Genomic DNA, 143326 nt, shown 5'->3' with positions numbered 1-143326 from the left:
AGTCAAACAGCTTTTTTCCCTTCATGTCCAATATTTTTACAATTCGTGATCGCAAGTATTAAAATAATTTCTTTAAAAGATGGCTTTTTTTTAATCCCCATATGATTTTTCTCCAGGGTTTCTCGCAAAGGGTGGGACTTAAATTCCTGGAGACTTCAGAGCAACCCTGGATTGCCGAGAAATTACAACACTCCAGTTCTTTAACTTTTTAAGATCAGGTTCACCAATCAAGTCCAGGGATGATGAACTTCCATGTCAACTAGGCTTGGCCTGACCTGACTGAGGGTGCTGTGGCTGGACAGCTTTATTCAAATAGGGATAACATGATAAAGACAAAGATTCTGAAGGCAGGTCACTAGGCACAGGGAGCTGAGGAGCTTGATAATTAAGGAGAGGCAGATGGGCATGAGAAGAGACTGTGGAGTTCAGGCTTTGGAAGGGTTTGTGAAGCATGAAGAGAGGCACCGAGATAGGAATCCTCAAGGTGATGCAAATAAGGATAAGGGTTTCATCAGCAATAAAGATACATGCATGGACAAAAGCAAACAGCGATTCCGGTGGGAAAGAATGTGATCTTGATGACGAACCAGGTTGAAAGTTCAGCTTAGTTTGTGCACCACCTGTTGAGGGAGATGGGGATGGAGGTTTGTAGATGCTGGTGGAATCCAAGTGTCTTAGCTTTGACCTTGCAGACATTGAGCTGAATGAAGTTACAATTCACCCAGGATTTAATGATTGTCAGGCAGAAAGTATAGAAACAGTCATGAAATATCTGCTGGTCGTAGGGAGGTGGAGACAGCTTAAAGACTCACGATATTTATTTTTAACGTGGAAAAACTTGCATTTATAAAGTGCCTTTCATGATCATCAGACGTCTCAAAGCGCTTTACGGCAAATGAAGTACTTTTGAAGTGTGGTCACTATTTGTAATATACAAAATGTGGCAGTCAATTTGCGCAGAGGAAGCTCCCACAAACAGCAATGTTATGATGAGCAGATAATCTGCTTTTTGTGACGTGGATTGGGGGTAAATATTGGCCAGGACACTAGGTAGAACTCCAATGCTCTCCTTGGAAATAGTATCATGGAATCTGTTACACCCACCTGAGCAGGCAAATGGGTCCTCAGGTTACCTTCTCGTCTGTAAGACAGCACCTCTGTCAGTGCAGCACTCCCTCAATGCTGCGCTGGAATATCATCCTTGATTTTTCTGCTCAAGCCTCAGAGACAAAATATTTCCCCAATCTGCTGTTTTGAAGAATGGGGGTGGTCATGGGTAGTGAAGGTTAGTCGGGGGGGTGCGGGGGTAGTTGAATGAAGACTCTATGTATTGAAATAAGGAATCCTTTGACAAGCAGAAGATTCACATTTCTCCAAAATAACAGGCTGTAACTGTCAAGCTCCAGTACTGTGTATCTGGGGGTTACCCCAATGATGCCCTGAGGAACCCAACCCCTGGAGGTTCCCGGGTAAGGGTTGGGGGAGGTATTGAGTTGGGCAAGGGGCTAGTGGGGGCTGGAGGAGACCCATGGATGGTTGGGGGAGGTCTGTACAATAGTTACCCAGAAGCTAGAAGTGGTTTTAATTCTTCTAACTTTTTCTGGGTAACTATTGCTGTTTGACAGTCAGAGCCATCTGAAGTTTGCAATTTAAATCGCATTTTTGAATGGTTCCCAGTGCAGGGCAATTGCCCAAAGGAAATTTGAAACTCCCGAGCAATTGTCATGCAACCCTTACCCGGGAACCTCCAGGGGTTGGGTTCCTCAGGGCATCATTGGGGTAACCCCCAGAAACACAGTTCTGGAGCTTGAAAGTTACAGCCTGTTATTTTGGAGAAACGTGAATCTTCTGCTTGTCAAAGGATTCCTTATTTCAATGCATAGAGTCTTCATTAACCAGCAACCTTGCCAACAGTTGACTTTTTCATCTGCCTGGTTTCTTTTAAAATGTAGATGTGATTTATTTTCAAAGGGAACATGTTAATAATTCTAAATCCTTCCATCGGGTTAGTACCCATCCAGTATCATTAGAGCAGGTTAAGAGTTTGGTTGAGTTCTGCTGAAAGGTCATGAGGACTCGAAACATCAACTCTTTTCTTCTCCGCCGATGCTGCCAGACCTGCTGAGTTTTTCCAGGTAATTCTGTTTTTGTTTTGGATATCCAGCATCCACAGTTTTTTGTTTTTACATATAAGAGTTTGGTTATCTTTTCAATTTAAGAACAAGTTCCATTTCTATGAATTGGAACAGTAAGATGCTCTGGTTTTCTTTCAAGGTTGCTGTTGCTCAGAGTGAGGTAGATTTGATGTAAGTCTGTTGCCCGTTTTCTCAGGTTTCACTTTTCAGTGACATATTTGGAGGAAATCCCCAGAGTTTTTCATATCTTGTTGCTTACTTCATGTCTCTCCTTTTTATCCTTTTCTTTTTTTCACAGTTTCTATTTCAGACCTTTTATCTCAAGATTGGTTAATTCAGTTCCAGAAACTGCAACTCTGGAAGAATACACAGTCCTTGGCTGGGGCGGGGGTGCAGTGCAAATTAATCAATGATATGAGGGCTAAAAAGATTAAATTATGAGGACAGGTTGCATCGACTTGCCTCATATTCCCTTGTAGAAGATTAAAGGGTGATCTGGTTGAGGTGTTTAAGATGTTTAAAGGAACTGAAAGGTTAGATGGGGGGAGTAGTTAGCTAGACAGCTAGTAGGCAGCTCAGAATAACACCAGCAGCACAGAGTTCAATCCGTGCTCCAGCTGAGATACTCTTAGGGCAGGGTGAGGAGGCAGACCCTGTAGTAAAATAACAGTATAAGCATAGTTTAGCAACTTTCAGATAATTGAGGATGTTGTTATATGCCTTTAAGGGAGAGCAGCATGACATCACTAGAAGGGCGATGTGTCATGCAACCCAGTCTTAGTTTCACTTTTGCCTTTGAGCAGAGCACACACACAGCTCTGCTGCTGATGTCTTCAAACATTCTACCTCTCATGTGCCTATTCTAAATAAATGAACCCACAACATGTTTGCACAGTCCGTTATGAGCAATTGGTGTTTATATCAGTATAACGACAAGACAGAGGATGCTACCTTGAGAAAAAGACCTTAGATAGACATATAATTATTGCCTCTGGTGGGAGAGTCCAGAACAAGGGTTAGAGTTAGGCTGTTCAGAGGTGATGTCAGGACACACTTCTTCAACATATTGGAAATCTAGAACTCTTCCCAACCCACCACTCTCCAAAAGAGTAGAAGCTGGGAGTCAATTGAAAATATCAAAACTGAGATTGATAATTTTTTGTTAGACAAGGGTTTTAAGGCTTACAGAAACAAGGTGGGTGAATGTAGTTAAGCTACATATTAGCCACAATATAGTTAAATGACAGACTCAAAGGGCTGAATGGCCTCCTCCTGTTCCCATGGATTTATTTTTTGGCTTTTTATTTGCTTATGTTTTCATTTTATTGAGTCTTTCTTGAATCTTTCATTTTTATACTTTGGTTTTGTTATCAGTTGTTTCTGTTTTCTCCCCTGTCCAGTTAGTTTTATAATTATTTCATTTTGAATGGGATGGCTATTGCAACAGTGCCTATACTTCAAATGTACTTCATTGGCTGTTAAGTACTTTGGGATGTTCTGAAATTGTGAAAGACACTATTCACACACAGGTCTTTCTTTTCTCTCATATTCAGTACCTATGGATCCTTGAGGTATACCTTTCAGAAATAGTGAAGTGCTTTAACACTAACTTGGGAGGGGGTGGGGGGGGTGGTGCTTATCTTTCACTTTGAAGCTTTATCTGCAGAGTCCTGAAACCACTCTCCCCTGATGCCCAATAATCTGACAGTTCTAATCTAGATTTATCCCTCACTGAGGCCAGACCCTTTAACATAAACTTTCTGAAACCATGAAACCCACACAGTCGAAGGAGAATGAACCAAGACATCAGAAATATCTGCAGAACTGGGATGAGGGTGGGAATTCCAGGGTGTGGGAGCTGCAAGTGGCCCACAAGTTGCAGCTTCTGTGGGTAAACCAGCTGTATATAGCTTGCTGAGTTATAGAGACCAGGTAGGCTAAGGCTTGATTCCTGACTTGGGGCAGGGCAGGGGGAGCACTGATGGGTACATGTGTGGATCTCAGGGAAGATGGTCTCTTTGTTATTTCCACAGTCAGAAGCGTATAAAAACATGTTTCAGCAGCAAACCTTCCTGCTAGGTGGAATAAGCTGTGAAGCCCTCCATGGTTGAAAAGCCTGCCTGCACTCACCATCTAGGCTCATGCCTGAAGAATGGCTCTTCTTCCTGTCTACTAATACTTCACAGAGTAATTCATCATGCAACAAAAGTTGCAAGTTGTTGAGACATTATCACAGTGATATGGCATTATATAAAAATAGATACATTCATATTTATTCACTTTGGTGAATTTGGAAATAACTGGGAGTCCCCATGAAACCATATCCCACTGTAAGCAGTGAGGGAACTGCTGGCAAGTACCAGGTTGCAAAGATGCCCAGTGTGGGAGTTTAACAAAAAAGACTGCACACTCATGAAAAGTTATTCTGAACCAATGGAAGCCCCAAAGGTTGTAGGTTCAAACATTGTGCTGAAACCTAAGAACAGAGATGATTCTGAGATTCATTATAATATCCTAACAATTTTCTGGCCGTTTTGTTGAAGCTACACTTGTGATGCGGAAACTGTGAACTTTTCACTTATCAAGGGTACATACTACCAGTACATAAGCATGATTAAAGCATTGCATATAAGATAGAACTAAGTGGTTTTAAGGCTGTAATCTAATCTGATGGCTCAGCTGCTGGGTCTTCATATCTGTGATTGATGACAATCTCCGAACGCCATTAAATTACTGGATTGGAATCACTCCAAGGTATGCATTATGCTGTAATAATAAATATTGTTTTGCTTTAATTTATTATATAAGATGGCTTGAATTACTTGGGAGATTCTGTTGTGATGTGGCTTGATGCTTTTATCTTGTATACTTGAGAAGAAAAGGGTTCAGCCTACAGCAGCATAGCCAAAGACAGATATCCCTCAACTGGTGGTTGCTGCGAATGTTGTGCCTTGGCATTTTCATTTGGCTAATGCACACTCCCAGGTCTATGGCTCAGCAAATGATGTTTAACTCTGTATTTGAACTTTTGGTCATCATTTCTGAGCAATGTGAGGAAGAAAGACCACATGTGCTCCACAAGGGGAAGTGATGTGTGGGGCTTGATTCCATGAAGACCATTTGAATTTGAAACTGCAGGTACAAAATGGAAAATTATCTTGAGTGCTGGCAGCTTCTATAAGACTGTTATCATCAATACTCGGACTAATGTGAACTGTGAGGAGGATAGTGATAGACTTCAAGAGGACATAGTCAGGCCTGAGGAATGGGTGAACAGGTGGCAGATGAAATTTAATGCAGTGAAATGTAAAGTGATTCACTTTGGTAAGAAGAACGAGGAGAGGCCATACAAAATAAAAGGATACAATTCGAAAGATGATGCATGACCAAATGAGTATATGTGCACAAATTGTTGAAGGTGACAGAACAGGTTTAGAAAGTACTTAATAAGGCATACAGGATCCTGGGCTTCATAATTAGAGGCATACGGTACAAAGCAAGGAAGTTATGGTGAGCCTTCATAAAATACTGGTTTGGCCTCAGCTGGAGTATTGTGCCCGATTCTGAACACTACACTTTGGGAAGGATGTGAAGGCTTTGGAGAGGAGGCAGAAAAGATTTATGAGAATGGTTCTCGGGGTGAGAGACTTCATTTGAGGATAGATTGGAAAAGCTGGGGTAGCTCTTTCTTTAGAAAAGAGAAGCTTGTGAGGAGATTTGATACAAGTGTTCAAAATCATAAGGGGTTGGACAGAGTAGATAGGGAGAAACTGTTCCCAATGACAGAAGGGCTGAGAACCAGAGGGCACCGATTTAGGGTAATTGGCAAAACAAGTAGTGACAAGGGGGAAAATGTTTTTACGCAGCAAGTGGTTAGTAACTGGAATACAATGCCTGAGACTGTGGTGGAGGCAGATTCAATCATGGCTTTCAAAGAGGAATTGGATAATTGTTGGAAGAAAAAAAATATACAAGGCTACAGAGAAAAATCAGGAGTGGGAATAGTTTAGTTGTTCTTCCAGAGAGTTGGCACAGACACAGCAGTCTCCTTCTGTGCTGTAACCATTCTACAATTATATAGCTGAGAGTTTGTCAAACTTCCTCACTGTTGTGGAAGATGGAAATAGTCACCCCTATCCAGTCTACTTGTCATTAATGACTTTAGACTATTGGGGTCCAGGAAGAAGAGTTAGTTCTTTTCTCCAGACCTTAAAAAAGGGCCGCTATACTCCATCACCAGGCAGATAAAGGCTTTATAAAGTACTAGTACTGATGGTGAAAAGTGATGTTGGGCCCCCTTGCGGATTCCTATTCCTCTTCCAATTTTAATTCAATGACGTTTACCATTTCTTTGCCCCAGCATAACCCATATGTGCTTATTGTAGTTAATCATTAGGGAAGGAAGTTGTGCATTGGTCAGATTCCAGCTGAAGTACTGTACCTAAGGAAGATTATATTGAGCTTGGAGGGGATATAGCGCAGATTCTCCAGATAATACAGGGGCCACAATATAGTTAAATGACAGACTCAAAGGGCTGAATGGCCTCCTCCTGTTCCCATGGATTTATTTTTTGGCAGTTAGGTGTTAAAGTTGGTGATATTATCTAAACGAATGTGCTAATTAAGAATGGATGGTAGGGCACTCAAGGTATAGCTCTAGTGGGGGTGGGGGGAGCATAAAAGATTTAAAATATTTAAAAATAATGGAAATAGGTAGGAAAAGAAAAATCTATATAAATTATTGGAAAAATAAAACAAAAGGAAGGGGGAAGAAACAGAAAGGGGGTGGGGATGGAGGAGGGAGCTCAAGACCTAAAGTTGTTGAATTCAATATTCAGTCCGGAAGGCTGTAAAGTGCCTAGTCGGAAGATGAGGTGTTGTTCCTCCAGTTTGCGTTGGGCTTCACTGGAACAATGCAGCAAGCCAAGGACAGACTTGTGGGCAAGAGAGCAGGGTGGAGTGTTAAAATGGCAAGCGACAGGGAGGTTTGAGTCATTCTTGCGGACAGACCGCAGGTGTTCTGCAAAGCGGTCGCCCAGTTTACATTTGGTCTCTCCAATGTAGAGGAGACCACATTGGGAGCAACGAATGCAGTAGACTAAGTTGGGGGAGATGCAAGTGAAACGCTGCTTCACTTGAAAAGAGTGTTTGGGCCCTTGGACAGTGAGGAGAGAGGAAGTGAAGGGGCAGGTGTTGCATCTTTTGCGTGGGAATGGGGTGGTGCCATAGGAGGGGGTTGAGGAGTAGGGGGTGATGGAGGAGTGGACCAGGGTGTCCCGGAGGGAGCGATCCCTACGAAATGCCGATAGGGGGGGTGAAGGGAAGATGTGTTTGGTGGTGGCATCATGCTGGAGTTGGCGGAAATGGCGGAGGATGATCCTTTGAATGCGGAGGCTGGTGGGGTGATAAGTGAGGACAAGGGGGACCCAATCATGTTTCTGGGAGGGAGGAGAAGGCGTGAGGGCGGATGCGCGGGAGATGGGCCGGACACGGTTGAGGGCCCTGTCAACGACCGTGGGTGGAAAACCTCGGTTAAGGAAAAAGGAGGACATGTCAGAGGAACTGTTTTTGAAGGTAGCATCATCGGAACAGATGCGACGGAGGCGAAGGAACTGAGAGAATGGGATGGAGTCCTTACAGGAGGTGGGGTGTGAGGAGCTGTAGTCGAGGTAGCTGTGGGAGTCGGTGGGTTTGTAATGGATATTGGTGGACAGTCTATCACCAGAGATTGAGACAGAGAAGTCAAGGAAGGGAAGGGAAGTGTCAGAGATGGACCACGTGAAAATGATGGAGGGGTGGAGATTGGAAGCAAAATTAATAAATTTTTCCAAGTCCCGCCGAGAGCATGAAGCAGCACCGAAGTAATCATCGATGTACCGGAGAAAGAGTTGTGGAAGGAGGCCGGAGTAGGACTGGAACAAGGAATGTTCCACATACCCCATAAAGAGACAGGCATAGCTGGGGCCCATGCGGGTACCCATAGCTACACCTTTTATTTGGAGGAAGTGAGAGGAGTTGAAGGAGAAATTGTTCAGTGTGAGAACAAGTTCAGCCAGACGGAGGAGAGTAGTGGTGGATGGGGATTGTTCGGGCCTCTGTTCGAGGAAGAAGCTAAGGGCCCTCAGACCATCCTGGTGGGGGATGGAGGTGTAGAGGAATTGGACGTCCATGTTAAAGAGGAAGCGGTTGGGGCCAGGGAAGTGGAAATTGTTGATGTGACGTAAGGTGTCAGAGGAATCACGGATGTAGGTGGGAAGGGACTGGACAAGGGGAGAGAGAAGGGAGTCAAGATAACGAGAAATGAGTTCTGTGGGGCAGGAGCAAGCTGAGACGATCGGTCTACCGGGGCAGTTCTGTTTGTGGATTTTGGGTAGGAGATAGAAGCGGGCCGTCCGAGGTTGGGCGACTATCAGGTTGGAAGCTGTGGGAGGAAGATCCCCAGAGGAGATGAGGTCAGTGACAGTCCTGGAAACAACGGCTTGATGTTCAGTGGTGGAGTCATGGTCCAGGGAGAGGTAGGAGGAAGTGTCTGCGAGTTGACGTTCAGCCTCCGTGAGGTAGAGGTCAGTGCGCCAGACGACAACGGCACCACCCTTGTCAGCAGGTTTGATGACAATATCAGGGTTGGACATGGGAACATAATCTCAAAATTAGAGCTACACCATTCAAAGGGGGGAGGCGATGGTGTAGTGGTATTGTCACTGGAATAGTAATCCAGAGACCCAGGGTAATGCTCTGGGGACCTGCGTTTGAATCCCACTACAGCAGATGGTGGAATTTGAATTCAATAAAAAAACTGGAATTAAAAGTCTAATGATGGCCATAAAACCACATCTGGTTCACTAATGCCCTTTAGGGAAGGAAATCTGCTGTCCTGCAGACCTTGTCTGGTCTGGCTTAGCCTACATGTGACTCCAGACCCACAGCAATGTGGTTGACTCTTAACTGCCCTCGCAATAAATGCTGACCTAGCCAGTGACACCCACATGCAATGAACAAATATAAAAAAAATTGAAGGATCAAAGTATGGCAAAGCAGGTCAGAGGGGCTCAATGACTTACTCCTGTTGCTATGACAGCTTATCTTTCATGTTAGAAAGATTGCTGGGTGACTTTCCTCTGTTCTGTACCCACGAACAGTTGCCTTTGTACTATTGAGATTTCCCCCGGGGTCGACAATCTGCCCCCGTTTTTAGCTGCAAATATCTGAACCTTGTGTAAGCCAGGTTAATAATCTGACCCTACAAACATGGCATTCTCTACCTGGCTTGCACTTAAGTGGTGTCGTGAATTTCCTGTTAACCACCTGTCCACTGCCCTGTTGTCCCTGTCAACTGTGATTCTGCCTGAGCTGGAGAGTTACATAGCTAACCAGTGCTGAAATCAGTAGAGCAAAATCCCTTGTGAAGATCAGTGATACCATGGTCCTTCTACCAGAGAACCCCATTTAAATAAGCCTATTTGTGACATCCCACTGTTTTTTCTGCTTTGACAATGCTACACATTTCCTTTCAGTAGTTCACTATGGAAGCCATCAGGACAGCTTTGACAATAAGACTGGAGACTTCTCTAATGTTTTGGAACTGTTGATGCAAAGAGAAAAGAAAGGGATAAAGAACCTTGATTGTTAGCAAGCTGTGAAGGGAGAATACAGGAGACCCAGCAGTGAAGTTGGAGGGTGAAAAATGCAGGAGGGGAATGATAATGTGTGATGGAGGGAGGAAAAACAGTGAGATGTGAAGGAAGTGAGAGAGTGAGAGTGAAAGGAAACTGGACTGTGAATGAAAGCTAAAGTTAAAGGTGGTTAAAGAGTTGCGGAGAGTGATAAGAGGTCATGTTGGACTCAAAATGTTAAACAAAAACAGAATTACCTGGAAAAACTCAGCAGGTCTGGCAGCATCGGCGGAGAAGAAAAGAGTTGACGTTTCGAGTCCTCATGACCCTTCGACAGAACTGTTCTGTCGAAGGGTCATGAGGACTCGAAACGTCAACTCTTTTCTTCTCCGCCGATGCTGCCAGACCTGCGGAGTTTTTCCAGGTAATTCTGTTTTTGTTTTGGATTTCCAGCATCCGCAGTTTTTTTGTTTTTATCAAAATGTTAAGTCTGTTTCTCTCTTTTCAGATGTTACCAGACCTGCTGAGTTTTTCCAGCACTTTCTGTTTTTATACCAGACTGAGAAACCTGTGTCGCAGACACAGAAAGAGAGAGAAAAGGTGAAACACAAAAGACAGAGAGATGACTCAAAAAGAATTTGATTAGAATAATAGATTGGTGAGGTGATTTAGTGTGACCTGCGAGCAATGCCAAGATCCATATTATATAGTATTATAATCCATTGTGTGTTGCACCCGCTATTATAACATCCCTGTCGTGATAAAGTGCAGTAACTTCACCACAAAAACAACCCCATTAGCAATATGCATTCAAATAATCAAATTTCTTACAACTACATGCATGTCATGCCTCCTTGTTTCTGGTGTCACTAGTTTTGTCACATATTGTGACACTCTGAGCATTAGTTAGAGCCTGGAGTTACAGGTGCCACATTGTCACCTGTTAATATTCCCAATGTACTAACCTGTCACTGCCTTTCAGTGCTCCTACCACTGGCTGTCCTGTGACAACTCTATAATTCAGCCTCCCAGTTCCATCGCTATGTGTGAAGGGATGGGCAGCTTCCGTGTCCAACTTTATTTAATAAATGCATTGTTTGCTGGTTTTTATTTGATACATTTTCCTGGTCCTGTGTACCATTGCCAACTTTAGTTATCTTCTTTCAATTCATCAAGTCCACACATTTTACTTACTTTCTTCCAATTCTGTGTAAGCATTTTCTGGGAGCATTACCAAGTTTATTTTAATTTTCCAAGGATACTTTCCATTCTTGAATTCTAAATATTTATTTCAATATTTCCCCAACTTGCTGCCAAACCGATGACTTGATTCAATTAATTAATTTCCTGTCCATCTTTATTTAATTCATATTTCCAATTGCCAACTTTAATTCCTTTCCCAATGTTTCTTTGCACTGTCCCTAGGGCTGTTTTTCATTTGTGAAGCACAAGCAGTTATTGACTTAATTTCCTCAACTTTATTGCAAATGGATAACTTCATTCAATAAATGTATTTTCTGTTGTTTTTCACCCAAACTGTTTTCACTTCTACACATTTATCTTCCATGTGAGCAGAAAGTTCTTGGTTTAAAATAACACCCTGCTACATCATTCCTAATTTTCCTGTAGTATTGTTACCCTCCCCTGCCCATACCTGCACTTGGAAACTTCTGCTGTCCATTTTCCATCTTTCTACTGCCCTCTGCTCCTTCACTCAATGTGAGACTAGCTAGCAGATGCAAACATTATTATATTCCTTATATTTAATGATTACTCCCTGATAACATCTGAGTTCTTTTACCACATATTTAGCCATTCAAATATCACAATTTCTTCCTCCAAAATGTTTTCTTTACACTTTTGAAAACACTATTAACATAAAACAGATACCCCATCAGCTACACTTGGAAGAACAGCGACTTTGCAAGGAACACCACGCAATGAAGACATTCTCTTCATTTCCCTACTGGATTTATTAGTGACTATCTTGTATTTTTGGTCCCTAGTTTTGGATTCTCCTACAAATGGAAACATTCTCTCCACATCTGCCCTCTCCAACCCATTCATATTGTTTAAAAACCTCTCCCAAGTCACTGCTAAAACTTCTCTTTCCTAAAGAAAAAAAGCCCCAATCTTTCCCGATAGCTGTAAGCTCTTAGTTCTGGCATCATCTTTGCAAACCTTTTCTGCAGTGCTTCTATGTCCTTTTTCATACTATGCAGTCCAGAACGTTGCACAGTGCTCTAAATGCGGTCTGACTAGGGTCCAATATGAGTTATAGTTTTTAAACAAGTACAGAGGAGCATAAGTGGGGGGGGGGGGGGGTCTGTGATTAGGTGAAAGACAGGAAATATTGAATGTCAAAAGAGATGATGGTACAAGGTGAAGAGAGGTGATGACGAGACACATAAAGAAACAAATGATGGATTCAGGGGAGCTGTAAATTTTTACAGAATGTTCGAGGGGAAATGGAGGTGATGGTTAAGACCCAAAGTTGTTAAACTCAGTGTTGGGTCTGGAAGGATGTAAAGTGCCTAGCAGAAAGATTGTACCTCAAGCTTCCATTGAGCTTCACTGGATATTGTAGGAGGCTGAGGGCAGAAAGCACAGAGTGGGAGTGGGGAGGAAAATTAAAACGACTGGCGATCAGGAGCTCAGGGTTGTGCCTGCAGACTGGACAGAGGTGTTCTGCAAAGTGATTACCCAATCGCATTGGGTCTCCCCAGTGTAAAGGAGACCAAATTCAGAGCAACGTATACAATATACTGAACAAAATGACCCTGTTTTACCCTGAAGCAGAGTTTGGGACCCTGAGCAATTGGGGGGGAAAAGAAGTGAAAGTTCCTAGTACCTTTTGATTGGCAATTTTCTGACCATTTTCCTTGTCTTTGCTTCCCTCTTTTGTTCTGTTTTGCTTCAGTTTTACTTTAAACTAATCAAATGATTGACAACCAACCTTTTACTGGCCAAAGGGTGAGTCTGACAAAAGAACAATCACAGGAAGCAAAGCAGCAGGAATATAAGAATTGTAATTCTCTAATGTTACACATACTTCCTGTAACCCTTTCCTGTCATACCTTTTGCATCATACTATCTATCATACCAGTTTGTCACACTGTTGCATACATAATTAAATGTACCTAGTCAGTTTACTTTGCCTCTGAGTCCTCTAAATTGGTTGCTAGGATAGTTGTTGCTCACTTAGCTTTGGGAGCTCCCAACTCTATCTCCAAGATGGATACCCTTGGATGCACCACTCACCTTGGGAATATTAAAGTCGAGCTAGTGACCCAATGCTCCCTGCACCCACAGTTCTGTAAAATCGATGCTGCCAAGGTTCTTCCCACTGGCCATGAAATCTCAATCCAGTATTTGAACCATGAACTGATCAGCACCCCCGCCCCTTCCCATTCCACCTCATCCAACACCATGACCAAACTCCAATCTGATACTGTCATCCATTCCCCTCTTGAGCCAGAGCCTTTCTGGCAGAGTCAGACCTGAGCCTAACCTTGGCTCTGGGGCCCAATCGCAGTTGTAAGTGCTGCTCCATTCCTGGCCATTCCTAGGAACTCCCTTTGTAATTGCTTAAGCGCACTTCTGGCGTTAATAAGCAAAGACCTCCCAAACTATTTTATTATTACAGAATATTGTAGCAGCGATTAGTATTATTTTGGGGCTCAAATTCCATGATTATGCGCATATTTTCAAGGTAACTGAAACAGTGGTCTTGGTTCCTAGTAAATATTTGCTTCACTTTGCAATTCATGTTATTTACTTGCTTAAGAGAGAGATGTTAAGGCAGACTTCACAAAAGCAGAAAAAATCTTGCATTTAATATAGCACCTTCCATCGTTCATGTCTGGACGATCCCACATCAAAAAGAGCATCCTAGTGTCTTGGATGATGTTTGTTCCTCAACCAACATCACTAAAACAGATTATCTGGTTATTATCACATTACAGTTGTGGGAGCTTGCTGTGCACAAATTAGCTGTCTTGTTCCTTACATTGTAACAGTGACTACACTTCAAAAGTACTTCACTGACTGTAAAGTGCTTTAGGACATCCTATGGTTGTAAAAGTTGCTATATAAATGCAAATCCTTCTTTTATTTATTTGGCATACCCCAAAGCACTTTGACTCACCCTTAGCAATGCCACAGGAGATCAGCTAAATCGTTTAGGACATGTCTGTTGCACTCCAGACAGTACACTGCAAAGTGTCACATTTCACTTCAAGATGAAAAGCAATCTTGAAAATGGGACAGTAATTCTGAACTGTTTCTGACCTGGAACAGTTATAACTAAACAGGTAAGGACTCGAAACGTTAACTGTATTCCTCTCCACAGATGCTGTCAGACCTGCTGAGTTTTTCCAGTTATTTTTGTTTTTGTTTCAGATTTCCAGCATCCACAATATTTTGCTTTTATACAATTAAACAGTTGCTTGGTAGTACAGAACTTAAATATTGTTGGAAAGAGATGTGTTGCTGAAGCTTTTTATCTTGCACTAATCAGGACAAATGCAAGAATGCCAAATTTCAAATGCTCACACCAATTTATACTACCAGAGAAAAGGGTGCTGATTCTCTGAAATTTGGCATTCTTCCATTTGTCCTGATGACTGCAACATGGCTCTTCAACAATATTTAAGTTACAATTAACACATGATTGACGCCAGGAAATTAATAGCTGCTTGTGTGGTAGCCTTAGAGAGATAAGCCAAGGTAGTAACTAAACATTAGAACTGCACCCTAGGCCTCACACCACTGATAGTGCTGAAGTAGCTCCTCTATGATGCCCAAGCTCACTGTCTTAAAGCAGGTTGTTCAAAGTATTCTGCAGTACATGAATGCGTGGGCCCCCTAAATACATGAACCCTATGAATTCCAAACATTTCTTCATGGGGGACCCCTGCGAATATCGAAGTAATTCTAGACACACTCTTCCTAATTTACAAAAGGTAGTTACCAGCCTGAACTGTTGACTCTGTTCCTGCGCCACAGGTTGTGCCTGACTTGCTGAGTGTTTCCAGCATTTTCTCCTTTTATTACAAAGGGCAGCACTTGCTCCCCTCAGCAAATTAGCACTGTCATAACACGAATAAAAACAGAAAGTGCTGGAAAAACTCAGCAGATCTGGCAGCATCTGTGGAGAGAGAAATAGAGTTAACGTTTCAACTCCAGTATGGCTCTTCTTTATAACTGTTGTGAAGAGTCACATTGAACTCAAAACGTTAACTGAGTTTTTTAGCACTTTGTGTTTCTATTTCAGATCTCCAGCATCCACAGTATTCTGCTTTTATTTTACTGTCATAACATTGTGTTTTTGATTACTATTAGTTAAATACCATATGCCAGTGAGTCAAATACAGAAAGACTAGACTAAAAATGCAGAATATAAAACCCTTGAGACGTTTCAGTGCACTTTGTCACTTTAGAGTGTCATTGTAAAGCTGCAATTACTTATACAAGGAATCTTCCCACATGGTAAGTCCTGATTAGCCAGCACAGAGCTCTGCTCAATGTTCAGACAGTGCATTTTGACTTTGTACACACCAAAGCAGGAAATGGGTATGTGGTAGAGGCTGAGATATCTTAGGTATCACTCACCATCACTGAGTCGAGATTGAAAATCTTGACTCTCCCATCTCTGTAACCTCCTACAACCCTCCCAGGTCTTTACGTTGTTCCAATTCTGGCCTCATGCATCTCCAGCTTTCTTCGCTCCATCAATGACGACTACGTTTTCAGTAGGCTGCAATTCCCTACCTAAACTTCTCCTTTATTCTTTCTTGCTTTAAGAGGCTCATTAAAACTCACCTCTCTGACCACACTTTTGGTCACATTCCTAATGTCTCCTCCTTTGTCTCAGCATCAATGTTTACCTGATAACCCTCTTGCGAAATACCTCTGGATGTTGCACTACATCAAAGACACTGAATAAATGCATGTTGTTGTAGATATTGTCCTAACCATTCTGGTTAAGAAATGCTTGCTATCATTCTCACTCTCACTTATCTGAGACTGAGAAATGGTTACTAATAATTCTCACCATCATTAAGCTGAGACTATATAAACAAATATAGGAAAACACAGCAGAAAAAATTGGAGAGAGGACAGTACGGGGCTGTTGAAGCTATCAGAGGGAGAGTCGGAATATTCTGCTGAAGTAGGATGGTGAGCTCTCAATTTGCTTTAGCTCCTTCCTGTAATAATAGACACATTTTTGATTGAGACAAAGACCAGGGAGCAGAGAAGGTGTGTATCATGTGACGGGAGGTGTAAAATGAAACTAATATGTGAGTCAGATGCTCAGTTCAATCAGTACGGTAGGCAATTTATATCTTTTTGTTATTTTTCTGACATTCTTACCTGGTCTGGCCTACATATGACTCTAAATCCACAGCAATGTGGTTGCCTCTTAATTGCCCTCAGTTCAGGGACAATTAGGGACGGGCAACAAGTCCTGGCCTTGCTAGCAACACGCACATTCCGTGAAAGAATAAATAAAAAACTGTTTGGAAGAGGAGCAGGGGAGTTCTTCCCAGTGTCTTGGCCAATATTTATCCCTCAATTTTTTTTCTATATTTCTTAGTTCTGATGTAGGGTCATACGGACTCGAAACATCAACTGTATTCCTCTCCGCAGATGCTATCAAACCTGCTGAATTTTTCCAGGTATTTTAGTTTTTGTTCTAGATTTCCAGCATCCGCAGTACTTTGCTTTTATCATTAATAGATTACCTGGTGATTTTCACATTGCTGTTTGCTGTGCACAAATTGGCTGCTGCATTTCGTACATTACAACAGTGACTACACTTCAAAAAGTACTTGATTGGCTACAAAGCGCTTTGATTGTGAAAGGTGCTACATAAATGCAAGTCGTTCTGTCTTTTAGTTTGTGAGGCTTTCTTTATTCCCAACACTCAGTAGTGGCCAAAGCGCTTGGAGAGATGTATGCATTTATACAGAGCATTACTGGAGAGTTGAAATGTGTCAAAGTGGAATGACTGTTGTTATGCAGGTGGAAACCTCAAGAGCTCAGCAAATGTACCTATTGAACTGATAGAATTATAGCAAAGGAGGATGCCATTTGGCCCAGCAACCAGCATGTCTGTGCCTGCTGCCTGTAATGACAATTTAGCTAGTCCCACTCCCACACCCTTTCCCTGTATCCTGCAATTGTTTTCTCACCTGGTGCTTAGCAAATTCCCTTTTGAAAGCCACAATTAAATCTGCCTCCATGCAGTAATCTGATGTGCAATATACCTTTAAGAAGAATGTTATAATGGAAGATCACATGATCTTAGTATCCAATAGCACAGTAGCGTGGGCTACCTCTGTAGTTAGTAGCAGTAGTAGTGGAGGTAGAGTTTGAAGTGTTAGTACATGTTTAGTTGCTGCTGAGTACCTTTGTAAAGAAACACAGTTTCTACTTGTGAGGTGTCTGCTATTGAACACTAGCATTAGTACCAAATCGGCCACCCCTTACAACGAGCGTGCTAACAAGATCTAATGAACTGGTGACTAGGATCCAACAAACTGGCGACGAGGATTAAAAAAGTTAAACAGAAGCAAGCAAGAGAAATGAAATTGGCACTTTACCTCGCACAGCAATTGTAATTAGAGGTTCTGTTCAAATCGAAGTAACTCCTTCACAGCATGCCGCAATTCGGAAGAATTGATCCTTTCGATCCAGGAACAGACAATTGGTTCCACTATGTTGAGCATCTCTCATTCTTTTTCCAAGCAAGTGAGATTTTGGGGGAAGAGAAAAGGCAGCCGATGCTCTTAAGTACATGTGGGAATAAGACCAATGGCTTGATTCGAAATTTGACTGCACCCAGTGCCCCAGACTCGAGGAATTTTTATGAATTAGTGGACCTGGTGAAGGGCCATTACCAACCCAAGCTCTCAGTAACGATGCAAAGGTTTAAGTTTAACTCGTGAATTAGAGCCAAGGGGGAGACAGTTGCAAGCTATGCGGCAAGCTTGAAGCAATTAACAGAGCATTGTGAGTTTGGTACATCTTTAAACGATATGCTTAGAGATCGGGGTCATACAGACTTGAAAAGTTAACTCTGTTTTTCTCTCCACAGATGCTGTTAGACCTGCTGAGTTTTTCTAGCATTTTTTGTTTGTGTTTCAGATTTCCAGCATCTGCAGTATTTTGTTTTTATTTTTGCTTAGAGATCGTTTGGTGTGTGGTGTGAATGAGGACGCAAATCAGAAGTGATTGTTATCCAAAATAAGTTTGGGTTTTAAGAAGGCGCTAGAGATTGCACTGGCGATGGAAAGAGCAGTTATAAATTAGAAAGCCATACAGGGAAACCCCAGCCAAAAAGGGTGCAAAAATGCTATACCCTACTGAGAGGTGGGAAACAACCCCGCTAGCAGGAAACTGAGAAAGAAAGACTCAGCAGCAAAAACAAGGAGTAATATCAATGGCGATGGAAATCAACAATCTCTTAATGATTGGCCCTTTAAAAAGAATGTTTTTATTATCATAAAAATGGTCACATAATGAGAGTGTAAGGAAAAAGTCAAACAGACTTTTAAAAAAAATTTTAAAAAGTGAGATCTACAATGTAGAAGAGCCTGAAGCATCAGATTCAGATATTTATTCACTGTATAACTTGGAAGTCAGAAGAACAGAACCAATCTATGTAACAGTGAAAGCAAATGGTAGCCACGAGTAGGACTGGAACAAGGAATGTTCCACATACCCCATAAAGAGACAGGCATAGCTGGGGCCCATGCGGGTACCCATAGCCACACCTTTTATTTGGAGGAAGTGAGAGGAGTTAAAGGAGTAATTGTTCAGTGTGAGAACAAGTTCAGCCAGACGGAGAGTAGTGGTGGATGGGGATTGTTCGGGCCTCTGTTTGAGGAAGAAGCTAAGGGCCCTCAGACCATCCTAGTGGGGGATAGAGGTATAGAGGGATTGGACGTCCATGGTGAAGAGGAGGCGGTTGGGGCCAGGGAAGTGGAAATTGTTGATGTGACGTAAGGTGTCAGAGGAATCACGGATGTAGGTGGGAAGGGACTGGACAAGGGGAGAGAGAAGGGAGTCAAGATAATGAGAAATGAGTTCCGTGGGGCAGGAACAGGCTGACACGATCAGTTTGCCGGGACAGTCCCGTTTGTGGATTTTGGGTAGGAGGTAGAAGCGGGCCATCCGAGGTTGAAGCTGTGGGAGGAAGATCTCCAGAGGAGATGAGGTCAATGACAGTCCTGGAAACAATGGCTTGATGTTCAGTGGAGGGGTCATGGTCCAGGGATAGGCAGGAGGGAGTGTCTGCGCGTTGACGCTCAGCCTCCGCGAGGTAGAGGTCAGTGCGCCAGACAACAACAGCACCACCCGTGTCAGCGGGTTTGATGACAATGTTAGGATTGGACCTGAGAGAACAGAGTGCAGTAAGTTCAGAGAGAGACAGGATAGAATGGGTGAGAGGAGCAGAGAAATTGAGACGACTAATGTCACGCCGACAATTCTCAATGAAAAGAGCAAGAGAAGGGAGGGATCCAGGTCGAGGGAGAATATTGGAGGTGGGTAAAAGGATCCGTTGAATGAGAATGCCCAAAGAAGTGAGCACAGAGATGAAGGCGGCGGAAGAAGAGTTCAGCATCGTGCCGAGCCCGAAATTCATTGAGATGAGGGCATAAGGGTATGAAACTAAGTCCTTTGCTGAGCACTGAACGTTCAGTTCAGTGAATACACGGCCGGGGCTGGCATTGGAAGATGGGGTGGGGACGGAGGGACAGGCAGGGGTGGAGGGTCCTAGATGGGTGTTGGTGTCGATGAGTTGTTGGAGCTTGTGTTCCTTAGCACTTGAGAGAAAGAGAAAAAGCTTCTTGTTGAGGTGTCAGATGAGACGAAGAATAAAATGAAACTGAGGGCACGCGCAGCTTTGAAAAAGGGTGCGGCGGTGCTGCTGGAGGGAGAGGTCAAGTGTGTTCATATGGCGGCGCATGGTACTGAGTGTGGATCTCAGAATGCGATGGGAACAGCAGTCCGAGAAACGTTTTATGTCCTGGAGATACCTGTAATCGTGGGTGGGTTCGAAACATGAGGGATGGAAGTTCAGTTGAAATCCACGTGGAGTAAGTCGGAGATGGAGACAGTCACTGAGAAAGGAGATAGGCTGTGAAAGCGGGTTTTAGTAAACACCTTGTCAAACACCAGGAGAGAAATGGAAAGCAATGACGGTGAACAAGGCAAAAGAGAGATATGGAAATCCTGTCGGAGAGAAAAGCAATACTTCTTCAAGATAGGCATTTCTTGAAGAGAAGTGGCAGTCAATTCATCTTAAACAAAAACAGAATTACCTGGAAAAACTCAGCAGGTCTGGCAGCATCGGCGGAGAAGAAAAGAGTTGACGTTTCGAGTCCTCATGACCCTTCGACAGAACTTGAGTTCGAGTCCAGGAAAGAGCTGAAATATAAGCTGGTTTAAGGTGTGTGTGTGGGGGGCGGAGAGATAGAGAGACAGAGAGGTGGAGGGGGTTGGTGTGGTTGTAGCGACAAACAAGCAGTGATAGAAGCAGATCATCAAAAGATGTCAACAACAATAGTACAATAGAACACATAGGTGTTAAAGTTAAAGTTGGTGATATTATCTAAACGAATGTGCTAATTAAGAATGGATGGTAGGGCACTCAAGGTATAGCTCTAGTGGGTTTTTTTTTATTTTATATAATGGAAATAGGTGGGAAAAGGAAAATCTTTATAATTTATTGGGAAAAAAAAGAAGGGGGAAACAGAAAGGGGGTGGGGATGGGGGAGGGGACTCACGACCTAAAGTTGTTGAATTCAATATTCAGTCCGGAAGGCTGTAAAGTCCCTAGTCGGAAGATGAGGTGTTGTTCCTCCAGTTTGCGTTGGGCTTCACTGGAACAATGCAGCAAGCCAAGGACAGACATGTGGGCAAGAGAGCAGGGTGGAGTGTTAAAATGGCAAGCGACAGGGAGGTTTGGGTCATTCTTGCGGACAGACCGCAGGTGTTCTGCAAAGCGGTCGCCCAGTTTACGTTTGGTCTCTCCAATGTAGAGGAGACCACATTGGGAGCAACGAATGCAGTAGACTAAGTTGGGGGAAATGCAAGTGAAATGCTGCTTCACTTGAAAGGAGTGTTTGGGTCCTTGGACGGTGAGGAGAGAGGAAGTGAAGGGGCAGGTGTTGCATCTTTTGCGTGGGCAAGGGGTTGTGCCATAGGAGGGGGTTGAGGAGTAGGGGGTGATGGAGGAGTGGACCAGGGTGTCCCGGAGGGAGCGATCCCTACGGAATGCCGATAAGGGGGGTGAAGGGAAGATGTGTTTGGTAGTGGCATCATGCTGGAGTTGGCGGAAATGGCGGAGGATGATCCTTTGAATGCGGAGGCTGGTGGGGTGATAAGTGAGGACAAGGGGGACCCTATCATGTTTCTGGGAGGGAGGAGAAGGAGTGAGGGCGGATGCGCGGGAGATGGGCCGGACACGGTTGAGGGCCCTGTCAACGACCGTGGGTGGAAAACCTCGGTTAAGGAAGAAGGAGGACATGTCAGAGGAACTGTTTTTGAATGTAGCATCATCGGAACAGATGCGACGGAGGCGAAGGAACTGAGAGAATGGGATGGAGTCCTTACAGGAAGTGGGGTGTGAGGAGCTGTAGTCGAGATAGCTGTGGGTGTCGGTGGGTTTGTAATGGATATTGGTGGACAGTCTATCACCAGAGATTGAGACAGAGAGGTCAAGGAAGGGAAGGGAAGTGTCAGAGATGGACCATGTGAAAATGATGGAGGGGTGGAGATTGGAAGCAAAATTAATAAATTTTTCCAAGTCCTGACGAGAGCATGAAGCAGCACCAAAGTAATCATCGATGTACCGGAGAGAGAGTTGTGGAAGGGGGCCGGAGTAGGACTGCAACAAGGAATGTTCCACATACCCCATAAAGAGACAGGCATAGCTGGGGCCCATGCGGGTACCCATAGCCACACCTTTTATTTGGAGGAAGTGAGAGGAGTTGAAGGAGAAATTGTTCAGCGTGAGAACAAGTTCAGCCAGACGGAGGAGAGTAGTGGTGGATGGGGATTGTTCGGGCCTCTGTTCGAGGAAGAAGCTAAGGGCCCTCAGACCATCCTGGTGGGGGATGGAGGTGTAGAGGGATTGGACGTCCATGGTGAAGAGGAAGCGGTAGGGGCCAGGGAACTGGAAATTGTTGATGTGACGTAAGGTGTCAGAGGGATGATTACTTTGGTGCTGCTTCATGCTCTCGTCAGGACTTGGAAAAATTTATTAATTTTTGTTGTTTTTAGTCAATTCATCTTGCTCGTCCTACTTTCTACTCTTAATTAACACATTCCTTTAGATAATATCACCACCTTCAACACCTGTTTGTCCTTTTGTCTGTGACATCTTTTAGTTTTCTCCACTTATCACTGGCCCTCTATTCAACTTTCCTCCCCCTCTCCTCCCCCTCCCCTTCCTCCCTCCCCTTCCCCCTCCCCCCTCCCCTCCCTCCCCCCTTCCCCCCCTCCCCTCCCTTCCCCCCCCTCCCCTCCCTCCCTTCCCCCCCTTCCCCCTCCCCTTCCCCCCCTCCCCTCCCCCCCCTCCCCTTCCCCCCCTCCCTCCTCCCCTCCCTCCCCTTCCCCCCCTCCCTCCCTCCTCCTCCCCTTCCCCCCCTCCCCCCTCTCCCCTTCCCCTCCCTCCCCTTCCCCTCCCCTCCCTCCCCTCCCCCCCCTTCCCCCCCTCCCCTCCCCCCCTCCCTTCCCCCCCTCCCTTCCCCCCCTCCTTTCCCCCCCTCCCTTCCCCCCCCTCCCCTTCCCTCCTCCCCTCCCCTCCCTTCCCCCCCCTCCCTTCCCCCCCCTCCCCTTCCCTCCCCTTCCCTCCCTTCCCCTTCCCTCCCCTCCCCTTCCCTCCCTTCCCCCCCCTCCCCTTCCCCCCCCTCCCCTTCCCTCCCTTCCCCCCCTCCCCTTCCCTCCCTTCCCCCCCTCCCCTTCCCTCCCTTCCCCCCCCTCCCCTTCCCTCCCTTCCCCCCCCTCCCCTTCCCTCCCCCCCCCTCCCCTTCCCTCCCTTCCCCCCCCTCCCCTTCCCTCCCCCCCCTCCCCTTCCCTCCCTTCCCCCTCCCCTTCCCCCTTCCCCCTTCCCCCTCCCCCTCCCCCTTCCCCCTCCCCTTCCCCTTTCCCCCTCCCCTTCCCCCTCCCCCTCCCCTTTCCCCCTCCCCTTCCCTCTCCCCTCCCCTTCCCATGCCCTCTCCCCTTCCCCCTTCCCCCTCCCCTTCCCCCTTCCCCCTCCCCTTCCCCCTTCCCCCTCCCCTTCCCAGCTGAGTTTTTCCAGGTATTTTTATCTCTGTAGTTAGTAGTCTGTAGCCAGTAGCAGCTGTGGTGTAGAGATAGTTTGAAGTGTTAGCACATGTTTAGTTGCTACTGAGTACCTTTGTAAATAAACACAAGAGTTTCTACCTATGGAGTGTCTGCCACTCAACTCTATCATTAGTGCCAAATTGGCCAACCCTTATAAGCGTATGAACAGGAACCAACAAACTGAACTAGGATCCACTACACTCTCAGGCAGTGTATTTCAGATCCTAACCAATCACTGCAAATGTTTTTTTTCCCTCATATCAGCATTATTTCTTTTGCCAATCACATCCCTCCACCAAAGGGAACATTTTCTCCCTATCTACTCTGTGCAGAGCCCTCTATCAAATTTAAATTACATAAAAGCCGTTCCTGAACCTGGGACAATTGGAAGGCAGCCATGTGGTCAGACTTTGAAGGCTCTCCACTCAGCCTGTGCTGTCATTGAGCGCGTTACCAGGGTGCCAACCTTCAGAGCACATTTGTCAACCTCTCTCAGAATCCTGGGATACTGGAGTGTCTCCCTGAGTCCCCCGAGCTCTGGTTTCAGCTCAGCGTGGCCTGATGGCCGCCGGGATACCGGAGTGCCTCCCTGAGTCCTCCGAGCTCTGATTTGACGCCAACGTGTCTCGGTGCGGTGTGCGCAGACACCTTACGTTCACCGTGTCCCGGTGGTCGCTGGGATATTGGAGGTTCTCTTGGTCATCCGGCTCTTCAGTCTTTCCGCTGGCTAACTGGCAGCGCTGTCGTTCTCATCTGTCTCGCTTTCTCTCTTATATCCCCGCCTCCCCGCTCCTCTTCTTTCTCCCCCCACAACCCCCCCCCGCCCCCAACCCCTCTCCACCTCGGTGCTCCCGGTTACTGCGGCCTGTGTGTTTGGCGGGTTTCTGGTGAAATCTCTGCTGTGACATGGCTCCATGATCGAGGGAATGTGTGCCAGGAAAGAGGCCGGCCTCCTCCTCCTGCCCTTGTTTGAGACTGAGGGACCGTCCCAAGCACCCGCCAGTGTAAAAGGTTTGACATTCACTATTTGCTCGGTTTGTGCTGTGTGCTTCGGCCTATCCCCTCCCCCCTTCATCAGCTGCTTAATTCACCACCTCCCCTCCTCCTCCTCCTCCTCCCTGGTCCCAGGCCCTATATGATTCTGTTGGAAATCCCCCACCCCCCCCCGTTGGGATACTCAGTGACAGGCAGTATTCCCGGATATTTTACCTGCATCACCCTGGCAACAATCCCGGGGCCCTAGCCCACTGACCCCCATCCCTGTTGCAACAAAAGAGTCTCGTCCTGGGCGAACTCCCATTCTGAAATCACGGAAAACGAGTGACTCCCGGTACCAATACCCGTCTCTCCCCCCCCGACCCCCGGCACCAATAACCACCCCCCTCCCACCCCCCCCCGGCACCAATAACCACCCCCCCCCCCCCCCCGGCACCAATAACCACCCCCAACCCACGACGACCCAGTAACCCTCCTCTTCCTCCCTCCCCTCCCCTCCTCCCAGGGACCAGTAACCCCAGACCCCCTCCCAGGATCAACTCCTCTTCTCCCCCACCCTTTTCCCAGGACCACTAACCAACCCCTCCCCTTACCCGTGACCAACATCCACCCCCACCCTCACCCTCAAGTGCCCCTCTCAGCACCAACGTCATCATAATGCAACCCACACCTCTCTCAACATCTAACTTCCTCCCCTTGAAGACCACTGCATTGAACACATTGTCCATCACCCAAGTCTCTGACTTTATCTTGAGTGTTAGTTCTTTTTTGTGACTGTTTCCTGGTGCAGCCTGTTTATTCTTTGCTGGGGTGGGTAGATTTTCCAATCAAATGCCACTGACTGGATGTTGGGAAAGTCTGTGCAATTAAACCATTTCATGTTGAAGTTTTTATTTTTGCTTTTAGGGGTTCTTGTTTGAAATTGTTCCTTCCTCTACCCCACTTCTTGATGTCACCCTGATCTTGGCAGTAGGCTGTTGTGTTGGGGAGGAGGAGGCAATGAATTGTGGTGAGATGGCTGCTGGTGTAGGGCTCAAAATGTTTACCTTGCTGTTTTTTACCCCCAAATTTGCAAAAGGGCTGGGATTTAAAGTAGAGAAGCAGAGACTTTCCTTTACTGCCACCTGCAGCCCTCGTGGATATGGGAGGCGCTCTGCTTCTCCAGTTCAGGCAGCAGCACTGGGAGATCCAGCCATGTATGCTGCCTCAGGGGTTTATTAAGGGTGACGTTACATTCCTTGTTTCACTCATTACAGTATTGTTAAACATTGCCAATTATTGTGGGAAAGATCAACTGGTATGAAGAGAATGGTGAGGGAGGCAACATATCAGTATATAGGTGAAAGGAGAGACAGAAAATATTTACGCCAATTATGGGAGAGAGGAGAATGAGAACATGGATTGAGAATATAAAGAAAGAGGCAGACATGCAAGAGGTGCAGATGAGAAGTAACAATAGATAAGACCAACAGAATCCAGGTTTGGAGGGGGTGCGGGGGGATGGACTACACGAGAATGCATGCTGAATATATAGATGAGATAGAAAACTATTATGTAGGCACTTATCGATAAACAGCATTACATACATGGGTGTCAGACAGACAAAAGTGAAGAAGCACATAACATGCTTACAAGTGAAGTGGAAATATTTGGTTTAAAATTCCCATTCATGTACCAGCTGCATGCAGGAGGGTGAATTTGGCAGCCATCGATGCTGTTTTGTGCTGGAGGTGACTCCCACCCTGTGACCTCTCTCCCTCCCATGTGCAAATGTTAGGTGCTTCTTGCCAGTGAGATTCGGGCACTGACATCCCTGTATGTAAGTTCTTCCTCTTGCATAGTTACATAGTATTTATAGCACACAAAGAGGCCATTTGGCCCAGCAGGTTTATGCCAGTGTTTATGCTCCACAAGAATCACCACCTGCACCCTTCTTCATGTAACCCCATCACCATACCCTTCAGTTCCCTTCTCCATCCTCTTATCCCTTAAATGTTATTTGCCTTAGCTATTCCTTGTGGTATTGCGTTCCACAGTCTCGCCACTCAGAGTAAAAAAGTTTCTCGTAAATTTCCTATTGGATGTATTGATGATTATCTCATTTATGGCCCCGAGTTCTGATTTTCCCTGAAAGTAGGAACATTTTCTCTGTCTACCCTATCAAACCCTTTTGTAAGTCACCCCTTGGTTTTCTTGGGAGAAAGGAACCCCAGCCTGCTCAATCTGTCCTGATATTTATAACCCCATGTTTTGATATCAGCCTAGCAAACCTTTTTGCACCTTCTCCAGTGCCTCTATATCCTTTTCTTATGTATAATATGGAGACCAGAGCTGTTCACATTGCAGATAGGTTCATCATTTTAATGGGAGCTCCTACACAAAATAATCTCAAAAAGTGAATCCTGTGCACTATATAGAAAGAACTCAAGTCTGGGTCAATACTGTTCAATACATCCTCAGTATGCATGTTTATATACTGATCTTCATATAACCACAAAACTTAAAACCCTGAAACTTAATAAATATTAAAAATTGTGTTCAAAGTTTAATCTTCAGTTTCATTCCTGCTGTAGTATTGTTGTTTGCCTTTGTGCTTGTGCATGCGTCCTTAAATGTCTAGACATTGGACTTGTCTAGTTTCCTGATGAGTGATGTTGCAGGTTGACATTAGAGTACATTTGTATGTCTCTGAGAGAATGCATACAGATTGGCTAGTCAGGCTAAATAGATTGTCAGCTTTCGGGCACTTCACAAATGGACCAAGTGGAGCAGCAGACAAGACGAACAGCTGAGCAGATGTATGGTTTAACTCATGGACTTCCTGTGGTTTACTGGGCAGTGACTGGGCCCACAGGTGCCAAATACTATGGAGAAAATCAGAGAAACCCCTGCCTCAGAGAAACTGAACCAGGAAAAAACAAAATTGAAGGTTTGTAGTAGATCTGATACAGATGGTTGGGAACTGACAGAAGACAGAATTTAATCAGGAGTGGAGGTCAGGTAATGTCCTTATTCATGAGTAATCCCCTGGTCCCTATTAATGAAACAAAAAAATCTGGAAAGAGATTATTACTTCAATGGTAAAACAATAATGTGCATGGAAAATGAGAGAGATCCAGGGGTTCTGATTGACAAATTGAGGCTATTGCAGTAATGCTCAGTGGCAATGAATAAAATGAATCAGATAGTGGGATATATTAAAAGGTCAATACTGAGTTGAAATAGTGAGGTAATCCTGCACTTTAATAAATCATTAGTATGACTGCATTTAGAATACTGTGCACAGTCTTGGTCACCACCGTATAGAAAGGAAATCGCAGTTAATGAAAGGATACAGAAGAAAGCAACCAGAATGATCGAGGGATTAGATTGAGGAGTGATGATGTAAGTTGGTCATGTTCTCACTGGAAAGGAGAAGGTTTTGAGGTGATATGATTGCTGTTTTCTGGATTCTAAAGGGTAGGGATAATGTAGACCATGGCGAGCCTCTTCACTTTGTCTAGAACAGTAGAACTAGAAGACAGTCTGTTCTGATGAAAGATCACAGATCTAAAATGTTAACATTCTTTCTCTCTCCACAGATGCTGCCTGACCTGCTGAGTATTTCCAGCATTTTCTGTTTTGATTTCCAATTTCCAGCATCTGCAGTATTCTGCTTTCGACACAGCCTAAGCTTGAAAGGATGTAAATTCAAAACTAATCTGGGGAAATGTTATTTTGTTTAGTGAGTTGTCAATACATGCACGGACTCCCGAGCAAGACAGTGGAAGCAGACAGCATTGATTCATTCAAATACAAATTAGATTTCTTTCAAGGAATAACATGTTGGGATCCAGGATGTGAGTAAATTGAGATATGATGTGATAAGTACAGTGTGGGAGAAATGGGTGACTGGATCATGGTTCCCAAAGCTCTCCACCAATTTGCGTTTTCCTTGTGTCTTGTCTGAGTCTGTTCTGGATCAACGGCTAGAGGTTGAATGCAGTGATTTATCAACAACTCCATTATCATTTTGTCACATGACTCCCAAAATGGTAGATGAACTAGATGGATTCTGGTCTTTTATCCTGCAGCAATTCCTATCTGTCGATATGCAATTTGTTGTTTTGATCCTTGGTGCTATTTCTGCTGTTGCAGACGTGTAGTAGTGCAGGAACTCTCAGAATCCTGTGTCCTTTGATTTGGTGAATTATAAAGGAATTGCTTTTTTCCATTTAAAATGGATGTTATTGCAAATGGTGGGTAGAAGAGTCTCACAATATTTACATAGCAGCTAATGTTGTGTGTCTAGGATGAGTAAAGACCATCAGGCCCATGTGAGCTCACTTCATATTTTGTTCAGTCTCAGATCAACGTACTTGCCCTTCCTCCGACCTCTCAAAGCAATGGAATCTGTTGGAACTGCAGTGACTGCTATGTAGGCTAACATGACATACAGTAAGTTCCAAATTCAGACCTTTATAGTGCCTTCCACTAGCCCTATAAAAACCCTGTCTTTGCGTGGCGTTGTCAAAGATTGGAAGGTGATTTGGTTGAAGTTTAAATGGTAAGAAGATTTGTTAGGGTAACTATTTTCTCTGGTGTGGGAGGTCAGAACAATGGAATATAATACAATTAGAGCAAGGCTGTTTGGGAGGGAAATTGGGAAGTCCCACCCCCCAACACACTGGGTAGTGGAATTCCTCCCCACCCCACCCCACAAGACAAAAAGGTAGGTCAATGGATCTGAGGTGCAGATCAGCTATCATCTAATTGAATGATGGAGCAGGCTCAAAGGGTTGAATGGCCTCCTCCTAATGATAATTGTGATGCCCCTGTGGCAACCTCAGCTGACATTTTGTAACTCACTGCCCAGATTGGTGATCAAACCTGGGATTCTGTTGTCTTGTATGGGTTAGTTTAATTTTGAGTTGTGCTTTTGTTATGCTCTATTAGAGATCCTTGCCACCTTCGTGTTCTCTGCCACTTGCACAGTGTTGCCACCTCTGCACATTGTTGGCCTCTACACTATTTTGTTTGCTCTAGATCTTCCTTTTGATTCCTGCCATCTGCAAGCGTCATCACAATCTATGTCTCTGAGTTCCCATTAGTTCATGCATGGTCCTATCATTATTCTCTGTCTCTAGCTATCTAGAGATTGCATAGTATTATGTAGCAATCTAGTTGGAGGTAGCAGACACAGAGAACTTGCTTGGGAATCTATACATATGATATCCATGGTTACTGCAGCAGTGATGGTAAATGCTTAGTGTGTGCTTCATGGGGCGAATTGAAATTTGGATCTGGAGATAATGTAAATATGTTTTGAAATTAATTCTGAGAGCATCTTGAGGAAGGAACGGGACTGTACATTTTGTACTTCTGTGATAATTGATGATCTGTACAGGAGATCAAGATCTTTTTGGCAGGATATTGCAACCTATCCCAGTCTATCAGTGTCACTGGGCTTATGTGGAGCATTCTCTGAAGCCAATTTGCTTTCATGTGATACACCCAACAATCCCAATTGCGTTTGCAGCTGCTATCACCAGTGACAGACTTGTTACCCACCAGTACTTTACCCCGGTGTTATACAGCTTACTATGTCCTCTTGGAAGAGCAGAGGTTTGAAAATAACTACTGCTCAATGTATTTCACTGTTGAGTGGACATGGCACAAAACTTTCACATGCCCACCATTGCTCTTCACAAAAATCCTTGTGCCAGCACTTGATCTTTAGGATTGTTAGCAGTTCAGAGCAGATCTGGTGGATGATAAACTTGGGTTTAACACTGGAAATGTTTCTGAAGCAGTGTTGCTCTTTTGTTTTATTACAGGTTCTGTTTCTATCCCTGTCTTTCAGGCTTCACAAGTTGGGAGAGGTTGATCCCAGCCAGGAATGGAAGTAGAGCTGACTGAATTTTCCCTGGAATTTCAATAACCCAATCAACTGTGTGTAAATTATTTGGTTCCCAACTTCCAGAGCAGGTACACATCAGTATTACAGAGGTGGCTGCATGTGTATCACGTGCTGTGATAACTTTTTGGTATATTTTTCTGCTTTATCTCCTCCTCTCTCTGGTACCTTACCCAACTGACCATTGTTCATTTGAAGCCAGACCTTAAGTGGTGGCAGGTAATTTGACCATTGAGATCAGCTGAGTCTAGTTGCTCTCGACTGACCTCACTGCATATATGAGTTGCTGGCTTGTGATCAATTGGACTTCTGCCTGTTTTCCCCTCCTCTCCGAGTTCTGGGACGATGTGGCCAATTGTAGCATTCCAGTTGTTGTTTACTCAGCACAGAATATGTCCTTCTGTGCTATATTGTTTAGTGGCACACAGGTTAGTGAAGAACAGTAAGTTTTCACAAGAGTCTTAGACAGCATTCCTCCCTCAACCAACATGAAGGACAGATTAAATGGTATCTCATCTCATTTCCTGTTTCTTGGATCTTTCTGTGCTTAAATTGGATGCTTTTGTTCCTGCAAAATAGCAATGACTACATGTGAAAAGTAAGTCAGTAGCTCTTAAATGCTTGTTAAATGCAAATCACATCACAGTAGAGGGATTTCAGAACTGGATTAGACATTGCTTTGCAATGGCATGGTGAATCAAGACATTCCTGGCAGATCCTAATTTCATATTCAATGCTGAGTTAGCTCAACTCAGCCAGGACAGTGATAGGGGACTACAAAGGAAATCACAAAAATCACAGTGGATTCCATCTTCCTAGCCAGTCACCCTTTCTTGAAAATGCAAGTTTGGATGTTGGTTGAGAGGTAGTTTGGGCTCTGCTGCAATGCCCTCCTTGGTTGAATAGCCACCTGACACCCCCAATCTAGGTGCACGACTGCAGAGTGGCCTCTTTCATGATGTGTTGGAGGGCTGCCTATACACTCAGTGTTACCAACCTGGAACAGGAGATTGATCTCCCTGAGAACTGGGACAAGCATTGAGCACTTTGCCCCTCTTGCATGTCTCGCACGAGAACCTTTGGTGCCAAAGCTGAAACCTTTACTGGTTCCCGCCCCCAGCTATCCCAATGTCTATCCTAGGCCCACCACCGTTCCAAAATACAGCCCTGATTTTCTTGCCAGCTGCTTCTGCTGTCGTAACTTGACTGGAAGTGCAGTCTGAGCATGATGCTGTGGCAGTTGGAGCACACCAGCTAGGCATGAGTAAATTCCTGTTCAACACTGTTCAAAAGTACAGACTGTTCTCCAATTGTTTAACACAGTGCCTGCTTAGGAAAAAAACCTGTCCTCTACATTAAGCAGGGTCTGCTTATGTATTGCTCATTGTTTTGAAATGAGCAGTCTGGGGTACCAAGCTGATTTCTTTGTTACAATGTTACTGTCTTGTCTTAATTTGAAAAATGATCAATTTTGATTTGCACAAAATATTTTCGTTCATCAGCATTCAAAAAGTTGAGTGTTTAAAGTCAGACTACTTGAGTTACATATTTCTGGATGTAGACTTTCCAAGCCTTCTGAATTATCTGGGGGTGTCCCACATTGGTACAAGGGTGATATCACTTGTGAGTCACCATGCACCACCATGACAATCAGTGGTTACAGTGGCTTAGCAACAAGCATCACCACTGAAACGCACAATGGAAACCTGATAACCATTTCATGTGCAGCACTTGTGGCCGAACCTTCCTACACGCCAGAAGTCTCACCCCCTCGGCACGTTGGCCTCGAGGTGGCTGTGGTGGGGAAGAGACCGTTGTTCACCTCCTTGTAGATTGTGCCTTTGCAAAAAAGGTCTGGAGAGAGATGCAGTGGTTTCTGTCAAGGTTCATCCCAAGCAGTTCTGTGACACAGGACTCTGTGCTCTACGGGCTGTTCCCAGGGGGACACACCGAGACAAACATCGACTGCAGCTGGAGGATCATCAACTCGGTGAAAGGCGCTCTTTGGTCTGCCCGAAACTTGTTGATCTTCCAGCGTAAAGAGTTGTCCCCGACTGAGTGTTGCAGACTGGCACAATCCAAAGTCCAGGACTACGTGCAGAGGGACGCACTAAAGCTTGGGGCAGCCGCCGCAAAGGTGCAATGGGGAAAGGTCGCTGTCTAAGACCTTTCTGCCACAGTGCACCGAGGGACTGGGAACTGTTTAGAGCCCCCTCGGGCTGTACAGCTCAAAATGTCTGCAAATGATTGTAATATTCATTGATTGTATTGATGCATTTCGTGATACATGTTGTAAAAGTTGAACCTGATTGTACTTTTGTGATGGTGATTTTGAAATGGTTTGGAATGTTGTTGAAGATATTTTATGAATAAAGTATATTTTTGCAAAAAAAAAAGCACTTGTGGCCGAACCTGCCTACCTATCATGGATTGGTCTCTTCAGCCATCAGAAAAAGTGCAGCATAGTGAAGCTACCCCCATCCCCAGTGGATTTAATTTGCTGCATGTCCAGCATTTCACCTAGATTGAAGGATACCGAGTGTCCCGGGTTGGAAGATAAGTCTCTTGGGCACTGATGCTAGCGACCCAGAGCTGACACCAGTCACTTCCCCTTGTATTCTGACCCATGCCTGACTTCAAACTGGGGGAGATGGGAGCCAACACCTAGACTGACCCACTGTGAATTGGGGAGAGATGGGAACCCACACCCAGACTGACCCACTGTGAATCGGAGAGAGATGGGAACCCACACGCGTACTGACCCACTGCGAATCGGGGAGAGATGGGAACCTACACCTAGACTGACCCACTGTGAATCGGGGAGAGATGGGAACCTACACCTAGACTGACCCACTGTGAATTGGGGAGAGATGGGAACCCACACCCAGACTGACCCACTGTGAATCGGAGAGAGATGGGAACCCACACGCGTACTGACCCACTGCGAATCGGGGAGAGATGGGAACCTACACCTAGACTGACCCACTGTGAATCGGGGAGAGATGGGAACCTACACCTAGACTGACCCAATGTGAATCGGGGAGAGATGGGAGCCCACACCCGGACTGACCCACTGTGAATCGGGGAGAGATGGGAGCCCACACCCGTACTGACCCACTGTGAATTGGGAAAGATACAAGCTCAGATCTGGATTAGGGTGTTGAAGAGAGACAAACCCAAACTCAGGAGAAACCATGTGACTGAATATTAAACATGGGCCTCTTGGTGCTTTCTATTTAAATGTCAACTGAAGTTTTATAGCAGTCACTCCCTGATAACTGTATGCAGGTCCCTGATTAGAGCCCTGACAAACAAACTATAAATGTCTCTTCTGTATCTGCTTTTAGGACCCTTGTGCTTGTCTTTATCTTTCTGATAATGTAGGGAAATGTCACCACCCTCAAAGGTTAGCTGCATTGAGTTGCATCAAATCTACAGCACGGAAACGGGTTATTTGACTCAGCTGGCCAATGCCAACATTTGGTCTAACCCTATCAGCATAACCTCTTATTCCTTTCTGCCTTATTTTCTAGCTACTCTTTGTTATTTATCTCAATTAGTTGTTGTCGTCATGTGTTCCACATTCTTACTACTACTTGGGTAAAGAGGTTTCTCCTGAATTCTCTATTGGATTTATATGGCTTCTAGTTTTGGAAACATGCACAGGTGGGAACATTTTCGCTACGTCTACCCTGTCAAAATCTTTCATAGTTTAAAGACCTTTACCCCTCTGCCTTCTCTTTTTTAGAGAAAAGAGCACTAGCCTGTTTGATCTTTCCAGATACTTTTAACCTGCTACCGTCCTTGTAAATCTTTTTTGCATCTTCTTTTAATGCCTCTATATCTTTTTTATAATATGGGGACCAGAACTGTGCACTGTACTCCCAAGTGTGCTCTAAGCAAGGTTCTGCACAAGATTTGAAGTGGCTTCCCTGCTTTTCAATTCTATCCCTCTAGAAATGAAACCCAATGTTTGATTTGCCTTTTTATGGTCTTATTAGCCTGCAATGCTACTTTTAAGTGTTTTCTGTATCCGTACCGTGAGATCCCTCTGCTCCTTGACCCCGTTTAGACTCTGACCTCTTTTATTATATAATAATAAATAAATAGTTTTATTTAAGTGAAACCACTTATTAGCAAGAGCTTGGCAGTTTTTATAGAAAAATTGTCTAAATTTAATTCGGGACCGTTGGAGACTCTTGACCTAGCTTGAAATGCAGCTGGCAGGGGTGAAAGTGTGGTTCTGACCCACTGTGCCATCCTGTCACAGCAGTGTCTTGTCTGTTTAAAAAAAAATTGTGTTGCTAACTGGCTTTGGGAAGTAGGGGAGGTGGAAAAGATGCACAGTGATTTTTAGATATAGAGAGAGAGAATGATGAGGAGGCTTAATCTTGGTGGAAAGTGTGCTGCAGTTTGAAGTGTGTAACTAAAAGCTTTGCCAGGATTTGTAAGGAAGAAGGCAGAGTAATATAACTAATATTGTGCTGCCAAAGCTTTGCGATTGATCTATGAGTTCTAATTTAATTTAAAACTGCATAAAATTCACCTAGTATTCCTGCTGCAGTAGATAGAACATTTGAAGCAAGAGCAAACATTGGCCGATGCAATCATCAGCAAGCAGCATATGGAAAGCAGGCTGTGTCTAACTCAGAGGCCTGGAGGGAGTGGTGTTGAAATTTGCAGATGATTGATTCCTTGGAAGACCAAAGGGATGTGCTGTGATGGGGTAATAGGCTATAAAGTCACAGATGGAATTCAGCGTCATTAAGTGTGAGGTGATGCATTTTGATTTTAAAAACGTGGAGCAATAAATGTAATAAATGGATGTAGGCTCAGTGCTGTAGAGGAGCCAAGGGATTTGGGGTTATAGGTTCATAGGACATTAAAGGAAATGCATCAGCATAAGGCTGGTTTTTTTTTTAAAGAGCTAATAGAATTGAAGGTTTTATCTTAAACTATAAAATATAAAGCCAAGAGGTAACGATAAACTTTATAAACCTTAAGACCTCTGTTGGAGCAGTGTGTGTGGCATTGTGTTCCACAACAGAGGAAGGATATTAAGGCTTTAGAGAAGGTACAACTAGGGTTGCCAGCTCCTCCATCCCCACTGGATTGTCTTGTGTGTCTCCAGGAATGGAAGATTAATCTTTCTGCCCCTGCTGCCAGGAACATGGGCGAAACATTGAATTTGTAGCTTGAACCTGTGGTTTGCACCTGGGCTTTCTTGATGTGCCTCCTTCTTCTTGGAAATTCTTGCACAAAATGCTGAGCAAACGTACTCAATGACGGGCGACCCAACCTTGAAAAGTAAATGCAGCAGCATTCACAAATTGTGGGCAAGTGTCATGTGATTGGACACCATGCTTTCAAGCCTCCAGGGATACCTCCAACCACAGCTGTTAACCTTATGTGCTCCTGTACTGCTGTCAGGAAAGGAGGGAAGAACGTTATGCGATTGGAGACGTGCATTATTGGTATTGTAGCTTTTCTGAACATTGGATGCAGTTAAAATGATCATTAAAGAGGCCTGTACACATCCCACCATGGCAGTTTAAGAATTTTAATTTGATTTTACAAATCGGGAAATAAAAAGCTGGTATCTGTTGTAAATGCCTGCTGGTTCACTTAAATCATTTTGGAAATGAAACCTCATTGTATTGGCCTATGTGCGACTCCAGCCTCCCACCAATGTGATTGACTCTTAACTGCCCTCTGTTACGACCTTGCAAACCATTTGGTTGTATCAAACTAACACACACACACTGCAGCGGTTGAGAAGGGAGCACACCATTATCTCTCTGGACAGTTAGAGATAGGCAATAAATGTCAGTGACGCCCACATCCTGTGAAGGAATTAATAAAAATCCCACTCACCGTGCTGTGTATCGCGCCTGTGCTCCCACTTTGTTAGCACTGAAGATGGCTATGTGGTGCTCTCTGGTAAACCCCTGCATTTTGATAAACTTCCTCATTGAGTTACTTGGCATTGCATTCTATGTTAGGCTACAAATTGACAAATGCAAACACTGAGAGACTTCACATGAAGGAACTCTAAACTCACTATTCATGCTGATTAAATTGCAAACTAGGAAGTTTCAAACCTCAAGAGCCTGTGCTGAAAGAACTTTCATCAATTATTTGTTGTAATAACAGACTGTACTCCCAATTTAAGACAATTTACTGAACACTACAGTTTAAACTAACAGGTTGTTCTTTGAAAAATATCAAGGAGCACGGGTGAAAAATAACTTCCAATTCTAGTCATCACAGTGTGTGTTCTTTAACCTCACGCTGGAAGCCCTAGGTATCAGCATGTATCGACAGTCCCCTTATTTGTAAACCATTGAGAAAAAACTTGCGTCTGCAAAACATCTCTTCCAAATATTTCAAAGTGCTTCACTTGCAATGAACCACTTTGCATTGAAGTAACTGTAACTTGGGCAAATGTTGCAGCCACTGCAACCATAGCAAGATGGTGTTGTATGGTTTTGGTGATGTTGGTTGAGAGAGGAATGAGGTATCTTAAACTGGACTAAGCTGTTAACTGGCAAACCTATAGAAAAACAAAGGTATTCAAAAAATGTATTTAGTACAATACAGTACCAATATATTTATAGATTTTGGTTGTGTAAGAGTATCAAGGGATATGGAGATGAGTTCTTGGGTCATCTCTGACTTAGAAATCAGTGTGCTACAAAGTTGACATTCAAAAGATACTCCTATCATCAAATCTATATAGAAAGTAGACTGCATGACTTCTCACTAGGAAATAAGTGTTTCCAGTGTGGGAAATCTTAGGGATCACATTGTGTTTTATTGAGACTTTAATGAAAATCCCAAAACCACTACAGAATTTGGCAGGCCTCTCATTGGGAAACCTGCAATAATAGGGGTGGACATAAAACTCAGGTGAACCCAGCTACATTGTAACCTTTCCAATCCAGAATGCTTGGGACCAAGACATTTCTGGATTTCGGAATTCTTTGGATTATAAAATGACATTAGAATTTTCATACTGTACGTGATACCTGCTCTGCTTGTAGCAAAACTGTATTTCCAGAAATACTGCACCCTGTGGTAAGGAGGAGTTAAATGTTCATTATCTTTTTTGAGCCCGCAGTGCCTGAGCAGTTGAGTGGTGAGTCTGCGGGTTGCTTGAGTCTGCTGAAAAAATTTCCGGACAACTGGTGTTTCTGAACAATAGATTTTCAGATCTGAGAGGCTAGGTGTGTTGCAGTTTGTGCTGTTGGAAATGCTATCCTGACAGACCTGCCTGGGAAGTTATTGACGTTGCAATGTATGATGTTGGATCCCACAAAAGGAAGTTCTAGGTGCTGACAACCAGCTGGGAGGCTGTAGGTATTAGTGTGTGGAGTGGATCCTTCCTGGAAGCTCCCAAGACATCACAAGGTCTTGCTATGGGAAATTCTAAATTTGAGAACATGTGGTGGGAACTCACTTGGATCCTTTACTGCAATACTGTTTGTAGACGGCAACTTGTATTTACTTAGTGCCTTTTAATGTAGTGAACTATCCCAGGGCGCTCATAGTGTCATCTGACAAAATTTGACACAGAGCCACAGCAGGGCTTTGTAGTAAACTGTAGGGTGTTTCCACAAAAATCTCATTGATTAAACCCCTCCCATAACCATTGATGGACCTGCTTGTTGGGAGCCTCTAGATACCACACTCTGCTGTTATATAGCTGACTCAAGATGTTTGAATGTACTGGCAGATTCCCATCTACCTCATTATGAAGTTCTAGATATTGGAATGTGGTATTCAACATCTCACAGTCCCTACAGGTTAGACTGTTGTACAATCTCATTTTGAACTCTAGATGTCTCAGTGCACTGACTGAGACTGATGAATCCAGCATATGAAAATTTAGTTTCAATGTGAAGATATTTCATGTTTAATAAAAGCGTGTGGCTTAATTCTGTTTTGAAGTTGCCAGAATTTGATACCATTTTGAGGAGAGAGCCCTTTTTGCCTGATTACGCTTCCATGGAGTGCTTTGGGCCATCTCTCCAAGTTAGAGGTGCTACATAAATGCAGGTTGAAGTTGTAATTTCACACTGCTTCAGCTTCAGACTTGCTGCAATATAACCATAACAACTGTTTAATAAGTTCTGAGCTGGACAAACTGGAACCGTGCCCAAACTTACTTATTACTGCCGGAGAGGTTTAGCATAGATTGAGACATGTCGTTCTTAGGTTGCACTTTCAAATTGATGCCTGCGATATGACTGCAGCCTAGGCTTCATAATGTGCTTTGAAACTCTTCACTGTCAAAGGGAATCATTTGAAATCTGATGTGGAGTGTGGTATGTCACTGTAGGTCCTGAAAGAACTCTGGTTAAGAAATTCTAGGTGGCATCTTAATAGGTGTTCTGGTGCTGCATTTGTGAAAGCATAATAGAAAAATGCTGGGGTTCTGTGCGACTGTTCTGGTTAGCATTTGGACCATCTAGAAAAATTTCCTTCTCACAAAACATTTTTTTCTTAGGTTGGATATCTAGTATTTAGACTGGAACTTTGTTATTTCTACTTAAAAGAATCAGTTCAGACTGGTTCTGACTTTAAAACCATTGGGCTTGATTTATGTACATCATTTTTGTGGACGAGCATTCTGACACTGAACAGGTTTTTCTTACTCAGCTATGCCGGATGTCTTGTTTATGCTGTTTCCCTGGTAGTATTTAAAAGGAATCATCTCTATGAATGGGAATATCACAAAATACCTTCAATTGGCAAAGCATTGAGGTTTAAATTTAACCTACCACTGAGTACAGATTGAGACATTTGACGAAATAATCTACAATCTGACTGTGGAGTTTTGAAGTGGCCACAAAAATGCCTGAAACTCTGATCAGCCCCATTGTGTAATCACAGGGTTTGTTCTGGATTCCAATCAGAATCCAATATAAACCCTGGGGATTATCCCCATCAGATCTCAGTACAAAACCTGGGATTATCGTCATATCCCAGTACAAACCTTGGGATTATCCCATCGGATCCCAGCACAATGTCTGGGATTGTTCCCATCAGAACCCAGTACACACGCTGGGATTATCTGCATCAGAACCCAGTATGAACCCTGGGATTATCCCCAGTAAAATCCAATACACAACAGAATCCTAGAATGGTTACAGCACAGAAGGCCATTCCACCTGCCTTGACTGTGTCAGTTCTATGCAAGAGCAATTTAGCTAGTCTCGCTCCCCTTCCCTTTCCCTGTAGCCCTGCATATCGTTTCTCTTATGATGCTTATCCAATCCCCCTTTGAAAGCCATGATTGAATCTGCCTGCAGCGCTTTCTCAGTGCATTCCAGATCCTAAGCAATCGCCATTACCAGTGTCATCTCGTTCTTGACCCTTCCACCTATGGGGACAGTTTCTCTCTGTCTACTCTGTCTAGACCCCTCACAATTTTTAACAATCTCTATCAAATCTCATCTCAACCTTCTCTAAGGCGAACAACCCCAATATCTACAGTTCACCCAAGTAACTGAAGTAACTCATCCCTGGGACCATTCACTTGAATCTTTTTGTCACCCTCTCCAAATCCTTCACATCCTCTTTAAAGTGTGGTGCAGGGAATTGGACACAATACTCCTCAAGGCTGAAGCCAGGCTTTATAAAATTTCTTCATAATTTCCTTGCTTTTGTACTTTGCGGCTCCATTTATAAAGTCCAGGATTCTGCATGCCACTTTCTCAACCTGCCCTGCCACCTTCAACAATTTGTGCGCACTTACCCTCAGGTGCCTTTCTTTCTGCATTCCCTTTAGAATTGTACTGTTTAGTTTATATTGCCTACCTTTATTCTTACTGTCAAAATGTAGCCTCTGCATTAATTGCATCTGACATATTCCTACCTATTCCACAAACCTGTCTGTGCCTTCTTGAAGTGCCTTACTATCCTCTTCACAGTTCACAATACTTACAAGTTTGTCAGTAAATTTTGAAATTGTCCTCTACTGCCAGGTCTAAGTCATTAATATATATCAAATAAACTAGTACAAACCTGTGGGGTGAAATGTGCTAATTTCTTAGCTAATATCACCACTGTCAACACCCTTCTGTCTATGACATCTTTGGCAATTTCTTCCTTGCCTCCACCTATCACTGGCCCTCTATGCAGCTTTACCTGTCCCACCCCCCTCAACCAGCTTATATTTCACCTCATTTCTATTTTTCCTCAGTTCTGATGAAGAGTCATACGGACTCGAAACATTAACTATGTTCCTCCCCGCGGATGCTGTTAGACTTGCTGAGTTTTTCCAGCTATTTTTATTTTTGTTTCAGATTTCCAGCATCCGCAGTATGTTGCTTTTATCCTAACTTTTATGTTCAATTCCTCATAATAAAGGATATCATTCCATTAGCTGCCTTGATTATATGCTGTACCTGCATCTAACCTTTTGTGACTCATGCTCTAGAACAGCTAGATCCCTCTGCACCTCTAAATTCTGCAGTCGTTCTCCATTTAAGTAATACTCTGCTTTTTAAAAAATTTTTTCTGCTAAAGTGAACAACTTCATATTTTCCCACATTATACTCCATCTGCCAGATTTTTGCCCACTCACTCAACTTATCTATATCTGTCTGGAAATTCCTTGGGTCTTCACAACATAGTTTCCTACCTATGACTTTGGCAGCATCTTCTTCCTTGGTAATGACAGATGCAAAGTACTTATTTTGTACCTCAGCCACGCCCTCTGCTTCCATGTGTAAATCTCCTTTTGGTCCCTACTCAGCTCCATCCCTCCTCTTACTACCATTTTACTATTAATCTGCCAATAGAAAACTTTTGGATTCAATTTTTATGTTAGCTGCCAATCTCTTCTCATGCTCTTTCTTGATCTCACTTATGTCCTTTTTCACTTTCTCTCTGACTTTTCTATATTCAGCCTACAGTAAAATCCCGATGATTCCCTGGGGATCTGCCCACAAATTTGTTAAGCGGAGCTTCATGATAGTCGAGGAGGCCCCATTCCCACGTGAATGTGTCTCTGTAGCACCCAATATGCCTACAAATAAGGCCTATGTCAAAAGCAACATTTTTGAATGCCAAACGAAAACATAGTAAAGTATTGAATCTGTGAAAAATTCTTTATTCAATTTGTTCACACTTTACAATGACCTGACTTTGTAAAAGCCAGAGCTTTGCATTGAAAAACGGTGAGAGTTAGCTCTGGGAAAATGAATCTTTTTCTGCTTAGTGTGTTGTTTTCGGATCTGCGTGATACAGTCCACCATATTGTTGATGCAGTTAAATGTATTTTTGGTGTTTTCGTGCTGCAGTGCAAAATCCCAGAGCATCCCTACAGGCTTTGTGACATTGGCTAGGGAAAGAGGCGAGCGGGTGGGCATTCATTGGACTAGTCAGGGTCATCAGCCTCCTCTGGCTTAATGTTTTCACGCTCTTGTGTGGTCTAACTCTGCCCTGATTGGTTGGTGCCATCATATGACAGCTTGGACAAATTTGCTAATCCAGAGATAGCAGTGTGGAATTTTCGCTTATCACTGATATTGTTCTGGTGGGAATGGTTGACTAGTTCAACATAAGTGGAATTTAAAGTCACCTGAGTTTGTTGCCTTGTGATTTCACTGTAGTTCTTATGTATTATCAACTTGAATCTGTCATTTGCGTCCTTTTTGTTTTTCATCTTACTCTCCATCTCTTTTGTTATCCAGGGAGCTCTGTCCTTGTGCTTGATACACCTGAATTATCCCCTCTTTAAAGACAGCTCATTGTTCCGCTACAGTATTGCCTGCCAATTTTTGATTCCAATTTACCTGGGACAGATCCATTCTCAACCCAGTGAAATTGGCCCTCCCCAATTAAGTATCTTTTTACTTTAAGTTGCTCCCTGTCCTTTTCTATAGATAAATTAAACCTTATGTTACTATGAACACTGTTCCCTAAAAGTTCCCCCACTGAAACTTGTTCCATTCAGCCCACCTCATTTTCTGGAACATGTCCAGCCATGTTTCCTTCCTTGTACAGCAGGAAACATACTGATCTAGAAAATTCTCCTGACACGCTTTAGAAACCCCCACCTGCCCTTTACACTATTACGATCCCAGTCCATACTAGGATAATTAAAATCCCTCTTTATCTACAGTTTTTCTCCATTAGTATCTCTTTGGTTTTTGCACCTCTCTGTAGTTTCCAAATTTGTCTCTCTATATCTTTCCCAATATTTGGTGGTCCATAGAATACAGAGTTGTGTAATGGCACTCATATTGTTTCTTAACTATGCTCTCCTGGACCCAAACTGTAACATATTCTTCAATTAATACTGCCACCACTCCTCTCTTTCCTGAACACCCTGTATACAGGGATATTTATTGCCTATTCCTGCTCTTTATAAAGCCATTCACTACATCATATTCCCATGTGGCTAACTGCACCTGCAGCTCACCAACCATGCTTTATGTTTAGGTACATGCACTGTAGAACTATATTAGACCTCCTTGTCTACCCCATTCCTGACCTGACCTTTCTTACACACGTGCTGTCTCTCCCAAACCTTCGTGCAAGTCATTTCTTCTTTCTAATGCCGCATTCTGGTTCCCAATCCCCTGCCAAGTTAGTTTAAACCCTCCCCAAATCATTAACAAGCTGCCCCACCATGATTTTGGTTCCACTCTGTTGAAGTGCAGCTCTTCTGGCCTGTATAGGTCCTCGCGCCCCCCAGATATGGTCCCAATGTCACAGAAATCTAAAGGCTTTCTTCTTGCACTATGTCCCCAAACACACATTCATCTACTCTATCCTCCTATTTCTATATTCACTAACATGTGGCACCAGGAGTAATCCAGGGATTATTACCTTTCTGAGGTCTTGCTTGCAAGTCTCCTTCCCAGCTCCCTAAAATGTAACGCAGGGCCACATCCCTTATTCTATGTAGCTTGTTGTAACCGATGTGGATCATGACCTCTGGCTATTCACCCTCCTCCCTCAGAGTGCTCTGCAGCTGCTCAGTGACATCCTTGACCCTGGCACCCAAGGGATGACCTGCCATCCTGGATTCATGTCTGCAGCTGCAGAAACATCTGTCTGTACCCCAAACTATGGAACCTCCTATCAATATTCCCCTCAATTTTCCTCCTGCTTCTTTTTACAGTTGAACCTGTTGTGGACTTGGCTCTGGCTGCACTCCACAGAGGAACCATCATTCTCATCAGTATTGAGAGTGAGATGCACTCAAGGGGCTTTTGCAATACCTGCCCAGTGCTCACTGACTTCCTGGCGGTCACTCATTCCCACTCTACTTGCACACCCATAAGCCCCAGAGTTGCCACATCCAGAAATGTGCTATCCGTGTAGCGCTCAGCCATGTGGATGCACTGCAGTGACACCAGCTATTGCTCATGTCCTGAAACCTAGAGCTCAAGCTCCTCCAGCTGGTGACACTTCCTGCACATGTGGTTGTTCAGGATTGAGAAACATCCTGGAGCTCCCATGTGGCACAGGATGTGCATTCCACGTGACTGATTAGACTAACTAAATTTAACAGAAATAAATTAGAGAGATAGCGTTAATTTCACCTCAGTATCATCCAGTATACAGCCTGTAATTACACAGCAGTATTATCCGGTACACAGGGTCTAATTACACTGCAGTGTAATCCGCTACACGGTTTGTGATTACACTGCAGTTTAATTTGGAACACAACCTGTAACTGCACCTCAGTATAATCTGGTACACGGCCTGTAATTACACAGTAGTATAACCTGGCATACAATCTGTAATAGCACCTCAGTATAATCCGGTATGCGGTCTGTAAGTACACTGCACTATAATTTGGTATACAGTTTGCGATTACACTGCAATGTAATCTGGTTCAGAGCCTATAATTATACCTCGGTATAATCTGGTACATGGCCTGTAATTACAGCATGATGGGTCAAGGATGTCTGGTGTAATATAATAAACTGATTAGTTTGAAGGATGGAGTGTGTCTGGTCCTGATATATTCATATGTCTTTTGGTTGGGTGTAACCCTTAATTTGACTTAATTCATCAGTATATTCATGTTAATTTAAACTAAAATTTGGGTCCCATTCTTAGAATAATGACTCGTGTCTGTAATAATCCCTTCCAGTTTATAAAAGTGTTGATGTTGTATTTTTCTATATAATCTTGTTTTGACTTTTTAATTAAAATCTAATTAAAGTCCCATCTTGCTTGGTATTGTTTTGATTGTTGACATTTGTTTGTCAGATACTTAATTTCTGCATTGGCAGAACAGAGACAAATTCCAAATCAGTTTAGCTTCATTAAGACACATCACCTTTATTTAATTTTGTTGTGCCAACTTGGAAGCTGAAGAAGAGAGCAACAGCATCAGTTCACCCAGTCAGACCATCAACCACCTGATACCACGTTCTTCAGTTATTATCCCTTTTCATTGTGCTGCTAATGGGACTTAGTTTTAAGCATGGACTTGTATTCAAAGCTTATTGAAGACAGCTGTTAACCCTGCAAAACATTTATTCTATTGAAACCAGTGAAAGTTTAATACTGTATTGGGTTATCTGTTAATTTACCTTGCTCTGTTTCTTTCTTAGTGATTTGTAGTTTAACCTAAAATGTTTAGTCTGTATACAATAAGTACAATACCAAAAGAGAGAGTTTAATTATGGGGCGGTTGTAATGATGTAATTGTGGAGAGATGTTCTTAGTGCAGAATGAAAGAGTCTCAGTCAATATAATGATAACTATTCTGATTCAGTACTGTGACCTTCCAACAAGAGATGGCAGTGATATACCTTGGAAATAGACAGAAATATGGAGGTGTATGCTGGATACAGTGCTCTAAATGATGGGAGGCATTGACTATGACTGATATGAGTGCTGTGATGGGGTGGCATTCTTCATTTGGGTTTTGTTGGGGTGATGTTAGGTGGCACATCAACCAGCTGTGATTGGTATCAGATGGTTGATGTTGTGACTGGGTGAACTGATGCTTTTAGTTGCAGCACCATCGAACAACTCCGAGGTTTTCTTTGCACTTGCTCTTCATTCTGTAGTGAATTGCAATTCAGTGTTGGCACTTGATATATTTAGGACATTGATACATTATGCAGTAAAAACAACCAACCCAGTTCACCTCAATGTGATTGCCATAACCTTGTATGATGCTCTCAATTCATCAACCCAAATTTCTCCTGCCACCAATGATGATAGACTGTAACTTCTGCACAGTCTTGTAAAGCTCAAAATACTTTGAGACCAAACCCAAGTTTGGAAGGACAAAATTTCAGTCTGCACTCCTGAGCAATTTGTCACAGTTTAGTTGCTCTGATATGAAGTGTTCACACTTTAGTGGGGATGGGGGTGAGGAGAAACTCTTCCAGTTTTGCTGTATGCGAATGTCATGTGATTACTCCTTAATAACAGCGCCACTGTGCTGACATATTATGCATTTATTTTGTATTCATTCCTTGAGAACTTCCAGTTGGTGTGTTATCTTTGTTAGTGTTGTGTCTCTAATTGTTGGGCATTCTCTCGCTCAGGGTGCCGTGCTGACACTGTGTTGCAGAGGAGGATGGGAAAGAGGCGGTGCCTTCAAGTGGAGCCAACGCTCGAGCAGAAGATAGCAGCAGGGTGCTGCGGAGTGAAGAAGCCCAAGTTATCGGGCAGCAATGTGCACAACCAGCTGAACCTCCCTGGCACAGGGCTAGGCTGTGGCTCGGTGCCTGGCCTGCAGTCTGGAACAGCCCTGGGGAACCACCACAACCACAGCCAGAACCACAACTATAGCCAGAACCATTGCGAGAGGAACAACCGGGAGAGCAATGGGAACCTGAACTCCTTGAACTCTGCACTCAGCCCTGTGACAGGGCTGACCACAGTGGGAAACCGTCCGAACGGGACTGGGCTCAGTGGGACCAGTGGAGTGAATGTGAGGAACTTGGTGGTGACCGCAGAGATGTGCTGCTACTGCTTTGATGTGTTGTACTGTCATCTGTACGGATTCCCACTGCCCCGATCACCCAGGTTCACCAATGACCCATAGTGAGTACTGCAGGATAAGGATAGTCGATATACTACTCATTGTAGAGAGGAGCAAACACTTCCCCAATGATGCTTCCATTTAGGGACATTAGTGAAGAGTGAGGGTAAGTCCCCTCGTGAAATATCAAATGATCCAGTTTAAAAGAAAATCAATAAGTTATTAAGTGGCATGTTATCCTTTTGGTTCTTGTACCTGGCTCCAGTATGAGCTGAAGGATTCATCTTCTGTGGATGATTAGATGGTGTACTGGGTTAGATTGATGCTGTGCTCTTTCTGCTGTGTTAAGGGCTGTTTCTCCGGTTTCCCATGTAGGGAGCTCTGATCTTCACCATAATCTCCTGAGAGGGAGGCAGCAAATCAATCGCTACTTAGCCAGCAGCTCCTTACAGCTGGTTCAATAGCAGTACAATATTGTCAGCTACTTGAGAGCAGAACTCTTGCCAGTCCTTTTATCCAAGGGATGTTTGGTGATGCTCTTTAAGACCCAGTACAACAACCTATGCCAGAAATGTTTGGCTGCAGTGTAATCACCATTTGGATGCAGGTCAATAGCCAGCACTGCCGTTATGTAAATACAGCTCAGGCTGGCACAGAGGCTATTTCGAAGCTGTGCAGTGATCTGTGCCAAGGCCATTTAGATGCAGTGTACTATTTAGACACCATACAGGATTTCATTCCTATGCCATTGGGAGTTCCTATTCTGCATCCTACTGCTAAGTATTAGCAGGTTAGTGAGCTTGAGCTGCTTTCTTGTTTCCTAGCAGGTGACAGAATAACTGTATTGTTGGAAGCATGGAGCACGTTTGCTTCATACCTTTACAGCTGGGAAATAGGAAGAACATTTGGTTTAAAACAAAAGAGATGCTGCTCTCGTATTTCTGAGACTTGACTTCAATTTCAGTCCACACTGACCAGACACAATTCCTCTCATTGTGCTTGGTGCTGATGCTGAGGTGGGTTTGTCATGGACCTTTTAATAGTTTAACTTGGCTAACTATAAAATGGTGTTCGGTGAAGGTCATGTGATATATACTCAGATTATGCTCAAGGTATTGAAGTGGGAGAAAGATCTGAGATATTGGGAAGATTATTAACACGATCAGACCAATGTTCCTATGGCGTAAAACAAACAAAAATGAAATGTTGCACTACATATCAAATAAACTGAGTGCACAAAATTGAGTAGGAAAATAAGGGACTTGAAAGGAGATGGGCATCTGAAAAGCTACTTAATTTTACAGGAACTGAGGATTGGCAGACAGAGAGGAGTTGCATTTAAGTAGTGCCTTTCACATCCTCGACATCCCAAAGTATTTCGCAACCACTTTGTTGAGTAATCACTGTTATAGGAACATACAAATTAGGAGCAGGAGTAGACCGCTTGACCCTTTGAGTCTGCTCTGCCTTTCGATGAAATCATGGCTGATCTGATTGTAACCTCAACTCCACATTCCCACCTACCCCCAATAACCTTTCACCCCCTTGTTTATCAAGAATCTATCTAGCTCTGCCTTAAAAATATTCAAAGACTGCTTGCACTGCCTTTTGATGAGGAGTGTTCCAAAGACTCACGACCCTCAAGAGAAAAGATTTCTCCTCATCTCTGTCTTAAATGAGTGACCCTTTTTTTGAACAGTGGTCCCTAGTTCCAGACTCCCACAAGAGGAAACATCATTTCCACACCCACTCTGTCAAGACTCCTCAGGATCTTATATGTTTCAATCAAGTTGCCTCTTACTCTTCTAAACTTCAGCAAATATAAGCCTAGCCTGTCCAACCTTTCCTCATACCTGGAATGGGCTTGTTATCTTGTTAGTCTAGTAAACTTTCTCTGCATTGTTTCCAATGCATTTACATCTTTCCTTAAATAAAGAGACCAATATTGTACTCAGTGCTCCAGATGTGGTGTCTCCAATGCCTTGTATAAATGAAGCATAACCTCCCTACTTTTGTATTCTATTCCCCTCTCAATAAGCGATAACATTCCATTAGCTTTCCTGGTTACTTGCTGTACCTGCATAGTAATCTTTTGTGCTTCATGCACTACGGCACCCAGATCTGTCCGAATCTGAGCTCTGCAATCTCTCACCATTTAGATAATGATTTTTTATTCTTCCTGCCAAAATGGACAGTTTCACATTTTCCCATGTTACACTCCATTTGCTAGATCTTTGCCCACTCACTTAATCTATCTATATCCCTTTGTAGCCTCCTTATGTCCTCTTCACAACCTACTTTCCTATCTATCTTTGTGTCATCAGTAAATTTAACAACTATACCTTTGGTCCCTTCATCCAAGTCATTTAAATAAATGGGAAAAAAAATTTGAGGCCCCAGCAGTGATCCTTGAGGCAAACTACTTGTTACATATTACCAACCAGAAAATGACCCATTTGTGCCTGCTTTTTGTTTCTTGTTAGCTAGCCAACCATCTATCCATGCCCATGCCCTACACCATGAGCTTTTATTTTCTCCAGTAGCCTTTGATGGGGCACCTTATCAAATGCCTTCTGGAAATCTAAGCTTATACACTAGTTTCCCCTTTATTCATAGCACGTTACTTCTTGAAAGAACTCCAATAAATTGGTTAAACATGATTTCCCTTTCACAAAATCATGTTGACTTTGCCTGATTACCTTGAATATTTTTAAGTGCCCTGCTCTAATGTCTTTAATAATAACTTCTAACATTCCCAATGACAGCTAACAGGCCTGCAGTTTCCTGCTTTCTGTCTTCCTCTCTTTTTGAATAAAGAAATTACATTTGCTATTTTCCAATCTAATGGAACCTTGCCCGAATCTAGGGAGTTTTGGAAAATTAAAACCAACGCATCAACAATCTCACTAGCCACTTCTTTTAAGACCCTAGGATCAAGTCCATCAGGACCTGGGAACTTGTCAGCCTCAGCTCGAACAATTTACTCAGTACCACTTCCCTGGTGATTGTAATTTTCTTCCTTCCTTCCATTTCATGACTTATAGCTGTTTCTGAGATGTTACTTGTATCCTCTAACATGATGGCTGATGCAAAATACTGTTCAATTACCTGTTATAGTCCACAAAAATAGCAAATTAGATAGATAATCAACTGATTGATTCGTGGTTGGGATTGTTTGGATCCATCTGAGTGAGCTTGTTTAATGTCTCATCTAAGATCATAACAGTGTAGTACTTTCTCAGAATGGATTATGTACCCAAGTCCAGTGAGGCTTGAACTCTCAACCTTCTGACTTGGGCAAGAGTGCTATCACTGAGCCAAGCTTATAATTTGGACCTTTGCCTGAAATACATCACTATGTTGGTTGTGATTCATGTTTGACTGAATGAGTTGAAAGTTGGACTCCCAATGTGAAGCACCTGAGACAGTGTAAGTTCGGATAATCTCAGTGCAAATCTTCTGGAGAAATGTCTATAACACTAAACACTATTGACTAAGTCTTATCAGACCCTGGAAAAGTCATACTGGTTTATTAGTAGGCAGTTTCCCACACCAGATCCATTGGGAAATCAGGCCAGGCTCTAGGCTGTGGTCTTCGAGTGCTTGATTCCATTTTTGAAATTGTTAGGTTTTGATCAGCAGTTTTCAAAATGTGATGGGTGGGGAGATAAGGAAAATTTAGAAGGTTCAATTCCTGCAGGTCACTTTAAACAAAATGGATCTGGAGAAGCTCAGATGGTTGAAATCCCTCTTGAGAAAGTGATACCGGTTGTTTCTCATCCATCTGATGGTGTAAGCATAGAACAGTGTAAATGGGATCAAAAGGAAGAAGTTGTTTTTTAAAATGTCCTTGTGGTGAATGTTCCAGGGTTGCACCAGCTGAGTGACTGTGTGTGGATCGAAAACACAAAATGCTGGAAAAACTCAGTAAGTCTGATAGCATCTGTGGAGGGAGAGACAAAGATAATGTTTTGAGTCTGTATGACTCTTCTCCAGATCTGAAGAAGAATCATATGGACTCGAAACATTGTCTCTCTCTCTCCACAGATGCTGTCAGAGCTGCTGAGTTTTCCCAGCATTTTTTGTTTTTGTTTCAGATTTCCAGCATCCGCAGTATTTTGCCTTTGAGTGTTTGTGGATGTCTGGATTGCACTGGCTGAATTAGTGCATGTGAGGCTGGAATTTTATGCTCCCCTTGGAGGTGGGTTGGCAAGCAGATGTGCAGCATAAAATTGGGTGCCATGTCAGCGGCATTGTGCCTATCACTCAGGCGTCAGACCTCCTAAGGGTCCCCATTATTGGGACACTAAGGTCTCCTCTCATTGCTGCTAGGATTTTTTTGCTCGGTGAAGAGGCCAGTGCCAAGTGTTGAGTCCATCCAGTAAAACCTGGTGGTATCGTGCCTGGGCTTGGTTGTGGGGGGAGGGGGTGTGCGGTGCTTCCTGTTCAGGCATCCTGTGCCCATGAAAGGCCTCCCTCAAGCTATTCCTCCACTCCCTACCCTCCCGAATTTTTATTGATATGATTAATTCATTTTTTATTTATTTGATTGGCCAGCAGCTCTCTGAAATAGGATTTCCTCTGCGATCAGGGAGGAAGGCCTGCCTGAAGATAATTAAAGGCCTAGGGACCCCGCCCCCTGTGTCTGGGTTATACTGGCTGTGTGCGCACGCGGGACACTTGTAAAGTTGATTCTTTTTTGAAGGGACTGTGGGGAAACACTTTTTTCTCTAATTTGCTGCCTTACTTTCCTGAGGCTGCTATAACTCTGCTATTACAGCTCCATTACTAATGGCTTCCCTCTGGTACCTTTGTCAGTTTTCCTTGGGCAATCCTGGACAGTGACTTAGGCAAGCTATACAGTTGTGCAAAGCATCGTGCACTTTTCAGTGTTGGGTAATGATCAGCACTGTGACTGTGGCATCACTTGCAAAGAGCACTTGACTTCTACTTTCAGCACTCGTTCCGGTAACAGCGCAGACAAGGGGTCAAACATGGGTCCCTCCTGGTCCTTATCTTGACAATGCATTTATCAAGTGAACCTTTGAAAAAAGTTCAGGATTAGATTTTTAAAAACAAGTGCTATTGATTCTGTTCTGCCTCTTGTAATGGGTTTGCACAAGTTTCACTATTGTAATAAAAACAATACGCTGACTTAATGTTTCAGGTCGATCTTTTCTCCACATTCTGATGAAAGGTCACCGACCTGAAATATTAACTCTGTTTCTTTCTCTTCACAAATGCTGCCAAACCAGAATACTTCCAGCATTTTCTATTTTTATTTCAGATTTCCAGAGTCCATATTGCTTTGCTTTGGTTTCACTGTTAATAGATTGATTGGAAGCAATTGAATTTTAGTTGTCAATCCATGTTTCAGCCTATTTTGCTTAGATGCTAGATAGATTTTGAGATGCAGCAAGGAGAGGCTTGTAAGGGCCTTCAGTGCACTCAGAATCATAGAAATGTGACAACACAGAAGGAGGCCATTCAGCCTGTTGTGCCTGCACCAGCTTTCTAAGTGGTGCATCTAGTGCCACTCCCCTGCCTTCTCCCAATGACCCTGCACATTCTTCCTTTTTTGATAATAATTCAATTTCCTCTTTAATGCCTTGATTGAACCTGTCTCAACCACATCATCCAGCAACAGATCTTACCTACTCACTGCATGAAAAAGTTTCTCCTCATGTCTCCATTGCTTCTTATGCCAATTACTGAAAATCCGTGCCCTCTCATTCTTCATTCTTCCACTAGGGGAACAGTTTTTGAACACCTAATACTCTGGTGAGGATTGTATCATATTCTAAGCAGCCTCATCCTAGAGATGTTTTCAAGGGTCTGTTATTTATAATGAATGCTACAGGACTAGGTTTCTGTTACTGGAGTCAGATTTCATTTTAGTCCTCCTGGAATACTGTGTTGGAATTTTTCATCCTGTTAGGGCTTCAAAATATTGCTACCAGCCCTGCAAGAATATATTATGAGGGAGGTTATTTGGGCGAGTCCACAGCTGAGATTATTGTTCCAAGTTTTGAATTTGCATTAGATATTACCTCGGTAAAGTGGCGCTGGTCATTCCCACAAGTGGCCTGAGCTTCCTTTGTGTCTGTACTAATCCTAACCCTAATATCATAATGGCTTAACCTAGGAATGTAACAATAAAATAAAATAGAGTCTTTCACAATATCAGTGTCTTTCAAAGGGCTTTACAGCCAATAAAGTGCTCATGAAGTATAGTCGCTGTTGTAATGCAGGAAATGTGACTGTCAATTTGCGCACAGAAAGGCCCCTCCAATAGCAAAATGATAATGACCAGAAAATCTATTTAATGATTTTGGTTGAGGGACGAATATTTGCCAAAACACTGGGGAGAATTCCCCTGCCAAAGCTAACGGCACTATTGATTAACTGCATGTATCTGCAGGGGGCCCAAAATCAATACTACTTACACTTTAAGCAGTGCAGGCTAGGTTTAAGTGTATTGTGGCTGGAGCAATGGCAGTTTGCATTTATATAGTGTCTTTAATATAGTAAAATGTTCCAAGGTGCTTCACAGGATTGTTATAAAGTAAATTTTGACACTGCTGTTAGGGTAGATGGCCAAAAAAATGGTCAAAGAAGTAAACTTTAAAAAGTGTCTTAAAGAGAGGCAGAGAGATTCAGGGAGGGAATTCAGAGTTTAGGATCTAGGTAGCTGAAAGCACAGCCACCAATAGTGGCCAGAATTAGATGAGTGCAGAGATTTTGGAAGGTTCTGGGGCTGGGGCAGATTACAGAGATGGGGAGAGGCTGAGGCCATAGAGTGATTTGAAAACAAGGATGAGAATTTTAAAATTGAGCTGTCGTTCAGCTGGGAGCCAGTGTAGGTCAAGGAGCACAGGGGCTATGGGAACTTTGTATGAGTTGGAACACGAGCAGCAGAGCTTTAGTTAACCTTCAGTTTAGAGATGGTAGAATGTGGGCGACCAACCAGGAGTTCATTAGACTAGTCAAGCCTGGAGATAAAGGCAGGAATGAGGCTTTCAGTTGCAAATGAGCTGAGTCACGGATGGAGTTGAATAGTGTTACAGTGGTGGAAATAGGCAATTTTGATGATGGCAGAATTATGTGGTTGGAAGCTCATCTTGGGATCAAATATGACATCAAGGTTGCAAACAGTCCAGTTCAGCTTCAGACAGTTACCAGGGAGAGGGATGGAGTTGGTAGTTAGGGAACAGAGTTCGTAGCAGGGACTGAAGATGATGGCTTTGGCCTTCCCAATACTTAACTGGAAAAAAATGTCTGCTTATCCAGTGCTGATGGCTGTGGCGGGGAGTTTTCCCCGGTGTCCTGGCAAATATTCATCCCTCAACCAAAATCACTGAAACAGATTATGTGGTCATTATCGTTTTGCTGTTTGAGGGACCTTTTTAATGTGTGCAAATTGACGTTTTCTACATTACGGTAGTGACAGAATGCCAGATAAGCAGTTTGATAATTTAGTAATAGAGGAGTCATCGAGAGAAGTGCTGTTGACGTATAGCTGGGTGTTGCTAGCATACAAATGAAAACTGACAATGTGCTTTCAGATGATGTCAACGATATAGGTAAGGAATATGAGGAGACTGAGAATAGATTTTTGGGGTCCCAGAAAGAAACATTGTAGGAGCAGGGAGAGAAGCCATTGCAAGTGAGACTTTCGCTAAGTTTAGAGAGATAAGAACATAACCAGGTGAGTGCAGTCCCATCCAGCTAGATGATGCTGGAGAGGCACTGGAAGAGGATGGTGTGGTCAGCTGTCTGAGGCAGCAGACAGGCTGAGAAGGATGAAGAGGGATAGGTTACCTTTGTCACAGTCACTAGGATGCCATTTGTGGTTTTGATAAGCTGTTTTGGCACTGAGGCGGGGGCAAAAACCTAATTGGAGGAACTCTATGGAGTTTCAAGAAAGGTGGGCATGGATTTGAGAGGTGACAACATGTTAAAGGACTTTGGAGAGCAATGGGAGTTTGGAGATGGGGCGGGTGGTTTGCAAGGAGGTTGGGAGTCAGGGTTGGATTTTTGAGAGCAAGTGCTGTATGAGTTGAATCTGACCTGGGAAAGACAGCAAAATGACTGAACATAGGAGAGAAGGGGCACCCAGCTTTTCTGACACTGCACTGGAGATCTTGGCGGAAACAAGAACTGTTCTGAATCCTTAGGGGGCCTGGAGGCCAGCCAAATGCACAGTGAAATGGCAGTAGGAGCAGATAGCCAATGTTGGAAGCCTGGCCCCAAAGACCTGGATGCAGTGCCTTAAGAAATTCAGTGACCTCAGACAAATGGTCGGGGCCAGTGAATGCATCTTCAAATGTCATGTCCAACCAATAGCCTCGGCTACTGCTCAAATCACCACATTTCCATCATTCACTTACCAGCAATCTCTAATGATAGGACTCATAATCTAACAATCATATGCTTCACACGTGCACACTTAGCACTGTTGTGAGCCTCAAACTCGCATCTCACAGGTTGGACACTAGGCCAGCTATTCAACCAAGACAACTGCATCACGCAAGCATTATTGCATGGCACTTACTGACACATTTTCCCCTTCCCTTGAGAAGGTGGCACACCACCAAAGGCAGCAGGAGCTAACTGGAGGGGGACAGGGGTAAACCTGCATGCCCTTTCAACCATGGAGAGTCTGTACTAGCCATTATTGGAAGTGCCGTTGTTGAGGCAGTGCTCAGCAGTGGAACTGAAGTCATTGAAAATAGATGATGGCATCCTTATACCTAATCCTTCTCACGTCCCACTTCCTCCTCATCCCACAATCTCTCCTGATTTAAAAGCTGCAGAAGTTGTAAGCATGCTACCCTCTTACATTATTTTCCCTTCCTTCACTGTAACCTTGCTGTTGTGCCTTTCATATAATCAAGTGGTGCCACCTGTCCAGGTATGCTAGGAAGAGGATGATGACACACCATTGCATTTGCAGCCATCAGCTCAGATGTTAACACTGTGCATACCTTGGAGGATAGATTAGAGATGGGATCTGCACATGGCAAGTCATTGGGCACAAGTATGCTGCAGCTTGGGCTGGGGGCAAGGATAGCACTCGTGCTAGCTGGCTGGAGTTCTCTGCAGGGACTTAAATGAAATCTTTGCTGGACAAGCTATGGAAGAAGGTTGATGGGCATACATAATGAAATGCTTGTGCCAGAAGCCTGCCAGAAAGCCGGTGTTTAATGTCAAGGTGCATGAAGGAGCCAGCACCAGCTTAGCCCAGGGCTTTGGAGCCCATTTTGTCTAGCACAGAAGTGAAGACCATCTCCGTCAACACGTTTGTGGACCTAGCCATGAAGCAGTGTGTGGTGCTGCCTCAAGCTCTGAACACTGCCATCATGGATGCAGATAGCAGTACTCAAAGGGGCCTGCAGGCCGTCCAGCAACAGATTTCTAGGATGACTGAGCCATCACCTGAGGGAGTAGCTGTTGCTCCATGCAGCACAAGCCTGCGGTCCTTTATCAGGATGACGGCATTCATCCCTCCCATGCCTCTCAGCCCCTGTTCTTCCTGTTGTTTGTCAGTCAACCAGCCCAGACTGATGTAATCTGAAGCTAGACCTTCTAGGCCCAGAGCTGCTCAAGGTTGCCCTTCAAGGGCATCGCAGTCTCCTGCATTGAAAGTTAGCAGTTTTCCATCAGTCATGCTGCAGCCACTAGCATAGTGCCGAGGAAAGGTTGAGTAGATTGGACCTATATCCATTGGAGTTTAAAAGAATGAGAGGTAACCCTAGAACAAGGGGCCACAATTTAAAAATTAGGGTTCAACCATTTAAGTCAGTGAGATTTTTTTCTGAGGGTTGTTAGCCTGTGGAATTCTGGGAGTGGAGGCTGGGTCACTGAATTTATTCAAGGCTGAGTTAGTTAGATTTTTGAATAACGAAGGAGGCAAAGGTTATGGAGGGCAGGTAGGAAAGTGGAGTTGAGGCCACAGTCAGATCAGTCATGATCCGATCGCATAGCAGAACAGGCTCGAGGGGCTGAATGGCCTACTTCTCCTAATTCCTGTGTTCTTGTGGTTGGGAGCACTAGGACAAAAACGAGGGGAATGCAGAAGGGTGATTAACAATAATTTGGAACAAATTTAATTGTCACTTGGGCAAATGTAGTTTAATTAAGGAAAGCCAGCATGGATTTGTTAAGGGAATATTGTGTTTAACTTGCTTGAGTTTTTTTGATGAGTTAACAGAGAGGGTTGATGAGGGTAATGCTGTTGGTGTGGTGTTCGTGGACTTCCAAAAGGCATTTGATACATAATGGACTTGTGAGAAAAGTTAGAGCTAATGGAAAAGAGACAGTAGCAACATGGATATGGAACACATTGAGTTACAGGGAATAGTAGTGATGAATGGTTGTTTTTCAGACTGGAGCAAGTTTTATAGTGGAGTTCCCCAGAGATCTGTGTTAGGTCACCTACTCTTCCTAATATAAATAAAGTAGACCTTGGTGTACATGCCACAATTTCAAAATTTGCAATTTCAAAATGATGCAAAACTTAGAAGTATTGTAAACCATGAGGAGGATTATGTAGAACTTCAGAAGGACATAAGTTGGTGGAATGGGTGGACAAATGGCAGATGAAGTTTAATGGAGAAAAATGTGAAGTGATTCATTTTGGTAGGAAGAGAGACAAAATAAAGGGTACAATCCTAAAGTGGGAAAATAATATTTGAAGGTAATAGGCCAGGTTGAGAGCATGGTTCATACAGAAAACGGCATCCTGGGCTGCTTCAAGATGGGCATAGAATACAAAACAATGAAGCTTTGATAAACCTGTACAAAACTAGTTTGGCCTCAACTGGAATATTGTGTCCAGGTCTGGGTACCACACTTTAGGAAGGAAATGAAGGTTAGTGAGGGTGCAGAAATTATTCATGAGAATGATTCCAGTGATGAGGAATTTCAGTTACATAGAAAGATTGGAGAGGTCGGGAATGTTTTTCTTGGAGAAGAGAAGATTGAGAGGAGATTTGATAGAGGTTTTCAAAATCATGAGGGGTCTCTGGACAGTAGATAGGGAGAAACTGTTCCCATTAATGGAAGGATCGAGAACCAGAGGACATAATTTAAAGCAATTGGCAAAAGGAGCAATGCGACATGAGGAAAAGCTTTTTCATGCAGAGTGTGGTTAGGATCTGAAGTGCACTACCTGAGAGTGTGGTGGAGGCAGGGTCAGTTGAGGTTGAAGGGAATTGGATAATTATCCGAAATGAAAACTTTGCAGGGTTAAGGGAGAAGGCAGGTGAGTGGCAGGAGGCAAATTGTTCCTTTAAAATACCAGCATAGACATGACGGGCTGAATAGCCTCCTGCATTGTAACCATTCTGTGATCCTATGACTTTTGTATGTAATATGTCATTTCATTTATAAATATAGTTTGGACTTTTTTTGTGGTTTTTATTTTTGCACTGTGGCCAAGAGGACAACCTGATGGTCAGTGACAGACGGGAGGTTAAGTATGGGATTGTCGGTGAAAGAGTAATTAGGTTTGCGGTTACTGGTATCTTGCATAAATTAGCTCTTCATGCATATCTCAGGTAGAAAGGTTGTCACCTAGACTTCATTCCCTTCCTCCTTCCCTCCCCATTCTCCTTTCACCCCACCCCCCTCCCCAGCTTCTTGCTGGATATCTGGCTGCAAGGCCTTGTAACAGCAAGGTTATGCAGCAGAACACTATGAATTTCAAGACCCTTATGGCTGAGTAGGGCAGGACTCCTCCAGAGAGGGCCAACAGTGGAATTCTTGTTTCAGCATGCCTGTGGTCTGCTCTATCACATTTTGTGTGCCAGCATAGTGCTCATTGTATGTGCATGTGTGGGTGGGTTGTGACTGGAGTCATGAGTCATGTCATCAGTTGATAGCCCTTGTTTGATTTGCTGTGGTGGCTGAAATACAGCTGGCACAGCGGAATGCCACAGAATTAAAGCATCATGATTACTGCCAGGATACTGGGAACTGATCTGCATGTTGCACTGCCTCGGGCCACACACCAGCTGCACATTGAGGAAGTGAAATCTTTTTCGGTTCCAAGAGCCTGTAAACCAATGTGCATGCATTCAGTGGTACCCTGCACTGTGGGGGAACCTGCAGTCTGAGCAAATGCTCATGCTGTTCTATCTGCCGAGAGTCCCTCTCCCTCCTTCTTTTAGTGGCTTACCCTGCTCCTTAATGGGCTTTGCTCATTTCTTCCAGCCATCTTGTATTCCAAGAGGAAGGTCTACTTGGTGCACCCATATCTGGGAGCAATTGGTTTGTGCAGAAACCTTGAATTCAACAGAAAAGTTCTTCACCTGCCATGTCACTGTAGACTTTTGAAACTTGAAACAGTAATGAAAGCACCAAAGATGTATAGAATTGTAGCAACAGATGTAAATAAATAAATAAACGAGCAGCTGTGAATAGTTGATGGATTCTTCTATTGCTTCAATGGATGAGCATTCAGCAAGGAGACCAGTTGTTCACCATCTTGGTTGGTGTTGTCTCATATGTGATGTTAAACCAAATCTTGATTTGCAGGTTCAATTGCAAATTTTACATAAGGGTTGGATGAAGGCACTGGCTTTGAGATGTGCTAGCTTGTCCTGTAGGCATCTGACTCTGTTCTCCTCAAAGGTTGAAATTGCTTGACAGAGACTTCTCCATTTGAACCTGTCCAGGGTAAAAGCAAAATACTGAGGATGCTGAAAATCTGAAACAAAAACAGAAAATGCTGGAAAAACTAAGGTCTGATGGCATCTGTGGAGAGAGAAAAACAAAATTAATGTTTTGAGTCAGTGTGACCCTTCTTCAGAGCTGAAAAGAAATGGAAATGTGATGAAATTTATACTGTTTAAGGGGGGTGGGGGTGAGGCAGGTGGAGCTGGATAGAAGGCCAGTGATAGGTGGGGACAAAGGAGGGATTGACAAAGATGGCATGAACTAAAGGACAAAGGGGTGTTCATGGTAGTGGTTAGTGCTTAAAAAAAGATGTTAATAGTGGCGTAAAGGTAAGAAAGCAGAATGTGATAATAGCAGAACAAGGGTAGCATTGTATGATAGAACAACATAAATGACAGATGGCCCTGTAGGGGATGGGGTTGGGGGACGGGGCAGTGGTGGGTGGAAAAAAGGATAGAAAATGGGATAAAAAAGGGGATAAAACTATCGATAAATGAATACAAATTAAATAAGTGGATAAAAAATAAAAATAAATGTAGAAGAAAGAGGATTTAAAAAAGGGGATGAGGATGGAGAAGAGAGTTCATGGTCTGAAGTTGTTGAACTCAATGTTAAGTCCAGAAGACTGTAAGGTGCCTAAATCAGAAGGTGCATGTCCATCCTTGGCCTGCTGCAATGGCCCAGTGAAGCTCAACACAAACTGGAGGAACAGCACTTCATCTTCTGATTAGATGTTCATGATATATTTGTCAATCCCTCCTTTATCTCCACCTATTGCTGGCCTTCTGTCCAGCTCCACCTGCCCCATCCCCCTTACACAGTATAAATTTCATCACATTTCCCCTTCTCTTCAGCTCTGAAGAAGGGTCATATGGATTCGAAACGTTTAACTTTGTTTTTCTCTCTCCACAGATGCTATCAGACCTGCTGAGATTTTCCAGCGTTTTCTGTTTTTGAATCTGTCCAGGGCTGTTTTATCCCAATGTAGTGGGGTTCAATTGGCTTTCAGAATGTTTTTGTATCTAGGTTTGAGTGGTAGATGATCCCCTCTAAATAGCTTTGGTGGGTCCTTCCTGTTGCTTTACATGTGTTCAGCTGTATGACCTTGAGAGGGCATCACCTGGACCATTGAGCTGCAAGATTGGGGGGGTAGCACTGCCATTAAGTCAGTGTTGCACACTGATTGACATCATGATCTGCTTGCCCTGCATTTTGTTGGACATTTGTTGTCTGCGCACTAAAGCCTATGCCAAGATGGTGTCCACACTTCACGTCACAAGTGTCTGTATGCTATGTGGGTGCTATTTTTGAGCTCTGAAGACGCTCAGCATCCAAAAAATGGTGCTACAAAGTTCAATTTCTTGCCCCATATTTTCGTGAATGCCCTTTCGAGCACTTGTCCAATCTTTTTGAAGGCTACCTGATAAACATGTGTGAAGCAAGGCCAGGTGTGAATGATTAAGCTGCCTTATTTTACAGACAGCATGGGTATAGAGGTTATATTGCTGGCTACCAAGCTGTCTGGGCTAATAATCCTGAGAACATGAGTCCAAATACTTCTTTCCCCACCCCTACATCCCATGCAAGTTTGAGAATTTGAATTTGGAAATTAAAAAAACTGGTGTCGTAATGATCATGAGCTATTGGATTGGTGTAAAATCCCTTCTGGCTCACTGATCTCTTTTTAGGCAAGGAATCCTGCCATCAGTACCCTGTCTGGCCTACATGGGACTCTGCTCCTAAACCAATGTGGTTGACTCTTAACTGCCTTCCTGAAGTGATCTAGCATCAGATCTGAGAAACTTGATTTGCTACAAATGTCATCCTTGCTAGCAATGCCCTTGTCCCAAGAATGAATTAGTGAACAAGAAGGAAGAGTCAAAGCAAATTTCATTTCATTCAGTCGTTCATCTTTATCAAAATGGGGGAAGTATTTTTGGTATTACCTTTCTTACAGACTGATTCAAACTTCAAAACCTAGCCACCTGCATTTCTAGCTCCCAAGATTGTCTCTCAGTACTTTGTTTAAATCTTAGTTATGTATATATGTCCCTTTTTTTTTTAGTTGAATTTGCAAAGCCCTGTCACCTTCCCTGTGAAGTCAATTTAGAGAAAAGAACTCTGGAAAATTACTCTCCTATCCCCAAAGGCAAACAAAAACTAGTTCTGAGCAATAACAGTGACCATGTGATACATCACCCAACATATAAACTGCAATATGAGCATATTCCAGGAATACACCCAGCTCCCTTTTGGACATTTGTAATGAATCTGCACCCTTTTTACTGGTCACCAATCTATCCAAAGGTCATGGACCTACTGGGGAAAAATAAACTTCCTGACTTTGAACCTAGTTCTGCACCTACCCACCTAGTATGCATGGCCCCTCATTGTTCGTAACTTATCAAATAATCTGTTCACAGTTAAGCCTTTCCAAAGCCTGTGTCTCTAGAGTAAAGACAAAATTCTTGAACCTATCGTGATAACTAAAGGCTTTCAAACTAGTTATTAATCAGTAACCCTTCTCTGAACCTTTTCTAAGGCCTCTGTAACTTCCACCAAACTAGGGGATCAGCACTGCACACAATATTCTAGATGGGGCCTAAACAAGATACCATATGCTTTTTGTTTTATATTGGATTGTTCTAACCATACATCTTAATACCAAGTTTGCTTTCCTTATTGCAATGGTTGTGGACCTTTGGAGGCGCATACACTTTAACACACAGGTGACTTTCGCTCTGAACAAACTAGTTCAGAGCCCAGCATGCTATACACATCCATTGTGTTAGCCCTGTCCACATGCATTTCTCTACATTTACCTCTTAAATGTCAATTGCCAATTGTAGACCTTTTCTTTCACTGCATGTGGATTGCATTGCAATTTTCTTTTCTCTTTAAGGATATTGACACTAACACAGATCTTTGTGTCATCCGCAAACTTGCTGACAGTTCTCATAACAGCTTCTTCAAAAGCGTTGATATAAATTGTGAAGTGCCATGACGCTAGCACCATTTATGCTTGGTCTGTACACAGAGCTGTTACCATTAATGATGATCCTTTGTTAAAAAAATCTGATGTCACCGACCACTCATTGAGTACCAAAAGCATGAGATTTCTCCAGAAAAACTAGAGCACTAGACATTCATCCAAATAACTTGAGCTAATTCTAAAGTATGAGAATCGTAAATCTAAATATGGAATATCTGAGATAATAGGCAATCCACATCATATGTAGCAAAAACAATATCTAGAATATTGGATATAACTAACAGTTTGCTGAACATTTGAGATATATAGAAAATAACTTCCAGAATTCCTGAATAATCAACCTATTTCTAGAATATTCACATAGTATACCTAATTCCAGAATATCTGATCAATAATGTTTCCTTCTAAAGCTGCATGGGTGTGATTGCACAACAACCTGAAAAGCACTTCGCAGGCCTTATTCTAATTCTAGAAAACCTGTGGCACAAAACTAATCCCAATTTATCTGCAACTGCATTGAGATATAATAGAAAATTCCCATTTTGTATTTGAGGTGTGGGTCTAATTCCAGAATATCTGGAGTTCCAATCTCTGACATCGTAGGCATAAATCGATTCCAGAATGTTGGAGGCATGGCGCTAATTGCAGTCCCCAGTTACTTGAAGCACATGACTACCGCGGGATTATCTGTGGTATGAATCATTGAATTATCTTTGCCACGAGGCTGATTCTGGAATATCTGGAGCAATAGGGCCAATTTCAGAATATCTGTGATACTAGGCAATCCTGGAATATCTAGAACATGGGGTTCCTTGCAGAATATTTGAAATAATTGCTAACTGGAGACCATTTGGAATAATTGCTAACTCAATAACATTTGAAGTGCTGGTCTGTTGCCAAATATATCTGAGGTTTGGACTAATGCCACAATATCTGAGATAACAGAGTATTCTCCAAATGCCAGATGTACATGAGTAATTCCAGAATATCTAGAGACATTGGGATAAATACAGATAAATCTGGGAAACTGAATGAGAAATCCAGATAGATAGTTACTGAACGATCTCTGGTTATGCGTGTCACTCCTAATTGTTGCCCTACTGAGCTCTGTTGTAGCAGAATATCTGTAGCACCAGATTATACCCAGAATATATGTAGTAGCCAGAATATGTGCAATTACAGATTATACCCTGAGTATGCATAGTACCAGAATATATGTAGGAACAGATTATTCTTTGAATATCTATAGCCCAAGATTTTGTTCAAAGATCTGTAGCATCAAAATAGCTGCTGTACCAGTTTACGCTCTGCACATCTTGTTGTACCAGGCTATGTATACCACCTCATTGTTCACACGATATCTTGGCTGCGGGGGTCACTTAAGAATATTCTGAGTTACCTGACTATTCCTAGATATCTGATAGGCTGGGGTAATCCCTGCGTTTAAAGGGTATAGGTTTATCCCCAGGTGTATACTGAAGTTCTCAGAACTCCTGCAGGATATTTGAGGCATAGGGCCAAGGTCAGAATAACTAATTTACTAGGCTAAAATCTCAATTCCCAAAGGATCACAGTTACCATCCATTGTTTGAGGCACTGGGCTTCTTCCTGTCTGCATTTTAGATTAATCTGTACAGCAGAGTCTCGTGTCAGGTGTTTGTGTTCTGTGCAATCCATACGACCTGATTCTATTACGTAGGAATGAATGGCTTTGTGTTTTCTAGCCCATTGTTTGTAACGTGGAAGATGGGCCGAGATAAACGCCTGCGAGGCTGCATTGGGACCTTCTCTGCCATGAACCTCCATTCAGGACTCAGGGAATACACACTTACCAGGTAAAAACATTTAAGTTCTTTATAAATAATTTTAAAAAAAGATGACAAAAGGATTCAACCAATGTGAAAACTATGCTCCCCTGTCTCTCAGCTTTGTATTAGTATAACTAGCAGAGCCTAATTGGGCCGAGTGTCTGTGCTGTAAACTCTATGTAATTTTATAGTTGTGTTGGATAATGGTTTATTGCATGCACATAGTGGCATTGGGGCCACTATAAATGGAAACTCTGGAAGTCTCCATACCGGCTGAACGTCACATAGTGAAAGGCAGACTTTGTAATGTGCGACAGTTGGCAAGACCGCAGACTGAGAGCATGAGGTGACCTGTGTAGTGGTTGGTACTCGGCGTAATCCGAGTAACTCTGACTGGAATAGGGGACCAGAAGTTGTACAGTTGACTGAATGACTTGCAGCTCCTAATGTTTGGGGAGGGCAGTGTAACCTGTATTGTTCCTGACTGAAAGGAGTATACTGCACAGGTCTCAGCTGAAGGAGGGAAAACCAACCTGCTTCTTGGTTTGGTGGGGTGGGGTTAACTAGAGAAAAAAACCTTTGCAGTTTATGATTTTGATCGGGGTGGGGGGATGCTGCGAGGTGGCATGTAAGATGCTTTTTATTTTTCTGACTCAGAAACAAATCCCCCAACATTCAGTGGTCTTTTGATTTTGCCAACAACCTCCACCACCTTACTTGTCTGTTAATTGCATGCAGGTAGTGGACATTAGCTGGTGATTCACTTGAGTCCCTGTAAATATAAACAGACTGAAACTGTGTTTGTTGGATTAAGAGGTTTCTGCTTATAATGTGTATCTCTGCAAATAAATACAAAGGTGTGTAAAGATTGGCTCCAGTTCTATCCTTCGTCAACTGATTTATAACACATGCTATGAATCTTCATTACCCAGATTCTTAGCTTCTCCTTCATGCATAGTGATCCTTCAATGCTATGAAATATCCAGCCTAATCTTGTTGATACCTTTCTCTGCTCACAGTGCCCTTAAGGACAGCCGCTTCCCTCCGCTGACTCGTGAGGAACTTCCCAAACTCTTCTGCTCTGTTTCGCTGCTCACTAATTTCGAGGATGCCAGTGATTACCTGGACTGGGAGGTAATGGAATTCCAGTTCAAACTTACACCACAGGAGGCTGAAATGGGGGAGGGGTAATCCCTTAAAAATTGAATGGGAAGTAGTTTTGATACATTTTTATCCTGTGTTCTCCCTTCATCTCTCAAAGGTGCTGAGTTGTTCTAGAATAAATTATCCTGGGATGCAGGTAGCTTTCTGGTATCTGAAACATTTAGGCCTGGATAGTGAGTGTTGGCATGTGAAGGTTGGAGGTTTTATTACAGCAGACTGGACCCTGTCTGCCCATTCAGACTCCAGCAGGGCCATTTTATAGCGTTTCTTCTTAGTGCATGGAAGCCTATCACTGTTCCTACAAATCAAACCGATTGGAAATCCATAGCTACCCTTTCAGGATTCTGTTATCTCCCTTATGGTGTGCAGCTGTTCCAATAAGAGCACATCCCATTTAACTGTCTCTGATTCAGAGTATTGCTTATGTTTAACCAGCTGTGTCAGCCTTGGCCCAGTTGGAAGCATTCTTGCCCCTGAGTCAAAATGCTGTGTTTTTCTTTTGTATTTGCTCATGGGATGTAGATGTTGCTGGCTTGGCTAGCATTTATTGCCTATCCTTGATTGTCCATGAGAAAGTAGTGGTATACTGCGTTCTTGAACTGCTGCAGCTCCATGTGGTGTAGGAACACCCACAGTGCTGTTAGGGGGAGAGATCCAGAATTTTTACCCAGCCACAGTGATGGAAAGGTGATTATAATTCCAAGTTGGGGTGGTGTGTGACTTGGAACTTGCAGGTGATGGTGTTCCCAAATGTCTGCTGCCCTTGTCCTTCTAGGTAGTAGTAGTAGTTGTGAGTTTGGAAGGCGCTGTTGAAAGGAGCCTTGGTGAGTTGCTGCAGTGCATTTTGTAGATGGTACACACTGCTGCCACTGTGCATCAGTGTTCAAGCTCTGATCCAAAGAATTGAGCACATAACCCAGGCTGATACCCCAGTGCAATACTGAGGTAACACTGCACTTTGAAACAGTGTCTTTTGGATGATACATTAAAATGTATTTCCCATGGTACTATTTGAAGAATGGCCTATCCTGGCCAACATTTATCTGTCAGTCAGCCCCATTAAAAACAAATTGTCTATTAATTAATTTATTGTGTTTTGCTGTACACAAATTGGTTGCTGCATTTCCCTACAAAACAATGGTGACCATATTTCAGAAAGTGTGGTTGTGAAGCATTTTGAGACATACTGAAGACATGAAAGATGCTATACAAATGCAAGTCGCCTTTTTAACTAAGACCGCAAAAGCAACCAGTATAGAATGGTAGTAAGATCCCCATTGCTTATCTGCCAAGGGGTTAACAGCTAGTTAGTCAGTGAACAATCTACAAGCGCAAATTTGTGTACTTGCTAGGCACAGATCATGTACCAGGGGTTGTCATAATCTATCTATTCAGCAGGTCTCAGTTGCTTCATAGAAACTTAATGTACCACTTTAGAGGCCATCTGATTTTGCCCAACAGCTCTCCCTCCCTTTGTCCTGGTCTTAACAGGACCTTAATCAGGCAGCAGTTTGGTTAAGAATTCAGCAACTGAGGCAAGGAACCAGTTAGGCACACCAACTGCTGTCAAGCCTTTTTTTTGTTGAGTGCTGCAGAGACTGGTCCCAAGGCTGCTTTGTGATATTCCTCTCTTGGTCCAGTTGCTCACAGCACAGGAACTGTCACTTTATCTTGGGGCCAACCTTCTGGACAAGGTATCAAAGGACTAGTCTCTTAACAAAGAAAGGAACAGGCCAGTGGTCTGAGGTTTCTAGGGTATTATTGAAACATAAGGGTTTGACAGAGTAGATGCTGAGAGGATGTTCCTCTTGTGGTGGAACCTAGAACTAGGCTGCACAGTTTCAAAATAAGGGCCTCCCACTTAAGATGGCGATGAAGAAGAATTTCTTCTCTAAGATGTTGTTTGTCATTGGAATTCTCTCCCTCAGAGCAGTAGAGGCTGGATCATTGAATATATTCAAGGCTGAGTTAGACAGATTTTTGATTGACAAGGCGTCAAGGTTTTGGGGGGCAGGCAGAAAATTGATGTTAAGATCACATATGCCGTGATATTGACTGGTAGAGGAGGTGTGAGGAGCTAAATGGTGCATTCCTCTTATTTCTTATGTAACAGTGCAATTAGGAAACAAAAGAAATGTTGAGCTACAGTGATGTGGTTGATTGCCCTGCCTCTCCATGTCCACAAAATGTGTGAACCCATGAATAGAAGCAGTGAGCACTATTGGCTATGGAATTTGCACTACCTTTAAAAATCCCTGTGTGGCATATTCTAGTTATCTCGGAGAAACAACGGGTGATTAAGAAATTACAATGCAAGGTTGTATAGAGATGTACCTACAATCTCAATGATTCTCAGTATAGTAGAAAGATTCCAAAAGTCATGATCTAGGCAAGTTGAGCCCTGGAGACCCCAGCATTCACTGGAAGTAGGAGATGGTCTCTAAACAGGGTCAAATCCCAGGGACTATTTGTATTTGGCTCATAGGCTGTTTGACTAATTTGTTGCCATGGAATCTTAGTCTACAGTCATTGGTCATTCTATATATTTCCTCTAATGCAAGGGCAATGTTACTTTCTTAAGAAAAAGGAAGCCTGGTCTCTGGCTTCTTGATGCCAAGGAATTGATATTCTAGTTGGCAAAAGAATGGTCAGATTGTTGAGGGAAGTCCTTAAGCTCCCATAATGGAGTGATTGCCTGAGGCAGGTTGAGGATATTTACTAATAGAGGAGCGAAGGGTCCTCCTTTGCTTATAAACACAAAGGATATCATGTGAGTAAAATTACATCCTGTGCACACAGGAACCTAAACCAAATCATTGATTTCATGTGAGCAGCTCCAGGATGAGATTGAACAGCAGGTGACGGAGGGCAATGCTGCTGAAGGCCTCAAGATTGTTTGAACCGTGGGGAGGAATGAGAATTGGTGTTGAGCCCTGTAGGATGATCACTCTCTATTGAATTGATGTCCATTGGATAAATGGGGTCCTCATGGGATGTAGGATAGAAAAGTCGACATCAAGGTTTTGATAGTCACGGATCAGATTAACTGTGTTTCTTTCTAAGCAATGAATCTCACCTTTTCTGGTTGAGGATGCTTGCAATAATAGATCCCAGTGTAATAGCTAATCTTTTAGCTAAGATTCTCTGATCAACAGGAAGTGTGAACTCATTGTTTATTTATCTCAGACATTGAGACTATCTATGCAGCTGCTTCTACTACTATTTCTCCTTTCTTTATCATCAACTCCACTCCCCATCACCCCCACTGGCTCCTGACCATCATATCTGACTCCAGGCACTCTAGTCCCGGTCCTGTATTGAGTTGGAATTATCCCTCATCTCCTGCCTTGTTTATTTCAATATGGAAACTCACTTTCTGCCTATTAATCTCCACCCTGTTTAACTTCAGAACACTTCCCCCCCTTGTCTCCTATGTTAGCAGATACTGTTAATGATTCTCTTTTCTCATGCACCATCTGCTCTCCCTTTGTGGATAGGTTACCAAAGGTGAGGGAATCTTATTCGACATTGTCCCCTCATGCAGATAGTCCACAAAAGAACTCAGACGCACCAGACACCTGGTCTCTGCACCTTGCGAGACTCTGTTGCAAATACATCCATCCAAGAAGGAAGGTTAAAGCCTGGATATCCTCCAGACTGCCTGTATCTTCTGTTGACACTGCTGTGAAGAACTCACTCATCCACAGTGGCTAATACAAGCTCCTGCAGAAAAAATTGACCTCAGATGGAGTGGTTGTCAGCTGCCCCTCCCCACTGATAGAACGAGATACAAGTACAACTCAAGTCCAATCTGGACCCGTGGTTTTGTCTTTTTTTTTCAATGATGATCACAATTCAAATAAAAGTGAATTTTTTTTTTACCAATCAGCTTATTAATTTTATAGCTTTCACCAATCATTTTCTTTTTCAGTCAGGTCCTGAGTTAATCTCAAAAGCAGAAACTATTGGAGGTGCACAACAGGTGAATTAGTATCTGAGAGAGAAAGGTTAGCACTTTGGTGTAAACTTCCGCAGAGCTGGCCAAGTATACTGACAATATAAACATGAGCCCACAGAGCTGGTAACGCTCAAACCTGAGTACTGCAAATGGAATATGGGTCATGGGCAAGTTACTCTCAAATGGATGGACAACTTAAAGAATGAAACAGTGGCAGATTGTCGCCTTGCCTAATGGGGAGGCTCTTTACTCTCCTGCCCCCACCCTTCCCCACATCAGCAGTGGTCTTGGTCTGTTTCTCCTCCAGAAGCCTGTGGTAAAAGGGACAGAACTGATGTTGTGCTGCAATATAGCCACTTGGTGGCACAGCTACATTCTCTTAACAGTGAACATTGTGTTGCACTCGGTTAACACTCCAAGCCTTTCTGATGTATCCCGTCATTGCTTCCGAATTTCCATATGCAGCTTTGTAGTGTTAATTTCCTTCATATTCAAACATTTTACTGAGAGAATTGATCAAGCTACACCCACCAGGTCTGGCACTATGAGGGCTGGCCCCCTCATTCCAGTCAACAGCACAATGAGAAGCACACAAAATTGAACAACTCTGTGTGAGTTCAAGACATGGGGGCCCCTAGCTCTGACAGCCAGGATCAGAGATTGGACACCTCGTAACAGCTCCTCACCACACTGTCCTACCATCTGACAGGCCACTGTGTCAGGACAATAAACACTTCGAACTACGAATTCAAATGTTTTTAAGGAAACCATTCACTGTTGTTTAAGTGTAAGCAGTCAATGAAGGATTGTTGCACTTAGCTACCAATGAGGCTAACTGTGTAAAACATTAATGATGAAGGTCTAAGTTATATATCCAAGTTGCAGATTATATGAAGTTAGAAACAAGAAGTTGTGCAGAGGAAGTTACAAAAGGACATAGGCTGTGAATGGACAGAACTGTGGCAGATGCAGTTTAATGTGGGAAAGGGTGAGGTCATCCACTTTGGGTCTCAGAAAGACAAATTGGAATATATTCTCAGTGCTGAGGCACTAGAAGCTGTGGAGGAATAAAGGGATTTTTTTAGGTGTCCATGTACACAAATCACTAAAGACTAGTGCATAGGAATCAACAGTAATAAAAAAAAAATGGCTCATGGAATGTTTCCCTTCATCATCTCAAGATGGTTGCAATTCCAGAATAAGGAAATGATGCTTCTGTTGATGCTTGGTTAAGCCCCGCCTGGTGTACTGCATTCAGTTTTGGTTCCGATCTGCAGGAAGGATATTGGCCTTCAAACGGGTATAGCAAAAATTCACCTGAAGGAGACCAGGGTTTAAAGGGTTAAATTTAAACTTGGCTTGAGTTCCCTTGCTATTATAAGATTGAGAGGTAAGCAACTGAAGGCGATGATATTGCAGTTGCTAGCACTTTAGCTGAGACCAGCAAACTTGGGATATGCCAGGGGCTTTCTGTTCTGCATGGCTCTGTTTTACATGAGCTATCACAGGAGCTGATTTGTTTAAAGTAATGGCCATTCAGTTAGTCTTATCTCCTCTTTGCTATGCTATTCTGTGACTGAGGTAGCAGTTTGGTGTAGGCCTGGCACTTTATGTGGGATTGCATTTACACTCAACAGGTGATGGTGTGTTAAATGAAATATATTTTATCTTTTCATAGTAATAAAGATGAATCTGTGTTTAGGTGGGAGTACATGGGATTCGAATAGAGTTTGTGAATGAGAAGGGGGCAAAACGCACAGCAACGTACTTACCAGAAGTGGCCAAGGAACAGGGTAGGTGTGATCCACAACCTGGCAAATTTATTCCTTTAGTCCTCTTTTTCTGTGTGTTTATTGAGGGGCTGAGTCAGGAGGCCAAGTGGCGAAACATAACTGCAGCACTCCATTTTCATCATGAACTGATGACACACCCCTTAAGGTCTGTCTTCCGTTCATTGACTTGCAGAGTTTTAAATGTCCTGTCAGTCCTGTAGCTGCACAGCCTCCACTCATGACAATGCTCACCACCCCCCCACCCCACAAAACCCCGAAACCCCCTCTGTCTTGCACTCCCTTTCCCAACTCAGCTTCCGGAATCCCTGATTCCTGTCCAGCTGATATCAGAGTCACCATTGTCGACAGGGAGGGGGAATAAGCATTGTTTGAGTGATGGGGAGGTGATGTTTGTCCGGCAGGGGGTGTGGTAGCATTATTGTGAGGGGGCGCTGTGCAATGTTGTGGGTGACAGGGATATTTAAAATAAAAACTCTGCAAGGCAATGAATTGAAGACAGACCTTTTTAAGGGGATGTGGATCTGCTGTGGTTGCCCTTCGCCACTTGTTCTTCCAACTCTACTCATCACTAGATTCAAACTAGAGCTGCAACCCAGAGATCCAAAGGCTCCAGAGTGTAAAGGAAAGTGGGTGGTTTAAATGACACTCAATGGTGGCACACCCACCCCACGGCTGACCAGAAGATCTGAGCTTTTGAGAAATTTCATTCTATTGATTGTGTGCATGTGTATATGTAATTGATTTAATAATAGCCTGTAGAGCTTGCTTTATGTAAATTCAGTTAAAATAAAGCATTACAAACTGTTTGTATTCTATTTTTCCTCATTTCCCCTTTTCTTTACTATCCTGAATATTGTAACTTGTGTATGTGCTGTATGCCGGTGACCTTGCCAATATTGGAGCCTCATTGCAGGCATTAGCTGATACCGAGGTGTAGATTTGTCCCTGGCATTACCTGTGTGTGTGTGTGTGTTTGTTTTACAGACTGGGACCAGATTCAGACCATAGACTCTCTTCTGCGTAAAGGAGGTTACAAAGCTCCAATCACAAATGAATTCAGGAAAGCAATCAAACTCACCAGGCGAGTAACGTAGTAAAACTACATTCAAAACTGTATCAAGGTATCGGAGGCCAATAACACTAATGCATCTGTATAAAGACTGGAGGCAGATTATCTTTAGGTCGAGAGATTGGAGGCATGTGAGACATGAACCTGTACAGAGAAATTTGAGGCAGATAAGGTGTTAGTAATTCTAGAGAAGTGAAGCTTGATTTTTGTTTAGTTTTTAAAGTGGGTGGGTCAACTAAAGATGTGCAAAGCGTTCTTTATTAGTTTTGGAGTTCAGCCACGAGATTATCTCTGACTGGTTCTGGAGAATCTTCAGTTGCCGAATGACCACCTCTCTCTCTCTCTCTCCCTTGAGTTTTATTAGCAGCAGTGAAGCTCATTGCTGATTTGTCTTGGATGTTGGGGCTGCTTATTGGATGGGTTTGAGGTGGCAGGATAGTTAGGTATTAGGGTGGGAATTTATTCATTGTTTCAGTTGGAGCAGCATACGATACAGTGAACCATAGATGTCTCCTCTGCAAGATCCTAGAGATAACAAAAGATATTCACTTAACAGAGCTGTTAGAAAGCATGCTTCAGAGTCGCCAGTTCTATGTTGAACTAAGTGGGAAGCGCAGCAGATGGCGTATTCAGAAGAATGGTCTTCCTCAGGGAAGCGTGCTTGCATCGCTGCTGTACAACAGCTACACGAATGACCAACCTATAGATGGTGTCACACGCCATTTTATATATGCTAATGACTTATGTGTCACTAACCAAAGCACTGATTTTAGCACCGTGGAGAAAATGCTTTCTGAGGCCTTGGAGCCACTATGAAGAAAACCACCTTCGCGCAAACCCATCAAAGATGCAAGTTTGTGCATTCTACCTCAGAAACCGTGAAGCCAAACACCAGCTTAAAGTAACCTGGTGTGGAGCAACACTGACGCGTTGCGAGCACCCTATGTACGTAGGGGTCACCCTTGACAATGCCTCACCTTCAAGAACCACATCGAAAAGACAAAGGCAAAAGTGAGCGCACGAAACAACATCCTGAATAAGCTCACTAACACAAAATGGGGAGCAAGCTCGAAAACATTGTGAACCAGTGCACTTGCTCTTTGCTATTCCACTGCCAAATATGCCTGCCCTGCATGGGAAAGATCTGCTCATGCTGAGAAGATGGATGCCATTCTGAATACAAGCTGCCGACTTATCACAGGTTGTTTAAAACCAACAAACACCAGCCTATCTATCCTGGCGGATATCGCTCCCCCTGATATAAGAATGGTAGCCAGCAAGAAAGAGCGACTCCCTCAAACATCAGATAAGAGACACCCTCTACATGGTCATACACCTACACCCAGTTGCCTAAAGTCAAGGAAGAGCTTCATGAACAGTGTAGTTCCATTACAATCAACCTCCATCTGATGCCCGCATTGCCTTGTGGAAAGACTGGCTCGCCAGTCTCGAACAACCCCCAGCGATGGAAATTCCACCAGATGAAAGCCTTCCCCCAAGAGCTTTTGCAGCTGGGCAACCTGGAAGTGCCTTAACAGACTTAGGACTGGTGTAGGTTGTTCAAAGATGTCACTAAGCAAATGGGGATGTACAACCAGCCCAACAACTTGTGAATGTGGAACTGAGCCACAAACTATGCAACATCTCCTGCAATGCCTATCGCTAGAGGAACCCTGCACTGTTGCAGATCTTGCCAAATTCAACAACAAGACGCAAAAACGTGTCCAGTTCTGGCTGGGCCATGTATAGACTGTCCGTGGACACGATAAGAAGTTGTTGGAGGACAGTGGTACTTGAAATCTGTTTTAGACATGCATGCCCACTAATCTTTGACTGGTTTGGGGGAACTGTAATCTGTTATGGTTTGGGGTTTGGAATCACTGTTGCCTCACAATTGTTGTAAGTAATTTCCTCCTCAGTGACACTTGGCACCTGTGTTCCCTGAGAATATTTCTTAGGGTACAGAACTGAAGGCTGTTACTCTACTTTGCAGTTATGTTGTGCTCTGGAGTTCTAGAGAATTCCTCTTTGCTCTGAATTCAGATCTGAAAATGTCTCAGTTAAAACCGTATTGTACAAGTTATGATTAACCAGTTTATTTGCATTTGTTATATACAAAGGTAGAATTATTAGGCAAACTACAAGATGATATTGCCAAACATGGGCATGTAGATTGGATAGTCTCCGTTAGGTATTTTGGGCACATCTCTTTGGTTGTTACAAATGTGTAGAGGACTCTGTTTTCAGGGATTCTTACTTATGTATGTGGGGTGGCTCTTCAGTTTGGGTCATTGGCTGTCAGAGAATTTTATGATTGTTTTTGCTGTTTAAAGAGTCCTGGGGTATGCTGTGCAAGGGACTGTTCCTACAATGCTGCTTCAAACATTCCCAGGCCCAATTCAAGACTGTCTCAGGAAGGCTTCAAAAAATAAGTTATATCAGGAGCTAGATACAGGGTATAGCTTCTTCTGCAGGTTAAAGCTTCTATATTAACAAAAGAGCTTGCATTTCTTAACCTCAGGACATACCAAAGCACGCCATAACTAACAAGATACGTTTGAAGGGTAGCCACTGCTTTAGTGGACGGAAACTTAGCAGCCACATTGTACCGAGCAAGATCCCACAAACAGCAATGAGGTGAATGACCAGTTAATCAGTGGAGATGGTTGAGGGATAAAGACATTGGAAGAACTCTCCTGCCCTGTGAATAAACTGTGGTATCTTTTGCATCCGATGAGCAGATGAGGCCTCAGCTTGATATCAACGAAAGCTGGCACCTCTAATCATAACCTCTGATCCCTTGGTACTGCAGTGAAGTGTCAGTCTAGATTATGTAATCAATTCTCTGGAGCGGGGCTTGAATTTGCAAACTTTTGACTGAACTAAGAGTTTTACCACTTAACTACAGTAATATTTCAGGTAGCACTACCAGGTGAAGTATAGAATGGATTAGATGCAGGGTAAAACTCCCTCCACACTGCCCTTGGAACAAGAATAATGTGGTAAATCTCCTAGTCTGCTTATTGAGCGCTTCTAGTTAAGGAAATTAACCCCTTGGGATGTTTTCTTCTACATTAAATATGTTGTTATACAGTGAGTGTGTGCAATGTACAGCTCCCTTAATAGATTGTGCTGTTGAAGAATGTGACACAAGGCATTTGACTGAATCCTTAAATGGTGAGTTGTGTTTACCCAGGCCAGCAGTTGAAGTTGCTGAATGATGGCCATTTTCTTCCCTACAGAATAAATGGAAAGAAATTTGATTGGTAGGTCATCCTGGTCTGTTGCCTGTAGTTGGCTCAAGGGCAGAAGTAACTCTCCTTCTTTCCTGGGCCAGAGAGTTGGGTGGGGAAAAACAGCAAGGGAAAAAAAAATTGTGAAAGCAGAAATGGAAAATAAATATTCAAATGAATGAAATAAAAGCAGGAAATACTGGAATTGACCCTGCAACAGGTCTGTCAGTATCTGAAAAGAGGAAGAACAAGTTAATGTTTCAGGTTTTTAATCATTTGTCTGAAATTTAACTGCACAATGATAATCTACCATCCATCATTTTGGATGCTGACATACTGGGAAGAAAATTGAAATCGTGAATGAAGGAAGGTTTCTTGGTGGCAGATAAAAATTCTAACTTTTCACGTAGAATGTGGGCCTTGAATCTAGTTGCTTCACTTTGAAACTGATCGACGTCTTGAACCTTCATGTGTTTCCCCCGTTGGAGAAGTGTGTGAAGTAGTGGAAGGATTTTCAGGCTGCTTAAATAGTTTTAATAGACTTAAATAGTCTCACCTGCACCATATACACTGCAGCGGTTCAAGTAGGCAGTTCACCACCACCTTCTGGAGGGCAATTAGGGATGGGCAATAAATGCTGGCCTAGCCAGCAAGCCATGCCCTGTGAAAGAATAAAGAAAAGGCTGTGATGTGAAAGCTTCTTCAATGCTTGTAACCTCCTTTATGCCAGCTAATAGTAGGGGTTGGCCCTACATTCAGGAGGATTGCATGGGCACCCACAACCCATACCATGAGGGGTCATCAATTTAGAGCTGAACTCTGATCTGTATTTTCCACGAACTGTCTGGAGCAGATTTCGAGCCCTGAAACTTCTAACTCAGTGAAAATGCTACCACTGACTCAAAGGTTTGCTTCCTTGGAACTGATAATTGAATAGTTCAGTTGTTGGACAATGATATCTGATTCTTTCTCTCATGCTGAGTTACCCAACCTCAGAGCAGCTGTTGGACCACTACAATTCGTATTGACACTCCTGCGTTTGATGGGAGGCTGGGGAGAGCGATCATCAGTAATTGCTACTGAATGCCAGTCTGCTTATGTCGTTTCCTTACAGGACCAGGATCAAGTCCGATGCTGTGATAATTTAAAGGGTCTGCTGATGCTCACTTCCCCAAGGCTCCCTCAGGAAAGTTGCCACTTTGGGACGATAGCATGGCTGACTTGATGTCATTGGTCCATGTTCTCAGAAAGTGAGGTGGGGGGTGGTGTAGAAGGTACATCCAATTGTATTACTCGCCAGTTCAAATCTAACCAGGCACAGCCACATTAATTCCATTTCTTTTTCCTCAGGTACCGCAGTGAGAAAGTAACAATCAGCTATGCTGAGTACATGGCCTCCCGACAACACTATTTTCAGAATGGCACCCTCCATGCTCCACCTCTCTACAATCATTACTCCTGACAACAGGCTGCACGACCAATCACGGGACTCCACCTATGACCTCATCGGGGGTGATGCCTCCACTTCCTGGTCTAGTTACTTTTACTACTGCACTATTTTATGATGCTAGCTTCCGTTGCCAAGCACGCCTTCGGTCAGCGCTACCTCAGACAGACTTGGCAACGGAATGCTGCGGTGAAACAGTAGAATATCGTTGGGGGATGGGGAGGGATTTCTATCAAATCTTGTTTCTGTTTCTATACTTGTTTACCTATGTTTGCCTTACTTTGGTAACTTGCAGGACTCCAAATATGAACTGCAGGTTTTAGTACTGAAACCATTGATGTGTGTAAGGTGCTCAGGCTCTTTGACAATGGACAGCGTTTCCACAAAATTGCTATTTTTAGTCGTGTCTCCCTAAGCCAAATGGCAAGGTCATTGGTTTCGATTTTAATGTATGACACAATTCCCCAAAACGCTGGTCAAAATAGAGGAAAATTCCAAAATCCTGTGCAATGAAAATGGAGTTTGAATTTATTCAGTCAGCATGTACCAATGGTCTGCCAAAAGGTGCGACTGAAAATAGGGCCAGGATAGAAACGTTTTCCTTTGTTCCTTTCAAAGTCCTGTCTCCTGTGACACAAGTATTAACTTGAAGCATATAACAGGATTTCAAGCCGACATGTTGTGCGTAATTGCCAACTGCCATTAGGCATGCGATTACGTGTTGCATGCCTGCAGGTCAAGTAAAAAACCAAGTGTAGATGCTGGATTTCTCTGCACATTATACAAGAGTACAGCACAGACCCAGTTCCAGCAGTCACTCTGGCAATAATCCGGTTATCTTTTATTCAACAGTATTGGAGGGGCAGTAAAATCTAATAAGGTATTTTTGTTGGCCTCATTTACTACTTGTATATCTATAGCCCAAACGTACACGTTTTGTGAATGAAAACCCTTTGATAAAGTGAATTGTATTTACTCTGTGTCTCTTGGTCTGTGTATAACATTACATGCCTGTTCTCCATAGCCCTGCTCTCTCTGGAATAACCCTGCTCTCTCAGTGCAGAAACTTTTTCCTGGTAGACAATGCACTAAAGTGCATCTGAGTTTAGCACAGTGGAGTTCGGGACTCATTCACGTTCAGAACTCTAAGCCCTGATTAAATGTTCAAAGGCTGCCACTCCTATAGCTTATTAAGCCAGGAGCAGCACTAAGCGACAAGAGGATCCTAGGTTTGAATACCAGGCTGCACTGAATGATCTGATCACCGTTCAGTGCCCTACAATTGACCTTAGTACCTCCAAGACTAGGGATGGGGGGAAGAATCATCCAGTTCTCATTGCTGGTTACTGCCTGGTTGAGTCATGCTGGAAATGCATGTGTGTTTGTGAACAGTTGAGGGTAAGATCAGGTTTGGTAGAAAGGATGTATATGATCAAATAGCCTCTTGGTTTCTCTTTGAACTCACGTGGAATGAATGAAGGGTTGAGTAGAATACCAGAATTGGTACCACTTCCTCCCAGCATTAACCTTACTAAGTTTAAACAATCTAAGTGGCTGATAACTATCAAGGGTATGATTTGAATGGCTGTATTCTTTTCATGCTGAAAAAAAAACAATTATTCATATTGTCACCTTAGTTTTGCCGAGAAATGAGCCACATTATATGTTATGTGACACAAATGCAGGTAAAACATTGTTTTTAATTTCCTCACTTAAATGTCCATAAAGGAAATCATGACCAATTGATCACACAAGCTCTCAGCTTTATCAGACTTTGCTGCATAATAATTTATTACGGTTAATGTGGTCAACTTTTGCCCCATCCTTCACTTCCAACTGGACAGTCGTTGCTTCAGGCATCATGTCCTTCCATGGTTTATGGATGGAAGTTGATTAACTGTTCCAGCACAAAATCCCAAGTGGGACAGCTGGGGTTGAGTGAGTAGACCCAGGTCAGTTATATGTAGTGTTAACTACATGGTCAGACAGCAATCTGAGAAGAGGGCAAGGGGGATTGGTGCAACACTTAATAACATAACAGTTCCATTGATGAAGTGTCTGTGTCAATAGGATAAGTAGTTCCTCAGTAGAACACCAGGCAGAATATGAAATGTAATCAGCTTGGCAATCTCATTGAAAGATGTGTGGTCCTGTCAGCTGAGAAATTAGGAATATTCCACCCAGAAATCAGGGATTTTTGATTTCACATACCAACTCCAGCCTGTCCAGGGACAGGAGGAGGCCTTTCAGCTACCCAAGGCTGTTCCGCCATTCACTTAGATCGTGGCTGCTCTGTACCTTACCTCTATTTACCTGCCTTGGTTTCCTTATCTCTTAATACACATACCTAACAAAAAAAATCTCTCAATCTTAGATTTGAAAATTTCAACTGACACTATCAGCCTCAACAGGTTTTTTTTTTGGAGTGGGGGGTAAGGAAAAGTTCCAGTTTTCCACAACCCTTGTGCGTAAAGAAGTACTTCCTGACCCCATCCTTGAATGGTCTAGCTCCAGTTAGGTTGTGTACCCCTGTTATTCAGGTCTGCTTCACCAGAGGAAATAATTTCTGTCTACCTTATTAAATTCTTTAATCATCTTAAACATCTTGATTAGATCACCCCTTAATTTTCCTTATTCAAGGGAACACAAACCCAGCCTATGCAACCTGCCCTCGTTTAACCCTTTAAGCCCTGGTACAATTCTGGTGAATCTATGCTGCATCCCCACCAAGGCCAGTGTATCCTTGCTGAGTGGCAGTGCTCAGAATTGAACACAGTTTTCCAGATGGGGTCCAACCAGAGCTCTACAACTGTAGCATAACTTCCAAGCGTTTTCTATTCCAGTTCCTTTATGAGAAAGGCCAAGTTCTATTAGCCGTTTAATTTTTTTTGCACGTCCACTGGATTTTAATAATTTTGATTTTTGACTCCTAAATTGCTCCGCTCTTCCCCAGTTTCTATCTTCTCACTATTTAGAAAGTACTCCGATCTAATTATCTCTGTTTCAAAGTGGATGACCTCACACTTTCCCACTCTGAATATCTTCCACAGTTTTACCCACTCATTTAATCTTTCATTGTAACTTTGCAACTGAAGTTTCGAATCCCTTTTTGCATATCTTTGTGCAACTGTTAACCACTTTGAATGTACACGTTGTGTACCTTGCAGTACACCAGTTTGGGCTGCGTCTGATCTGCGCTTTAATGCAGTGAGTGCCTTTTTGGCTGAGAATCAAACACCAAATGTGCAGATGGCCAAAAGCACTTAGTGTTCATGAAGCCACCTAAAGCAGGAAGGATGTAATATAAAAGCCCAGCCAAAAAGGTAAGAACTTGCAACTTGTTAACTTTTTTCAACAATCAAAATCCCACTGACAGTGGAAGAGGAGGTAGTGTTTGCATGTGAGATGTGCAGATAGCTGTCTCTGACTTTGCAGGCAGTGAAAATGACTCTGGATCAAATGATCCCATTTTGCAAATGCCATACATAGAAAGGTTGGCATTAGTTCTTTTCTCTTCTGCATTTCTGATACTTGTTTTCTTCTTCTCCATTTCTCTTATTTCTCCTCTTCCCGATTGCCTCTCTTAGCTCCCTCATCTCCTCCTCCATCTCTATCATCCCCTCTGCCTCTTGTTTACTACTCTTATCTCCCTTCCTTTCTCCTCTTCTTGCCTCTATTCTCCCCAGCACTTGATTTCACTTTCCTGTGTGTTGTTATGCTACCTTGCTTTTCCCCACTCCATCTTTATCTGTTGCTGCTGCTTGTGCACATTCTCTCGCTGGTCAGACTCTCCTCCTTTCTCGTCCCAGTGCATTTGCTCCTTCCCTCGTTCATACTTCTCATTTTTTCCCCTCTTCTGCTTGAACCCTGCCACACTTCTCTCTCCAACACCTGTTTATTTGTCTGTCAGCCTCCACAAGCTTCATTCTCCCTTGCTTGTTCTCAGTCCTCCTTGTTTTCTCTTTCTGTCTCCTTTAGACTTTTTCTCTCTGCCTTGAACCTCATTCAGCCACATATCTTAGCACAATTATTGTGCCTCATGTCCCTCTTGGCTGTGTTGGCCCTTCTGCCTCTTGGCTTTCAAACCTGCTGTCACAGCTCTCACAACACTTAGGGCTTTGTGTTGCCCCTCTCCCTCCAACCCTGTGTAAGGCATCTCCTTAGGGCAAGTCACCATCCATTCCACCCCTCCACCCTGGGGCCCACTCTCTATCTCTGAAACACCAGGGTAACTCTACCTCACCCCCTCCATGTGGATCCATGCTATTCTCCCCTCCAGACTCCCAACGCAGCCCCATCACTGAAACAATGACCACTCTCTTCCTCATTGCCTGCCTCCCCCCCCGCCACACTGAGCTCCTCACCCGCTTCCTAGCTCAGGACAGCCTGCTTTCCTTACGTCCTTGGGACCACTCCTGGCTCTATCCCAACTTGTGACGTGCCCCCTCTCTCTCCCCACATAAGCACCTCTTCCTGCAGGTGACCTGCCCTGCCTCTCCCTGCCCACATCTGCCCCCTTGTGCGCCCTCCTCTCCTATCGGCCTCATCTTCCCCACTGTGGCCCCCATCCCGCATCCCCTCTCCTCTCACCCTCTGGGCCCCCTACCAGGCTGCCCACCCTCGCACCCCCTTCCCCACCTCCCCTCCCCACCGGGCCCCCCCTCATGCCGCCTTCGCCCTGCGCTCCCTCGTGCACCCTTTCCTCCCCCACACCCCGTGTCCCCTCCCTTCGGCCTCTTCACCCCTCCCACCCTCGCGGCCCGTTCCTTTTCTCTCCCCCCAGCCTCCCTGCATGGCCTCTTCGCCCAGCACCGCATTCCTCCCTCCCTTGCACCCCCAGCCCCCCTCCCTTGCACTCCAAATCACCCATCCGCCCTCATTTCCCATTCCCCCTTTCCTCCATCCTCGACCTCCTTTCCTCCCACCCCTCACGCCCCCTTTCCTCCTACCGCGGCTCCTTCCCTTCCCCCTCCACCGCGGCCCCTTCCCCTGCACCCCCCCCCCCCACCCCCCCCCCGCGGACCACTTCACCCTGCACCCTGCCTCACCCTCGTGCCACCCTCCCGCGCGCCCCGTTCCACCCTCTCGCGCGCCCCCTGCGCCCCGTTACACCCTCCCGTGTGCCTGCTTTTCACTTTCCCCTGTGCCCCACTTCGCTTCACCATCCCACCCCCCCCCTTCGCGCCCCCACCTCCCTCGTCAGCCCCCCATCGCGGCTCCTCCCTCCCTCCCTCACGCCCACTTCCCCCCCTTCGCGCTGGCTTCCCCCCCTTCGCGCCGGCTTCCCCCCCTTCGCGCCGGCTTCCCCCCCTTCGCGCCGGCTTCCCCCCCTTCGCGCCGGCTTCCCCCCCTTCGCGCCGGCTTCCCCCCCTTCGCGTCGGCTTCCCCCCCTTCGCGTCGGCTTCCCCCCCTTCGCGTCGGCTTCCCCCCCTTCGCGTCGGCTTCCCCCCCTTCGCGTCGGCTTCCCCCCCTTCGCGCCCGCTTCCCCCCCTTCGCGCCCGCTTTCCACCCCTTCGCGCCCGCTTTCCACCCCTTCGCGCCCGCTTTCCCCCCCCTTCGCGCCCGCTTTCCCCCCCTTCGCGCCCGCTTTCCCCCCCTTCGCGCCCGCTTTCCCCCCCCTTCGCGCCCGCTTTCCCCCCCTTCGCGCCCGCTTTCCCCCCCTTCGCGCCCGCTTTCCCCCCTTCGCGCCCGCTTTCCCCCCCTTCGCGCCCGCTTTCCCCCCCTTCGCGCCCGCTTTCCCCCCCTTCGCGCCCGCTTTCCCCCCCTTCGCGCCCGCTTTCCCCCCCTTCGCGCCCGCTTTCCCCCCCTTCGCGCCCGCTTTCCCCCCCTTCGCGCCCGCTTTCCCCCCCTTCGCGCCCGCTTTCCCCCCCTTCGCGCCCGCTTTCCCCCCCTTCGCGCCCGCTTTCCCCCCCTTCGCGCCCGCTTTCCCCCCCTTCGCGCCCGCTTTCGCGCCCGCTTCCCCCCCTTCGCGCCCCCTGTCCCCCCCTTCGCGCCCCCTGTCCCCCCCTTCGCGCCCCCTGTCCCCCCCTTCGCGCCCCCTCTCCCCCCCTTCGCGCCCCCTGTCCCCCCCTTCGCGCCCCCTGTCCCCCCCTTCGCGCCCCTGTCCCCCCTTCGCGCCCCCTGTCCCCCCCTTCGCGCCCCCTGTCCCCCCCTTCGCGCCCCCTGTCCCCCCCTTCGCGCCCCCTGTCCCCCCCTTCGCGCCCGCTTTCCCCCCCTTCGCGCCCGCTTTCCCCCCCTTCGCGCCCGCTTTCCCCCCCTTCGCGCCCGCTTTCCCCCCCCTTCGCGCCCGCTTTCCCCCCCCTTCGCGCCCGCTTTCCCCCCCCTTCGCGCCCGCTGTCCCCCCCTTCGCGCCCCCTGTCCCCCCCTTCGCGCCCCTGTCCCCCCCTTCGCGCCCCCTGTCCCCCCCTTCGCGCCCCCTGTCCCCCCCTTCGCGCCCCCTGTCCCCCCCTTCGCGCCCCCTGTCCCCCCCTTCGCGCCCCCTGTCCCCCCCTTCGCGCCCCCTGTCCCCCCCTTCGCGCCCCCTGTCCCCCCCTTCGCGCCCCCTGTCCCCCCCTTCGCGCCCCCTGTCCCCCCCTTCGCGCCCCCTGTCCCCCCTTCGCGCCCCCTGTCCCCCCCTTCGCGCCCCTGTCCCCCCCTTCGCGCCCCCTGTCCCCCCCTTCGCGCCCCCTGTCCCCCCCTTCGCGCCCCCTGTCCCCCCCTTCGCGCCCCCTGTCCCCCCCTTCGCGCCCCCTGTCCCCCCCTTCGCGCCCCCTGTCCCCCCCTTCGCGCCCCCTGTCCCCCCCTTCGCGCCCCCTGTCCCCCCCTTCGCGCCCCCTGTCCCCCCCTTCGCGCCCCCTGTCCCCCCCTTCGCGCCCCCTGTCCCCCCCTTCGCGCCCCCTGTCCCCCCCTTCGCGCCCCCTGTCCCCCCCTTCGCGCCCCCTGTCCCCCCCTTCGCGCCCCCTGTCCCCCCCTTCGCGCCCCCTGTCCCCCCCTTCGCGCCCCCTGTCCCCCCCTTCGCGCCCCCTGTCCCCCCCTTCGCGCCCCCTGTCCCCCCCTTCGCGCCCCCTGTCCCCCCCTTCGCGCCCCCTGTCCCCCCCTTCGCGCCCCCTGTCCCCCCCTTCGCGCCCCCTGTCCCCCCCTTCGCGCCCCCTGTCCCCCCCTTCGCGCCCCCTGTCCCCCCCTTCGCGCCCCCTGTCCCCCCCTTCGCGCCCCCTGTCCCCCCCTTCGCGCCCCCTGTCCCCCCCTTCGCGCCCCCTGTCCCCCCCTTCGCGCCCCCTGTCCCCCCCTTCGCGCCCCCTGTCCCCCCCTTCGCGCCCCCTGTCCCCCCCTTCGCGCCCCCTGTCCCCCCCTTCGCGCCCCCTGTCCCCCCCTTCGCGCCCCCTGTCCCCCCCTTCGCGCCCCCTGTCCCCCCCTTCGCGCCCCCTGTCCCCCCCTTCGCGCCCCCTGTCCCCCCCTTCGCGCCCCCTGTCCCCCCCTTCGCGCCCCCTGTCCCCCCCTTCGCGCCCCCTGTCCCCCCCTTCGCGCCCCCTGTCCCCCCCTTCGCGCCCCCTGTCCCCCCCTTCGCGCCCCCTGTCCCCCCCTTCGCGCCCCCTGTCCCCCCCTTCGCGCCCCCTGTCCCCCCCTTCGCGCCCCCTGTCCCCCCCTTCGCGCCCCCTGTCCCCCCCTTCGCGCCCCCTGTCCCCCCCTTCGCGCCCCCTGTCCCCCCCTTCGCGCCCCCTGTCCCCCCCTTCGCGCCCCCTGTCCCCCCCTTCGCGCCCCCTGTCCCCCCCTTCGCGCCCCCTGTCCCCCCCTTCGCGCCCCCTGTCCCCCCCTTCGCGCCCCCTGTCCCCCCCTTCGCGCCCCCTGTCCCCCCCTTCGCGCCCCCTGTCCCCCCCTTCGCGCCCCCTGTCCCCCCCTTCGCGCCCCCTGTCCCCCCCTTCGCGCCCCCTGTCCCCCCCTTCGCGCCCCCTGTCCCCCCCTTCGCGCCCCCTGTCCCCCCCTTCGCGCCCCCTGTCCCCCCCTTCGCGCCCCCTGTCCCCCCCTTCGCGCCCCCTGTCCCCCCCTTCGCGCCCCCTGTCCCCCCCTTCGCGCCCCCTGTCCCCCCCTTCGCGCCCCCTGTCCCCCCCTTCGCGCCCCCTGTCCCCCCCTTCGCGCCCCCTGTCCCCCCCCTTCGCGCCCCCTGTCCCCCCCTTCGCGCCCCCTGTCCCCCCCTTCGCGCCCCGTGTCCCCCCCTTCGCGCCCCGTGTCCCCCCCTTCGCGCCCCGTGTCCCCCCCTTCGCGCCCCCGTGTCCCCCCCTTCGCGCCCCCTGTCCCCCCCTTCGCGCCCCCTGTCCCCCCCTTCGCGCCCCCTGTCCCCCCCTTCGCGCCCCCTGTCCCCCCCTTCGCGCCCCCTGTCCCCCCCTTCGCGCCCCCTGTCCCCCCCTTCGCGCCCCCTGTCCCCCCCTTCGCGCCCCCTGTCCCCCCCTTCGCGCCCCCTGTCCCCCCCTTCGCGCCCCCTGTCCCCCCCTTCGCGCCCCCTGTCCCCCCCTTCGCGCCCCCTGTCCCCCCCTTCGCGCCCCCTGTCCCCCCCTTCGCGCCCCCTGTCCCCCCCTTCGCGCCCCCTGTCCCCCCCTTCGCGCCCCCTGTCCCCCCCTTCGCGCCCCCTGTCCCCCCCTTCGCGCCCCCTGTCCCCCCCTTCGCGCCCCCTGTCCCCCCCTTCGCGCCCCCTGTCCCCCCTTCGCGCCCCCTGTCCCCCCCTTCGCGCCCCCTGTCCCCCCCTTCGCGCCCCCTGTCCCCCCCTTCGCGCCCCCTGTCCCCCCCTTCGCGCCCCCTGTCCCCCCCCTTCGCGCCCCCTGTCCCCCCCCTTCGCGCCCCCTGTCCCCCCCCTTCGCGCCCCCTGTCCCCCCCTTCGCGCCCCCGTCCCCTCCCTTCGCGCCCCCTGTCCCCCCCTTCGCGCCCCCTGTCCCCTCCCTTCAGCCCCTTCACCCCTCCCACCCTCGTGGCCCGTTCCCTTTCTCTCCTCACCCCCACACCCCCAGCGGCCTCTTCTCCCAGCACCGCATTCCTCCCTCCCTTGCGCCCCACTCACCCCTCCCCCCTCGTGCCTGATTCCCCCTTTCCGTCCCCCTCGACCTCCTTTCTTCCCACCCCGGCCCTTCCGTTCACCCTCCGCCCGGCCCCTTCCCACTGCGCCCCGCCCACCCCTTGTGGACCACTTTACCCTGCACCCGCCTCTCCCTCGTGCCACCTTCCCCCTGCGCCCCGTTCCACCCTCCCGGGCGCCCACAGCGACCCTTCGCACCCGCGCCCCATTCGCGTCCCCACTTTGCGCCCCCTTCGTGCCCCTGCCCCCCTTTGCCCCCCCTTTGCCCCCCCTTGGCCCCCCCTTTGCCCCCCCTTGGCCCCCCCTTGGCCCCCCCTTGGCCCCCCCTTTGCCCCCCCTTTGCCCCCCCTTTGCCCCCCCTTTGCCCCCCCTTGGCCCCCCCTTGGCCCCCCCTTGGCCCCCCCTTGGCCCCCCCTTGGCCCCCCCTTGGCCCCCCCTTGGCCCCCCCTTGGCCCCCCCTTGGCCCCCCCTTGGCCCCCCCTTGGCCCCCCCTTGGCCCCCCCTTGGCCCCCCCTTGGCCCCCCCTTTGCCCCCCCTTTGCCCCCCCTTTGCCCCCCCTTTGCCCCCCCTTCGCCCCCCCTTGCCCCCTTTGCCCCCCTTTGCCCCCACTTCCCCCCTTCGCGCCCGCTTCCCCCCTTCGCGCCCGCTTCCCCCTTCGCGCCCGCTTCCCCCCTTCGCGCCCGCTTCCCCCCTTCGCGCCCGCTTCCCCCCTTCGCGCCCGCTTCCCCCCCTTCGTGCCCCCTTCCCCCCCCTTCGCGCTCCCTTCCCCCCCTTCGCGTTCCCTTCCCCCCCCTTCGCGTTCCCTTCCCCCCCCTCGCGTTCCCTTCCCCCCCCTTCGCGTTCCCTTCCCCCCCCTTCGCGTTCCCTTCCCCCCCCCTTCGCGTTCCCTTCCCCCCCCTTCGCGTTCCCTTCCCCCCCCTTCGCGTTCCCTTCCCCCCCCTTCGCGTTCCCTTCCTCCCCCCTTCGCGTTCCCTTCCCCCCCCCTTCGCGTTCCCTTCCCCCCCCTTCGCGTTCCCTTCCCCCCCCTTCGCGTTCCCTTCCCCCCCCTTCGCGTTCCCTTCCCCCCCTTCGCGTTCCCTTCCCCCCCCCTTCGCGTTCCCTTCCCCCCCCTTCACGTTCCCTTCCCCCCCCCCTTCGCGTTCCCTTCCCCCCCCTTCGCGCCCCCTTCCCCCCCTCTCGTTTCCGCTTCCCCCCCGCTTTCGTGCCTTTTCCCTCCCTTCTAGTCTCCCCTTCACCCTCTCCCTTGTGGCCCCTTCCCCCGCCCTAGCGTCCCCTTCCCCTGCCCTGTGCCTGCTCTCCAATCCTCAACGGTCGTAGAAACGCTCAAGCACAATGGTAGACAGTGTGTGCACCTTCTCCAGGGACGTCCAGGCTTGGAGGGAATGGTGGAAGAAAGACAGACAGTCAGGCCAAATGCCCGCCCCTCAACTGCCCATTGCCTGGGCCTGTTGATGGCTACAATGGTCAGGCCCAGGAGCAGCCTGACAAGGCAGTCTCCTAATCTGCCTGCCCAGCCTCCACCCCCACTCCCTTCAGCACTGGGTGGCCAAAGATAATGTCGGCACTCAAACCTTAAGGATGTGACAGGTGTGTGCATCAGTGTGACTGAGTGGCAGAAACTGTGTTTTTCCCAGTGTTGGGTCCATTAAGAGAATGTGTGTAATCCACATGCCTCTTCATTAACCTAGAAAGGGCATTTATGACCATAGATATCCACTATTCAAGAGGAAATAGGGATTTCTATTATTATGATAACTTGAGTCTGCAAGCACTAAACTTCTCTTGTCTACTGTACTTCCACTCTGATGTTTCTGCTCCCCTGTTTTTCAGTCCTCTACAGTTGACCCATTCTGATGCCATCTTAGCTAGTTCAGGTCTATGTGCAGCTCTAAACTACCAGACTTAGAGGGGGAAATTATAATTAACCTGCTGAAATCTGGTCATGTGGGCAGTTAAAATGCTCCAGGTTACATACCTGCCCTGGAGCTGCCCAGATTCTGCAGTCTTATCATTTTGACTTGGCCTTTTGGGCAGTCACCTGCCCCAAAGCCAATGGTGCCCTAATTGATGATAGTGGGCTATCTTAACATCAGCTTGAGCAGAGGAACCAGAAGAGAGCATTTTAGGTAAATTCTAGGACCTTAGAGTTGTCGCCTGCACAAGAAGAAACTGTGTTTGCTGAAACGTGGTATCTTTGTCACTTTAACCTTAAAGCATTGGAAATGATGTACATTATTATTTATTACACAGTCTCTACCACTGCACAACTGCAGTAAAAAGGCTACAGATCTTTGAGAGTGCAATCATCAGTTGTTAAATTGTGTTTTGTGCATGGAACTCAATTCTTTTATTGAGTGGATTATTATAAAGGACCACTGTTCACCAGCAGCCCCAACCACTCTCACCAGCAACACCCGCCCCCCCATCCCTGGTGCCATGGTTGAAGTGTCCCTCATTTTATTTCATCTGAGTTGGCCACCTTGGCAAGATCCCTCCTGGAATCTCCTTCCTCACAGTGACATAAACTCTAGACATATTCCTGGTGTTTTTAATCACATGACCTTCCAACCACTCAGCTAATCATTTCCCATCTCCATTATTTTCATAACTAATAGTAAAACTTTTCAAGGATAATGTAATAAAATATTTTTTTAATGTTCCTATGACTTATCTACCAGGTTGCAGGTGGCAGTGCCTTGGAGGTTGATCTTTAATTCTTGGAGGCTCCCAGATGATCCTGGAGAGTTGGCAACCCTAGGCCTAACTGCAGATCCTCATCCATTTTGTGTCTAACAGGAGGCCATGGGCAGCCCAACTTTCCGCAGGCTGATTGCTACCTCCCACTTGGACCTTGGCCTAATTTATGCTGCACCAGATGATTTTTTTCCCCCCAATTTGCCCGCCACCCACCCTCCCAGTTAAAATTGTGGCCAAAGTGAAAAGAAAATGTCTTTATTCATTAATCAGTGTGGAAATTTATGGATATCAGTTTTTGTGTGTGTGTGTGTGTTTGGGTTTGAGCATTTATCAGCATCTTTTGGATTTCTCAAAGTCAATCATTATCAAAAAGGGTTCACCCTTGCAAAAATTTCTACCTTGATTAAAAACCAAGTGATTTGTTGAGAAATTGAACAAAGTAAAACATGCAGGAATTTGTGCTGTAGCACAATAACATTGCTGCTTTAATTTGGGAAAGAGACAAGTCTGCAACTTGAGCTGAAATGGCAACAATTTTTCAGTGACATACCAAGAGGCAGCAGGGCAGCTGATGGATCAGTATTTGTGGACAAGTCTGAATAGAAGGCGCAGAGATGGCCTAGACAGAGTGCAAAGGGCAAAGAATGTGTACCCCAGCCTCCGATATTGCCCCAAGTTGGAAACTGTCAGTGTTGCAGGCTCAAGTGCGTATTCTCACGAGAAAGGGAACTGTCTCGCCTGCGCTATCTGCTCTGTGCACCACTGCAAGCTTGCTGTCTTCATATTCCATGCACCACTGCGAGGTTGCTGCCCTCCTACTGCTCCATGCATTGGTGCTAATGCTATTACTTGGGCGGTCTGATTTTACACAGCTCATGCTTACTTGGCAAGCTGTAGCCAGCAGTGGTGACTGTGTTTGTGATGCTGCATAAACCTTTGGACTTTTGAGGTACTGGGATTGAATTGGGAGTGCAGAGGCTGCAGATCCCTTACCATGCCCCGATGCTAAGATTGGAAAGATTGCTGCGTTTTGCAGAATGGTCATGACAGAAGAGGCTGAAGAAGACACAGCAGACATCGATCAGCATCAGCCATCACCAAACCAGCCATGGCCGGAAGAAATCTTACATCATACTGGTCTAATTGTGTGCTGCTTTTCATAAGGCCCATCATCTGCAACAAAGACTTTGTGATGGGCAAGTACCAATTATAATGTCATGTTACTTTTCAGGCCTAGTTAGGAAAAGGGATAACATATCAAATATCTCGTGCAACGTTCAATGTACTGAGAAATTTTATTGCTACTTTTCAGTGTCTAATGCATCCTATCAGTGTAACCTGTTCAATTGTTTTGCTAATGTAAGATATGACTAACCTATAATATTCTTCAACTTTGAATGCGGCCTGTCTTTGCCCTTCCTCCATGTTAAGAAACAGGGAATTTAGGGTTCAGAAGAAGGCAATTCATCCCATCATGTCTCTGCTAAAGAAAAAGAGTTATCCACTTTTCAGTTTTTGGTCCATAGCCCTGGAGGTGACAGCACCTCAAGGACATATCTAAATATTTTTAAATGCTTGCTGTATGACCCTTTCAGGCAGTGAGTTCCAGACCCCCAGCATCTTCTGGGTGAAAAACATTCTCTCCTCGCCTCTCATTCTCTAATCCTCCTCAAATAAATTTAAGTGCTTTAAATCCTGGTTGTTGATCTCTCTGCTAGGGGAAATACGTCCTCACTATCCACTCTTTACCTCGATTAAATCTTCGCTCTGTTCCAAAGAAAACAATTCCAGCCTGCTGAATCTTTCCTCAGCTTAAATTCTCCATTCTTGAAGACATCATTGTAAATCTCCTCAGTACCCTCTCGAGAGTGAGGGAGTAGAAATAAAAGCTGTTTTTTGTCTATATTCTTTCATGAGATGTGGGCTTCACTGGCAAAGCTAGTATTTGCCCATCCCTAATTGCCCTTAAGCAGATCATTTTAGAGCTTAGTGAAGAGTCAACTACATTACTGTGGATCTGGAGTTGCATGTCAGCCAGACCGGGTAACAATTTCCTTCCCCTCCCTAAAGGGGCTTTGGTGAACCAGACAGGTTTTTATGATAATTGATAGTTTCATGGTCACTATTACTGAGATTAGCTTTATATTCCAGATTTATTAATTGAATTTAAATTGCACCAGCTGCTATGGTGGGATTTAAACCCGTGTTCCCCAGCCTGGGCCTCTGGATTGTTAGCGCAGTGACATTACCATTACATCATCATCTCCTCTTCCTTTTCTTCCTCCTCCTCTTTTTCCTCCCCCTCCCCCCAAGCCGTTTGCTGGTTCTGTCCCACAGATTCCAATGAACAAGACCCACTGGCTGCAGTTATAACAGACTCTGCTTGCCCCAGTGTCAATACCAGGGTGATCCTTTGATAGAGTTTCAGGCTATTATAGCTTTCCTACATGTTGACACAAAGCTGTCACTTCTGCAGTATCTCATCCCTTTGATAAGAGCCATTTTGGCGCTGTGGCAGGGGTGGGAGCCTGATTGGAGGGATTCAAGCATGGAGTTCCAGGAAAGCTGGGCATGGATTTGGGAGGTAACGACACATTCGAGCACTTTGAAAAGGAAAGGAGGTTGGAGATGGAACAGTCCTCTTGTGCATTACCACACCTGGAGATTTGTCCAAGTGCAGAGCACTCCATCTGAATGAGGCCTTGGAATCCTTGCTTGATGCTTCTCTTTTTGGGGGGTGGGGAGGGGTGCTTTGCAGATGCCAATGATGTTTATTCCCATGTTGGATGTCAAATTGTCCATTACACAAAGTAATGTGTTTTGCTGCTGCATCTTCTGCTGGTAAGCAGGGGCAGTTAATACAAGGCCACACAGCTGACCTGACCTTTGTCCTGTGTTTCCCTCTCCCTCTCTCTCTCTCTCTTCTTTTACATCTATTGTCATCACCCCTCTCAAAAAGAACACAACTCTTGACCGCACCATCCTTGCAAATTACTGTTCCATTTCTAACCTCCCTTTCCTTTTCAAAGTGCTCGAATGTGTCGTTACCTCCCAAATCCATGCCCATCTTTCCCAGAACTCCATGTTTGAATCCCTCCAATCAGGCTCCCATCCCTGCCACAGCGCCAAAATGGTTCTTATCAAAGTCACAAATGATTTCCTACTGGAATTTTCACCTTGATGTGCAGTTCCTGACAGCGGAACTGGAAGCGTGCGCCACTTCCACTCTCTTGCTTGTTCCCACGTGACTCCCTCTCTGTCCTTCTCAAATGGTCTGCAGTCTTTGACACAGCTGATGTTACCTATCCTCCTCCAATGCCTCTCCATTCTCACCTAGCTGGGTGGGACTGCTATTACCTGGTTCCCTTCTTATCTATTTAACCGTACCCAGATTATTACTTGCAATGGCTTCTCTTCCTGCTACCATTACCCCCAGTGTCCCCCAAGGATTTATCCTTGCCCCCCCTCCTATTTCTCATCTATATGCTGCCCTTGGTGGCATCATCCAAAAGCACAGTGTTAGTTTTTGTGTACATTGATGACACCCAGCTCTACCTCACCATCACCGCTTTCGACTCCTCCACTGTTGCTAAATTATCAGACTACTGGATGAGCATAAATTACCTCCAATTAAATATTGGGAAGCCTGAAGCCAGTGTTTTTGGTCCCTGCTCTAAACTGTGTTCCATTGCTACTGACTCCATCCCTCTGCTTGGCAACTGCCTGAGACTGAACAGACTGTTTGCAACCTTGTGTCATATCTAACCCTAAGATGAGCTTTTGACCACACATTTGTGCCATCACTAAGACTGCCTCCTTCAACTCTGTAAAATTACCTGATTGTACAACTGTCTTCACATTCTACGCCCTGTAAATTTAAGATCATCCAAAGCTCAGCTGCCTGCATGCTATATCGCACCAAGTCTTGTTTACCCATCAGTCCTGTGCTTGCTGACCTACATTGGCTGCTGGTCAAGCAACATATGGATTTTTAAAGTTCTTATCCTTGTTTCCAAATCCCCCCATGGCCTCACCCTTTCCTGTCTCTAGTCTCCAGCCCCACAACCCTCCAAGATATCTGTCATTACCTAATTCTGGCTCCTTGAGCATCCTGATTTTATTCACTTCTCTGGTGGCTGTACTTTCAGTTGCCTATGCCACAAGTTCTGGAATTCCCTCCCCTGCACCTCTCCTCTCTATGTTGCTTTCCTCCTTTAACACAGTCAGTAAAACTGACCCCTTTAACCAAGCTTTTGATCATCTGACCTAATATGTGTCTTAAGTGGCTTGGTGTCATATTTTGCTTTATAATGCTTCTGTGAAGCACCTTGGGACAGTTTATTATGTTAAAAGCACCAAATAAATACAAGTTGTCGCCCAAGGAGGCTGCCTTTGCCCCTTTTTGAACAGTGTGATGACCCTGATGATGCTGGTGACTCCTCTTCAATGTCTCTACTTACCTTTGTAATGTGTATTTGCTGGAGCTGGGTCGTTATGTGCGTAGCTCAGGTAAATTGTTTGCTGACCATTACCACGGCCTTGGCTTCATTGCCCAAAGGAGCATGCAAATCCTATAAACCAAGCTGTTTTTGAGATCAAAGCCAGTGTATGTATTAGCCAAAGTTTATACTCAACGTCAGACTGTGTATGTTTTTAGCACAGTGAAAGCACTGGTAGTGAGAAATGTATCTGTATGAGTGTTGATGGTTAGTGCAGTCATGTGTCTATGTGTTAGATATACATAGCAATTCTGACAGATGGATTTTGCAGTCACCTCCAGGTAAGTTATTGTAGAATTGCTTCATTTCCAATCTTGGCTATTCCCTCAGCTGACTCTTGTTCAATCAATGTTCTGACTCCTGGATCTGGTCTGTTGCTGAATTATATCACCCTGCCTTGATCCAAATGTAACATTTCTCTAAACTGTCTTTAGTGCTCAAGTTTTCAGACTTTTTGTAAGGCTTCAGCTGGAGTTACTCCTTCTGGCCTATTTAGTTGATATTTTCTTTCTTTCAGGTAGCTTATTTTTTTTTTATTATTGGGTTTGGCCTGCCATGTTACAGGAGAATACACAGAGCAAGAGCAAATATATTTGATATTTTTGACTGCCATACAACTCATATTGTTTTGTGCTACATATACCTGCCTCCCAATTAAGCTAATAATTCTATTTTGCCTTCCATATTCACAGCTGTGTGTCAGCTCCCGGTTGTCCTATTCTAGCTGGTACATGGACCTTGATGCTAGTGTTCACACGATAGTGATTGGGACTGGGAATTCCGTTGAATAGTACCTCCCCTCGTTCCTAACTGAGGAACATGTGGACTAGGTGTAGCTTTCCTGCTGCTGCCCTGCTAACCTAACATTGGCTTAATGTGGTGTGTGTGCCTTAATACTGTACCATGCAATGCACTTCCTCACTGAGCCATCTGCAGAACTTGATCTTGTGATGTTACAAAGTTTCTTGCTGTGGATGATGACACTCTCATGGCAGACCCTCTCTTGTTGATGTAGAAGTCATTGCCAAGGCAGATGTAGTATTTCTCAGTGATCACCCAGGCGGCTTTCTTGACCATCTTAGTCCTGACATGACCCATCTTGGATTCCAACTGAGAGAAGAGGTCTTGTGCTGTTTGACCTGAGCTTTAAGCTTTGAATGGAATGATGATGAGGTGCATTTAGCTCCCATGACCAAGGATTTTCTGTATGGCGAGGTGGCCGGAGCCAGACGACCAGGAACACGCACAAAGCTCTGCTTCAAGGACATACCAAGCCTGACATGAAGGCCATAAGCATCCATTTTCACACCACAGATGCTTGCACTCCATTTGAAAGATCTTTTATGATTTTAGGTGTCAGCTGTGCCTTAGTTGGTAGTACCCACTACTGAGTCAGAAACTTATAGGTATAAGCCCCACACTAGGACTTGAGCATAAAAATCACTGACACTTCAGTGCAGTACTGAGGGAGGTACCATTTTTGGATGAAATATTAAACAGAGGCCTTGACTGCCCTGTCAGGTGGGTGTAAAAGATCCCATTGCACTATTTCAAAGAAGAACAGCAGAATTATCCCTGGTGCCTGTCCGATATGTATCCCTCGATCAACATAAATAAAATTATCTGCTCATTATCATGTTGCTGTTTGTGGGATCTTGCAATGCACACACTGGTTCCTGCATTTCCTACATTACAAAAGTGACTACATTTCAAAGAACAATTACTTCATTGGCTGTAAAGTGCTTTGAGATGTCTGGTGATTGTGAAAAGTGCTGCATAAATGCAAGTCCTTTTTATTGGAGAGAAAGACAGAGTTAATATTTCGAGTCCGCATGACTTCTTCAGCTCTGAAGAGTCACACATGCTGTCAGACCTGAGTTTTTCCAGCATTTTTTGTTTTTTTCAGATTTCTAGCATCCACAGTATTTTGCCTTTATCCTTCTTTTCATTGGCTGATATAATGAGTTATAATTTGAACTTTTATGTGCACTTAAGTTTGAACATAGTTCAGAGTGATGAGATGAATAGTCACCCCACTCTGGTTATTGTGCTTTATGTGAGATGGATTTGGGATGCTCAACACAATCCTAGGGGAAAGAGCCCCCTTTGTAAAACTACCCTCCATTTCAGCGTTTGCCAACATTATATTGGCAACCCTACTCAGAGGCCATGGGGAAGGACATTGTTGCCACTGACACAGTAGAGGAAGATCTCCTGACAAAGGATCTATGAAACAGTGTGGGAAAACCTTCCTCTGGATGTTGTGTGTTAGTAGTACAGGAAAGTATTTCTTACATTAACTATTATCAGTGAAATTGTTGATGTATTGCTGAAAAAAGAGAGATGCTGTCGAAGCTTGTTATCTTGCACTCATCAAGACAGGCACAATAATGCCAAATTTCAAAGGGAGCAATAATTTATACTGCATGACAAATTGTTGTTCCCTTTGAAATTTGGTATTCTTGTGTCTGTCCTGATGAATACAAGACAAAAAGCTTCCACAGCATGCCTTTTTTTTCAGTATTACTCATATTCTCTACTACCAATCTATTCATATATTCTAAGTTATTCATTTTATTATAAATTATTCATTTTACTATAAATAGCTGTCAGAGGAAATCATCTCATTACAATTATAAGATTGCTACTGGGGAAATCTTTTCTACAACTGTTAGGAGCTGGTTGTGTGACCTCTAATCTGATACCTGATTGGAAAAGTGAAAGAAGTGCTACATCTTGTGCCTTGAGGAGTACAACATCCTCAGTCAACTGTTTTTAAATTTAGCTGTTTCAGTGGATTAAGTTTTTGGGGTTGGGTGGGGTAGTAGTTGGAATGTACATTGCCTCAGTGCTCCCTTGTTTCAGGAGTGGAAGAGTCCAGAATCCAACATGGTGTTCACTTGAAATGGTGTGAATTGGCACTACTCATAATCAGTGCCACTTGGTCAATGTACCAGAGGGAACATGATCCCAGCAAAAGTTAGCACCATCTGAAGATAAGTGGATAGGTGATGGATTTAGAAAAGTGAAGCTGGAGTTGTTCTCCTTAGAGCAGAGAAGGTTAAGGGGAGACTTAATAGAGGTGTTCAAAATCATGAAAGATTTGGTGACAGTAGACAAAGGATTGGTAACTGGAGGACATAGATTTAAGGTAATTGGCAAAGAAGCTGTGATGGTTGTAGGGTTTGGGAGATGGAGAGAAACTTTTACACTGCAAACTCTTATGATCTGGAATATACCGCCTGATTCAGTGGCAACTTTCAAAAGGGAATTGGATGTATACTTGAAAAGTAAACACTTGTGGGACTACAGGGAAAGAGCAAAGGAATGGAACTTTTTGGACAGCTTTTTTAAAGAGCAGAAGCAGGCACAATGGGCTAAATGCCTTCTGTTTGTACTCTTATGATTTGACCTGACCATCTACCTTGGTTAGCCACCACCACTGCCAACCCAGTAAGGAGGTAGACCAGAGTGTTCTTATTCCCCACACTTGTGGAATGGACAAAAGATCGCTATATTCATCATTGTTCTGTGTTCCATCAGTGACCATGGAAACTAATGTTGATAAAGCTTCCCCCCCGCCTTCTCAACCAATGTACTCTGCTGGCAATGCTACCTCCTAAGCTGCATGACAGATACCTTTTTGTTATGTAGCCTGAGAAGGTGATCAATCCTAATGTAAGTTAATGGTGCCTTCCTCTTGAGCAAAACAACAATGCTTCTATATCCTTGTTTGTTAGATACAATACTGCATATTAACACGCACAGTAATAAAATTGTATGCTGCTATGCACAATAGTAACTGTACTGCGTGCTATCATGAAGGCTAGTGTAGTAGCAGCAGTGTGTGCTGTCATGCTTGGTAGTAACAATACTGTGTGATGCTGTATACGGCAGTTACGTTTTCCTATGTACGATATTAATGGTGTTCTGTTGTCGTGTAGACATAATGCTGTTGGATTCTTCTTTCACAAAATAGGTAGAGCTTGCCAAAAATCAACTTTCATTTCAAGGAAATCAGAAGGAAAGACACTCTTTTCACAGAAGGTTTTGATATCATCTATGTTGAGATTTATTTTTATCCCTTCCAGATGTCATTTGTGGCCATGTGCAGTGTACCCTGACTAAGGAGTCCAGGTTTCCCCCTCCCTTACTTGGAAAGCATTCCTCCAATATTGTCATGTTTTTTACTGTTGGTTTTTGCTGATTGAAGTTGTTATAAAACTGTTCATTTCTTTTATGCACTGTAATATGCACAGGTGCCTCCATGGTCTGGGATGGTTATTTTTGCTAATCGAGGCTCCTTTCCTCAAAATATGGTTCCATTAGATTAATCTTGGAACTTTGACCCACAGCTGAGGCCAAGGCCAAAGACTGGCCACCTGTTGAGGATAAGATGAAGGGAAATGAGCATTTTGTGATGTCTGTCATGTATACGAACACACATGGGAACACTACCCTTTCAAAAGAAAGACCCACCCGCTGGTATTGCATGATTGGCCCTGGGTAGTTCTGGCCCATTAAATATCATATACTCTCCACCACTTCCTTTGCCTCGTGCTAAATCCCCTTCTGTCTGGATGTCTGAAACCACCTCCTATTCTGTATAACTATTACATGATATGCAGGTAAATGGATCTTCCTATTAAGGAGAGGGCAAGTATTTTGCCACTAGATGAGCGAAAAACCTCATCTCATGGTATTGGCTCAATACTTGTTACAGGAACTCTTGGTAGCTTACTTCCCTTGTTTCATTCTTAGTGAAATTTGCTTTGCATCCTTGATTGTCAGCCCTGTACTGGAGACCATCCTGGGTCCTGAGAGTGATTGATTGGGAATTAAATACTTTCAAAGAGAATATTCTCAGTTTGCAATTGGCTGAGGCCTCAATATCTTCAAGACAGTTGAGACACATTTGTTGCTTCAATGCAGGTGTCTATCCTAGGATCTGTGGTTGTTGAAGGCCAATCATCTCATCTCCAGGACATCACTGTAGGAGTTCCTCGAGGTAATGTCCTTGGCCCAGCCATCTTTAGCTACTTTATCAATGACTTTTCCCTCCATCACACGGTCAGAGTGGGGATTTTGCTAATGATTGCATAATGTTCAGTCCCATTCGTAACTCCACAGATAATGAAGAAGTTCGTGTCCATATGTAGCGAGATCTGAACAACGTTCAGGCTTGCGCTGATAAGTGGCAAAGTAACATTTGCACCACACTAGTGCCAGATAATGACCATCACCAACAAAAGAGAATCTAACCACTTCCCCATGACATTCAATGGCATTGCCATTACTGAATTCCCCATCATCAACACCTTGGAAGTTACCATTGACCACAAACTGGACTCGTCCAGCCATACAAATACTGTGGCTTCAAGAGCAGGACAGAGGCTGGGAATTCTGCAGCGAATAACTCTCCTCTGATGCCTGTACACTACGAGACGCAAGTCAGGAGTGTGATGGAATACTTTCCACTTGGTTGGATGAGTGCGGCTCCAACAACACTCAAAGCAGAACACCATCCACCACTCTTTCAGGCAGTGCATATCAGATCATTACTTTCTTCCAAACATATGGACTGCAACGGTTCAAGAAGGCAGCTCGCTACTACTTTCTCCAGGGCAATTAGGGATGGGCAATAAATGCTGGCTTAGCCAGTGACACCCACATCCCATGAACAAATAAATAAAGTTTCCTCATCATAGAATGTTTATAGCACTGAAGGAGGCCATTCAGCCCACTGTGTCTGTGCTGCTTTATGCAAGAGCAACTCAGCTAATCCTGCTCCCTCACCTTTATCCCCATGGCCTTGCAAAGTTTTTCTCTTCAGATAATTATCCAAAGCCACGATTGAATCTGCTTCCACCACACACTCAGGCAATGCAGTCCAGATCCTAACCACATGTCGCATTTAAAAAAATAAATAAATTTCTCATGTTGTCTCTGGTTCTTTTACCAATCACCTTAAATTGGTATCCTCTGGCAAATGGAAACAATTTCTCCCTACCCTCGCTATTCAAGACCCCTCATGATTTTGGACACTTCTATCAAATCTCCTCAACCTTCTTAAAGAGAGCAGCCCCAGTTACTTCAATCTCTCCACGTAACTGAAGTTCCTCATCCTTAGAATCATTCTTGTGAACCTTTCCTGCTCCCTCCAATGCTTTCACACATTGCCCAGAATTGGTCCCCAGCTGAGGCCAAACCAGCATTTTATAAAGATTTATCATAACTTCCTTGTTTTGTACTCTATGCCCCTCTTTAGAAGCCCAGGATCCTGTATACTTTAGGAAGCACTCTCTCAACCTGTCCTGACACCTTCACTGCTTTGTGCATATATGCTCCCAGTTCCCTCTGCTCCTGTATGTCTTTAGAATTGTATACTCTATATGGCCTTTCCTCATTCTTTCTACCAAAATGTATCACTTCACACTTCTCTGCATTAAATTTCATCTGCCCATTCCACCAGCCTATCTATTTTCTGTTGGGCACATGTCACCTCACCTCCGGTTCTTTTGCCAATTATATAACTGTAATCACTGACCTTAGCTATTTAGTAATGACCACCCATCTCCCCATCTCATTCTAGATGGGGCTGGAATGGGCCACCTGATGCTCTACATGCTGAAGTGGGAGGTAGTCACAGCTGATGCTGGGTTCAGGGAGCACTTACATATTTTGGGTTGGCATATCCATCCTTTCAGGCCAAATGGGGTACCCTACGTTGCTACTTTACTCACAGCCAAGGCTGGGGGCCCGTGATGCTCTGCAATATTCAAACAGGGCACCATAAGTCTCATGGTTATCCTGCATTTCATCCAGTGGTGAAATTGAAGCCCAGATCATCCCAGATTGTTGTTGCAATGAGACTGGTACATATGTCCTGTGGGGGTGCAACTATCTTAGGAACATAGGAAATAGCTGCAGAAGTAGGCCATTCAGCCCATCAAGCCTGCTCTGCCATTCAAACAGATCTGCACCTCGATTCTGAATTGCTTCATTTAAGTTGAATTGGAGCAGAAGAAACTCCGTTCTATTTAATTTGTGAAATATTTCAACTTTTGCCTGTTTAAAAAAAGACTATGAATTAACAGGTGCAGACCATAGCAGCTGCTAATGGGCAGTGGACATGCAGAGATTAAGTGATCCAAACTAGGGGCGCAATGTAGAAAAATACTTTTCTGTTCTGGATTTGTTTTTCTCACGTGGCCTTGTCAGTAATCCAACTTGTTTGCCTCGTTAGATTTGGGCTTCCAGCAGTTGTCAAAAGCCCTAGTTTTTTCCACTCCATTCCTAATTTTGACATGCATGGATTTATAGCCTTCAAGAAATCTTTGACTGCATTGATGTCAACTCTTCTGCGAGCTCAAAGTTTTTGGTGATGCCTTGAATGAAAATCAGCAACTGAACGTTTGATACCTTTGGCATCACAGCTCTCATAGGGGCCAAAGCAAAATAGGAGACTCCCTAACTTTTCAACTGCAGACCCAAGTTCTTGAATATATTCCTCAATAGCTCACTTTGACAGGAAATTATTCTCGAACTGCTTTTTCTCATCTGAACACAGAATCACAGCAGATTTGCCATACATTCCTTTCTGAATTCTCCTTCAGAGAATGATTTTCTGTTCTTGGTGATTTTGTGTGCAATCACTTAGCTCGTTCTCCTAATTGCATCCTGAGTTGCTGATAGAGGGTGGCCCTGTTTAGGGGCTGGTATGGTGTGAACCTATTTAGGGGAAGGAAAGAAAGAATTTAATTTGCAAGCCCTTTATTATGTCCCTGAGATGCTCTCTATGTGCTATGAATGACACTTAATGAAGTGCTTGCCACTTAGAGAAGTGCCTTAAGGTTCCCCAAATGGCAGTGTGATGAATAGCCAATAATCTCTTTTGGATGATGTGTAGTTAGGAATTCCCTGTGCTTCTTTGAATAGTGCTGTGGACCTTTAATATCCTCTTGAACTACAGGTATTACAGACCTGTAGGAAAGAAATGCTTTTCATAAGGTGTCACAATAGGTGTCATCATTGTGAGGGTATTGCAGTGGGCACGGCTCTGAGCGTTCAGGGTGGCATTGCCAGAGTATTCTGAAACAAATCCCCTATTTTCAAGGGAGACACTAACTGATCTCCACTAGTGACCTTTTTTTCTTCAAAAAAAAAACTTTGTTATGGACACGAGGACAAGGTGATTTGAATTATTTTTACTGTTCCCCTCTTCTGCCTGTGACAGCAACAGTTTTATTTTCTACTTTAGTTTATTTCCCTTGGTATCCTTTCCCTTGCTGAAATGAGCCGTGGTATGTTTCCCAAACCCCGGTTTATGAGGTCCGATGATAAAAAATAACCCCACAGCAAGTTCTTTAAGGTGAAACAAAACTAGGATTTATTAACAATTTAAAACCCAAGAGATGGACATACATTTACGCTCTCGAGCAATACAAGATAGAAAGGCAGGAAAAGAAGTTACAAGTTGTCAGTTACTTTAAAAAAAGCAAAGGTATTGGCATTAATTCACGTGAGTCCAGAGTCCAGTAAGTCAATGTCCAATGAAGGTTATTTCAGGTGGCATTGTCTGGCAGAATTCCTGGTCTTTGTCTTAGGAACTCTGTTGAGGCAGTTGAAGATGTATCAAAGTATTCTTGTATTCTGGGAATTAGTTCACTCTGTAGGTGAAATATAGAATTCTTTCTGGAAATCCGACTTTGAGAGAGATGGAAGTCAGAGGCAGGCTGCTAGCCTGGAATCTGGTTTTCTCTTCTAAGGTTAAACCACAGCTGAACACAGAATCCAAAAGTTGCATAATTAAAGCACTTTAAACAGCTCGAGTCTCGGTCAGGTGACAGGATGGTTTCAGGTCAAACCATTCAGCTAATGTTCTTTGGACCCTTGTTAAAACCCATCATACTTTGAGCAGGGAACAATTAGCACACCATTGGAGATGAGGAGTCCCAATAGCTCTGCCTTCATCTGAGCTGGCTGGGGCAGACGTCTCATCTACCAGTCCTTTGTGTTGGCTTGGCTAGAACGTTCATACAACACAAAGCCGGTGGTTGTGTTCCTGGAGGATGATAAGTTAGCTTTGGTCCATTGACGTCTATGCATCTACAGCGCAGAAGCAGGCCATTCGATCTATCATGTGCGCGCTGGTCGACAAAGATCTGACTACACTAATCCCATTTTCCAGCGCTTGGCCCATAGCCCTGGAGGCTATGGCAATGCAAGTGAATATCTAAATATTTCCTAAGTGTTACGAGAGTTTCTGACTCAACCACCCTTTCAGGCAGTGAGTTCCAGACTTCCAACATCCTCGGGGTGAAAAAATTTCTCCTCAACTCCCCTCTTAGCCTTCTATCCCTTACCTTAAATCTATGCCCCCTGGTTATTGACCCCTCTACTAAAGGAAAAAGTGCCTTCCTATCGAGCCCATCTATGTCCCTCATAATCTTATACACCTCTATCAGGTCCCCTCTCAACCTCTGTTGCTCTAAGGAAAACAACCCCAGGCTATCCAATCTTTCCTCATAGCTCAGCTACTCCAGCCCAGGCAGCATTCTGTAAACCTCCTCTGCACCCTCTCCAGTGCAATCACATCTTTCCTATAATGTGGTGACCAGAACTGCAAGCAGCACTCCAGTTGTGGCCTAATCAGCATTTTATACAGTTCCAGCATAACATCCCTGCTTTTGTGTTCTATGCTTCGGCTAATAAAGGCAAGTATCTCATATGCCTTCTTAACCACCTTATCTATCTGTCATCTTCAAGGTACTATGGATATGCACACCAAGGTCCCTCTGACCTTCAGTACTTTCCAGGGTCCTACCATTCATAGCATAATCCCTTGCTTCGTTAGCCCTCCCCTAGTGCATTACCTCACATTTTTCAGGGTTGAGTTCCATTTGCCACTGTTCTGCCCAACTGCCCAGTTATCCCGCAGTTTACAGCCATCCTCCTCACTATTTACCTCCCTACCAATTTTCATGTCATCCGCGAAGTTCTTGATCATACCCCCTACATTTAAGTCCAAATCATTTATGTATCATTTATCACAAACAGCAAGGGCCCCAGCACTGAGTCCTGTGGAACCCCAATGGAAACAAACTTACAGTCACAGAAACATCCCTCTACCATCACCCTCTCCTTCCTGCCTCTAAGCCAATTTTGGATCCAATGTCCGGCTTTGCCTTGGATCCCATGGGCTCTTACTTTCTTGACCAGTCTGCCATGAGGGACCTTATCAAAAGCCTTACTAAAGTCTGTGTAGACCACATCAAATGCATTACCCTCATCAACACCCAAATTTTGATCAAATTTGTCAAACATGACCTTCCTTTAACAAATCCATGCTGACTATCCCTGATTAATCTGTGTCTCTCCAAGTGCAGATATATCCTATTCCTCAGGATTCTTTCTAGTAACTTCTCCAGCACCGAAGTTAGACTGACTGGCCTGTAATTTCCAGGTCTATCCCTTCCTCCCTTTTTTAATAATGGAACAACATTAGTAGTCCTGCGGTCCTCTGGCACCTTACCTGTGGCCAGAGAGGATTTGAAAATTACTGCCAGGGCCCCTGATATTTCTTCCTTTGCCTCCCTTAACAGCCTCAGAGTCATAGAGGTCTACAACACAGTAAAAGGCCCTTTGGCCCATCAATTCTGTGCCAGTCAAACAAGTACCTAACTATTCTAATCCCATTTTCCAGCACTAGGTCCATAGCCTGGAATGCGATGGCATCACAAGTGCACATCCAAATACTTCTTAAATGTTATGAGGGTTTCTGTCTCTACCACCCTTTCAGGCAGTGAGTTCCAGATTCCCACCACCCTCTGGGTGAAAAAAATTCTTCCTCACATCCCCTCTAAACCTCCTGCCCCCTTACCTTACATCTATGCCCCCGGTTATTGATCCCTCCACCAAGGGGAAAAGTTCCTTCCTATCTGCCCTATCTATGCCCCTCAATTTTATACACCTCAATCATGTCCCCACTCAATCTCCTCTGCTCCAGGGAAAATAACCCCAGTCTATCCAATATCTTTTCATAACTAAAACTCTCCAGCACAGGCAACATCCTGGTAAATCTCTGCACTCTCTCTAGTGCAATCACATCCTTCCTATAATGCGGATTCCAGAACTGCATGCAATAACCTACATGTGGCCTAACCAGTGTTTTATACAGTTCCAGCATAACCTCCCTGCTCTTATATTCTATGTCTCGGCTAATAAAGGCAAGTATCCTATATGCCTTCTTAACCACCTTATATTCCTGTCCCACTACCATAAGGGACTGGTGGACATGCACACCAAGATCCCCCTGATACTCAGTACTTCCCAGGGTCCTACCATTCATTGTGTATTCCCATGCCTTGTTTGTCCAGCCCAAGTGCATCACCTCTCACTTATCTGGATTAAATTCCATTTGCCACTGATCAGCCTATCTGACCAGCCCGTCTATATTCTCCTGTAATCTAAGGCTATCCTCCTCACTATTTACCACCCCACCAATTTTCGTGTCATCTGTGAAATTACTGATCAGCCCTTGCACATTCAAGTCTAAATCATTTATATATACCAGAAACGGTAAGGGACCCAACACCGATCCCTGTGGAACCCCACTGCACACAGGCATCCAGTCACAAAAACACCCCCTCGACCATCACCCTCTGCTTCCTGCCACTCAGCCAATTCTGGATCCAGTTTGCCAAATCGCCTTGGATCCCATGGCTCTTACCTTCATTATGACTCTCCCATGTGGGACCCTATCAAAAGCCTTGCTGAAGTCCAAGTAGACTATGTCAAATGCATTGCCCTAATCTACACACCTGGTCACCTCTGAAAAATTCAATCAAATTGGTCAGACATGATCTCCCCTTAACAAAACCATGCTGACTGTCCTTGATTAACCCCTGCCTCTCCAAGTGTAGATTAATCCTGACCCTCAGAATTGCTTCCAATTGTTTCCCTGCCACTGAGGTTAGACTAACTGGCCTGTAGTTCCCTGGTTTATTCTTTCCTCCCTTCTTGAATAACGATACCACATTGGCTGCCCGCCAGTCCTCTGGCATCTTTCCTTTGGCCAGACAGGTTTTGAAAATTATTGCCAGGGCCCCTGCTATCTCCTCCCTTGTCTCACTCAACAGCCTGGAATACATTTCATCTGGGCCTGGAAATTTGTCTACTTTTAAGCCTGCCAGACCACTTAGAATCTCCTCCATTTCTATGCTAATTTCTTTAATTATGTCATAGTCCTTCTGCCTGATTTCCATATCCACGTCGTCCCTCTCACTTGTGAACACTGACACAAAGTATTCATCTGGTATACATCTCATCCGGGCTTGTGGATTTATTCGCTTTAAAGGCCACTAAACCCACTAATACCTCCTCTCTCTCTCTGTCTATTTGATTTCCTCTAATATTTCACAGTCCTCCACCCTGATGTCTATACCTGCATTGTCCTTTTCCATTGTGAAGACCGACACCAAAACATTCATTGAGGACCACACCCACATCTTCTGGGTCCACACACAGATTACCTCTATGGTCCCTAATTGGCCCTACTCTTTCCCTAGTTATTCTCTTGCTCTTTATATATTTAAATAAACCCTTTGGGTTTTCCTTTATTCTACCCACCAATGCTTTCTCATGCACTCTCTTAGCTTTCCTAATTTCCTTTTAAGTTCCCCTCTGGACTTTTTATACTCTTCTAAGGACTCTGCCACATTGAGCCCTCAGTATCTGCCATAGGCTCCTCTATTCTCTTAATCCTAACCTTTATGTCCCTTGACATCCAGGGTTCTCCGGACTTGGTACCCCCCTTTGTCTTTACAGGAACATATTTTCCCTGTACTCTCGCTATTTCCTCCTTGAATGCCTCCCCTGCTCTGGCACAATTTTATCTGCGAGTAGCTACTCCCAATCCACTTGGACCAAATCGTATCTCATCTTAGTAAAATTGGCCTTTCCTCAGTTTAGAACTTTTATTCCCAGCCTAACCTTATCCTTTTCCATAACTATCCTAAATCTAACTCAGCTATGGTCAACATCTCCAAACCATTAGAACAGTTTAGAATCTTCCAGAACTACCAGCAGGTGACCAGCTGGAGCCATTTTATCAGTCCAGAGATTGTCAATTTTTAATAAAAATGAATTTAAACAAGAGAATGTGTAAGAGAAACATTTTTTTCATGCCTTCTTGGCATGACATGCCTCCATCTTTGGGAGAAAAAAAGAATTCTATTTCATTTAAAAAGAAATGTTCAATGCGAAGAAGTAAGGAGGTATTCATTCTTCCATTCACTCCTTTAAAAACAACAAACACACAGAGCCAGCAGGGGGAAATATCAGTTCCCTGCTGCATTCACACACAGGACAGGGGGTCAGCCAATGTGAGTAATTTCTTTTGGTTAAAAGGCTATAAGATCCAACTCCAGGGTACTGGGGGATCTCCAGCTGTATCAGGGTCCAGCATGTGCTGGGTTTCCTGCCAGCCCTGGGCTAGCTGGTTGGGGCTCAGCTGGTGGGGCTTTTGATTTATCGGTGGGTGTTCTCCCACATTCACATCATGGACTGTTAGTGGGGTACCCTCCAGCGGCTCCCTGTGATTTTCCTTAAATTTCCCGAGCAGGGTGGCCACATCCTCTCACTGCACTTGGGTCAGGGTTGCTGATTGGGCATTTGAGATTCCGGGATCTGCCAGCCTGGGTTGCCTCCTGTCCCTCCTTCTCAATTGAGCCTCCCTGGTTACCCTCAGATGGGTCCATCCCTGACAGAAGCTCACCGGTTGACTGGGCTCTGGGTTCAATTTAGTTCTAAATGCACTCGAACCCCCCGGTATGGTAGTCCCAAGGGCTTTGGAGTTTCAGGGTCACTGTCTTTCCCTGACCTGTTACCTTGGGGAGGGGTTGGTTCCCAACCTGTCCCATTTTGTTTGGGACACTACTGCCCTCAGGTGGCTGTTCAGCTCCTGCTGCGCTGCCCTGCAGCTCATTAACCAGGTGAGGTATCCCCCTCACCATCTACATGTCTACTTGGGCCCTTCCCTGTTCTCCCTCTAAGGTTGGAAAGACGATGTGGGCTAGCCAGACCCCCTGCTCATCCAGCAGGGGTACAAGTTTCTTCCTTTTTAAATCATTCTGCCTGGTTTGGGATGTTTTTGTGCCCCTGTTCTGTCCCGTATCTTTGGGGATATTCTCATTCACAGGGGTTGGCTGACATGGGGCTAGCTAGCTTCTACTGCTCTGCCATGTGGCTCTTTGACTGTGTGAGGCAGCTTCTTCACTATTAGTTTTGCTGCCTGGAAATGGGCCTTGTTCCCTGTTTAATTTAGCAAAGAAGGAAGTGTTGGCCAATTCGGTCTCTAGCTCACCCCCTTCATTTCTTTTGAAATCCATTTTCCCTACCCCTTTGAACTTCACTGGCCTAATCTCAGCCTTTCTAAATCCAGGTAGCTTTCCCAGAGCCACCTGATGGGTTCTTCTGCCTCCTTCAAGGTCTCTGAACATTTTTCAGCCTCTGCCACACTGCAGAGCTTTGCTGAAATCATTCAGTTTGCCCAACCTCTCTGGACTGTTCTGGCTTCTCGGTTCACAGTGCTTGGGACCTCACAAGCCATTCCCCCATAATGTAGCTAATTCCCTCTGCCTCCTTTCCATCTCCTTTTGGAATCCCCTTTCTGTTTCTTGAGCTTTTACTTTCACCTCCAGCGTCTTCTGCTGGTGAGCCTGTTCTCTCTCTTGGTCTTTCTCTCCAGCAACTCTCGCTCTAGTCTCCTCTTTTCCAGCTCTAACCAGCTTTGTGGCTAGGGCAATTATCTTGAATGCAGGTCTCCAACCCAGTTTTTGGTTCTGATTCTTCTGTCTGTTCTGGGTAGGGACTGAGGTCTAAATTCTTCAAAAGTATTTGGAGTACCTTGGGCTTTGTGGCTTCGTTTACCTGAGTTTTCCAGACTAAAAATCTCAATTGTCCCTGATTTAGAGAGGCTAAGGTTTCACTAGTTAGTACTCCCTTTTCCATACGCTGTAGTATATTTAACCATGTTGCTCAAATGTGAAACTAAAAGAACTTGCTGCAGTATGTGTATTTGTCTTACAGATATTTTCAGCCACTGAATTTCCTTCTTTTGCTTTCAACCGGTTTCTTTCAGTATCCTTCAGGATACGTTTCAGACTCAGGCTCGCTTTTAAATTTGGACTCTGGTCAGATTTTCATGCACTTTGGTCAAATTTTGGCTCACACAAATGTATCAGTCCCAGAACCGAGCTCCCAATTCTGTTATGGACACAAGGGTGAGATGGATTATTACTGTTCCCCTCTTATGCCCGTGACCGTGATAGTTTTAATTTCTAGTTTAATTTGTTTCCCTTGGTATCCTTTCCCTTGTTGAAATGGGTGTGTTTCTCAAGCCCAGTTTGAGGTCCAATGTTAAAAATAGCCCCACAGCAAATTCTTTAAGGTGAAACAAAATCAAAATTTACTAACACGCTCAAAACCCAAGAGATGGACACACGTTTACACTCTCAAGCATACAAGGTAGAAAGGCAGGGAAAGAAGTTTCAAATTGTCAGTTACTTAAAAAAAAAGAAAGGCATTGGCATTAATTCACGTGAGTCCAGAGTCCAGTAAGTCAATGTCCAATGAAGGTTATTTCAGGTGGCTTTGTCTGGCAGAATTCCTGGTCTTTGTTTCAGGAATTCTGTTGAGGCAGTTGAAAATGCAGCAAAATATTCTTGTATTCTGGGAATTAGTTCACTCTGTAGGTGAAATACAGGATTCTTTCTGGAAATCTGACTTTGAGAGAGATGGAAGTCAGAGGCAGGCTGCTAGCCTGGAGTCCGGTTTTCTCTTCTGAGGTTAAACTGTAGCTGAAAACGGAATCCAAAAGCTGTATTTAGCTCAACTAAATACAAACTTTGGTTCTGTCTTCACAAAGTAGGACACTAATAACATACCAGAAATGTTGGGGAACACAGAGTTTAGTGAGAGGGAAGAACTGAAAGAAATCAGTATTAGTAGGGAAATGGTGTTGGGGAAATTGATGGGATTGAAGGCCGATAAATCCCCGCGGCCTGATAATCCACATCCCAGAGTACTTAAGGAAGTGGCCCTAGAAATAGTGGATGCATTGGTAGTCATCTTCCGAGATTCTATAGACTCTGGAATAGTTCCTACAGATTGTAGGATAGCTAATGTGTAACCCCACTATTTAAAAAGGGAGGCAGAGAGAAAACAGGGAATTCTAGACCAGTCAGCCTGACATCAGTAGTGGGGAAAATTCTAGAGTATTATAAAAGATTTAATAGCTGAGCACATGGAAAGCAGTGACAGAATCGGACAGAGTCAGCATGGATTTATGAAAGGGAAATCATGCTTGACAAATCTACTGGAACTTTTCGAGGATGTAACTAGTAGAGTTGATGAGGGGGGAGCCAGTGGATGTGCTTTATTTGGACTTTCAGAAGGCTTTCGACAAAGTCCCACATAAGAGATTGGCGTGTAAAATTAAAGCGCATGGGATTGGGGGTAGTGTATTGAGATGGATAGAAAACTGGGTGGCAGACAGGAAACAAAGAGTAGGAATAAACGGGCCTTTTTCCGAATGGCAGGCTGTGACTAGTGGGGTACTGCAAGGATCGGTGCTGGGACCCCAGTTATTCACAATATATATTAATGATTTAGATGAAGGAATTAAATGTAATATCTCCAGATTTGCAGATGACACAAAGCTGGGTGTGAGGGGGAGCTGTGAGGAGGATGCAGAGATGCTTCAGTGTGATTTGGACAAGCTGAGTGGGCAAATGCATGGCAGATGCAGTATAATGTGGATAAATGTGAGGTTATCCATTTTGGTAGCAAAAACAGGAAGTCAGATTATTATCTGAATGGCTATAAATTGAGAGAGGGGAACGTGCAACGAGACCTGGGTGTCTTTGTACACCAGTCGCTGAAGGTAAGCATGCAGGTGCAATAGGCGGTAAAGAAGGCAAATGGTATGTTGGCCTTCATAGCCAAAGGATTTGAGTACAGGAACAGGGATGTCTTGCTGCAATTGTACAGGGCCTTGGTGAGACCACACCTGGAATATTGTGTGCAGTTTTGGCCTCCTTATCTGAGGAAGGATGTACTTGCTATAGAGGAAGTGCAGCGAAGGTTTACCCGACTGATTCCTGGGATGGCGGGACTGACATATGAGGAGAGATTGAGTCAATTAGGATTATATTCGCTGGAGTTCAGAAGAATAAGGGGGGATCTCATATAGAAACCTATAAAATTCTAACAGGACTAGACAGGGTAGATGCAGGAAGGCTGTTCCCGATGGTGGGGGAGTCCAGAACCAGGGATCACAGTCTGAGGATATGGGGTAGACCACTTAGGACTGAGATGAGGAGAAACTTCTTCACCCAGAGAGTGGTGAGCCTGTGGAATTCGTGACCACAGAAAGTAGTTGAGACCAAAACATTGTATGTTTTCAAGAAGGAGTTAGATATAGCTCTTGGGATGAAAGGGATAAAAGATTATGGGGAGAAAGCGGGAGCAGGCTATTGATTTGGATGATCAGACATGATCATAATGAATGGCGGAGCAGGCTCAAAGGGCCGAATGGCCAACTCTTGCTCCTAGTTTCTATGTTTCTAAAGCACTTCAAACAGCTCAAGTCTCGGTCAGGTGACAGGTTGCTTCCAGTTAATGATGCACTTTAAGGACCTGTGTTAAAACCCATTGTACTTTGAGGCAGTAACTGTGGAACCATTAGCACAATGTTGGAGATGAGTCACAAATAGCTCTGCATTTGTCCAGAGCTGGCTAAGGCAGATATCTCTTTGTGTTGGTTTGGCTGGAATGTTCATACAACGCAAAGGAGGTGTTGCAGCCAGGAGGATGATGAGTGAGCCTTTGTCCATTGGAACGGCTTAGAATCTTCCAGAACTACCAGCATGTGACATGTTGCGGCTATTTTATCAGCCCAACAATTGTCCATTTTTTAAAAAAAGAATATAAAAGAGAATATAGAAGAGAAGCAAATTTTAAAGATTTTTTTCTTTATGTTCTCTTGGCATGACAGTTCATAAAAGTATCTAAAAGTACATTCCTAACATTTCAAATTGGACATTATGGAAAGTGCAATAGTATTCAATTTTTCTCCTTAGATTTTGTTGCACTCTGAGGTGTCTCAATACAATTACAATACATGTGATATTTACTATGCACATTCACTGTCAAGCATACAGCCTGAGGGGTTCTACAAAGTTACAGCCCTCTGTACCATGGCAGGCAAGCCTTAGAGTGTGGCCTTTCCCAATGCACCTTTGCAGCGGCTGCCCCAAGCTTTAATGCATTCCTCAGTACGTACACAACCTATTTAATCTCTAAGTTCTCTCAAAATAAGAGAGCAGAGTTATGCTTTTTCAACTCTACTCAACAAGGTGCCTTTGTCCCAAAATCAGAACAGTATCCTCTACTGCACTATTTTAATTTTAACACGCCACATCAGCTCCGATTATAAACATATGAAATACTCAGCAGGTCAGGCAGCATCTGTGGAGAGAGAAACGAAGTTAGTGTTTCAGGTCAATGTCTTGTCAACAAAGCCCCTGCTACTTTTATGCGTCTCTGAGACTGCTAATTATTTGTGCTGTGAGACTAGCCAAACTCATTTTAGACAGAAACTGAGTGACCAACCAGCTTTCACCTGAACTCGCAGATATGTGAGATAAAAGAGCAATATCCTGAATAATACTTTCCCCAGCTCATCAAATGTCTGTACTGATCATCATTCTCAAGCAGTCAGTCCAGTTTTACACTACTCTTTTCTATTACCACTCAAGGGACCAATCTAGTTCCACAATGCCTTGGGTGTAGGATGCTCCAACTATTGTTGCTCAGAACTGAAGCCACTGCTCCTCTGCATGGGAGCTCCAATATTGCTGCTCTGCCTGGGAGTGGCAGCCACTGCTGCTCTGCACAGGAGCCCTCCTACTGCTGCTCTGCACGGGAGCTGCAGCCACCGCTGCTCTGCACGGGAGCTGCAGCCACCGCTGATCTGCACGGGACCTGCAACCTCTGCTGTTCTGCACAGGAGATGCAGCCATTACTCTTCAAGGGAGCTCCAACTATTGCTGCTCTACCTGGGAGCTGAAGCCACTGCTGCTCTGCACGGGAGCTGCACCCACTGCTGATCAGCACAGGAGTTCCAAACACTGCTGATCTGCACGGGACCTGCAGCCTCTGCTGTTCTGCGCAGGAGCTACAGCCACTACTGCTCATCAAGGGAGCTCCACCTACTGCTCTGCCTGGGTGCTGCACCAACAGCTGCTTTGCATGGGTGCTGCACCAACTGCTGCTTTGCATGGGTGCTGCACCAACTGCTGCTCTTTGTGGGAGCTGCAGCCACTGCTGCTCTGCACAGCATCCCCCCTAATGCAGCTCTGCATGGGAGCTCGAACTACTGCTGCTCTGTCCTGGGGCCCATCTCCTTGTGGTTGTAGATGTAGCAGTTTCCTGGTCTAAAATTTTCAGTGAGAGATAAGCAGCACACTCTGGATCGTGTATGGGGAAATTGAACACATTAAATATGCAATAGAAAAAGGTAGAAATAATTTGAAAATGTAGATAAAATACCAGAAAATAGCTGCTCTTTAAGCTCTTTAAGTGTGTCCTTTTAAAATTTTGGGTTCTTTGCAGAGACCTCTTGATGCAACCTAGAAACTGGTGCTTCAGCTGCTAACCATCTTTATAACTCTGAAAGTTATGCAAAACTCAACATACTATCTCTCCTCTCCCTGTCTATTGTGAGCAGAGCCTAATACCATGAAATACTGTTATTAAGAAGTGAGATATATATCCCAGTGATTGTGGACGTGATCAGTATTTCCATTAGAGTTGCTGTGACTTCTACACAGAACAGCTTCCATGAGAGTCGAGCCTGTTTCCCAAAGGGCTCTCATATACTCACCCAGCTCTAAGTGCATCTGTACTATTCACTTCAACCACTTCCTGTGGCGGCAACTTCCATGTTCGCACCATGCTTTTGGAAAACAAATTTCTTCTGAATTCCCTATAGGGTTTCTTGGTAACTATCTTACATTGATGGCCTTTAGCTTTGCCCTAACCACAAGTGAAAACATTCTCTTTCTGTCGACTCTTATCAAAACCTTTCAGAATTTTAAAGACCTCTTCCCACTTTCTGCTTCTCCGAGTAACTACCCTTTAACACTATTCTCTGCTTTCTGTCTTGAAGCTATTTCTTCTATTTCCTGCTTGAGCCAAAGCTGTTGGTGCTGACCCCCCGAGCCACTGTCCAGGCAGTCTGTTGTGCTGTCTCATCAGTGATCTTTTGACGAGAAGTCTCTGACCTGCACTAATGAGACGTGCAGGCTGAAGGACGGGGATGGCTGTCACATGGTGATGGAAGCTAGACTCAGCTAGAGCTTCTCAGAATATTTATAAATCTATCTCCTCCTCCATTAAGGGAAAGAGAAAACTTGAATATTATTTACTGATTTACTTACTGTGAGGGCTGGCTTTTGCCATTTTACTTAGTCTTCTGGGCTGTGCTGCAACTGCAACTGTTGTTTGCTTCCAGTTCTCTACCTATATCACTTTGAGCCAAATGCTACGAGCTATGAGAGCTGCCCAGAGAAGTACACCTTCCCAGAATGGAGGTACCCAGTGTCTCCTAAACCATCATACCCAAGTTGAGGAGCTCGGTTAATGTTGGGTATTTATGGAATGAAGAAAGGAACATAAATTTTCATAACCTTCGTTCATGGAGGGCTAGAGCTGGGCTATTTATTGGGTCGATGACAACAAATTTGGGACTTCAATGAATATGTTTTACTGTGGTGAGTAAAATGTTAATTGTTTTAATTTTAATCTTAATAACTTTCTGGTGATTCAGTTGCTGTTTTTTTAAAAAAAAGCCCTATCTCTCGGGCCTTTTAATAGTTACCTTGCAAACAAGCCCAGAACCCAGTTAATTAACCCTGCTCTCCCCAGTTGATAAGTGCAATGCAAAGTGTGGAGCTGGACAGTTTACACCAGAAAAGGTTCGGGTTCAGTCTTTGCTGTGTGCTGTGTGAGCTGTTCTCAGTCCAGTTGGTGGTTGGGATCAGATAATTGGCCTTTAAGCCCCTGAACTTGGGAGGAGGGCAACAATAATTGTTCCTGCCCTTGATTGCTGTTCAGTGCCTCTTTCCAAACAGTAGGTGCCTGGGGATGTTGGATGAAGACAGGATCTGGCTCCTGTCCTTGTGATGCCTCCTCGCAGCTGAACAACCTGTCATCCATCACTTCTTGCCTATGTTCACTTAGGAGGAACAATGACTTGAGTGAGGCACCATTGGGCAGCCTGTGCCCATGGAACATGGAAGATGACACTCCTAATATCCCAAGCCCTCACCCTCCAGAGGCTGTAAAACTGTTAGCTTTAAGCCCATTGAACCAAGCAATGCTCAAGTGAAAAGGAGAGAATGTGGGTTTTCAAATCTCACTGCATTGCTTCACCATCCTTCAAGGGCTGTGCAGTAGTTTGCATCAAGGAGCCTTGGCAAAACTGAAGCCAGTGGGAATCAGGGGGAAAACTCTCTGCTGGTTGGAGTCATACCTAGCACAGAGGAGTTGGTTGTTGAAGTCAATCATCACATCTCGGCTCCAGGACATTGCTGCAGGAGTTCCTTAGGGTTGTCTCCTAGGCCCAACCATCTTCAGCTGCTTTATCAATGGCCTTCCTTCCATTTTAAGATTAGAAATGGGAATGTTCGCTGATGATTGCACAATATGCAGCATCATTTGTGACTCCTCAGATACTGAAATATGTGTCTGTGTCCATATGGAGCAAGATCTGGATAGTATTCAGGCTTGGGCTGATAAGTGCCAAGTAACATTCATGCCACACAAGTGACAGGCAATGACCATCAACAACAGGAGAGAATCTAACCATTTCTCCTTGACATTCAATGGCATTACCATTACTGCATTCTTCATCAGCATCCTGGTGGTTACCATTGCCCAGAAACTGAACTGGACTGGCCACATAAATACTGTGGCTACAAGAGCAGATCAGAGGCTGGGAATCCCTGCAACAGGTATCTCACCTCCTGACTCCCCAAAGCCTGTCCACCATCTACAAGGCACAAGTGAGGAGTGTGATGGTATACTCCCCACTTGCCTGGATAAGTGCAGCTGTAACAACACTCAAGAAGCTCAACACTGTCCCGGAAAAAGCAGACCCCTTGATTGGCACCACATCCACCACCTTAAGCCTTCACTCTCTCCCTCCACTACCAATGCATAGTGGCAGCAGTGTGTACAATCTACAAGATGCACTGCAGCAACTCACCAAGGCTTTTTCGACAGCACTTTCCAAACCCGCGACCTCTACCACCTAGACTGACAAGGGGAGCAGATGCATGGGAACACAGCCGTCTACAAGTTCCCCTCCAAACCACACACCATCCTGACTTGGAACTATATCAAATTTCCTTCACTGTCACTGGGTCAAAATCCTGAAACTCCTTCCCTAACAGCACTGTAAGTGTTCTTACACCACATGGGCAGCAGGGTTCAAGAAGGCAGCTCACCACTTTAAGGGCAATTAGGGATGGGCAATAAATACTGGCTTAGCCAGGTTCACCCACATCCCATGAATGAATAAAAAAGAAAATTACCCCAGACAAACAACAGAAGCTCGATGCCATGTCTTCCTAGGTTAATTAAGTATATGCTATGAAGCCTTATGGGATCATTTTAAACTGTTATTTTGCACATACCTTGCATTGTTGACACTAACAGTTCTTGGTGTTCTGATTTAGGATTTATCCATCAATAAAGCCACAGGACTAAGAACAGCCCTTTCCAAAACTGGCTCAAAACTCAAACGGGACAAAGCCGTGAGTAAGAAAAATAAGTGCAAGTAGGCCTGTGTTGTCTTAGCTTTGAGGGTGAGGATATCAGGGCTAAAAGGCCGCATGCAACTCTGTGGGTGGTGTTTTGGGCTCCCCTGCTCTACACGTTGCCTTACCTGGTGCACATAAAGATCAACCCAAGCTGGCAGTGGATGACTTTTTCTTAGTTAATGATTAAAATTTGTGAATTGAGGAGTCAGTGAAGGAAGAGTCTTCCCTCATTCTCTGAGACGGTCAGTTGGTGGCCATACAGCTTTAACCCCTACCTGCAGTCATCTCATTTCAACCTGTGATGATGCAAACCGCCATGGATTAGCACACCACACCTGGCCACAGGATAGGGCTGCTTCAGCTTGTTTTCTATTTGTTGTTCACCTGTGAACTGGGATATATATATATATAAATATATATACACACATATATATAATATATATTATATTATTATAATATATATGGGGATAAAGAATCAAACTCAAGACATTCACTTGAATTTGGTGCTAGTCACCCTCCAGCAAATCTGGTGAGTGGTGATGTGGACTGAGAACACCAAAAGTATTGGTCCGATGAATGCATAAAGTATTTAACTGTATTGACTGTACATAAACATGAGTTTGTACATTCCTTGATTGTGAAAGGATTTTATGTATTGGCATTTACTTCAGTGCCTCTGAATCAAGACTTGAATGGTCCAGTTTATCCTTGAGAATATTGTGCTGTGGAATGGTGGGAGCTTTCATTTCCTGATTGGTACACACATCAACAGCAGCTTGCATTTATGTAACACCTTTAACTTAGTAAAATGTCCCATAAGAGCTTTATTAAACCAAACTTGATTCCATGCCACATATGGAGACATTAGTGGAGATAACCAAAGTTTAGTACAAGAGGTAAGTTTTAAGGAGAACCTTAAAGTAGGAGATTGGGTTGGAGGGGTTTAGGGAGGAAATTCCAGGGTTTATGGCCTAGACAACAGGCTGTGAAGGCACAGTTGTTGGAATGGAGTAAATTGGAAAAGCACAAGAGGTCAGAATTGGAAGAGATCACAGAGGTTTGTAGCGTTGGAAGAGGTTTCAGAGACAGGGAGGAGTAAAGCCATGGAGGAATATGAAAACATGAATATGAAAATTTTAAATTGAGACATTGCTGGACTGGGAGCTAATGTAGGTCTGAGAGCACAGGGTGATGGATGAATGGAACTTTGTGTGAGTTTGGATAAAGGTATTAGTGTTTTGATGAGTTCAGATTTGCAGAGAGTGCAATGTGGGAGGTTGGCCAGGAGAACTTGGAAATTACCATAACCAACCATGGATTAAAAGTTGTTCACATCATGGAGCATATACTGTAATTGGCTTCCTCATTCCCAGGCTAGAGAGGAAAAATTCAAGCAGGGCTTCACTCCAAAGTGGTGTTTAATGACTCCTGCTAAATATGTGAATGCCTTTTAGATGAGGATAGCATTGGGATGAGCTACCTTGCAAAGATATGGTACTGAAGGGCTACCAACTGTTGAATTGTGCCCTCATTGTATGTCATTGCTTTAAGAGAAAAAAAGGACCCTCATTTGTTGAAATGGTTGACACTTACATAACAAGCATTCTCTGTCTCAGTGGAAGAGGAAACCTCAAGTTCTCCAACATATAGATTTTAAAATAATTAGCAGGTGCCACAGAGCTGAAGGCTCACATGGCTAAGGATTTTTAATTGAGTGATAGACGCCACTGGGATTATGGAAGAGCATCAGAATGATAGACAGCTTTTGGCTTGAGGAGGAGGATTAGTGTCAGACAGCACTGGGATTATGGAAAAAAGTCAGAGTGACGCAGCTGTGGAATTGAGGCAGAGTCAGAGTAACAGACAGTGCGTGGCACTAAGGAAAGAACTGAATGAGTGAATCTGAATGACAGGCAATCCGAGGATTGAGGAAATCCGCCCACCTATGGCAGTGAAATTGTGACTGACAGATCTAGGACTATGGAATCTCACTTGACTGAGGCAGCGGGTCTAAGCAACAAGCAGTCCCAGGACAGCTTGGCCTTTGGGTTGGCAGGGAAGCAGTTAACCAATAGAGCTTTTAGATTCTGTGGGGCACTGATTGAAGTTTGGGACTGGGGAGACAGAGATGGAGTGGAACTGTGTAACACACGGTTTGGTAAGTATATGGCTGGTTGTATAAACCTCTCTGATCTGTGATGGTTGTTAATGGCCCCATTAGGCTAGAAGCCCTTAATTGCTGAACCTAAACTCTTACTTCATTTCTATGTATGTTGGTTGAGTTGTGTTTGCATGACTGACAGTGGATCGAGGTTGTTTTTAAAAAAAATAAGATTAGTTTTGAGTTGCACAGTATGAATTATACACCAGGGATTGACCCTCACCTTTCTGCTGGTTAAACAGCAATCCATATGTATCTGGCACTTTTGTAACTGTGGGTAGATTCCACCTACAAAAGGTGCCAATGCAAGGACCACAGATTCTCAATGAACTTCATCGCATTAAGGAATGTACCTGTTTTAATGTTTTCTTGTTTTGGAATTTGTACTCATTTTATTGTTATGTAGGTGGCGATCACATTGAATTTTACTACAATACATATTTGATTCTGTGAGCATTCTGTTCAAGAGCATATTGTCCTGATCCAGCTTCCTGATCTCATACAGACTGCAGTTCCTTACAAGCCTTTTACTGGAGTGACTCCTTAGATGCTGTATCATATATTTCAATTAATATTGTACAGAATAAACTATGAAATACAGTTCAGGTGCCTCTGGATTGCTTTCCTTCCTTTTTTTGATCTTCCTGACAGTTTAACAGTGACATTATTTCAGCGCCAGGAGTTCATGTACCTTTGGGACTGATGGACAAATGGGGCTGAACTTTTGCATCCCACTGAGGGTGGGCTGTGAGGCGGTGGGACACGAAAATGATGAGGCTAGCCAACATGCCATTTCCTGGCCCCGTTTTCAACATCGAGCCATGCAGCGGTCTGGCAATTAGGCTTGAGTAAGTAATGAAGGCGAGTTTCCCAATACAACAGGGGAACGGTTTATCTGCCTGGAGGCAGCACCCAGTGGCAGGCTGGGGTACCAGCTCTCCAGGCAGGCCTAGAAGCCTTCCCTGTCTGCCTGGGTCGGGGTCAGCCAAAAGCTGCCTTGTAGAGGGGCTCCACCTGCAGTGTTGGCCATGCTGTGTTCTCTACTTGTTATTCAGTTTTTAAAAAAATGGCTGAGAAGACACCTACTAGTTGAAGCACCCTCTCAGTTACTTACATGTTACTGCAGCTGGGTGCATCTCTGGCCTTTGATTCAGAATCTGTCTCCTTGCCAATTTAAGGGGATGCTGTGGTTAAAATTCCAGGTAACTGAATGTTTCTCCCCCAGCGACGGGTTTGGGACCTGGCAACAGTCCTGGCTCCTGTCACCTATCTCCCAGGTGAAATTTCAGCCTGTGCTCTGCATTAATGGTGCAGTGAATGCACCCTCATAATAATCCACCTCTTTCCTCAGGGTCACTCTCTTCAAGGTTACAAAGTTAGGCCTTGATGGCATGTGGGTTCTTGATCTCGATCACCCCACGATACCAGCTGCCAGGCGGAGACTTCCCAAAAGGAAATTCTCCGTCAAAGGGGAGCATTCACTTGGTGTGTGGAAGCTGGAATGAGCATTGCAGTCCCTTGCCTTTGCCTTTTTCTTCATAGCAGCTTGTCTGAGTTCAGGCTGCCAATTGAGTGCTGAATTGTAGGCAGCTTATGAAGGAACTGTAGAACCCAGGTCCAACAGGTGAAAGATCAGTGAGCTCTTTTTAATGTGCTGTAAACAGCAGCCCATGCACCCCCAGTCTGTTTACTCAGTAAGAATAAATTTTATAAAAACATTGATTTGTACAAGCATAATGGGCTTTGTGACACATTGCACAGAATGGAACTGTCATCCTCTGGGGGCTTAGGATAGGAGCCCTGATTGCTTGGCTTAAAGGAGCTGGGATACAGCGGAATCTGCACAAGGGCTTAACATATGCTAAGTGATGGCTTATCAGCTGCAATAACTGTGCCCCCATTATTTGTTTGTATCCAGATAGGTTTATTCTTCCACCAGCTCCAGCTTTCCCACATTACAACAATAGGCCTCATGATTCTAATGCACTTGGAATTCAGAAGCTATGAGTTGCCACAGGCACGCCTACATGGCCTGGGTTAGCCATGGAGCACTGGAATGTGTGGGCCTTAGAGGGGAAGGTGGTATCAGGGCCATGGTTAAATTTTTTGGGGAAAATTAAGGTGCAGAATTGTGCTTGGAAGAATTTCTCTCGAGATTTTTGGGGAAATGGTGGCATAGTGGCAGGGTCACTGGACTAATATTCCGGAGGACCAGGCTAATGCTCTGGGGTCATGTGTTCAAATCCCACCACGGCAACAGATGGAATTTAAATTTAATCTGGAACTGAGAGCCAGCCTCAGTAATGGTGACCACGAAACTTTCATTGATTGTCAAAAAACCAATATGGAAAGAAGTCTGTCATCCTTACCTGGTCTGGCTTATATGTGACTCTAGACCCACAGCAATGAGATTGACTCTTAACTGTTATTCAGGTGTAACAAACTGCTACAAAAGCTGAACCGGATGGACTGCAGCAGTTCAAGAAGGCAGCTCACCACCACCTTCTCAACAACAATTAGGGATGGGCAGCAAATGTTGGCCTTGCCTGCTCTCAGTACTGTGGGCAGACCTCCATACTGTGTTTCCCTGGTCTTACTTTGGAGAAGCGCAGTCAAGAGACCTTGCCTATAATGTTGACAAATGCAGATTTTCCTCAGTTTTTCAACCACTGTTGGAATTATGATGAGGCCACATTAGCACTGATCCTGTTGATGTTTCCATGGTCATCTTCATTTGAATATTATGTGGTGTATATAGGTGTTGGGAATCTCACCCATAGAGAACTCATCACTTGGGGCACTTCGGGATGGGAAGGCATCATTAAGCACGGTGTTGCTTCAAGCCATAAATCTGTTAGAGAATGGCAGACAGGCCTGCTTCATTGCTTGGCACCCCAGTTTCTCAGAGCTTCGCGTTCTCCGTGTCTCACAGCCTCAGATTTACAGTTTCTTTGAAGTCTCAGGGTCTATGAGGCTGAATCACACTTGCTAGAGAAGGAGAGACATTTAGAACAGGAGCTGTGACTGTCCCGAAGGAATGCTGTAAGCCCCTGTGGAAGGTGGTAACTGTGGTAGTAAGTGCCAATTCCACAACCCAATGCATGGCAGCACGGTGCTGAGAGAGGCTTAATGACTGTACCAAGTAGGATAAGAGGAGCTGGCTACATTTTCATAAGTATACTGCACTAAGTGCGCCTGCTACTTAAATTCTGCTCCTTTAATCCTCACTCTGAAAGGCCTCAGTTGCTTGCCATTGATATCCGAGGGGTTTTTACTTCCACCACTGCAATTGCTCCTTCATTCGCATCCACATGTGTATTCACTGTTCCAATAGCTTCATATACTGTGTCATTGCTTGGCTCTTGTACCTTTCATGATCCCCATTATGATCTGATACTTGGGTTTGACTTAACAGCATTCAGTCTTCCTGCATTCTCCTTGGTGTTAAGTACGGTCCATAAAACCAGAGATTGGCCAGAGGTGGTCAACCCCTCAACATCTGACCCTCTCTTGTCCTACATGAGGAGAAAGCCTTGAAGCTCCTGGACTATCAACCAAAAGAGGGAATTCGTGCTGGTGAAATCGAAAGGCAGATGCCAGTTGCAGTTTTTTTCCTGATATTTTACTCCTTTTCCTCGTGATCCATCTGTACCCTACATTACCCCGACACCATGAAACCCTCATGTCAGTCCATCCATTGAAAGTTATGCGAACTTTGCTCAACAACCCAATCTAACCCCTTCCTCTTCATGTCCTACTCTAGATATGTTAGACCAAGAGACAACTGAGGAGGCAGAAGGTCTACCAAGAACCTCCACTTCCAGCCGTGCCAGAATGTCATCTCACACCGTTAGTCACCCTTTCTTTAGTGTTTTGGGTTTTATTGGTCATACTGTTTCTGGGGTCTTTTAATTTATAATATTGTTATTACGGTTAAACTCGGTTTGAAGACGATTAAACTTTTATTTCTATCGTGCCCTTCACAACCTTGGGAACAGCCCAAACACTTTACAGTCAATGTGTAACTTTTGAAAAGTAGTGACTGTGAAAGTGATTTTGGGCACAGCAAGATCCTGCACACTGTCATACGAAAAATGTTCAGGTAATTTGTTTTTTTATTGACATTGGTTGAGCGATAACTACTGGTCAAAACACCAGGATAATTACTACGGATTCTGCTTTGATTAGCGCCATGGGATCTTTCATGTCCATCTGAGTGGACAGATGAGCCTTAGTTTAAGATGGCACCTCCAACAATGCGGCATTGCCTCAGTACTACACTGAAATGTTTAATCATATAATGAAACAGCACAAAAGCAGGCCATTCAGCCATTATGCCTGTGCTGGCTCTATGGTGGAGCTATCTAATTAATTCTCACTACCCTGCTCTTTCCCCATAGCCCTGCAAATTTTCTCTTTTCGAGTGTTTAGCCAATTTTCTTCTGAAAGTTATGATTGAATCTGCTTCCACCACCTTTCAGGCAGCGCATTCCAGATCACAACAACTCACTTTTTATAAAACACCTCATGTCACTTTTGGTCCTTTTTCCAACCACCTTAAATCTGTGCCCTCTGGTAACCAACCCTTCTGTCATTGTAAACAGTTTTTCCATTTTGCCTGTGCAAGGTAGAGGCCAACTCATGAAACAACTCTTGTTAGCAAGTTGAAAAACAACAACTTGTATTTATATAATGCCTTAATAAAACACCTCAAGATGCTTCTTCGAGGTATTATAAAGCATAGTATGACTGCACCACAGGAAATATGAGGGCGGATAGTCAAAAGCTCAGTCAAAGAGTTAGGTTTTAAAGAGCATCTTAAAGGAGAAAAGAGGTAGAGAGGTTCAGGGAGGGAATTCCAGAGCTTCTGGCCTAGACAGCTGAAGTCACAGCTACTAGTGTTGGAGTGATTAAAATTGGGATATCAAGAGGCCAGAATTAGAGGAGCACTGCAGTCCATGTGGTGTAGGTACACCCATAGTGCTGTTAGGGAGTGAGTTCCAGGATTTTGACCCAGCAACGCTGAAGGAATGACGGTACATTTCCAAGTCAGGTTGGTGAATGTCTTGGAGCGGAACTTGCAGGTGATGATGTTCCCAAGCATCTGCTGCCCTTGCCCTCCTAGGGGGAGGAGGTTGTGTATTTAGAAGGTGTTGTCAAAGGAACCTTGGTGAGTTGCTGCAGTGCATCTTGTGAATGGCACACCCTGCTGCCACTTTGTGTCGGTGGTAGTGGGGCTGAATGTTTACAGTGGTGGATAGGTTGCTGATCAAGTGGGCTGTTTTGTCATAGAGTCATAGAGGTCTATAGCACAGAAAAAGGCTCTTCGACCCATCGAGTCTATGCCGGTCAAACAAGTACCTAACTATTCTAATCCCATTTTCCAGCACTCTGCCCATAGCCTTGTATGCCATGCCATCGCAAGTGTACATCCAAATACTTCTTAAAAGTTATGAGGATTTCCCTACCACCCTTTCAGGCAGTGAGTTCCAGATTCCCACCACCCTCTGTGTGAAAAAATTCTTCCTCACATCCCCTCTAAACCTCCTGTCCCTTACCTTATACCTATGCCACCTGGTTATTGATCCCTCCACCAAGGGGAAAAGTTCCTTCCTGTCTACACTATCTATGGCCCTCATTATTTTATACACCTCAATCATGTCCCCCCTCAATTTCCTCTGCTCCAAGGAAAATATCCCGAGTCTATCCAATCTCTCCTCATAGCTAAAACTCTCCAGTCCAGGCAACATCCTGGTAAATCTCCTCTGCACTCTCTCTAGTGCAATCATATCCTTCCTATAATGCGGATTCCAGAACTGCACGCAATACTCTAGCTGTGGCCTAACCAGCGTTTTATACAGTTCCAGCATAACCTCCCTGCTCTAATATTCTATGCCTTGGCTAATAAAGGCAAGTATCCCATATGCCTTCTTAACCACCTTATCTACCTGTCCCGCTACCTTAAGGGGCCGGTGGACAGGCACACTAAGGTCCCTCTCATCCTCGGTACTTCCCGGGGTCCTACCATTCATTGTGTATTCCTGTGCCTTGTTTGTCCTGCTCAAGTGCATCACTTCACACTTATCCGGATTAAATTCCATTTGCCACTGATCAGCCCATCTGACCAGCCTGTCTATATCCTCCTGTAATCTAAGGTTATCCTCCTCACTATTTACCATCCCACCAATTTTCGTGTCATCCGCAAACTTACTGATCAGCCCTTGCACATTCAAGTCTAAGTCGTTTACATATACCGCAAAAAGCAAGGGACCCAACACCAATCCCTGTGGAACCCCACTGGACACAGGCATCCAGTCACAAAAATACCCCTCAACCATCACCCTCTGCTTCCTACCACTCAGTCAATTCTGGATCCAATTTGCCAAATTGCCTTGGATCCCATGGGCTCTTATCTTCATTATCAGTCTCCCATGCAGGACCCTATCAAAAGCCTTGCTGAAATCCAAGTAGACTACATCAAATGCATTACCCTCATCTATACACCTGGTCACCTCTTCGAAAAATTCAATCAAATTGGTCAGACATGACCTCCCCTTAACAAAGCCATGCTGACTATCCTTGATTAATCCCTGCCTCTCCAAGTGTAGATTAATCCTGACCCTCGGAATTGCTTCTAATAGTTTCCCCATTCCCCACCACTGAGGTTAGACTGACTGGCCTATAGTTCCCTGGTTTATCCCTTCCTCCTTTCTTGAATAACAGTACCACATTGGCTGTCCTCCAGTCCTCTAGCACTTTTCCTGTGGCCAGAGAGGTATTGAAAATTATTGACAGCACCCCTCCTATCTCCTCCCTTGCCTCACTCAACAGCCTGGGATACTTTTCATCTGGGCCTGGAGATTTATCTACTTTTAAGCCTACCAGACCACTAAGAACCTCCTCCCTTTCTATGCTAATTTCTTTAATTATATCATAGTTCTTCTGCCTGATTTCCATATCCACGTCATCCCTCTCACTTGTGAACACCAATACAAAAGTATTCATTTAGAACCCTACCTACATCTTCCAGCTCCACACACAAATTACCACAATGGTTTTTGATGGGCCCTACACTTTCCCTAGTTATCCTCTTACTCTTAAGGTACTTGTAAAATAACTTTGGATCTTCCTTTATTTTGCCTGCCAATATTTTCTCATGCCCCCTTTTTGGTTTCCTAATTTCCTTTCTAAGTTCCCCTCTACACATTCTAAACTCCTCTAGGGCTTCCGCTGTTTTGAGCCCTCAGTATCTGTCATAAGCCTTTCTTTTTCTCTTTATACAATCCTGTATATCCATCAACATCCAGGATTCCCTGGCTTTGTTGGTCCCACCCTTTGTCTTTCCTGGAATATGTTGGCCCTGTGCTCTCCCTATTTCCTTCTTGAATGAGTCCCACTGCTCTGACGCAGATTTACCTAAAGGTAGCTGCTCCCAGTCCACTCTGGCTAAATCATATCTGATCTTCCCCCAATTTAGAAGTCTGATTTCTGGCCCATCCTTGTACTTTTCCATAACAGCCTTGAATCTAACGGAGTTATGATCGCTATTTGCAAAATGCTCCCCCACTGATATCTCTACCACTTGCCCGACTTCATTCCCTAAAATTAAGTCCAGGACCACCCCCCCCCCCACCCCCCTGACCTTCTTAAAAAGCTCTCCTGGATGCATTTTAAGAATTCCGCTCCCTCTAAACCTATCACACTCTGACTAACCCAATTAATGTTGGGGAAGTTGAAATCATCCACTATCACTACCCTATTATTTTTACACTTTTCTGAAATTTGCCTACATATCTGCTCTTCTATTTCTCTCTGACTGTTTGGGGGCCTATAGTACACTCCAAGCAATGTGATTGCTCCTTTTTTGTTTTTCGGTTCAACCCATTTGACTTCATTTGAGGAGCCTGCTAAGATGTCATCCCTCCTTACTGCTGTAATTGATTCCTGGATCAGTATTGTGATATCCCCATCTCTTTTACCTCCTTCCCTGTCTCACCTGAAGACCCATATCCTGGAGTATTGACTTGCCAATCCTGCCCCTCTCTCAACCATGTCTCTATGACAGCAACGACATCATACTTCCATGTGTTAATTTGTGCCCTCAACTCATCTGCCTTATTTGTCAGACTCCTTGCATTAAAATAAATACCATCCAACTTTGCCAAACTCCCTTGTGCCTTAACTGGCCTATAATTTCTATGCCTTCCAGACTCACTTGCTCTCTCTCCTAATTTTGGCTGTGCATTTCCCCCTGCTGAACCTCCTCTCAGGATCCCATTCCCCCGCCAAGTTAGTTTAAACTCTCCCCAACAGCACTAGCAAACCTCCCTGCAAGGATGTTGGTCCCATTCTGGTTCAGGTGCAACCCGTCTGCCTTGTACAGGTCACACCACCCCCAGAAACAGTCTCAATGTCCCAGAGATCTAAAGACCTCCCTCCTGCACCATCTCTCCAGCCACTCATTCATCTGGACTAATCTCCTATTTCTATACTCACTAGCACGTGGCACCGGAAGTAATCCAGATTACTGCCTTTGAGGTCCTGTTTTTTAATCTGTTTCCTAGCTCTCTAAATTCTGCTTGCGGGACTTCATCCCTCTTTCTACCTATGTCGTTGGTACCAATATGTACCATGATCTCTGTCTGTTTGCCCTCCCTCTTTAGAATGCCCTGCAGCCGTTCAGTGACATCCTTGACCCTGGCAGCAGGGGGTCAACATACCATCCTGGAGCCACATCTACGGCCGCAGAAACACCTGCCTCTTCCCCTTATTATCGAGTCTCCCACCACTATTGCTCTTCCCCTCTTTTTCCTCCCCCCCACCAGTGCAGCTGAGCCATTCACAGTGCCATGAGCGTAGCTGCATTGCCCAGAGGAATCGTCACTCTCACTGTTTACAAACACAGAAAAACGGTTCTCAAACGAGATGCACCCTGGGAATTTCCTGACTACCTGCCTGACACCCTTCTAATGACTGATGGTCACCCATTCCCTCTTTGTCTGCACTTCCATAAGCTGTGGGGTAACCATGTCTAAAAACGTGCTATGCATGAAACTCTCAGCCACGAGGATGTTCCTCAGTGCCTCTAGCTGCCGCTCAAGCTCCGAAACTTGGAGATCGAGTAGCTGCAGCTGGTGGCACTTCCTGCACACATGGTCAGTGAGAGCGCAAGGAGCGTCTGGGACTTCCCACATGTTGCAGGCAGTTCATAACACGGGACTGAACTGCCCTGCCATGCCTCTAGTTGAAAAAAAAACCCTTACTTTAAGTTAACTACAGTAAAAAAGGTTAAATTATTTATGCACTTTAAATAAAAACTAGAACCCTTACCTTTCCTTAGCTTAATCTATTTTAAACTGGAGAAAAATTGGAGAAAAAAACTGGAGAAAAACACTTACCCACTACTCACCAATTAGCTCTCACCTTTGTGCTGACATCACTTTTTGAAGCTTCCCCGCACTCGCGCTGGTTCTGATCTCCGCCGCTCTCTCGCGCTGTCTTGTGGTGTCACTTTGTCCTGGATGGTGTCAAGCTTCTTGAGTGTTGTGGGAGCTGCACTCATCCAGGCAAGTGGAGAGTATTCCATCACATTCCTGACTTGTGCCTTGTAGATGGTGGAAAGGCTCTGGGGAGTCAGGAGGTGAGTTACTCACTGCAGAGTTCTCAGCCTCCTACCTGCTTTTGTAGCCACAGTGACTAGTCTGGTTCAGTTTCTGGTTAATGGTGATCCTCAGGATGTTGATGGTGAACAACATCATGGTTGTGATGTTAATGCTGATGAATGTCAAGGGTAGGTAGTTAGTTTCTCTCTTGTTGGAGATAGTCATTGCCTGGCACGTGTGTGGCATGAATATCACTTGTCACATATGTTGTCCAGGCCTTGCTGCCTTTGAACATGGGCTGCTTGAGTATCTGAGAAGTCGCATATGGTACTGAACACTGCAGATCATTAGCGAACATTCCTACTTCTGCCCTTATGATGGAGGGAGGGTCATTAATGAAACAACTGAAGATGGTTGGGCAAGGACACTGCCCTGGGGAACTCCTGCAGCAATGTCCTGTATTTGAGATGATTGGCTAAACAACCATAACCATCTTCCTTTGTGCTCCTTAACTCCAATCTGTGGAGCGTTTTCCCCTGATTCTCAATTACTTCAATTTTGCTAGGGTTCCTTGATGCCACTCGATCAAATGCTGCCTTGATGTCAATGACAGTTACTTGCACCTCACCTCTGGAATTCAACTCTTATGTCCATGTTTGGAACAAGGCTGTAATGAAGTCTGGAGCTGAGAGGCGCTAGTGGTACCCAAACTAAGCATCAGTGAACAGGTTGTTGGTATGATGATATGTCTTCCTTTTCCCTCAACTATGGTTGATAGGGTCCTTGACCCCCTCTTATTTCCCTCACTTCTGCTGTCATAACCTCCCCCACCGTCACCGGCCCATGATAATGTTCTCTTTGTTTTCACCTCCTACCCCACCAGCCTCCATCATTTCTAGCACCTCCATTCTGATGCTAAAACCAAACACTCCTTTCCTTCCCCTTTCAGCATTCCAAAGGGATCATTCCATCTACAAAAACCTGGTCTACTCTTCAATCACCCTGAGCACAGCCTCCCCTTCTCACTGCACATTTCCATTTAAGCGCAGGAGATGCAACACCTGACCTTTTACCTTCCCCCTTCCCACTGTCCAGAGCCCCAAACACTCCTTTCAAGTGATTTAATTTCTTTCAGTTTGCTATACTGTATTTGCTGTGCACGAGGTGGCCAACTCTACATGGGGGAGACCAAATGCAGACTGGGTGACTGCTTTGTGGAACACCTCTGTTCAGTCCGCAAGCGGGTTTCTGAGCCTGTCATTTTAATTCTTCATCTCACTCCCACTCTGATCTCTCTGACCACGGCCCTCTACACCGTTCCAATGAAGCCCAGTTGAAGCTCGAGGAACAGCACTTCATCTTTCAGTTAGGCACTTTGCAGCCTTCCGGACTCAACACTTGAGTTCAACAATTTCAGACTGTAACCAATGCTCCTATTTATTCAGACAGCGACTTTTGCTAATAATTCTGCTTTTGTAATTTAAACCTTCTCTTAGCCCATCTTTTGTTTCTTTACTTGTCCCATTTCTTCCTTTTGTCTTGCACCATCAACCCTTTTGTCATTTAATCTCTCCTATCTTCAACTCCAGCACACACCTTCCCTTTTATTATTTTTTCTCCTCCCCCCACCTCTTTCCCTACTTATGTATTTGGTTAAATCCTGTTACATTTCTAACCTTTTCCAGTGCTGATGAAAGGTCATCGACCTGAAATGCTAACTCTGTCTCTCTCTCCACAGATGCTGCATGACCTGCTGAGTATTCCTGGCGTTTTGCTGTTTTTGTTTCAAATTTCCAGCATCTGCAATATTTTGCTTTTCTATGATTGGCACTTTGTCAAATGCCTTTTCAAAATCTATGTACACACCATCAACTGTATTGTCCTAGCCAACACTCTCTGTTGCTTCATCAAAGAACTCAATCAAGTTAGTCCAACACAAGTTATCTTTAACAAATCTGTGCTTTATTAGCCCACACTTTTCCAAACATCAGTAATTATCTCTAAAAGTTTCTCCATCACTGTGTTAGGCTGACTGGCCTGTTAGTTGTCATCAGGTTTATCACTCTCCCCTTTTCAAAGGGTAGTGTAACATTTACAATCCTCCAGCACTATCCCCATAATCCAGGCAGGATGAGAAGACTGTGACCAATTTCTACCTCCCTTCCGTCAGTAGTTTATGATACATCCATTCAAACTGGGTGACAATTCTACTTTGAGGACAGCCAACTTTTTAAGCACCTCCTCTTATCTATTTTTATCCAATCCGACACCATTACTGGTCCAAGCTCTTCTACTGCTACATAGTACAGTACTCAATTAGTGCCTTCAGATTCTAATCAGTCCCAGCTTTCCTTTGACTTCTTATGTGTTTATATAAGATTTTTCATGCATGTAAGCTACTAACCTATTCTCATACACCCTCTTTTTGCCCCTCATTCATTTTTTTTTTAAGAGATTGTCTATGTTTTCTATGTTGGGTTTGGTCAGCATGGATTATGTACTGAAGCCTCTGGAGTAGGGCTTGAACCGAGCATCTTCAGACTCTGAGGTGAGAGAGCTACCTCTGAGCCACAGTGCAACATTATAGTGGGTTACATTTTGCCTTAACATTAAAGCCAGCGCACATGGCAGGCCAGTCGGTTGTCATGGTAATTTGGAACATTAATTGGTTAACAAGGGACATAATTCAGTGCAATTTCAAACATTTTACCTCATTGTGATTATGAAGTCTAAATGGCCAGATGTTAGTTAATTCAGTGGAGTCAGCAGAGAGCTTAGCCAACTGACATTTGGGTGGTTTGGCTCCATATTAATCCAGACGCATTTATGTCAAAATTGTAACATTGATTAATGACTAGGTGGGTCATTCCTTCCTTGACTATCCATTGTTGAGATGCTGGTTTTCTCACTCTTTCACTCTCTGGGTCACTAGGATGGTAGAGTAAACCTGTGCAGTTTCTAATCAGTAAAGACAAATCCTGTTAGTTTGAGATTAGCTAGCTTGAAAGTGGATCTTTATCTAGAGTGTCAATAGATTTGTGTTATCCATTGAGTAGTATATTGGAACAAGATTGACAGAGTTCATTGTGTTCACTCATGTATTTTAAGATAAACTGGTTAGTTGGATTACCATTGTGCTGTGTCTTGCTAGAGACCTTTCCATACGGCGGGAGCATGCATGTGTGTGATTACAGCAGCTGATGTATGCAGCAGGGGTTCTCTTTTACCTACCCTGGACCACAATTTCATCTACTAGATATTGGGCAGTAAGAGATACATTCCAGATCAGAGGGAATGTGAGAAGTGACTAATTTTAAGACATTTTTTAAAAGGCGGAGAGTGAAGAGGAGAGCTGGCATGGTTTAAGAGAGAAACTCTGGAGAGTGGGGCTGAAATGACTGAAATCTCCACCGCCAATTGCAGGCGAAGAGAGGATGGGAATGCACAAAAGGCTGAAGAGCGAGGGCTAGATTGACAAGAGCTGCTAAAATAAAAGCAGAATATTGCAGATGCTGGAGATCTGAAATAAAAAGAGAAACTGCTGGAAAAACACAGCAGGTCTGGCAGCATCTGTGGAGGGAAAAACAGAGTTAACGTTTTGAGTCCAGTGTGACTCTTCTTCAGAAATTCCGAAGAAGAGTCATACTGATTCGAAATGTTAACTCTGATTCGCTCTCCGCAGATGCTGCCAGATCTGATGAGCTTTTCCAGCAGTTTCTCTTTTTATGACATAAGCCGCTGCTGTGCCTTAAAGGAGAAGTGACAATTTAAGCAGTGTAAGGCAGCAGCAACCAGAACTGAAATACGTTGCCATGAAAGAGTTGGCTGAGGGCACTGCCAGACCCCTGTCACAATGTTACCTCCCTTTTCACTAAGAGAGTCAGTCCTGTTTGTGATGCAAAAGGAGAGATTACAAAAGTAGGGAGGTCATGTTGGAGTTGTGTAGAACCTTGGTGAGGCCACAGCTGGAGTACTGTGTGCAGTTCTGGTCGCCACATTATAGGAAGGATGTGATTGCACTGGAGGGGGTGCAGGGGAGATTCACCAGGATGTTGCCTGGGATGAAACATTTAAGTTATGAAGAGAGGTTGGATAGACTTGGGTTGTTTTTGTTGGAGCAGAGAAGACTGAGGGATGACCTGATCGAGGTGTACAAGATTATGAGGGGCATGGACACGGTCAATAGGGAGCAGCTGTTCCTCTTAGTTGAAGGGTCAGTCACAAGGGGGCATAAGTTCAAGGTGAGGGGCAGGAGGTTTAGTGGGGATGTGAGGAAAAACTTTTTTACCCAGAGGGTGGTGACAGTCTAGAATGCGCTGCCTGGGAGGATGGTGGAGGCGGGTTGCCTCACATCCTTTAAAAAGTACCTGGATGAGCACTTGGCACATCATAACATTCAAGGCTATGGGCCAAGTGCTGTTAAATGGGATTAGGTAGGTAGGTCAGGTGTTTCTCACGTGTCGGTACAGACTCGATGGGCCGAAGGGCCTCTTCTGCACTGTGATTCTAACATGATCACCATATACCAAAATAATTCAAGTAGGTTTAACAACATTAGAACAAAGGAAATGGAGATTCCACAGAGGCTCAAGTAGCTTCAAACAACCAAAACCGAGGAATGGATGACATTTATTCAAAGGTATATAGAGAGACAAGGAGCAAATATTGATGGTCATCATTAGGGAATTGACCAGTGCTGGGGAGGTCACACTAGCTTAGCAACAAACCAACATAATAACGATATTCAAAAAGATGACAAAACAATCCTGAAAACTGCATTAATCGTACATCAAAAATGATTAAAAGAAAATTGCAATTATTATTGGCAGCAAGCAGGGTGCGGAATTTTACGGCCCCTTCTTTTGGTCCTGCCCTTGTCAATGGAGTTCTGAATGACAAGTCGTATTTTCCAGCCCCAATAAGATTGTGACCAATTTCTACTTCCCTTCCCGATACATCCCATTCAAACTGGGTGACATTTCTACTTTGAAGACAGCCAGCTTTTTAAACACCTCCTCTTATCTATTTTTATCCAATCCAACATCATTACTGGTCCAAGGTCCTCTGCAGCTACATAGTATAGTACTCAGTTAGTGCCTCAGCTATGCCTTCAGCTTCTGAACAGTCCCAGCCTTTGACCACTTATGTGTTTATATAAGACTTTCCATACATGTGAGCTACTAATCTATTCTCATAGACCCTCTCTTTGCCCCTCATTCATTTCTTTTTTTGTAGAGATTGTCTATGTTTTCTGTGTTGGTTTTGGTTACATACTGAAGCTTCTGGAGTAGGGCTTGAACCCAGCATCTTCAGACTCTGAGGTGAGAAAACTACCTCTGAGCCACAGTGCAACATTATAGCGGATTACATTTTGCCTCAACAATTTCAGGAATACACACTAAACACAGTGGTGAACCCCTGAAATCACGTGCATGTAACAAATAAATGTTGCTTTATGGGGTAATTTGATAATGCATGAAACATCCTAAAAGGTGTTCATATCAATCAAACAAGAGCACCTCTAAACAAATTAGCAGTTCACACTCCCTTCCAGTCCAACTTAAAACAACTTTGAAAAACGGATGGTCAGTGGCCAGGAGGTGAGTTGTCAATTGCACCATGTTTTTAATACAACACAGACGCTGACATTGCATTTTTGATTTGGAAGCATCTCTAACTAATTTAGCTTTTCACCCGATATGAGCCCACGCCAAGTCTAAGTCTTCTGAGGAGACTAACCCATTAGCAACTAAGCCTTTGTCCTCGATTTCCTGTAGACTCCACAGCCTCACTGGGTACACACCCTTCTGTGTCCAAAAGGCAAAATGAGCTGCAAAATTGGTACATAGGAGGAAATCATTTCAATGGTTCTCGTCACTGTTTAGTTAGAGTGAAAGAAATTGGTTTCTATTCTGAAGTTACACTAACAAAATGGGATAACTGAGATTACAAGCCACTCAACCACTGATAATTAGCTATGTTTGTCTTTTAAGTCTTGAGAAAATTTATTTTGTGTTAAAAGTATAATAACTCTTCCCATTTTTTCTACTTTTTTGATAAGGGCTGACCCCAGTTGATATAACCCTTTCCAATACATTCTTGCCCGATGAACTAAGACCTTGTGTTCAGTGATGATTCACTTCATTACTGTTTGTTTGAGCTTTTGGCATCTGTCCATCTCTTTAATTTCCCATAATCACCTTCACAGTATAGATAAAGGTTTCCTGACACCTGCTCAATCAGGATGACGTGAGAAGACTTCCCATTTAATCATTGTATTACTGATTAAAAAACAGCAAATGTTCAGTGTTTTTATAGTAAAATAATTAACTTGAATATGACACCTTCAGGGTGCTTAGGGTCTGTCTGTGTATTACACAATTGATCATATTCCTAGTGTCTGCACTTCCATTGCATGTGATTTCTGGGGTTCACCACTGTGTTTTGTGTGTATTCCTGAAATTGTTAAGTCACTGATTTTTCTCACAGCAGAGGGCAGGCATGGCAACCTCTGCTATCACCCTTGCTATTCATCTTGTCAATCCAGGTTGTTTGAGTGTGGAAGGGATCAGTCTAGCCTATTTTCATCCAATATTCCCACATAAAAATTTTCCAGCAGGAGTGACTGGACAACGATCAGGAGCGGAAATCCCTGTCTGCCTGCCAAGAAAGAAAGATTTGCATTAATTTAGCACCTTTTACAACATCAGATTGTCCCAAAGCACTTTACAGCCAATGAAGTATGATTGATTTGTGGAGAAATGCGGCTAACAATTTAGGGATGGCAAGGTCCCGAAAACACAATGAGATAAACGACCAAAATGCATGGTTTTAAGTGCCTTAGTTAGTTGAGGCGTAAATATTGACCTGGACACTGGGGAGAGCTTGTCCGCTCTTCTTCGAAATCGAAAACACCTGCGAGGATAGATTGCAAAGATCCCTCTAAGCTGTGCAGTCATGCGGCAATTTGGAATGAATCGTCTGGGCCGCTCACAAATTGGCCCATATATGACATGTCTGAACAAAAAAATTTAACAGTGCTGTGCATTGAAATGTATAGGCCACGCACAGCAAAGAGAAATTAGAAGGGCTTCTGTTTAACATCTCATCCATTAGACAGTATTCATGACAATTGTGGTGTCCCAACTATAGTCCTTGTCAAGATGTGGGGATTGAATCCATGATCTCCTGATGTGTATGGCTCAGGAACACAATTGGCACTGTCACAACATGAAGGCATCGGGTGAGCCTGGTTCTCATTTAACATTAAGGTCTGTACCTAGCTCCCTTTTCAGTTCCTTGGTAATATAAAACAGAATCCACACTGAGCTTTGGGATCCGATCGATGTTGCATGCAGAACTCACTCACAAATGCTCATTGGTTCAACCTACCCATGATGTCTACATTTATTATGCTGTTGGCCCTCTGGGGTCCTCAAGACATTATGTTGCTAAAGTGCTTGAATGAATAAAGACTCTTTCCGTTGAAATATTTTTAATGTCTTTGGAGCTGAGGTCAGGTGACTATTCAGGGTAAATCAACAAGTTTGTAATCAGATTAAGTGGAAGGAGTTGTGACCTGATTAAAACAGGTTGCACAACCGAATGTGACAGGGAGCAAGCTGACTGTCCCACAGGGCACTCTGATCACACAACTGGCCTTCCCAAACCATCGATGACTGAGGAGAAACAGAAAGTCAGGAGCAGGGGCTGCTGCCCACAAAGTTGGAACATTGCAGGACTCCAAGATCTGCGAATCTGATGGAATGGGCTGAGGTGAGTGGAAGGAGCTTTCAAGCCAGTATTCTATCCTGGCCTAGAATTCCACTTGACTAAATTCCTTTACATTCACTGTTTCTGTGGAATTCTTGCTCCAAGCAGAACTAAAATGGATAAGAACAACATTTTCATGCTGTGCCTTTGACAGTATTCAGCTGTTTCATTAATTCACTCAGATCAATGCATCAATGCAGGTCTTCTGAGAATGAGTGTAAAATGGGAATTAATATGGTCGGTTCAGATTATAATTGCTGTATGTAGGGAATGAAAGTCTGCAAAGAGAAAATACTTAAAGGGAATGCATGTGAATGGCTGCAAGCATTTACTGACCAAGTCACCAGGATTAATGTCAGATATAATTAAATCTGGTAGGCTGGAAGTCAATATTGTAACAGTATGGACAGGTTAACTGAGCATTGCTCAGCATGCTACTTAAAACTTCCCCACAATTAAACCTTTTCCACAGCTTTGGTAAATGTGTGTATGGCATGTTATCCAATGATACAGCGGAGTTCACAATAATGAGACTTTTAATCAGCTGAAATAGCGCAAGAATGCCTCATTGCTACCAACTACCCTCATAAACCCCTCTTTGCCCCCTCCGTTCTTACCTCTGACAACAAGCACATGAAGCTTGTGAATTGCTTTGACATCAAGATAAAGACCCTCTGTTCAACCATGTTTGTTGTTACCCCTTTCCTCATAACTATCAAGTCAAACCTCTCCACAAGCACTCCCTCCCCATACCCTAGCCCTGAGCCACTATCTCTCTCCAGTTTCAAGCCCATCACTAAATTTCTCTGAGCTTGTTTCAGCCATGCAACCCACTTTTGCTCCCTCGACATCACCCAACTTCCATTGTTGGCCTACATTCTAGCTGACATAATTCCGTCTTCTGACCTCCCTCCTGGCCTCCCTTTTGAAACTGTTCTCATCATTCATTCAAAACAAACACCATCAGCCCTTCTGTGCTTGCAAGCTACCATATTGTACAACACTCCTTTCCTCTCCGATGTGTTGTCACCTCCCAAATCTGTACCATCCCTCCCTCATCTCCTTGACTGAATCTCTTCAATCATCTTTCTGTTCTTAATACAACACTGCAACAGCAATAGCCAAAGTCACAATCCCATGCATCCAACAATCTGTTCTCTCTGATCTCCCAGTTTCCTAAAGCCCCATCCTTGCATTTAAATCCCTGCCTGGCCTCTCCCCTCTATAATCTCCGGTGTCCCCAAGCTCTCCGTTTGTCTGACTCCAGCCTCTTGGCACTCTCCCTCCTTCATTCCATCATTGGCAGCTGTTTGGTCAGCTGCCTAGATGTCTATGGTCTGAAACTCAATCCTAAACCTCTCTTCACCTCCCTATCCATTGACACTTTATTCAAAACATAAGCTTTTAACTAAGCTTTAGGTCACTGCTCCCCTTTTTTGGTTCGGTGTCCATTTTTCCTTGTGCCTTTGTGAAGTGCCTTGTGCTGTTTGTCCACATTGAGGTCATTATGTTGTTGTGTGCTGACCAATATGGCTGAAGAATGGAATGACAGAAGAGAGGTGTGAGGGAACAGAGAGAAACATTGTGTATGATTGATGGCTATCAGTTCACCAGAGGCACCTTAGAAAAGAAGGATGGGAGAAGATAAGAGAGCAGGTCAATGCTGTGCTCAGAACAGCTGGCGCATTATTAGAAAACAATGCTAGTCCTGAATAAATCTGCCAACGTTACTCTGTTGCATAGAATTATTGAACATTACAGCATAAAATGAGACTATTCAGTCTATTGTGCCTGTGCCAATTCCCTGAAAGATCTGTTCCCTTGCTCTCAATCCTTTGCCTTTTACTAATATCCATTTAAATATTTTTCCAAATATCTTTAACATAATTCCCTTTTAAACACTGCTATGGATTGGGCTTTTGGTTTTTTGGTCATGTTCGATCAACCCTCGGTGTCAAATAATCAGTGGAGTCAGTTTTCTCTGACTTACTGTCATTTCTATCAGTCTGATTCTTAATCTTCTTAGCTCTAAAGAGAACTGCCACAGTTTCTTTAGTCTTTCATCGTGACTAAAGCTACTCATTGCTGATATTATCTTAGTAACTCCCTTCTATACTGTGGTAATCTAATGTGTAATATACCTTTAAGAAGAATGTTATAATGGAAGATCACATGATCATAGTATCTAATAGAAGAGTAGTGCGGGCTACCTCAGTAGTCAGTAGTCTATAGTCAAAGTCAGTAGTGTGGAGACAGAGTTGAGTTGCAAACACACAAGTGTAGCTGCTGAGTACCTTTGAAAATAAACAGAATGTGTTCCACCTAAGAACTGTCTACTGACCTACTCTGTCTATAATACCAACTCGGCCATCCTAAACCAAGCGTGCAACCTGGGTCCATAAGTCCCAACAAACTAGTGACCATAATCCAACATATACCTTCTAGGGACCGCATGTTAGGAAGGATGTCAAGGCCTTGGAGAGGATGCAGAGATTTACTGGAATGGTACCAGGACTGAAGGACTTCAGTTACGTTGGAGATACCATAGAAGCTAGGGTTGTTCTCCTTAGAACAGAACAGGATAGAGTAAATAAGGAAAAATGGTTTTCACTGGTAGGAAGGTTAGTAGCCAGAAGACATAGATCTAAGGTAAAAGAGCCAAAGGGAAAATGAGAATTTTGTTTTTGATGAAACAAGTTGTTGTGATCTGGAACGTGCTGCCTGAAAGGGCAGTGGAAGCAGAATAGATTGTAACTTTCAAAAGGGAATTGGATATATAAGTAAGGGGGAAGATTTGCAGGGCTAATGGGGAAAGGGCAGGGGCATGGGACTAATTTAGTAGCTGTTGGATCCTAGTCACTAGTTTGGTTGGACTTACCCAGGTTGCACGCTTGTTTGGGATGGCCAAATTGGTACCATAGACAGAGTGGATCAGCAGACAGTTCTTAGTCAGAACACATTCTATTTATTTACAAAGGAACTCAGCAGCTAAACTTGAGTGCTTTCAACTCAAATCCTGCCTCTACATTACAGACTCTAACTATAGACAAATGACTATTGAGGTAGCCCGCGCTACTCTGCTATTGGATATTAAGATCATGTGATCTTCCATTATAATATTCTTTTTAAATGCATATTACACATCAGATTACCATATCCCTCCCTCTTTACTCAGAAATACATTTTACAGTTACAATTACAATTTTTCTCAAAATATCAAATTATTTACACAGGTAAGTAATTTACAAGTTCAGTCTTTCTGGGGGTTTCCTTGTGTGTGTAGAAGGTCTCAGCTGTACAGCTTCAGATGCTTTGTCAGGAATCTCCTTTTCTGAAGTTGTCTGAACATCAGGTACTTTGGTGGGCACCTGCAAGTCTGCTTCCTCAATTCTTGCAGGTACAGCCGATCCTTCAGACACATCTGCACTCTGTTGAGTTCTTTCAACAGGAGATGTTGACTGAGTCACAAACACTGGTGGTATCATTTCTTGGTACTTTGTTTCCCTCCTCCTGATATGATCCACATGTCTCCGTTCCACTTTCACGTGGTAAGAAAGTGGTCCAGTCACTGCATTTACTTCACCCGATAACCGCTTAAGTCCTTCTCCAAAATTCGTCACATATACCGTCTCTCCTATGCTAAACTTCCAGTCTTGACTATGCCAGTCATGTCCAGTTTTCTGACTCCCGTGACTCCTTTCCACCGTCCCCCCCATAAATTTGTCATTATTAAGCTCAATCTCGTCCTGAGACGCTGCTTAATCAACGATTCTGCAGGTGTGACATGTGTGAGTGGTGGTCCTATAATGGAAAAGAAAACGTGCTAGCTTGGTCGTTATGGAATAATCAGTTAATTTCTTCATGCCAGTCTTGAACGTTTGAACCACTCTCTCAGCCAGTCCATTTGAGAAAGGACGTTATGGTGAAGTTTTTACGTGAGTGATATCATTGATGCTGATAAACCATTGAAACTCAGCACTTATAAATGCCGTGCCGTTATCTGATACAACCACTTCTGGTAGCCTGTTGATGGCGAAACTTTGACGTAGCTTGTCAATTGTAGCAGAGGATGTCAGTGACTTCACTGCATATATGTCCACCCATTTTGAGTGTGCATCAACAATAAGCAGAAACATTGTTCCCATAAAAAGTCCCACATAGTCAATGTGTAATTGCACTCATGGTCCTCCTGGCCACTCCCAAGGGTGTAATGGAGCTGTTGGAGATAACTTTTACACTTGCTGACACTGCATACAACTCCTCACTAAGTTCTCCATTTCTCCATCCATTGCAGGCCACCATAGGTAGCTCCGAGCTATGGTCATCATTCAGGAAATTCTTGGATATTCACTATATAGTTCAGTTAACAATGGTTTTCTTCCTTCTGAAGGAACAATCACTCAAGCTCCCTACAATAAGACACCCTCCTGGCTGGTTAATTCACATCTGCTGTAAAAGTAGTTTAATTTCATAGGATTCCTGCTCTTTTGACCAACCGTGAAGAACTTGCTCATGTGCTTTGGATAAGACTGGGTCTCGACTTGTCCGATCTCTGATCTGTCCAGCACGTATTGGTGATGAATCTAAGAAGTTCAATAATAAAACTAGTACTTGAGGAACTGGAACATCCTCATCGTTTTCTTGCAAGGGCAAACGACTAAGTGCATCAGTGTTTGCGATTTGATTTCCAGGCCTGTGATTGAAAGTATACTCACACGCTGCCAGGATCAATGGCCATCATTGTATTCTTGCTCAGGCTATGGCTGATTTGGCCTTGTCCTCGCCAAGCAATCCTAGTAGTGGCTTGTGGTCTAAAATGATGGCCGTGTACTTACTGGTGAAATTTCTTGACATCAAAGATGATTGACAGGTCTTTTTCTACCTGTGACTATCCCTTTTCCGCTGTGCTGAGCATTCTTGATACATATAGGCCATTCCAAGCCATCGTCCATTCAATGGGAGAGCTCCCACTCCATAGGGATGTGCATCACATGTCAATACCAACTCTTTTCTCTGGTCAAAATATACTAATAGGGTGGATGTGTGCAACAATTGTTTCACCTTTGTGAAAGCTTCTTTCTGTGGTGTTTGCCAAGACCAACGTGGGTTTTTCTTGAGTAGGTAATACAGGGGTGCCAGTTCTGTCGACAAATTAGTCAAGAAGCACCCATAGTAATTGATCATCCCCAAGTGATCAACTGGGGATCACTTGGGGATGATCCCAATTGATTTGAGCTTGGAGGTGTTCTTTGGCACTGGTGCCTCTCTAATGGCTCTCCCTTTTTCCTCAACTAGGTGGAGGCCCCGTGAATCTACCTGGTGACCTAAATAGATTACCTCTTTTGCTTGGAATGTGCACTTTATTTTAAACGCATTCCACCCTGCGAGAAATGTTGTAAAACTTCTAAGTTTGTCAAATGCTCCTTTTCAGTGAGTCCTGTCACCAGAACATCATCTAAGTAAACTACAATGTGGGGCAGCCCCTACAGTAAACTTTCCATTGTTCTCTGGAATATGGTGCACGCTGAGGAGATAGGAAAAGACAAACGGGTATATCAGTACAACCCTTTGGGAGAATTTTATGAGTTGGCGAGCGGGGGCGGGGCCCGCTCGCCGATGCATAAAATGATGCGCGGTGATGTCGGGGGGAACTCCCAACGTCACCATGCCCAATTTAAATTTTCAGGAAGGCTGGAATGCAGCGAAATCAGCTGCCACCCGCCGACCTGTCAATGGCCATTTGAGACCATTGACAGGGTCAATTAAGTAATTAAAAGACCTGCCTGTCGAACCTTAAGGTTGGCAGGCAGGCCAGGAGCCCTGGCGGGAATTAGAAAAAACATGAAACCTCATCCATGGATGGGACGAGGTTTCATGTAAGCTTTAAAAAATTTTAATAAAGATTTTGTAAAAATTATGGACATGGCCCAACTCATGTGACGTTGTCACATGAGAGGACATGTAAGGGAAATTTTATTTTTCTATTTTTATCTTTTTTACATGTACAGCCGATCTCCATGAGGGAGATGAGTGTGCTCTTTCGTGCGTATGCGCGAAGGAGCGCATTCTCGATTTTGGGATTCCCCCCTGCCCGCACAGGGAGTGCATAGTGCTTCCGTGCAGGTATCACGCTGGGCAGGCCTTAATTGGCCTGCCTACGTAAAATGGCAGTGTGCCTCCGATCGGGGGTGCCGATCGGAAGCATGCCTGTACGTGCCTGCCCGACGGGGAAAATTCAGCCCTTTCTGTGTATTGATTGTGAGAAATTTCCAGGAGGCCTTCTTTAACTCTAGTTGTTGATAAGCATGACTCACGTCAAGCTTCGTGAAGGCGGTTCCACCTGCCAGCTTAGCATACAGGTCTTCAATTTTTGGTATAGGGTGTCTGTCCAACTTAGCCACTTTATTAACTGTCAATTTGTAGTCTCCACAAGTTTGAACGCTTTGGTCGGGTTTAAGGGTGGGGACTATTGGTGCTGCGCAGGGTATAATTCCTAGTTTCTCTAATCTGTCCAGTTCGGCGTTGACCTTATTCCGCATTGCATAAGGTACTGGTCTTGCCTTCATGAATCGGGGGGGGTTGCCTCTGGATCCACATGAATTTTTACTTGCAGCCCCTGGATCTTCCCAAGTTTGTCCTTGAAGTTTGAGATGTTCAATATAACAAGACCAATGGTCTGTGGCTGGATCGAAAGGATCAGTTCTTCCAAACTGTGGCATGTTTTGAGGGGTTGCTTCGACAATTAGGATGGAAATTCTACTTACAATTACCGTGTGAGGTATGGCCCGATTTTATTTCTCTTGAATTCCTTCGTTAACTTGTTTTATTCTCGAAGCCAATTTACTGTAACTTCGCTTTTTCTTCACTTTTTCCTGCTTTTTTCTCATCTTTCCTTGCTTTTTCTTGTTTTTTTCCTCATCACAGTTTTTTGGATCCTAGTCACTAGTTGGTTGGACTTATAATTTGGGTTGCACACTTGTTTTGAGCTGGCCGAGTTGGTACCATAGACAGAGTAGATCAGCAAAATGTTCTTAGGTAGAACACTTTCTATCTATTTACAAAGGAACTCAGCAGCTACATTTGAGTGCTTTCAACTCAAACCCTGCCTCTACATTACAGACTCTAACCATAGACCACAGACTACTGACTATTGACTACTGAGGTAGTCTGTGCTACTGTGCTGTTGGATACTAAGATCATGCGATCTTCCATTATAACATTCTTCTTAAAGGTATATCACACATCAGATAACCACAGTAGCTCTTGCAGAGAGCAAGTAAAGACGCAATGGACTGTATGGCCTCCTGTGCTGTATCATTCTACGATTCACCACTATCTCAATTTCCTTCGTAAACTAGGACACCCAAGTCTGAACACAACATTCTAACTGATGGATTGTGTAGGTTCAGTATGTTATCTTTGCTTTTGTACTCTGTGCCCCTCTTTATAAAACTTGTGCTGAGTGGGTGTACAAGGAAGTCATTTCTCCTAATATATCCATCCTTGGAGAATGCTGAGCAGTAAGCAGAGGTTACAAATACAGCCCTGACTTAATAGAGCAAGGCAGGAATAGTTTGTACTAATAGAGGCATTGTATGGCATAGTTAAAATTAAGAAGTGCATGTGGCAAATTTAGAGCATAGAAACAACAGTTAGAGGAGCTCTACATAAAGAATGTGTCTCTTCAGGAGAGTGCCATGTAGCTATACCTCTACACTACTCTATAAAGTAGCCTGTATTGCCTGGGAATGGTGAGGTCTGACACTTCCTTGACATCATTCTCAGTGTCATTATGTTCAAATCCTATTCTCCTACTGACTGTCACAAAACCCACATATTCATAGTCAAATGGTGAGATATCACAGAGAGGATCAGCAAAAGAGAAAAGTGCGTGAAGGTGGTTCGCCGAGGCAGCAATTGACATATTGCTATTTTCTCTGTAGCCATAAGTAGTGCTCCTGAACAAGCCCCAAGTCACTAACATCACCTCTGACAAGCAACACAGCAGATACACACATGCTGAGCAAGATTGAGGAGGGAGTACAGGGGTGAGTCACAGTGCATGAGTGAGGAGGAGCAAGTGAAGGTGGTTATTCATGCTGAGGCACCTGTTGTTGAAAGTGCTATGATGTTTCTGCGCTTGGACCTTGCTGGACCTGGATCATTTGCATGTAAGATAACACTGCAGGATCTTGAGAATGACGATGTATGAGTCCATTGCCCATGGCTATGCAATCTTGGATCAATGATAGTCTGTGTTGCAGTCTGCCATTGGAGCAGATGGTTTTCCAATTGTCAGATGCTGCAGCTGGAGTGAGTTAAGATTATCACCACTCCTATTTTTCACAGGGTTTTCCACGAATATGGTCTGTCAATCCTTAGCTCAGATGATAGCAACTTGGCAAGAGGAGAATTTTGTTGGGATTGCTTGAGCCAGGCAATTCTTCTCTGTAGGCAGCACCAACTCCCAAACAGCTTAGCCCAGCAAGGAGAGATTCAATGGAGGTACTGCCACTACCTCACAGAATCATAGAAATTACAACATAGAAGGAGGCCACTCGGCCCA

General features: G+C 44.9%; 1 protein-coding gene across 7 annotated transcripts; it reads left to right on the top strand.

Annotated features, from left to right (window-relative positions):
- Positions 1 to 23920: 23920 nt before the first annotated feature.
- LOC121272834 (AMMECR1-like protein) lies at positions 23921 to 77072 on the top strand. Of its 7 annotated transcripts, none has more exons than XM_041179664.1 (9): positions 23961 to 24100; positions 28428 to 28522; positions 29928 to 30052; positions 45515 to 46016; positions 63352 to 63462; positions 64455 to 64569; positions 70260 to 70350; positions 71335 to 71431; positions 76003 to 77072. In XM_041179664.1, exons 4-9 carry the CDS (start codon positions 45547 to 45549, stop codon positions 76112 to 76114), a joined length of 996 nt encoding a protein of 331 aa, XP_041035598.1. In that variant the 5' UTR covers positions 23961 to 24100; positions 28428 to 28522; positions 29928 to 30052; positions 45515 to 45546; the 3' UTR covers positions 76115 to 77072. The 7 variants fall into 7 exon arrangements, with proteins under 7 accessions (XP_041035592.1, XP_041035584.1, XP_041035598.1 ...); XM_041179693.1 differs by having other exon boundaries at positions 29902 to 30052; XM_041179684.1 differs by lacking the exon at positions 28428 to 28522 and having other exon boundaries at positions 23965 to 24100; positions 29902 to 30052.
- The last annotated feature ends 66254 nt before the right edge of the window (positions 77073 to 143326 follow it).

This window comes from Carcharodon carcharias, chromosome 2, assembly GCF_017639515.1.
Source record: "Carcharodon carcharias isolate sCarCar2 chromosome 2, sCarCar2.pri, whole genome shotgun sequence".
Taxonomy (NCBI): Eukaryota; Metazoa; Chordata; class Chondrichthyes; order Lamniformes; family Lamnidae; genus Carcharodon; species Carcharodon carcharias.
The sequence above is the reverse complement of the archived record's forward strand: the minus strand, read 5'-3'. Positions and strand labels throughout refer to the sequence as shown.

Excerpts from the sequence above, each read along its gene's own strand:
- LOC121272834 (XM_041179650.1), top strand. The coding sequence starts at position 24,004 with ATGATCGAGGGAATGTGTGCCAGGAAAGAGGCCGGCCTCCTCCTCCTG. Across the intron at positions 63,463-64,454 it reads AGGGAATACACACTTACCAG|TGCCCTTAAGGACAGCCGCT; the intron begins GTAAAAACATTT and ends CTCTGCTCACAG. Across the intron at positions 64,570-70,259 it reads GTGATTACCTGGACTGGGAG|GTGGGAGTACATGGGATTCG; the intron begins GTAATGGAATTC and ends ATCTGTGTTTAG.